At 48.2% G+C, this 142905-nt stretch overlaps 4 protein-coding genes across 14 annotated transcripts; 3 read left to right on the top strand and 1 right to left on the bottom strand.

The window, feature by feature from the left end:
- Positions 1-23833: 23833 nt before the first annotated feature.
- LOC100191278 (cupin, RmlC-type) lies at positions 23834-26089 on the top strand. The gene is made up of 5 exons (NM_001136712.1): positions 23834-24306; positions 24924-25042; positions 25133-25298; positions 25391-25597; positions 25686-26089. Exons 1-5 carry the CDS (start codon positions 24057-24059, stop codon positions 25772-25774), a joined length of 831 nt encoding a protein of 276 aa, NP_001130184.1. The 5' UTR covers positions 23834-24056; the 3' UTR covers positions 25775-26089.
- Positions 26090-58590: 32501 nt separating this feature from the next.
- On the top strand, positions 58591-68068 carry LOC100279448 (uncharacterized). Of its 2 annotated transcripts, none has more exons than XM_008649496.4 (19): positions 58591-58827; positions 59484-59532; positions 59616-59675; positions 59772-59863; positions 60027-60078; positions 60258-60320; positions 60444-60493; positions 61621-61696; positions 61824-62036; positions 62145-62263; positions 62340-62448; positions 62555-62755; positions 62837-63052; positions 63906-64016; positions 65140-65415; positions 65505-65779; positions 66380-66728; positions 66905-67189; positions 67295-68068. In XM_008649496.4, the coding sequence occupies exons 1-19, from the start codon at positions 58724-58726 to the stop codon at positions 67874-67876; spliced, it is 3282 nt and encodes a 1093-aa protein (XP_008647718.1). In that variant the 5' UTR covers positions 58591-58723; the 3' UTR covers positions 67877-68068. The 2 variants fall into 2 exon arrangements, with proteins under 2 accessions (XP_008647718.1, NP_001316436.1); NM_001329507.1 differs by having other exon boundaries at positions 58672-58827; positions 62157-62263; positions 67295-68061.
- Positions 68069-68301: 233 nt separating this feature from the next.
- Positions 68302-85329, top strand: LOC100217253 (uncharacterized). 7 transcript variants are annotated; one of them, XR_004849922.1, is made up of 20 exons: positions 68314-68675; positions 70471-70574; positions 71552-71638; positions 71733-71808; positions 71914-71988; positions 72161-72214; positions 72928-72987; positions 73068-73184; positions 73363-73457; positions 75760-75962; positions 76169-76266; positions 82352-82455; positions 82534-82699; positions 82787-82909; positions 82998-83080; positions 83198-83339; positions 83422-83570; positions 84138-84167; positions 84338-84408; positions 84483-85243. XR_004849922.1 is itself a non-coding variant. In NM_001359566.2 (19 exons), the coding sequence occupies exons 1-19, from the start codon at positions 68637-68639 to the stop codon at positions 84961-84963; spliced, it is 2208 nt and encodes a 735-aa protein (NP_001346495.1). In that variant the 5' UTR covers positions 68302-68636; the 3' UTR covers positions 84964-85321. The 7 variants fall into 7 exon arrangements, 6 of the variants coding, with proteins under 6 accessions (NP_001346495.1, NP_001388777.1, XP_008647472.1 ...); NM_001359566.2 differs by lacking the exon at positions 83422-83570 and having other exon boundaries at positions 68302-68675; positions 84483-85321; XM_008649250.4 differs by lacking the exon at positions 83422-83570 and having other exon boundaries at positions 68309-68675; positions 84486-85329.
- Positions 85330-90212: 4883 nt separating this feature from the next.
- Positions 90213-93502, bottom strand: LOC103630796 (protein phosphatase 2C 53). Of its 4 annotated transcripts, XR_004850425.1 has the most exons (6): positions 92538-93502; positions 92119-92451; positions 91889-91994; positions 91233-91339; positions 90548-91098; positions 90213-90457 (listed from the first exon to the last, which is right to left on the bottom strand). XR_004850425.1 is itself a non-coding variant. In XM_008651863.4 (5 exons), the coding sequence occupies exons 1-5, from the start codon at positions 93045-93047 to the stop codon at positions 91084-91086; spliced, it is 1071 nt and encodes a 356-aa protein (XP_008650085.2). In that variant the 5' UTR covers positions 93048-93502; the 3' UTR covers positions 90213-91083. The 4 variants fall into 4 exon arrangements, 2 of the variants coding, with proteins under 2 accessions (XP_008650085.2, XP_008650084.2); XR_555236.4 differs by lacking the exon at positions 91233-91339; XM_008651863.4 differs by having other exon boundaries at positions 90213-91098.
- Positions 93503-142905: the final 49403 nt, after the last annotated feature.

The raw sequence follows: 142905 nt of genomic DNA, 5'->3' as shown, positions 1-142905 counted from the left end.
CAAGCTACTACTGTTCTTTTAGCATCCTTGTGCAGGGAAGAATACAATAAGGTGAGCGGCTTGGACAATGCCAAGAAGATATGGGATACCCTCAAGATCTCTCACGAGGGCAACGACGTCACCATGCTCACCAAGATGGAGTTGGTGGAGGGCGAACTTGGAAGATTCGCTATGATAAGGGGGGAGGAGCCAACCCAAACATACAACCGGCTCAAAACCCTTGTCAACAAGATAAGGAGCTATGGAAGCACGCGATGGACGGACCACGACGTCGTCCGCCTAATGCTAAGGTCCTTTACCGTTCTTGATCCTCATTTGGTGAATAATATTCGTGAGAATCCCAGGTACACCAAAATGTCGCCCGAAGAAGTTCTTGGGAAGTTCGTAAGCGGGCGAATGATGATTAAGGAGGCAAGATACGTGGACGACGCATTGAACGGTCCTATTCATGAGCCTCAACCCATTGCTCTCAAGGCAACAAGGAGCAAGGAGGCGCTACCAAGCAAGGTGGCGCAAGTTGAGGCGGCCGGGCTAAATAATGAGGAGATGGCCCTCATCATTAAGCGCTTCAAGACGGCGCTTAAAGGTCGCAAGGGACAGCCAAGCAAGACCAAGACAAAGGAGAAGCGCTCATGCTTCAAATGTGGTAAGATTGGTCATTTCATTGCTAACTGTCCCGATAATGAAAGTGATCAGGAAAAAGGGGACAAGAGGGAAAAGAAGAAGCATTACAAGAAGACCAAGGGCGAGGCACATATCGGAAAGGAATGGGATTCGGATTGCTCCTCCTCCGACTCCGACAATGAAGGACTCGCCGCCACTGCCTTCAACAAGTCATCCCTCTTCCCCAACGAGCGTCACACATGCCTTATGGCAAGGGAGAAGAAGGTATGTAATCAAAACAATGTCACTTATGATTCTTCCAGTGATGATGAGTCTAGTGATGATGAAATAGATTACTCTAGTTTGTTCAAGGGATTGGATAGAACTAAAATAGATAAAATTAATGAATTGATTGATGCCTTGAATGAAAAAGATAGACTCTTAGAAAAACAAGAGGACCTTTTGTATGAAGAGCATGACAAATTTGTAGAGGCACAAAAGTCTTATGCCTTAGAAGTTAAAAGAAATGAAGTGCTTTCTGGTGAACTATCTTCTTGTCATGAAACCATTGCTACTTTAAAGAATGTTAATGATGACTTAAATGCTAAAGTAGCTAATTCTTGTGTAGAACATGTTGAGAATTGCACTAGGTGTAAAGATTTCGATGTTGATGCTTGTAGTGACCATTTAGTTTCAATTTCTAAATTAACTAAGGAATTAGCTAGTCTTAATGCCCAACTTAAGACTAGCAAGAATGACTTTGAGAAACTAAAATTTGCTAGGGATGCCTACACGGTTGGTAGACACCCCTCAATTAAGGATGGGCTTGGCTTCAAGAGGGAAGCCAAGAACTTAACAAGCCATAAGGCTCCCATCTCCGCCAAGGAGAAAGGGAAGGCCCCTATGGCAAGTAGCACTAAAAGGAATCATGCTTTTATATATCATGATAGGAGACAAACTAGAAATGCTTATAGGAGTTATAATGCATATGATGAGTTTAACTCTCATGCCATGTTTGCTTCTAGTTCTTCCTTCATGCATGATAGAAATATGTCTAGGAAAAATGCTATGCCCAGAAATAATATTATTCATGCTCCTAGGAAAGTAGTGAATGAACCTTCTACAATTTATTGTGCTTTAAATGCTTCCTTTGCTATTTGTAGAAAGGATAAGAAAATCGTTGCTAGGAAGTTAGGGGCAAAATGCAAGGGAGACAAAACTTGCATTTGGGTTCCTAAGGATATTTGCACTAACCTTGTAGGACCCAACAAGAGTTGGGTACCTAAGTCCCAAGCCTAAATTTGCCTTGCAGGTTTATGCATCCGGGGGTTCAAGTTGGATTATTGATAGCGGATGCACAAACCATATGACGGGGGAGAAGAAGATGTTCACCTCCTACGTCAAGAATAAGGATTCCCAAGATTCAATTGTATTCGGTGATGGGAATCAAGGCAAGGTAAAAGGATTAGGTAAAATTTCAATTTCAAATGAGCACTCAATTTCTAATGTGTTTTTAGTTGAGTCTCTGGGATATAACTTACTATCTGTTAGTCAATTATGCAACATGGGGTATAACTGTCTATTTACAAATGTAGATGTGTCTGTCTTTAGAAGAAGTGATGGTTCACTAGCGTTTAAGGGTGTATTAGACGGCAAACTTTACTTAGTTGATTTTGCAAAAGAAGAGGCTGGTCTAGATGCATGCTTAATAGCTAAGACTAGCATGGGCTGGTTGTGGCATCGCCGCTTAGCACATGTGGGGATGAAGAACCTTCACAAGCTTCTAAAGGGAGAACACGTGATAGGTTTGACTAACGTGCAATTCGAAAAGGATAGACCTTGTGCAGCTTGTCAAGCAGGTAAACAAGTGGGAGGAGCACATCACAGCAAGAATGTGATGACCACTTCAAGACCTCTGGAGCTGCTACATATGGACCTCTTCGGACCCGTCGCCTATCTGAGCATAGGAGGAAGTAAGTATGGTCTAGTTATTGTTGATGACTTTTCCCGCTTCACTTGGGTGTTCTTTTTGCAGGATAAGTCTGAAACCCAAGGGACCCTCAAGCGCTTCCTCAGGAGAGCTCAAAATGAGTTTGAGCTCAAAGTAAAGAAGATAAGGAGCGACAATGGGTCCGAGTTCAAGAACCTTCAAGTGGAGGAGTTCCTTGAAGAGGAAGGGATCAAGCACGAGTTCTCCGCTCCCTACACACCACAACAAAATGGTGTGGTAGAGAGGAAGAACAGGACGCTCATTGACATGGCAAGGACGATGATAGGAGAGTTCAAGACCCCCGAGTGCTTTTGGACGGAAGCCGTGAACACGGCTTGCCACGCCATCAACAGGGTCTACCTTCATCGCCTCCTCAAGAAGACGTCATATGAGCTACTAACCGGTAACAAACCCAATGTATCTTACTTTCGTGTATTTGGGAGCAAGTGCTACATTCTAGTGAAGAAAGGTAGAAATTCCAAATTTGCTCCCAAAGCTGTAGAGGGGTTTTTGTTAGGTTATGACTCAAATACAAAGGCGTATAGAGTCTTCAACAAATCATCGGGTTTGGTTGAAGTCTCTAGCGACGTTGTATTTGATGAGACTAATGGCTCTCCAAGAGAGCAAGTTGTTGATTGTGATGATGTAGATGAAGAGGATGTTCCAACGGCCGCCATGCGCACCATGGCGGTTGGTGATGTGCGACCACAGGAACACTTGGAGCAAGATCAACCTTCTTCCTCAACTAAGGTGCATCCCCCAACTCAAGACGACAAACAGGTTCATCAACAGGAGGCGTGTGATCAAGGGGGAGCACAAGTTGATCATGTGATGGAGGAAGAAGCGCAACCGGCACCTCCAACTCAAGTTCGAGCGATGATTCAAAGGGATCATCCCGTCGACCAAATTTTGGGTGACATTAGCAAGGGAGTAACTACTCGATCTCGATTAGTTAATTTTTGTGAGCATTACTCCTTTGTCTCTTCTATTGAGCCCTTCAGGGTAGAAGAGGCCTTGCTAGATCCGGACTGGGTGTTGGCCATGCAGAAGGAGCTCAACAACTTCAAAAGGAATGAAGTTTGGACACTGGTGCCTCGTCCGAAGCAAAATGTTGTGGGAACCAAGTGGGTGTTCCGCAACAAACAGGACGAGCACGGGGTGGTGACGAGAAACAAGGCTCGACTTGTGGCAAAAGGTTATGTCCAAGTCGCAGGCTTGGATTTCGAGGAGACTTTTGCTCCTGTGGCTAGGCTAGAATCAATTCGTATCTTGCTAGCATATGCCGCTCATCACTCTTTCAGGTTGTACCAAATGGATGTGAAGAGCGCTTTCCTCAACGGGCCAATCAAGGAGGAGGTGTACGTGGAGCAACCCCCTGGCTTCGAGGATGAACGGTACCCCGACCATGTGTGTAAGCTCTCTAAGGCGCTCTATGGACTTAAGCAAGCCCCAAGAGCATGGTATGAATGCCTTAGAGACTTTCTAATTGTTAATGCTTTTAAGGTTGGGAAAGCCGATCCAACTCTTTTTACAAAGACATGTGATGGTGATTTGTTTGTGTGCCAAATTTATGTCGATGACATAATATTTGGTTCTACTAACCAAAAGTCTTGTGAAGAGTTTAGCAGGGTGATGACGCAGAAATTCGAGATGTCGATGATGGGCGAGTTGAACTACTTCCTTGGGTTCCAAGTGAAGCAACTCAAGGACGGCACCTTCATCTCCCAAACGAAGTACACGCAGGACCTGCTAAAGCGGTTTGGGATGAAGGATGCCAAGTCCGCAAAGACGCCGATGGGAACCAACGGACACACCGACCTCAACAAAGGTGGTAAGTCCGTTGATCAAAAAGCATACCGGTCAATGATAGGGTCATTACTTTACTTATGTGCTAGTAGACCGGATATTATGCTTAGCGTATGCATGTGTGCTAGATTTCAATCCGATCCTAAGGAGTGTCACTTAGTGGCGGTGAAGCGAATCCTTAGATATTTAGTTGCTACGCCTTGCTTCGGGCTCTGGTATCCAAAGGGGTCTACCTTTGACTTGGTTGGATACTCAGACTCCGATTATGCTGGATGTAAGGTCGATAGGAAGAGCACATCGGAGACGTGCCAATTCTTAGGAAGGTCCCTGGTGTCGTGGAACTCTAAGAAACAAACTTCCGTTGCCCTATCCACCGCTGAGGCCGAGTACGTTGCCGCAGGACAGTGTTGCGCGCAACTACTTTGGATGAGGCAAACCCTCCGGGACTTTGGCTACAATCTGAGCAAAGTCCCACTCCTATGTGATAATGAGAGTGCTATCCGCATGGCGGAGAATCTTGTTGAGCACAGTCGCACAAAACACATTGACATCCGGCATCACTTTTTGAGAGACCACCAGCAAAAGGGAGATATCGAAGTGTTTCATGTTAGCACCGAGAACCAGCTAGCCGATATCTTTACCAAACCTCTAGATGAGAAGACCTTTTGCAGGCTGCGTAGTGAGCTAAATGTCTTAGATTCGCGGAACTTGGATTGAATTGTAGCATACATGTGGTTATGCCTTTGATCACGTTCCTTCTGCATTTTGTTGCTTATTATGGTGCTCAAGTTGTACAAACACTCCCTGGACCTCACAAGTCCGTTGCAAAGTGATGCACATGTTTAGGGGGAGATGTGTTACAACTTGACCCTTTGAGACTAACCATATGCTTGAGTTTGCTTATTTTAGTCTCGAAGGAGAATCGAAAGGGAAAAGGTGGACTTGGACCATGAAAGACTTCCACTGCACTCCGATGAGAGGGTAACTTATTCCAAGTCCATCTCATGAACTCTTATTGCCATTTGCTCTTAATTGAAGATCTTGGTGAGGCAATGGGGTTAAAGGGCCAAGATTGATCCCGTTTTGGTGCTTGATGCCAAAGGGGGAGAAAATAAAGGCCAAAGCAATAGATGGATCAGCTACCACTTGAGAACCTTTGAAAATAGTAGAGTAGAGCTTTTGGTTTGGCAAAAACTCTTTTATTGTATCTTTTATCAAAAGTTGGCTTCTTGTGGGGAGAAGTATTGATTATGGGAAAAAGGGGGAGTTTTTGAAATCTTTGATCAATCTCTTTTGGAATGACCCTCTTTATACTTCAACATGTGTGTTTGACTTAGAGATAGGGATTTGAATTTGATTTGCAAAAACAAACCAAGTGGTGGCAAAGGATGATCCATATATGCCAAAATTGAATAAAACTCGAATTTATTTTATTTGTAGTGATTTTGCACTTGTTTTAGTTGCTTTATGTTGTGTTGGCATAAATCACCAAAAAGGGGGAGATTGAAAGGGAAATGTGCCCTTGGGCCATTTCTAAGTATTTTGGTGATTGAGTGCCAACGCAAAGTGCTTAAATGAGAATTTATGCCCATGGATGAACAAAGTGCAAATCATGAGTAAAGGTATGTTTCTAAGCCTTAGTACATTGGTTTTGTGTACTAATATACTTGTCTAAGTGATAGAAACAAAGAGAAGAAGAAAGAAGAAGAGTTGGTTGTGTACAACCAAAAGACTGCTTCGGTCTAGGGCACCGGACTGTCCGGTGGTACACCGGACAGTGTCCGGTGCGCCAGGCTGCCTCGGGCGAAGACGCTGCTCTCGAGAATTTGCCGACGGCGTACGGCTAAAATTCACCGGACTGTCCGGTGAGCCAACGGTCGGCCCGAGCCAACGGTCGGCCGCGGAATCTGCGCGCGACACGTGGTCTAGCCAACGGTCGGAAAGTGGCACCGGACTGTCCGGTGTGCACCGGACTGTCCGGTGCGCCAGATCTGCAACAGTCGGCAACGGTCGGCTGCGCTGTTTAAGGAAGGAAATCGGGCACCGGACAGTGTCCGGTGTGCACCGGACTGTCCGGTGCGCCCGACGACAGAAGGCAAGGATGGCCTTCCAGATTTGTTCTCAACGGCTCCTAGCTGCCTTGGGGCTATAAAAGGGACCCCTAGGCGCATGGAGGAGAACACCAAGCATTCCTACAACATTCCTAAGCACCAAGACATCGATCTCGCGCATTCGTTTCATTGTGATAGCATATAGAGCTCTTGTGGAGTTGTGAACTCTTTGAGTTGTGTTGCGAGCTCTTGTTGCTGCTTGTATGCGTGTTGCTCTGATCTTTTGAAGTCTTGTGTGTGTTGCTCATTTCCTTCCTTACTCCGTATTTCTTTGTGAATCTCAAGTGTAAGGGCGAGAGGCTCCAAGTTGTGGAGATTCCTCGCAAACGGGATATTGAGAAGAAAAGCATAACACTGTGGTATTCAAGTTGATCATTGGATCACTTGAGAGGAGTTGAGTGCAACTCTCGTCCGTTGGGACGCCACAACGTGGAGTAGGCAAGTTTTGTACTTGGCCGAACCACGGGATAAATCACCGTGTCCTCTCTGTGTTGATCTTCTTGTGATTATCATATTGTGCAAGATCTCCGCTCCAGCCACTTGGCATTAACTGTGCTAACACTTAATCAAAGTTTTGTGGCATAAGTCTTAAGATTTACAGGATCACCTATTCACCCCCCCCCCTCTAGGTGCTCTCATGTTCCTTGTCCGGTGTGCCGGAGTGGGCGCGCCTGCCATCTGCGCGCGCAGAGCGCGCATTAAATGCGCGGCAGAGAGCCGTTGGCGTGGAGATGACCGTTGCTCCGGAGTCGCACCGGACAGTCCGGTGCACACCGGACAGTCCGGTGAATTATAGTGGACGAGCCGTTGGCTTTTCCCGAAGCTGGCGAGTTCCTGAAGCCGACCTCCCTTGGCGCACCGGACACTGTCCGGTGTACACCGGACAGTCCGGTGAATTATAGCCGAGTCGCCTCTGGAAATTCCCGAAGGTGGCGAGTTTGAGTCTGAGTCCCCCTGGTGCACCGGACATGTCCGGTGGTACACCGGACAGTCCGGTGCGCCAGACCAGGGGTGCCTTCGGTTGCCCCTTTGCTCCTTTGTTGAATCCAAAACTTGGTCTTTTTATTGGCTGAGTGTGAACCTTTTACACCTGTGTAGTCCATACACTTGGGCAAACTTAGTTAGTCCAAATGTTTGTGTTGGGCAATTCAACCACCAAAATTAATTAGGGACTAGGTGTAAGCCTAATTCCCTTTCAATCTCCCCCTTTTTGGTGATTGATGCCAACACAAACCAAAGCAAATATAGAAGTGCATAATTGAACTAGTTTGCATAATGTAAGTGTAAAGGTTGCTTGGAATTAAGCCAATATTAATACTTACAAGATATGCATGGATTGTTTCTTTCTTATATACCATTTTGGACCACGTTTGCACCACGAGTTTTGTTTTTGCAAACTATTTTGTAAATCTTTTTCAAAGTTCTTTTGCAAATAGTCAAAGGTAAATGAATAAGATTTTGCAAAGCATTTTCAAGATTTGAAATTTTCTCCCCCTTTTTCAAATGCTTTTCCTTTGACTAAACAAAACTCCCCCTAAATGAGATTCTCCTCTTAGAGTTCAAGAGGGTTTTGATACGTCATTTTTGAAATACTACTTTCTCCCCCTTTTGAACATAATAGGATACCAATTGATAAAAATCTCGGAAACACGAAGTTTTTTGAAATTGGTGGTGGTGCGGTCCTTTTGCTTTGGGCTCTTACTTTCTCCCCCTTTGGCATGAATCGCCAAAACCGGAATCATTAGAGCCCTCTAAGTGCTATCTTCCCCTTTGGTCATAAATAAATGAGTTAGGATTATACCAAAGACGAAGTCCGGTCCTTTTGCTTTGGGCTCTTAATCTCTCCCCCAAAGACAAGGTCCTTTTCTTGATGCTCAGCTTTTCTCCTCCAAGAATGGAGAATCGCTTGGAGCGACGGCGAAGGATAAGTTACGGAGTGGAAGCCTTTGTCTTCGCCGAAGACTCCAATTTCCTTTCAATATACCTATGACTTGGTTTGAGATAGACTTGAAAACATATTAGTCATAGCACATGAAAGAGACATGATCAAAGGTATATAAATGAGCTAAATGTGCAATTTAGCAAAAGAAATTGCGTGAATCAAGAATATTGAGCTCATGCCTAAGTTTGGTAAAAGTTTGTTCATCAAGTGGCTTGGTAAAGATATCGATAATTGATCTTTAGTATTAATGTATGAAATCTCGATATCTCCCTTTTGTTGGTGATCCCTAAGAAAATGATATCGGATGGCTATGTGTTTAGTGCGGCTATGCTCGACAGGATTGTCGGCCATTTTGATTGCACTCTCATTATCACATAGCAAAGGAACCTTGGTTAGTTTGTAACCGTAGTCCCACAGGGTTTGCCTCATCCAAAGCAATTGCGCGCAACAATGGCCTGCGGCAATATACTCGGCTTCGGCGGTGGAAAGAGCGACCGAATTTTGCTTCTTTGAAGCCCAAGATACCAAGGATCTTCCCAAGAACTGGCAAGTCCCGGATGTGCTCTTCCTATTGATTTTGCACCCTGCCCAATCGGCATCCGAATAACCAATCAAATCAAATGTGGATCCCCTAGGATACCAAAGCCCAAACTTAGGAGTATTAGCCAAATATCTCAAGATTCGTTTTACGGCCGTAAGGTGAGCTTCCTTAGGGTCGGCTTGGAATCTTGCACACATGCATACGGAAAGCATAATATCTGGTCGAGATGCACATAAATAGAGTAGAGAACCTATCATCGACCGGTATACCTTTTGATCCACGGACTTACCTCCCGTGTCGAGGTCGAGATGCCCATTAGTTCCCATGGGTGTCTTGATGGGTTTGGCATCCTTCATCCCAAACTTGGTTAGAATGTCTTGAGTGTACTTTGTTTGGCTGATGAAGGTGCCCTCTTGGAGTTGCTTTACTTGAAATCCTAGAAAATACTTCAACTCCCCCATCATAGACATCTCGAACTTTTGTGTCATGATCCTACTAAACTCTTCACATGTAGATTCGTTAGTAGACCCAAATATAATATCATCAACATAAATTTGGCATACAAACAAATCATTCTCAAGTGTTTTAGTGAAGAGTGTGGGATCGGCCTTTCCGACTTTGAATCCATTTGTAATAAGAAAATCTCTAAGGCATTCATACCATGCTCTTGGGGCTTGCTTGAGCCCATAAAGCGCCTTAGAGAGCTTATAGACATGATTAGGATACTCACTTTCTTCAAAGCCGGGAGGTTGCTCAACATAGACTTCTTCCTTGATTGGTCCATTGAGGAAGGCACTTTTCACGTCCATTTGATAAAGCTTAAAGCCATGGTAAGTAGCATAGGCTAATAATATACGAATGGACTCAAGCCTAGCTACGGGTGCATAGGTTTCACCGAAATCCAAACCTTCGACTTGAGAGTATCCTTTGGCCACAAGTCGAGCTTTGTTTCTTGTCACCACACCATGCTCATCTTGCTTGTTGCGGAAGACCCATTTGGTTCCTACAACATTTTGATTAGGACGTGGAACTAAGTGCCATACCTCATTTCTAGTGAAGTTGTTGAGCTCCTCTTGCATCGCCACCACCCAATCCGAATCTTGAAGTGCTTCCTCTACCTTGTGTGGCTCAATAGAGGAAACAAACGAGTAATGTTCACAAAAATGTGCAATACGAGATCTAGTAGTTACCCCCTTATGAATGTCGCCGAGGATAGTGTCGACGGGGTGATCTCGTTGGATTGCTTGGTGGACTCTTGGGTGTGGCGGCCTTTGCTCTTGCTCATCCTCCTTTTCTTGAACATTTGCATCTCCCCCTTGATCTATGCCGTCATCTTGAGGTGGCTCATTTGATTGATCTTCTTCTTCATCAACTTGAGCCTCATCCTCATTTTGAGTAGGTGGAGATGCTTGCATGGAGGAGGATGGTTGATCTTGTGCATTTGGAGGCTCTTCGGATTCCTTAGGACACACATCCCCAATGGACATGTTCCTTAATACGATGCATGGAGCCTCTTCATCACCTATCTCATCAAGATCAACTTGCTCTACTTGAGAGCCGTTAGTTTCATCAAACACAACGTCACATGAGACTTCAACTAGTCCAGTGGACTTGTTAAAGACCCTATATGCCCTTGTGTTTGAGTCATAACCAAGTAAAAAGCCTTCTACAGTTTTAGGAGCAAATTTAGATTTTCTACCTCTTTTAACAAGAATAAAGCATTTGCTACCAAAGACTCTAAAATGTGAAATGTTGGGCTTTTTACCGGTGAGGAGTTCATATGATGTCTTCTTGAGGATTCGGTGTAGATACAACCGGTTGATGGCGTAGCAGGCGGTGTTGACCGCCTCGGCCCAAAACCTATCCGAAGTTTTGTACTCATCAAGCATGGTCCTTGCCATGTCCAATAGAGTTCTATTCTTCCTCTCCACTACACCATTTTGTTGAGGCGTGTAGGGAGAAGAGAACTCATGCTTGATGCCCTCCTCCTCAAGGAAGCCTTCAATTTGAGAATTCTTGAACTCCGTCCCGTTGTCGCTTCTTATTTTCTTGATCCTTAAGCTGAACTCATTTTGAGCCCGTCTCAAGAACCCCTTTAAGGTCTCTTGGGTTTGAGATTTTTCCTGCAAAAAGAATACCCAAGTGAAGCGAGAATAATCATCCACAATAACTAGACAGTACTTACTCCCGCCGATGCTTATGTAAGCGATCGGGCCGAATAGATCCATGTGTAGGAGCTCTAGTGGCCTGTCGGTCGTCATTATGTTCTTATGCGGATGATGAGTGCCAACTTGCTTCCCTGCTTGGCATGCGCTACAAATCCTGTCTTTCTCAAAATGAACATTTGTTAATCCTAAAATGTGTTCTCCCTTTAGAAGTTTGTGAAGATTCTTCATCCCAACATGGGCTAGTCGGCGGTGCCAGAGCCAACCCATGTTAGTCTTAGCAATTAAGCAAGTGTCGAGTTCAGCTCTGTCAAAATCTACCAAATAAAGCTGACCCTCTAACACTCCCTTAAATGCTATTGAATCATCACTTCTTCTAAAGACAGTGACACCTACATCAGTGAATAGACAGTTGTAGCCCATTTGACATAATTGAGATACAGAAAGCAAGTTGTAATCCAAAGAATCTCCAAGAAAAACATTAGAAATGGAATGGTCAGGAGATATAGCTATTTTACCAAGACCTTTGACCAAACCTTGATTTCCATCCCCGAATGTGATCGCTCGTTGGGGATCTTGGTTTTTCTCGTAGGAGGAGAACATTTTCTTCTCCCCTGTCATGTGGTTTGTGCACCCGCTGTCGAGTATCCAACTTGAGCCCCCGGATGCATAAACCTACAAAACAAGTTTAGTTCTTGACTTTAGGTACCCAAATGGTTTTGGGTCCTTTGGCATTAGACACAAGAACTTTGGGTACCCAAACACAAGTCTTTGAACCCTTGTGTTTGCCCCCAACATATTTGGCAACTACCTTGCCGGATTTGTTAGTTAACACATAAGATGCATCAAAAGTCTTAAATGAAATATTATGATCATTTGATGCACTAGGAGTTTTCTTTCTAGGCAACTTAGCATGGGTTGGTTGCCTAGAACTAGATGTCTCACCCTTATACATAAAAGCATGATTAAGGCCAGAGTGAGACTTCCTAGAGTGAATTCTCCTAATCTTGCTCTCGGGATAACCGGCAGGGTATAAAATGTAACCCTCGTTATCCTGAGGCATGGGAGCCTTGCCCTTAACAAAATTGGACAATCTCTTAGGAGGGGCACTAATTTTGACATTGTCTCCCCTTTGGAAGCCAATGCCATCCTTAATGCCCGGGCGTCTCCCATTATAAAGCATGCTACGAGCAAATTTAAATTTCTCATTTTCTAAGTTGTGCTCGGCAATTTTAGCATCTAGTTTTGCTATGTGATCATTTTATTGTTTAATTAAAGCTATATGATCATGAATAGCATTAACATTAACATCTCTACATCTAGTACAAATAGATACATGCTCAACAATAGATGTAGAGGGTTTGCAAGAATTAAGTTCAACAATCTTAGCATGAAGAATATCATTTTTATCCCTAAGATCGGAAATTGTAGTCTTGCAAACATCAAAATCTTTAGCCTTAGCAATCAAATTTTCATTTTCTAATCTAAGACTAGCAAGAGAAATGTTCAATTCTTCAATCCTAGCAAGCAAATCATCATTATTATCTCTAGGGTTGGGAATTGAAACATTACAAGCATGTGAATCAACCTTAGCATTTAAACTAGTATTTTCATGTCTAAGGTTGTCAATCATCTCATGGCAAGTGCTTAGCTCACTAGATAGTTTTTGACATTTTTCTACTTCTAGAGCGTAAGCATTTTTAACCTTAACATGTTTCTTGTTTTCCTTAATAAGACAATCCTCTTGGGAATCCAAAAGGTCATCTTTTTCATGAATAGCACTAATTAATTCATTTAATTTTTCCTTTTGTTCCATGTTAAGATTGGCAAAAAGGGTACGCAAGTTATCCTCCTCATCACTAGCATTTTCATCACTAGAGGTTTCGTATTTAGTGGAGGATCTTGATTTTACCTTCTTCCTTTTGCCGTCCTTTGCCATGAGGCACTTGTGGCCGACGTTGGGGAAGAGGAGTCCCTTGGTGACGGCGATGTTGGCGGCGTCCTCGTCGTCGGAGGAGTCGCTTGAGCTCTCGTCGGAATCCCACTCCCGACAAACATGGGCATCGCCACCCTTCTTCTTGTAGTACCTCTTCTTCTCCTTTCTTCTCCCCTTCTTGTCGTCGCCACGGTCACTATCACTAGATATGGGACATTTAGCAATAAAATGACCGGGCTTACCACATTTGTAGCAAACCTTCTTGGAGCGGGACTTGTAGTCTTTCCCCCTCCTTTGTTTGAGGATTTGGCGGAAGCTCTTGATGACGAGCGCCATTTCCTCATTGTCGAGCTTGGAGGCGTCTATTGGTTGTCGACTTGGTGTAGCCTCCTCCTTCTTTTCTTCCGTCGCCTTGAATGCGACGGGTTGAGCTTCGGATGTGGTGGGTTCGTCAAGCTCGTTGATCTTTCTCGAGCCTTCGATCATGCACTCAAAACTTACAAAATGCCCGATAACTTCCTCGGGGGTCATTTTAGTATATCTAGGATTACCACGAATTAATTGAACTTGAGTAGGGTTAAGGAAAATAAGTGATCTTAGAATAACCTTAACCACCTCGTGGTCGTCCCACTTTATGCTCCCGAGGTTGCGCACTTGGTTCACCAAGGTCTTGAGCCGGTTGTACATGTGTTGTGGCTCCTCCCCTTTGCGAAGCCGGAACCGACCGAGCTCCCCCTCGATCGTTTCCCGCTTGGTGATCTTTGTGAGCTCGTCTCCCTCGTGCGCGGTTTTGAGCACATCCCAAACCTCCTTGGCGCTCTTCAACCCTTGAACTTTGTTATACTCCTCTCTACTTAAAGAGGCGAGGAGTATTGTTGTCGCTTGAGAGTTGAAGTGCTCGATTTGGGCCACCTCATCCTCATCATAATCCTTATCCCCTACGGATGGTACCTGTGCACCAAACTCAACAACATCCCATATACTTTTGTGGAGTGAGGTTAGATGAAATCGTATTAAATCACTCCACCTAGCATAATCTTCACCATCAAAAGTTGGTGGTTTGCCTAACGGGACGGAAAGTAACGGTGCATGTTTAGAAATGCGAGGGTAGTGTAGGGGAATCTTACTAAACTTCTTACGCTCTTGGCGTTTAGAAGTTACGGAGGGCGCGTCGGAGCCGGAGGTTGATGTCGATGAAGTGTCGGTCTCGTAGTATACCACTTTCCTCATCCTCTTTTGTTTGTCCCCACTCCGATGCGGCTTGTGGGAAGAAGATTTTTCCTTCTTCTCTTTGTGGTGAGAAGAAGATTTCTTCTCCTTCCCTTTGTTGGAGGAGCTCTTCTTCTTCTCCCTCCGTTTGGTGCGGGACTCTTCCGATGAAGTGCTCCCGTTGCTTGTAGTGGGCTTTTCGCCGGTCTCCATCTCCTTCTTGGCGTGATCTCCCGACATCACTTCGAGCGGTTAGGCTCTAATGAAGCACCGGGCTCCGATACCAATTGATAGTCGCCTAGAGGGGGGGTGAATAGGGCGAAACTGAAATTTACAAATATAAACACAACTACAAGCCGAGTTAGCGTTAGTAATAAGGAAATGAGTCCGCGAGAGAGTGCGCAAAACAAATCGCAAGCGAATAAACAAGTGGGACACGCGGATTTGTTTTACCGAGGTTCGGTTCTTGCAAACCTACTCCCCGTTGAGGAGGCCACAAAGGCCGGGTCTCTTTCAACCCTTCCCTCTCTCAAACGATCCACGGATCGAGTGAGCTTTCTCTTCTCAATCACTTGGAACACAAAGTTCCCACAAGGACCACCACAAGTTTGGTGTCTCTTGCCTCAATTACAAGTGAGCTTGATCGCAATGAAAGAATCAAGAAGGAAGAAAGCAATCCAAGCGCAAGAGCTCGAAAGAACACAAGCAAATCACTCTCACTAGTCACTAGGGCGTTGTGTGGAATTTGGAGAGGATTTGATCTCTTTGGTGTGTCTAGAATTGAATGCTAGAGCTTTTGTAGTAGTTGGGAAGTGGAAAACTTGGATGCAATGAATGGTGGGGTGGTTGGGGTATTTATAGCCCCAACCACCAAACTTGACCGTTGGCTGGGTTGTCTGTTCGATGGCGCACCGGACAGTCCGGTGCACACCAGACAGTCCGGTGCCCCTGCCACGTCATCACTGCCGTTGGATTCTAGCCGTTGAAGCTTCTGTCTTGTGGGCCCGCCTGGGTGTCCGGTGCACACCGGACACGTACTGTTCCTTGTCCGGTGTGCCGGAGTGGGCGCGCCTGCCATCTGCGCGCGCAGAGCGCGCATTAAATGCGCGGCAGAGAGCCGTTGGCGTGGAGATGACCGTTGCTCCGGAGTCGCACCGGACAGTCCGGTGCACACCGGACAGTCCGGTGAATTATAGTGGACGAGCCGTTGGCTTTTCCCGAAGCTGGCGAGTTCCTGAAGCCGACCTCCCTTGGCGCACCGGACACTGTCCGGTGTACACCGGACAGTCCGGTGAATTATAGCCGAGTCGCCTCTGGAAATTCCCGAAGGTGGCGCCAGACCAGGGGTGCCTTCGGTTGCCCCTTTGCTCCTTTGTTGAATCCAAAACTTGGTCTTTTTATTGGCTGAGTGTGAACCTTTTACACCTGTGTAGTCCATACACTTGGGCAAACTTAGTTAGTCCAAATGTTTGTGTTGGGCAATTCAACCACCAAAATTAATTAGGGACTAGGTGTAAGCCTAATTCCCTTTCACACACCAAAGGGACTTTAGAGAACAGTCCGAAGCTCGCACAGTCAACAGCACTGTGCCAGAGTCAAAGCACATCTATTGACAAATATCCTACCTTAATAGCAGTCTTTTTCATTTCAGTTTTTCATTTCAGTTTTATTTTCTGTAATAAAGGACATTGTTTAGGTTTCATGTAAATAGTTTCGTTGATTCCCACAAGGAAAATATATTTTCTTCACAGGCTTAAGTTGTTGAAGTTTAAAGATTCGTGATAACAAAGAGGACCTTCGAGTTATCGAAAATTTCTTCGAAACAACAAAAAGTCGTTCTAAGGAACGTAGAGTAAGTTTGCCGAAGTCACAAAAAGCCATTCCAAAGGGAGCGCAGTGTAAGTTTTCTGCTCCGAAGTCGTCCCAAAGGGAATGCAGAGCATACAGCGAAAAGTCAACGCTGTTACCGCCTAAGTAAAAGGCGAAGCGCGAAAAGTCAACGCGAATACCGCTGAAAGTAAAAGGCGAAGAAGCTCCTAAGGGAGGCTTACAACGAAAAATAAACGCTGATTCCGCTGAAGTAAAAAGCGAAGAAGCTCCTAAGGGAGGCTTATAAGACAACGCTGAGACTGTGTTTTATCTCAGGAATGTGTGTGTATCTTCGAAATAAATACCATCTTACACAACATAACATCATCGCATCATTTCGCATAGCATAAGCATCATACATCATGTTGCATATGGCACAAGAAGGGGATATGACATCGATCTTTGGAAAAATGTTTTGAAAGGGGAAAATCATGCTAATATGCAAGCAGATACACTATTGATCTTCAGAAGTGTAGCTTCGGAGAACATCTTCATGAAGCTTGGATATTGTTCATCAGAACGCTACGAATATTGTTGTGACAAATGAAAATCGTTCTTCACGAAGCATGAAAAGAAGGGAAGGTGTTTTTTCGTCAAAGACGCAAAAACGGTACGTATGTAAAATTTCATGCATCGTAAAGAATGAAACAATAAAAGCAGGTATATTACATTCAGGACTACAAGATGTCACACATTTTACATTTCAGAAGTTTTTTTTACAATAGTGTTTAATCTTCTCTCAGAACAACTTCTGCAGCCTCATTCAGGAGCCGATTGACAACTTCGTCCATAATAGCTTCAGCCATCTTTTTAATTTCGTCGTCTCCTTTTGGCTGAGAGTCCGGAGACGCTTTAGCAGGAGCTGAAGGAGGACAGGATACGACTACATTGCTATTTACAAACTGAAAATGAAGTTTAAAACCCAAAAATTACAACACAATAAAAATCATTAGTTAGTACCTAGTTGCCCTTCGGGCTCTGCAGCCACAACTACTTCTCTAGCATCGTGAATGCCCTTTTCGCTTTTTCGAATAATTTCTCGAGCCATTTCTCGGCCATCATTATCCCAGACGTCGGTGAAAATTTTTCCACCGACCATGCTAGCTTCGGCCGAGGGATCTCTTGCATCTTCGAAGGACAGGCCAGCTTCGGATTGTGCTAAAATTTTTACATGCTCGCAGCCTTTTTTTCTCTAAAATGGTAGCAATTCCTCTGGCACCCGAGAAAGCACATATATCTCCGCGACTGTTTAAAATTTCCTCGAAAGCCTCTGCTTCGTGATCGATCCATTCGATAGGGCCTTCGGGGTTGCCTCTTGTAAAGTTTTCTTCGCTTGAAAATGCACCGACACTGGCGAAGCTAGCTTTCAACTTCTTGACACACTCTATAGATTTGTTATAACATCTTTTCTTGGACGAACGAAGCTCTTCAACAGTTCCCTCTAAATGATTTGCCCATTGGTCGCTCAGTTCTCGCTTTGTTTCTTCAAGCATGCGCTCCTCTTTGGCTCTGGCCAGTTGTTTTCTAAGATCTTCAATTTCGCGCTTCTGAGCTTCAGCTTGACCTTTGAAAGTAACTTCGTCTTCCTTTATTCTATTTATTAATGAATGTAATATTTTATCTTTTTCGAGACCTTCGTTCCTCAGTTCAATTACTTCGGAACGAAGGTTGCTCAGGGCTATGGCACACCCTTCATCTTCAGCATCTTTTTGGGCCCTGAGGGCATTGCTAAGTATCAGGACCTGCAAAGAAGAATATGTGTACGTCATTAGATTTAAACAAACGAAAAATTTTGGTCTTAACAAGAAATACAAAGATCCCATTTGTTGCACCTTTAAGCTATTATATGCCAGGCTGTCGGCCAGATCATTCTTAGACAGCACCGAGAGCCCGTCTTCTAATGTTGGGAATCCGAAGCTCTTGCTCATCTCCCGACAGACAGAAATCTCCTTGCTGTCAGGGAGACAATACAAAAAGTCTTCTTCTCCACTGCCATTGAATATTAGCGCCCCCTTTGGATACTCCAGTTTTTGGGCGTAGCGTTGGGCCTCTTGTTTTTCTTTTTCTGATAATTTTTTCCCCGAAGCATGACGAACAATATAATCAGAGTCTTTAGGGGATGCTTCGGGGGCAATGATACTGATTTCTTCAACAAAACTTGGCTTTGTTACTTTTTCTTCCTCGGTTTCCAAGGATTTAATCTTCGAAGGCTCTGAGGACCCAGCTTCGGCTTTAGTTTCTTGCTCTAGAACTTTAATATCAGAAATTTCAGTTTTCGCTTCGGGAATGAGAACAGTTTTCTTCGGAGGTGTGCTTGAAGATTTAATTGTTTCCAGAACATCTAGCACATTAGCCATTCTCTTTCTCTTCGGAGTCACTGCTGGCACCTTTTGATTTTTTACTGTCTCAACATTTGCTGCAGGACTCAAAACTTCTGATGTTTTTTCCTCAGTTGGTTTTTTCACTTCTTCCATTTTTTCTGTGGATGGCGCTTCGGCCATCTCTTTTGTTTCTGGTAACAAAATCTTCGGTTCTTCTAATTCTATCCTTGTTGGCGTTTCGGCCATTTCTGCGGCTTCTGGCAGCAAGGTCAGTTTGGTTGGCTTTTCAGCTTCGGTGGCCGAAGAAGTTTCTCCGGTGAACTCAGGCACCGAAGCTGGTTCAATATAGCGCGGCCGATGTGTAAGGACCTTTACACCTCTTTCTTTTCGGCTCGGGCTCGCTAGGAGCAGTTGCAGCTTCTTCTTTCGCAGAGGTTGTATTTTTTCTTTTCTGCCCTCGAATGGGATAACGATAGTCAGGGTAGACGAACCCGATTGCATCAAACACCCGATTCAACCTCTTCTTTTTTCGGCCTCCGAAGGCTGCTGACAGTGCAGTATCTTCGGCCTTCGAATAAGCCCCAAGCAGTTCATCACTTAAATTTTCAATACTTTTTAACCAATCGTCATCTGGCTCAACGAATTTATCTCCAAACTTAAAAGTATATTTCAGCCTCATAAGTCCACCTTCGTCGGTTTCTTTTATAGTTTCCTGCGGCATTTCCTATTTTTCCGCGAGCGGCCATACCCTGAAGGCAATATGCTCTTGTACTAAATCTCTCGTTCCAATAGAAGAGCATATAACACCGAAGGCTCTCTGGCATTCTTTGGTAGCTTCATTCATTTCAACCTTCGGCCTTCGAAGGCCGAAGCTTTGCCAAATAGGGCGCATAATTATACCTTTGATATCTTCTCGTACTGTCATGTCATTCTTCACATAAAACCATTCTGTCATCCAGTCGCCGGGCCATCTCTTCCGAAAGGTTGGCACGGGACAACTTGACCCGGATCGAGAAACGAAACTGTAGCAGCCAAAATTATTATGGTACTGTTCTTTACCCCAAGGTTTTGTTTCGTATGATAATTCGTGTATATTGCAGAAACTTTTTGCATCAGGCTTCAGACCTTGGCTTCTCGCGGCCCACACGAAGATATTCAGCCTTATGATTGCCTCGGGGGTAAGTTGGTGAAGATAGACTTCGAATATTTTCAGCACCTCTACAACAAACTCGCTCAGGGGAAATCGTAGTCCAGCTTTCAAAAAGCTTCGGTACACTACGACTTCATTCTCTTCAGGATGTGGACAAGTTTTTTCCCCTTCGTCGGCCCTCACAATGGACAAATCCCGGAAATACCTTCCTCTCATGTTGACAAGATGATTTTCTTTAATAGTTGATTTGCCGAAAACCGCATGACTTGGTCGCCAAGGGCGATCTTCGGAGTCTTCACCACCACTGTCCACATCATAGCTGTCGCTGTCACCAGTATCTTCAGACAAACCTTCCAGAATCTCCTTGGTGATTTTTTCTGTATTGGTCTTCGACATCGCTACAAGAAACCCCAAGTTCTTCTCTTCGTCGAGACTCAGCTTCATCTCAGCAGCAGCTTTCTTCTCTTCAGACATCTTCGGAAACGCTAAAAAACTGTTTTCAAAGCCGAAACTTTAAAACTAAACGCTCAGCAAATTTTAGTGCGCAAGAGCTAAAAATTGAGTGAGCGGGAGCAGATGGCAAGAGAGCGTGCCAAATGAGTTTGCGATATGACTGTATTTATACGCCCAGTGCGTTGAAAATTGAAAGACCCCACTTGTCAGAGAATGTTGCTATTCTAGCAAAGGGAAGGTGTTTTTTCGGACCTTCGGCGTAAAGCCTTCGTCCATGTCGCAATCTAAATTTATTATTTTAAACAAATTAATATTGCGAGGGGCTACTGTTGGGGGCCTTCGGCTTACGAAGGTCCTCAAAAACAGGATTTAACAATATTTCTGGAGTATAATGTGTGAACAGGTATCTTCGGACTCAAGTCGGTATCACAGCAGACCAGAATAATACGAAGGTTGATACAGCGCCGAAGGTGTGAGCAGGAAAGCTTCGGCGTGGTAGCAAAAAATGAAACCGACTTAAAGATGAAAAGGCTATTCAGACCTCGATAGACTATTATATAATTATTATCAAATGTAAAGGACATAAATGTAATTTTGTATGGGCTGTGTCCTGTGCCTATAAATAGATGAACAGTACCCCCGTACTGTTCACGCTGATCTGGCACTTGCTTTTGTGCCACACTTGTACTTTCATTTACCTCCAAGCTAAAGGTACATTTGTAATTCAATGTTATTTCTGTTTCTTCACAATAATAATATATAATTTTCTATGCTATCATTCATATTCCTTATAATCCATTCTACATCATAGTTTGCTATGTTTACGAAGGTATGTCCTTCATAACCTTCGTCCAAAAATCATTATATCTTAAGGGAAATAATGCTTCGAAGGACGAAGGACATTTTAAATTAACATTTTCTGTGTTGCCTTGTTCTTAACTCATAGCATTTGAGAACAAGTCCCCAACAGCGGATAAATAGAGATGGGTACGGAGAAGCATTCTTCATCTTCGTTCTCCGTGAGTACCCGTTAAGCTTACACATAACGTTGTTTTTATGTAATAGTGTTGGAACTTGCAAACTCACAGTCTAGCAAGCTCAAACGGTGGGAGAGTGATAAATGGTTTGATACAAGTAGATGTAGTATCCTAGGGCAACAATGTTTTTCTCTGTCCCCCGCAATGGCACAGTACGAGGGTATTTGAAAATCGCCTAGAGGGGGTGAATAGGCGAAACCTAAAATTTATAAACTTAAACACACACTAAGGCTGAGGTTAGCGTTAGAATTAAATCCGAGGCGAAAGATTGTTTCTCTTGCCACGAGTTGCTCAAATGATGCGAATGACGTTTGGGAGCAAACTCAAATCAATATTGGCAAGGAACCTTTAGAGAGAGGAAAGAGGGAAAACAAATCAAATAGAAATCAACACAAGTGGACACGGTGATTTGTTTTACCGAGGTTCGATTCCAAAGAACCTAGTCCCCGTTGAGGAGGCCACAAAGGCCGGGTCTATTTCAACCCTTTCCCTCTCTCTCAAACCGTCGCTTAGACCGAGTAAGCCTTCTTCTTAATCAAACGGGTCACTAAGACCCCGCAAAGACCATCACACACTTAAGTGTCTCTTGCTAGCTTTACAAAGCACTTAGAATTAATAATAGGAAGAAGAGAAGGCAATCCAAGCAACAAGAGCGCAAATGAACACAAAAACTCTCTCTCTCTCTCAAGTCACTAAGTGGTGGAGTTGATTTTGGGACTTGAAGAAGACTTTGATCTATTGAATGTGTCTTGGAGTGAAGTCTTTTGCTCTTGTATTGAATGTTGAATTCAGAACACTTAGATACCAATGAATGAGGTGGTTGAGATATTTATAGACCCTAACCATTTTCTAGCCGTTGGCAAAGTCTGCTGGCAATGGGCACACCGGACAGTCACTGTTCACTATCTGGTGCGCAACACGTCAGCACACACGTTAGGGTTTGGAGTTGTAGACCGTTGGAGCTCTTTGTATTTTTGCTGCACCAGACAATCCGGTGTCACACTAGACAGTCCGGTGCCACATTAGACAGTCTGGTGTCCTTGTTGGAGAGCTTACAGACAGCAAGAAACGCCAAATATACGATACCGGCTCCTTTAGCGTGTGCTGCTGGAGACAGCCTTATACGCGTGGTTTGTAAGTTGGCTTGTATATAATGGATGTGCCCACAGAAAAAAAATCATTTGTGATACGCTGTTTTTTAAAAGTTTTGAGGTTGTAGTGTGAAGAGTTCCTTATAGATGTGAAAACCATGATATTGTTAGTGGGTGGTTCGTTTAAGGCGTGTTTTTGTACGTGTTGGGTTTCTAAAAGCATGGTTTATTTTTCATACCATATATAGTTTTCTCTCGTGACAAAACCACCGTAAACTAGTTGGTATACGGTGCATATATGCATGCATAATAGGAAAGAGAATCGCCACACATCTCGTAATTACATGGTATTGTTAAATTGTGATCTTGATCTTTTAGAGGTTTAAAAACTCGATCGATTGCAGATCTTAGGGGAAAAAAACTCTCTCGTGTACTGCCTGCCATTAGCTCTATTTTTTACACGATTAGTACAGTATTCGTATTTATCAGATATATATAAAGGTTGACCAGAGACGTACCATCCGACTTTTCTTTTCTTCGTTCACGCTTTGTTTGTTTGGTGGTCGTGCAGACGCATTTTTTTTAAAAAAAAACTTTTATCGGTCAACGACAAACCAGCTGGCACCGTATTAACCTTGCGACCATTGTTTTCTTTTTTCCCCCGCCTCAAATTTAAGGATGCGTGCCAAGCATGTGCGACCCAGCAAACAAGCCACCACGCAATTTCAAGTTTGGTGGAGGTGAAAACAATTTAAATTTAGGGCCTGTTTGTTTACCCCCCAGATTATATAATCTGGATTAAATAATCCTAAGAGGCAAACAAACAGTCCAGCTTATTTGCCCAGATTATATAATCTAACCCCTTGGATTATGATAATCCATAAGCAAGTGAGGAGGTGCTTATTTCAGATTATTTTTTTCCCACTTCCCCACTGTCCTTTCAAGTTTCCTAGAAATTACCCACCATTGCCATTATAATCCACCGAATCGTTTTTGCGCCTAGTACTAGTCAATTTGGAGATGAAGAAGGTGACATGAATGCCTTCCGTGATAATATTGCTAATGCAATATTTGCCAATGTCAATTGAATTATTTTTTTTCATATATGAGTTTCAACCTAATACAAATATAACCTAATACAAATATAGAGGGCATTCTTGTCTTCCTTATACAAAAGAATACTATTAACACTCAAATAATCTGGGTAAACAAACAGGACTACTCAGATTATATAATCCAAATTATATAATCCAGATTATATAATCCTCCAAAAATAATCCAGATTATATAATCCATGGGGGTAAACAAACAGGCCCTTAGTCGATTGCAATTTTCTTTGTTAGCGGTAGGAAAGAGTACTCCTGTTTGTACAGTCAGCAGGGCGGAGAAAGAGAGAGAGAGAGTCGCACGTGCAGAAATGGATTTTGTGGGGAGAGAGAGAGAAGCGGATTTGCGGGGACAAATAAAGTTAGGAGTATTTAAGGTTGGAAATGGAAATGGAAATGGAAGCGGAAACCGGAACCGGAGGCAGTATGGGATTTGGTGCCCACAGGAAGTGGAGGGAGAGCGGTCTCCGGTCTCGCCTCCTTCCTCCCGTTCCCGTCGCCGCCCCGCTCCCGCCCCTGGTTTTGCCTTGCCTAGCCTTCGTCCGTCTACTACTTGTATGGATGCAAATACCAATCTCCACCTGCACTCTCCCGACTCAGGATTTATACCCACCCCCGTCGGTCGATCCCCTCCCTCCCTCCCGCCGCCGCCGCCGCCGCCCGTAGCCAAGACCAAGATCCCGTCTCGCCCGGCGTCGCACCTGACCTAACCCTGAGCCCTGTGATATGCCGGTTCAGGTCGGAGGCAGCAAGGTGGCGGACCCGAGGCCGGCCAGGGTGGTGGACCTATCGCCCGTAGGCGACAGGTCCCGCGCCTCCTCCAAGAAGAACCGCCGCCGCCACAAGAAGGCCGACGCCGCCTCTTCCATCTCGCCCATGCAGAGGCTCTTCGACACCAGCAGGGAGGTCTTCGCCAACTCCTACCCGGGCTTCGTCCCGCCGCCGGACGCCGTCGCCCGCCTCTCGGGCCTCCTCAGTACGTATCTCCTTTTTGGTCCTTGTGCGATTTGTGTTGATTGAAACCCGCCATGTTTCTCGTGCTTAGGATGTGGAGACAGCGATATTATCCAAGGTTTTTACTGTTGCGTTGCGTGATGAGGACGAGGTTCCGTTTTTGGTATGCATGCTTGTTATCCAAAGCCCCTTGGCCTTCGCTGCCTTTGCTATGCATGTCGCGGCAAGCTCCCCCATCCCATGGCACACTGCAAAGAGCTAGCCAGAGAGTGATATTTTAACCAACACCAACCAACCAACTATATAACTACTGCTGCCCTGCCATGACTGTAGTTTTTCAAGTACACCTGTTTAATTAGAAATACTGTTACATACATACTCTTGTCGTTGTGGGGGAAGGGAACCACGGACCACACTCCGATCCGTGTATCCTGAATCTGCCATTCATCAGTCATGGTCGTCAGGTAGGCATGGGCGACCATGACACAACTCCAACAATGCATGCTGCGTGCTCCTTAACTTGGGCATGGAATGCAAGCATAGCTGCTAATGCTATGCAGCTGACTATCGCATTGCATCCACTGCTTTTCCTGTAAACCTACTAACTAATAATCATCATGGGATGAATTTTCGATGCAGATGAGCTGAAGCCTCGTGACGTCAGGGTTGCCCCAAGCATGTCCGTCTTCAAGCATGCCGATCCTACAAGCCCCCCTCCAGTTACCTATTTGCACTTCTACGGTTCCTCCGAGTTTTCGGTAATTTAGTTTCTCACATCCCGCAAGCCTGCGCCTTTTCGGTAAGGATCTTGCTTGCTCAACCACAACCATTGAACTGTTTCTTTGCAGTTTGGTATCTTCTGTTTACCGAAATCGGCAATTATTCCCCTCCACAACCATCCTGGGATGACAGTGTTTAGCAAGATACTGTTTGGTTCCATGCACCTCAAGTCCTATGATTGGGCTAAAAGTCTGCCGGCGGGTAGCAACGATAATGCACTTGAGAACTCTGATGGTTAGTGAAAATGCTTTTCTTTCTAGTCAAAGTCGTCAACCACTGTAGTGAAAAATGCTTTGTTTCTTATCCCATCCAACAACAACCCACAGGAGCAGGAGCTCGTCTGGCCAAGGTGAACACAGATGCCGTTTTTGACGCTTCATCTGAGACCGTAGTTCTGTACCCTGAAAATGGAGGGAACTTGCACTGCTTTACGGCGCTGACCCCTTGTGCCGTGCTGGATGTGATGGGCCCTCCCTACAACCGTGCTCAAGGAAGGGATTGCGCGTATTACAGCGAATCGCCCTACTCGTGTGGTGAGTTTCTTCTTCTGCCACCGGCCACCAGTGTTTCCTTAACGCTAGGCTGAGGAATAACAATATGTTGTTATATGTGGGGTTTCAGCTGGAGATGCACAATATTCTTGGCTCAAAGAGGTTCACAGCACATTTGAGATGGAAGGCATAAAGATGGAGCCCAACTTCATCGTCTAATAATTAAGCAGGCATGGCATGGCATGTCATCGTAATGCTGCTAGTTTCATGTAGATAATCTCTAGCTGCGGGGGTGTAGTACAACTGGAAGACGGCCAGATGCTCTTTTGACATTCGTTTGCCTTAATTTCATATGCCTCCCTTTATGTATGTTAACAATTCGAATCTTGGGTCATGGTCACTTTTTTTCTGTTTTCCCTGTAGACAGCAGGTGCTACTTTTTGAAGTGATCATGGACCAAATTCTGTGGGTCGTTTGGTTGGTTTTTGTTGAGCAGCAGAACAGTCTTCAACTTTCTGCCTGCCATCGTGTTTCAGTTTCAGGGCCCATGCCTTGTGTTTTCTCTTTGAATGAACAAAGAACTGTCTCTAGCATAGTTATAAATGGATATGGTCCAGGCTTCCAAATCAGGAGCTGTGAGGTGATGGGGACGGACGTAGTTGTGTAGTACGGGGGTCAGGTCAGGTCCGGCCGGACGATGTTCTTCGTTGCAGCGTACTCTCTGTTGGCTGCACCGCATTAGCGCAATGATTCGGTCTGATTTGTCATACTTTTTAACCTACAAATGTTATGCATTAGCAATGGTTTTAGATAAAAAAATATTAACAAATAAAAAAAATTAGAGAAATCTCCGGTGTCAAAACTGGAACTTGCTCGTGTCTACCTCGTTGTCCCCAATTCCGATTTCATCCTTGTCATAGTAAATTCTGAAAGGCACCAAATCGACGATATTTCTGGTCGAACAATTAGTTAATTCATCAACAATATTGCTTAGTATTTTATATTATGCATCCGACCCTAAACCAAGAATTTAACCATACTCTACAAAATAAATGCAAAAACAAAATCAAAAACTTAATCCGGGACAATAATCTAGTCAAAACTGCGTGCGTTTTCTAACGATAAAAGAGATGTGAATGCAAAAAGGATGTATCTGAACAACCAATCATGCCCTAAACTGTCGAGCGTGTGCACCAAAGTTGAGTCCGAGTTGGATTTTATGTTTGTTGTCAGTTTCTCATGATGTATTCAAACTCTATTATAAAATAGATCTCTCATGATATAAGGGAATGTATCATATGCAAACCAACTAAAAAAGCCACAAAAAAATCGTAAAAAATATAGATATACTTTATTGTCTACTTTATCACTAAAAACTTTAAGTTCAAATTCATCGTATATTAGGAGATAAAATTCCGAGATAAAAAAATGAAAATTATTTTAGAATTTCTATTTTTTGTATCTTTTAATATATGGTGATTGAAATTTAAAATTTTATACATTGATAAAGTGGGCAAAGAAGTTAGAAGTACATTAAATTTTTTTCGAGAATTATTTGTGACTTTTTTAGTTAGTTTACACGGAGTTTACACAAAAATACCGATTTGCACATGGTACGTTGCCTTGATATAAAGGGTTGTTTGGTTTAACCCAACTAAAGTTTAGTTCCTTTTCACATCGAATGTTTAAATTGTAATTATAAATATTAAATATAGTATAAGTGTAAGAATTAATTACACTGATGAAAACTAAAAGGCGAGATAAATTTATTAAATTTAATTAACTTTATATTTAATACTTATATTGATATTTAAACATTTGATATTCATGAAACTTTAGCCAGAAAACGAAACATCCCGTAAATATAAAAAAGTCACAGCCAATTGATTGAATTCTACAATCGATCCATCCATACAACTTGCACCGTTGCACGCCGGAACTGAACTGGAGCAGCTGCTGCCTGCTACAGACCCAGTCAAAACGAGACTTGGCAGCAGGTGGCTGAGATTATGCGGCAGGCAGACGAGACCCCCGTCCCTAGTCACCCTCGTGCACGCACGGTCACCCGTGGCTAACTAGCATTCCTTTCGTTAAAAAAAACAAAGAAATAATTTTTAGAGTTGGATACGCCTTTAATTTATTTGATCTGGACTTTCTACCACTAAAAAAAAATCAGTAATCACTCCATCCAGCTCTTAAAAGGCTGCTGGTATGATAAAATCCTACTTCGGTTATTATCATTCCAGGAGGATCGAAATAGATTGAGATAATTTTTGATTTATTATAAATTTAAATCGACTCAATTTCATTCAATCTACATAGTCAAAACGAACAAGCTCCCTTGTATGGTTATTATTATCCAATATAAATTATATGTGATTGAAAAAAATAGTAGAGGTTTTAACTCCCTATAGATTTAAACCTCCCTGTTGAGCGCCATTTTGAGCTGGCGGACGGTCCGGCCCTGAGGCCGGACGGTCCGCGGTCCGGACAGTCCGCGCCTGTGGGCCGGACGGTCCGCACATGCGCAGAGCAGTTTAGGGTTCCGAGTTTTGTGCTATGTTTGTTGGCTAGATTTGCGGAATTAGCTCGGAATCCAGTCGTGTAAAGGGTCAAGCCCCCCTCCTCTATAAAAAGAGAGGTCTACGGCCGATTTGTAATTATCAATCGAATCAATACAACTTCTATTCGCATTTATTTCCAACACAATTAGGAGTAGTTCTAGTCTAGTTCTAGTTTAGCCTCTCGATCCCCAAATTCTTCGCCTCTCTTCGACTCTACGCCGATTAGAGGAGTCTAGGTCGGCCGGCCCGAGCCTAGACAACCCCTAGGATCTCTCCTCCCCGACGGGGTCCCTCCCGGGAGCGAGATCCAGGCGCCGCCAGCGATCTTCCGCCGCCCCTACGCACGCGCGGACCGTCCGGCCCAGGGCGCGGACCGTCAGGCCGTCAGGCAGGAAACCCTAGCCCCTGTGCCAGGTCGCGGACCGTTCGACCCCAAGCCGCAGACCGTCCGCGCCTGACCAGAGAGCACCGCCGCCGGTTCTTCTTGAGTATTTGACGCTCCGAAAAAGCGTCAACATACTTTTTGGCGACTCCGCTGGGGAAGACAAATACAGAGTCATCAAATCGGCCCTCAATGGCCGGTTCAAGGGATAGCTCTGATATTTTTCCAAGCAACATCATAGAGCCGACTTGGGACACATTGCCGGCTGACGAACAGCTCCAGTTCGAGGAGCACAAGGAGCAGATGATCCAGGAGGCAAAAGCGAGGTTCTTGGCCAACTTCAAAGTGGACAGGAACAACAAAGTCGTCCGACATCGGGCGACAGATCCGGCTTCACTGCGACCCACGCCAGACATCCCCAATGTAAGTAATACAAACGAGCTGCAATCTCTTAAGAATTATATAGATGAACAGCGTGAACAAATGCAAAATATCATAGGGGATATGCAAAACGACTATAGGAGATTAGCGCGTGCGTTTGACAAATCTAGCATTGCAAATTTTCCATCACACGAGGTAGAATTAGGGGGTAACATGTGTAATACATCGGCTGTAGGTTGTCACGACCAGTCACAACCCCTTTATGGAATGTCGATGGACACGTACCCTGAGCAACCGCAAATCGGCTGCAAAACAGCCGATCTGCACATGCCCGGACCGTCCGCACGTGAGCGCGGACCGTCCGGGCCAGCCACGGTCGGACCTATTTTTAATGAAGTACACAGACACACGCCCGAGCCACCACATATGACATAGAACCCAAACTACCCAGTCGGACGGTCCGCATACAACGACGGACGGTCCGCATATAACCACGGACGGTCCGGGTACGTATCCGGACAGTCCGCGCATGAGTCTTTTGAGGAGGATTATTACCTGAATCCTCGCCCGTCCCAGCAACACTTCCCATCACCCTATGCAATGCACCAGCCCATTAATTCAGGATCCAGAGCCCTGGAAAGCTTTCCGGCCCCACCTAGAAGGCCGGAAAGAAACGATCAAACCTATGAGCCATATAGGGCAAATGGAAATGCACCACGTAGCTCAAACCAATGGGGGAACGACAACATACTAACATGCAACCAACCCCACCTATGTTTGACCAGAGAGCCGGTGGTCTTGCACCGGCTGCCATTGATATAGTGAGGGAAGAAATAGCTGGGGCGTTCCGAGATAAGCTCGGAGTAAGCATGATCCCTGGGGGGCAATCATATCGAAAACCTTATGACAGCCGATTTGATCACCACCCGTACCCACAGGGAACTAGAATACCCGAATTCGCAAATTTTTAGGGTGATCAAGGGAAAAACACGCGCGAACATATAGGTCAGTTCTTAGCACAATTGGGAGAATTGGCCGACACAGAGGCATTTCGCGTGCGTTTATTTTCATTATCGCTAACAGGAACCGCGTTTGCATGGTATGCCACTTTACCTCCTAATTCCATTTCATCATGGAGGGATCTAGAACAAAAATTTCATGATCATTTTTTCTCCGGTGACTATGAGTTCGATTTGGTAGATTTAGTGTCATTGCGACAGACAAAAGATGAATCGGTTAATGATTACATCCGGAGATTCTGAGATACAAGAAACCGATGTTTTCAAATTCATTTAGCAGAAAAACAGCTAGTAGGATTAGCCTTTAATGGTCTACGATATTATTTAAAAGAAAGATTAGAAGGCATCCAATTTTTTACACTAGCACAGTTACACCAGAGAGCTTTGGCTTGCGAAAGCCGGAGCAAAGAAACTGCTAAAACAATGTGTCACAACGTACATATAGTAGAATGCGATCAAAGTAGCTCAGATGACGAATCAGCAGAAGTGTACGCTGCTGAAATGGTTTGGCCAAAACAGGCCAAATCTTCGGCCTGTTCCTCCTTACAGCCGGTTCAAAAGAAACGGCAAGAGGAGGTTAAGTTTACGTTTAATGTTGGTAAGTGTGATAAAATATTTGACGAATTACTCAAAAATGGCAATATTAAAATAAATCACACTGTTCCATCCACCGACGAGCTAAAATGTCGTGTGTACTGCAAGTGGCATAACTCATTTTCCCATGCCACTAATGATTGTAATGTATTTCGGCGACAGATTCAATCGGCCATTAACGAAGGACGATTGAAATTTCAGGAAATGCAGGTGGATACAGAGCCCTTTCCGATGAACATGATTGACTTCGAGGGCAAGAAAGTCCTGGTTCGGCCAAATACAGCCGATAAAGGCAAAGGCAAGGAAACAATCATCGGCAATGCTAAAAAGGCCGATGGGGATTGTAAAGTTTCGTGCAGGAAAGTGGTGGCCGAGAAGACCCCCGATGGAGGGGAGACCCTAAAGGTGACCATCACATCCTCTAGCACTGGGGGGCAAGCGCAGACAGAGAGACAGTTTGCGGGAACCCGTGCTGCGCATCACGGACAGTCCGCCATCCAGACGTGGACGGTCCGACGCTTCTCCGGACGGTCCGGAGGACTCCAGCGGACGGTCCGGCCATGCTCAGGACTCGCAGCGACCACGTACCTTCAAACCACGACGACCAGGGATAGGTACGTGGAAAACAAATACATTTAAAGCAGCTGGTCGGCTGATCAAGCCTGGCCTGACTTTCGATCAATTGTTGTCTAAATACATAAAAAAGAAGGTCGGCCCCAGTGACCGGCTAGCAAAGCGACCCCGCTCACCCATTCATGAGCAACGTCAGGTCAGGCCGATTGGACCACCTCACCAATCGGAAGAAATGAAAGGTCCTATTGTACAATTGGGACCTAACATGCCGACATGGACCCCTCCACCCCCTTATCCATCTATGCCATATCCATACACATACTTACCTCCACCATATGTCCCAAATCAAATGTGGGGTATGCCACCATATCCATTTGGGATGCCACAGTACCCCGCCTGGGGGGCACCCCAAACATCCGTTTTTGATAGGTTGGCGCCGCCAGTGCAAGACCGATTGAGCGCTGCTGAATCCGGTCACCAGGCACAGGCCCAATAAGATTGCTGGACTACTCGGCCTCCTAGGCCGACCAATCCGACAGGGGGGCATATGCCTGTAGCAACTCAAAGAACAACAAAAAAGGACATCATCAAAATAGGCACTGCAGATGTTGTCATACAGGGAGACAATAAAGGGCCGATGATTTTCGGCGAATCGGCCAACGCAACCGAAAAGGATACGGCTACCATCAAAACAGTCGATCCAAAATACTCCATGCCTCGATGGTGCCCAGCGAGATTGACACGATCCCAAAAGAGAAAATTACAGCGCCTGAGAGCAAAGGAGAGCCAGGAGAAGGAGGCGGGAAAGACATTTAATGACACACATCCACTATACCCGCCACCGTAAAAGAAATGGAGACCGAAGGTCGTTGAGACAAAAAAATGGCCACAGAAATAGAAAGTCAACCTGCACCAGGCGCGGACCGTCCGGCCCCCGTGCACGGACTGTCCGCCGTTCACCAGGAAGCCTCTAGACAACCTGCACCAGGCGCGGACCGTCCGTCGTTCACCAGGAAGCCTCCAACGACACGACAACATCAATGGAACAGGACGACCTGCTGGAAGAAGACCTGGTCGACTACGATGCTTCTCCAGAACGCCCAGGTATGGATGTAAATATTATTACATTTTCCGTCGATTGTACTATTATCGGCGACGATGAACCTGGTGTTGCCTAGTTTGATTTTGGTCCTAAAGAAGCCGCCTTTACTAAACCAAAGGAATCGGTAAATCATTTAAAGCCGCTCTTCGTGCGCGGTCACATTGATGGGATACCGATTGCTAAGATGTTGGTAGATGGAGGGGCGGCTGTAAATCTAATGCCTTATTTATTATACAGAAAATTAGGTAAACAAGATGACGAACTTGTCAAGACCAACATGACCCTCAGCGGTGTTGGAACTGATAGTTCGATCAAAGCCAGAGGAGTCACGTCCGTTGAATTAACCATCGGGACTAAGACCCTTGCTGCTGCATTCTTCATCGCTGATGTAGAAGGAAATTACAGTTTAATCCTAGGCAGAGATTGGATTCACGCCAATCAATGTATACCTTCTACATTACATCAAATGTTAATACAATGGGTAGGCGATGACATAGAGCAAGTACATGCTGATGTATCGGCCTGCATCGCTGTGGCTGATGCCCCTGTACTCTGGACTTATGAGACTGCTACATGTCTCACAGGAGTAGATTTTTCTGATTATCAATTCATAAGTATAGATAAAAAAGGGTTCATTCCTGTAATGCTAGAGCCGATGGAAAATCGGCTAAATCCTAAATAAAGTTTAAATGATGAATACACACAAAGTTCATGAGTCTCTGGTCACGGACAGTTCGACTTCCAAGGCCGGGTGGTCTGGCCTTTCACAAAAGGGTTCGGACTTTAAGACCGAACATATATCACAGCAAAAGGACAATATTACAGATAATCCGGTCCCCAAGACCGGAAAGTCTGCTGTCACACAAAGATCGTCTAATTCCTCTGTGGGGAACATGATAGAGGAATTCAGAGATCTTGATAAACTAGGACAGGGGTTTACATCGGCCGATCCTTTGGAGGAGATTGACATAGGAGATGGTAAAACTCCAAGGCCGACTTTTGTAAACAAGACCCTGAAGACCGATCCTAGAGATGAGATGATCGGTCTATTGAAGGAATATTCAGATTGCTTTGCTTGGAATTACACTGAGATGCCTGGATTAAGCCGAGAGATCGTAGAACATCGACTGCCTATTAAATCTGGTTTCAGACCTTTCAAGCAAAGAGCTAGAACATTTCTTCCAGATCTTCTCCCACGCATCAAGGACGAAATCCACCGGCTGCTAGAAGCTGATTTTATCAGGCCTTGTAGATACACAGAGTGGGTCTCCAATATTGTGCCGGTGGAGAAGGAGTCAGGTAAGCTTAGAGTATGCATTGATTTTCGCAATTTAAATAGAGCAACTCCTAAAGACGAATATCCCATGCCCATAGCTGACACATTAATCAATAATGCATCAGGAAATAGAATTATTAGCTTCCTTGATGGTAATGCCGGATATAATCAGATTTTCATGGCCGAAGAAGATGCGTCTAAAACGACCTTTATATGTCCAGGTTTCATTGGTTTATTTGAGTGGGTTGTCATGACATTTGGTCTGAAAAATGCTGGTGCTACTTATCAGAGGGCTATGAATTTGATCTTCCATGAATTGCTAGGAAACACTGTGGAAGTTTACATTGATGACATTGTAGTCAAATCGGCTGAGTTTACTTCTCATATAGCTGATTTGTGCAAAGCCTTTGATAAAATGCGTCGGTATGGTTTGAAAATGAACCCACGTAAATGTGCTTTTGGAGTGTCGGCTGGTAAGTTTTTAGGATTCGTCATACATGAACATGGTATAGAGATAGACCCTGACCGAATCAAGTCTATTCAGAATGTGGGACCTCCGACCTGTAAGGTCGAGGTACAGAAGTTTTTTGGCAAGGTGAATTATTTATGAAGGTTTATTTCTAACCTATTCGGGAAGATTGATGCGTTCACCCCTATTCTTCGGCTTAAGAATGATGCCGAATTCACTTGGGGGCAGAACAGCAAGAAGCATTTGATCTCATCAAAAAATACTTATCTTCGGCTCCCGTATTAAAAGCACCACGAGCAGGAGTATCGTTCCGATTATACATTGTAGCTGAAGATAAGGTCATTGGGGCTGTTCTGGCACAAGAAACTAAGGGGAAGGTGATGCGAACATCAACACCAACACGAGCACATCTACACCAGCAGCACCTTCTCCAGCCCAGGCGCCACCCCTTCCACCTGGGCCAGTGACTCGGGCCCGTGCAAGAGAATTGAACTACATCATGTTGTTAAAGAACGAAGGCCCGGAAGAATAGACGACCAGCCCAATTGCGGCCCATAATGGATGACCTAGGGTTGGCCGCCCCTAGGGGCTGCGCCCCCTCTCTATTTATTCAGGAGCTGCGCCTCCTTTATTTCCTGAGTTTTGTTTTACGTTAGCCTTAGCTACTCTCGAACACGCGCAAATCTGCGTTGTCTTCGTGTATTCAGAACTCCACCCTCGAGTAATAGATTAGATTGCTCGCATCTTGTTCTTGTTCGTTCTTCGATTGCGCACAGGAAACGATCTTCGTGATCAGGCCGATCTCGCATCAGCAAGGTCGGTAACCACAGGGAGTTGGTTCAGCGATTGCATTGGCGCCTCGGGCTTGCTCGTCGTAGTCGGATCGCAAGGGTCATCTTCCGACATCGGAATTATCTCTACTCGCCGAAAGATCGGGCACCTCAGCTTCATCAATTGGTATCAGATTTCCAGGTTGATCGGTGAGTTTATCGAGTGTTTTTTTTTCCTACAGTCCACAAAACCACATAAAACTTCAGGTTAGACCTTATCCCAGCACCCTTTTGAGCCTCGCACTTTCTTTCAATAATCTGCATTGTTGAATTTGTGTGCTTTCGCGTCATTTGTTGCTGGTTGCATTGTGTTCTTCCACCATTCAAATCCTAGCGCCGCCACCATCTCCCCTTTGATCACGCCACAAACCGAGTCAACATTGTTTCCTTGTTTTTCTCCTTCGGTTACGTAAAAAAAAACAGAAAAAACAAACCGAGTCAACGGCCGTTTCCTTGTTTTTCTCCTTCGGTTACGAAAAAAAACAGAAAAAAAAAACCGAGTCAATATCGTTTCCTTGTTTTTCTCCTTCGGTTACGTCAAAAAAAAACAGAAACAAAACAATAATGAAGGAGAAAGGATACGGTTGTTTCATCCCGGTCGTTTGAAAACATAACTTGAGGTACCTTCCTTAAACCGGGCATAACTTTTCGCTCGGGTGTCCGAAAAATCTGAAATTTTTACAGGAGCTAGTTGACACCATTCTGAGGCCGGCCAAACTTACCTTCGGTCTGTTTGGGTTCGACAAAATTGTCAAAAAAATTCAGGAAAATAAAGAAAAAAATCCGTCAAAGTTCTCGCACGCTTTTCAGAGAACTTCCTGATTTTCTGTAGACCACATTTGAACTCTGTTTTAGGTGAAACTTCGTGTAGCTCCTATCTTGTTGCTTCTTGTGCTGAGAAAAATATCAAAAAAAATCATACAAAAAAGAAAAACAAAATCACCTGTGATTTCTACTAGTGCCTTTTTGGCATCACTAGTAGAATATTTACGGTACTGCCATTCTGCTCGTTCCATCCATCCTTTGCACCTGTGGCCAGCAATATAGTTTCGTGTTTTGCACTATAATTCAACTTTGCATTATTGTTTGATCGTGCTAATCCTTGACTTGAGTGCAGCCTACCCACAACTCCACATATTTCTACGACGAGCAGGTTTCTGTTTCTCCACGCAATCGCTCATCCAATCTTTCACCGGTTCCACCTGTTGATTGCAGTTCACCACTGTGGCTTGGTAAGAACGGATAAGAACTTGATAACAGCACTAGTGTGAGCGCCTTGTGAGCAGTACACCCCTGTTTTTGTCGTTGGTTTTTCTTCTTTTGGTGTTTGCGCTAACTATGGCAGGAGCACACGACATGGTGGACGCCCAGTTGCAGGAAGTAAGGGGACAAGTTGATGGACTTGCTGCTGACATTAGGACGATGCATGAACGGCTTGATTCAACGATCACTTCGACGACCGAGCGTTTCAACCAACTTGACCTTGCTCAAACGGCGACTCGCACCACACTCGACACCATCCTTGCACGCCTTGATGCATTGACCACAAAGATGGAGCAGGAATACGACGGTGACACTGAGCAGGACGATGGAGATCGCCGTGGTCGTGCACGTCGTGTGGTTCGTCATCCCCCTAATGACTTATTTTCTAAGATTAAGTTTAAAATTCCATCTTTTAATGGTAAATATGATCCTGCTGCATATCTTGATTGGGAATTAGAGGTAGAACAGAAATTTTCATGCCATGATATTCCTGCTAATAGCCAAGTGAAGGCTGCCATTAGTGAATTTACTGATTTTGCTTTAATTTGGTGGCGTGAGTATAAACAAAAACTTCCCATTAACAGTGTCATTACTTGGACCCAATTAAAAACTGCCATGCGCCACAGATTTGTTCCTTCCTATTATGCTCGTGATTTGCTTAACAAAATGCAGCGTTTTCAACAAGGTTCACAATCTGTTGAGGAATATTACCAGGAGTTGCAAAAGGGTATGCTTCGTTGTGGTTTGGTTGAGTCAGATGACGCTGCTATGGCGCGTTTTCGTGGTGGTTTGAACAGGGAAATTCAGGATATACTTGATTATAAGGATTATTTTGATATAACCACATTGTTTGAATATGCTTGCAAAGCTGAACGTGAAGTGCAGGGACGACGATCAAAGACATATACTAACTCTTTTGCAGGCCGGGGTCCAACACACAGCTCAACTCCTTCCAGCCCTGCACCTCCTACGCCTAGCACTACATCGCGCACAGGGCCGGCCAAGCCAGTGGCACCCCCTGCCAAAGGCGCCGCTTCTTCCACAGGACGTACACGGGATATTCAGTGCCATCGTTGCAAAGGGTTTGGGCACATGATTCGGGACTACCCAAACAAGCGTACCTTGCTTATACGTGACAATGGTGAGTACTCTTCAGCCAGTGATTCTGAGGAAACTAGTCATGCTATGATTGCCACTAACCATGCAGAAAATGAGGAAGTCCACGTTGATCCCATCGACGCCGATAGGTATGAGAGTCTTGTTGTGCAGCGTGTTCTCAGCACACAGGTTGCCCAGGCCGAAAAAAATCAGCGACACACTCTATTCCATACCAAGGGCGTCGTGCACGAACGGTCGATTCGCATCATCATCGATAGTGGCAGCTGCAACAATTTGGCAAGTACAGCGTTGGTAGAGAAATTATCTTTGCCCACTCGCACACATCCACATCCGTATCACATTCAATGGCTTAATGATGGTGGTAAAATAAAGGTAACACGTTCGGTACGTGTCCCCTTCTCGCTGGGTTCTTATTCTGATTATGCTGATTGCGATGTTATTCCTATGGAAGCATGCTCTTTGTTATTAGGTCGACCTTGGCAATATGATACTGATAGTTTACATCATGGTCGTTCAAATCATTATTCTTTCATGTTTAAAGGCCAGAAAATAATTATACATCCAATGACCCCTGACCAAATTTTGAAAGATGATCTTACTAGGGCTGCTAAAACTGCACAACAAGTCAAATCGACATCAGCCGCACCTATTAAATCTGAAATCAAGTTGCACTCTCCTGTTTTACTTGCTACACGTGCTGATTTTGATGATCTCCATGAAGCTCATATGCCCTGTTATGCACTTGTATGCTCGCGAATGCTTGTTCCGCTTGATGATGCACCGTCTTTGGATATACCCCCTGCTGTTGTTAACCTTTTGCAGGAGTATGCTGATGTTTATCCTACGGACTTACCACCGGGTCTTCCTCCCCTCCGTGGCATTGAGCATCAGATCGATCTCATCCCCGGCGCTTCTCTTCCGAACCGCGCCCCGTACCGTACAAATCCAGATGAGACGAAGGAGATCCAGCGCCAGGTGCAGACGTTGCTTGATAAGGGTTACATTCGTGAGTCTCTTAGCCCTTGCTCGGTTCCTGTTTTACTCGTTCCAAAGAAAGATGGGTCATGGCGTATGTGCGTAGATTGTCGTGCTATTAATAACATCACAGTTCGTTATCGATATCCTATTCCACGCCTTGATGATATGCTAGATGAGCTTAGTGGTGCCGTTATTTTCTCTAAGGTTGATTTGCGTAGCGGTTACCATCAGATTAGAATGAAACTCGGTGATGAATGGAAAACGGCTTTTAAAACGAAATTTGGTTTATATGAATGGTTGGTTATGCCATTTGGATTGACTAATGCTCCCAGCACCTTTATGCGTTTAATGAACGAAGTTCTACGGGCCTTCATAGGTTTGTTTGTTGTTGTTTATTTCGATGATATCCTTATTTACAGCAAGTCTATAGAGGAGCATTTAGAACATTTGCGTGCTGTTTTTGACGCTTTGCGTGCTGCTCGCTTGTTTGGTAACATGGAAAAATGCACATTTTGCACGCAACGTGTCTCGTTTCTTGGTTATGTGGTTACTCCGCAGGGCATTGAGGTGGATAGCAGCAAGATTGCTGCCATTCGGGAGTGGCCTACACCGACGACGGTCACACAAATTCGGAGCTTTCTTGGACTTGCCGGTTTCTACCGCAGATTTGTTCGTGATTTTAGCTCCATTGCAGCGCCTCTACATGAGCTTACAAAGAAAGATGTGCCGTTTGCTTGGAGTGATTCGCAGGAGGTAGCGTTCAGCACTTTGAAAGATAAGTTAACCCAAGCTCCCCTCTTGCAATTGCCTGATTTTAATAAAGTTTTTGAGCTTGAATGCGATGCTAGCGGTATTGGGCTAGGTGCTGTTTTGTTACAAGAAGGAAAACCAGTTGCTTATTTTAGTGAAAAATTAAGCGGTGCTAGTCTGAAATATTCTACTTATGATAAGGAGCTTTACGCTTTAGTGCGCACTTTGCATACTTGGCAGCATTATCTTTGGCATCGTGAGTTCATAATTCATTCTGATCATGAGGCTTTAAAACATATTCGTACCCAAACAAATCTGAACCGTCGTCATGCTAAATGGGTCGAATTCATTGAGTCCTTTCCTTACATTATTAAACACAAGAACGGGAAGGACAATGTTATTGCTGATGCTTTGTCTCGTCGCTATACCATGCTGTCACAGTTAGATTTTAAAATCTTTGGTTTGGACACTGTGAAGGATCAATATGTTGACGATGCTGATTTTAAAGATGCTTTCGGCCATTGTATTAATGGGAAACCATGGGGCAAATTTCACATACAGGATGGGTTCCTGTTTCGCGCTAACAAGCTGTGTGTTCCAGCTAGCTCGGTTCGTCTTTTGTTGTTACAGGAAGCGCATGGAGGCGGTCTCATGGGGCATTTTGGCGTCTACAAGACACATGAGGTGTTGGCTGCCCACTTCTTTTGACCTCGGATGCGCGCTGATGTGGAGCGCCTTGTTGCACGCTGCACTACTTGTCAGAAAGCTAAGTCACGGTTGAACAACCATGGTTTGTATATGCCTTTGCCTGTCCCTTCTTCTCCTTGGCTTGATATCTCTATGGACTTTGTTTTGGGCTTGCCTAGAACTAAGAAGGGGAGGGATAGTATTTTTGTGGTTGTTGATAGATTCTCTAAAATGGCTCATTTTATACCTTGTCATAAAACTGATGATGCTAGCATTGTTGCTGAATTGTTCTTTAGAGAAATTATTCGTTTACATGGTATTCCAAAAACAATAGTCTCTGATCGCGATGCTAAGTTTCTAAGCCATTTTTGGAGATCTCTTTGGAATAAATTGGGAACTAAATTGTTGTTTAGCACTACTTGTCACCCTCAGACTGATGGACAAACTGAGGTAGTAAATAGAACTTTATCTACCATGCTTAGGGCTGTTTTAGACAAGAATTTGAGACGTTGGGAGGATTGCTTGCCTCATGTTGAATTTGCTTACAATCATGCCACGCATTCTTCTACAAAGATGTGCCCTTTCCAGATTGTTTATGGTTACATTCCTAGGGCACCTATTGATTTGATTTCACTTAATGCTGCGAACGCCCCACATGTAGATGCTTCTGCACATGTTGAACAAATGATTACCATACATGAACAAACGAAACAGAACATTGCTGCTACTAATACAAAAAATCAGGTTGCTGGTAGTAAAGGAAGAAAACATGTTACTTTTGAACCTGGTGATATGGTTTGGTTGCATTTGAGAAAGGATCGTTTTCCTACTTTGCGCCGTTCTAAATTGATGCCTCGTGCTGCTGGTCCTTTTAAGATACTAACCAAGATTAATGATAATGCTTATACCCTCGACCTACCTGCGGAGTTTGGTGTTTCCACTAGTTTTAATGTTGCAGATTTGAAACCGTATGCGGGAGAAGATGAGGAGTTGCCGTCGAGGACGACTTCAGTTCAAGAAGGGGAGGATGATGCGGACATCAACACCAACACGAGCACATCTACACCAGCAGCACCTTCTCCAGCCCAGGCGCCACCCCTTCCACCTGGGCCAGTGACTCGGGCCCGTGCAAGAGAATTGAACTACATCATGTTGTTAAAGAACGAAGGCCCGGAAGAATAGACGACCAGCCCAATTGCGGCCCATAATGGACGACCTAGGGTTGGCCGCCCCTAGGGGCTGCGCCCCCTCTCTATTTATTCAGGAGCTGCGCCTCCTTTATTTCCTGAGTTTTGTTTTACGTTAGCCTTAGCTACTCTCGAACACGCGCAAATCTGCGCTGTCTTCGTGTATTCAGAACTCCACCCTCGAGTAATAGATTAGATTGCTCGCATCTTGTTCTTGTTCGTTCTTCGATTGTGCACAGGAAACGATCTTCGTGATCAGGCCGATCTCGCATCAGCAAGGTCGGTAACCACAGGGAGTTGGTTCAGCGATTGCATTGGCGCCTCGGGCTTGCTCGTCGTAGTCGGATCGCAAGGGTCATCTTCCGACATCGGAATTATCTCTACTCGCCGAAAGATCGGGCACCTCAGCTTCATCAGAAGGAGCATGTGGTGACATATCTGAGCCGAAGGTTGGTGGATGCTGAAACAAGGTACACTTTTATTGAGAAGTTATGCTTATGCTTGTTTTATGCATGCACCAAATGTAGATGTTATTTACTGTCTAGTCATTGCACTGTTTCTGGTCAAGCCGATGTGATCAAATACATGTTGCATAACCCAATTATGAGTGGCAGAATTGGTAAGTGGGCTTATGCACTCATAGAATATGACTTGGCCTATGAACCATTGAAATCTATGAAAGGCCAAGTTGTAGCGGATTTCATTGTAGAACATCGGGTTAATGATATTCATGAACTAGACATGTCATACCTCACTATTACTCCTTGGACTTTATATTTTGATGGATCGGTTTGCAATGAAGGGCAAAGAATTAGCATTGTGCTTGTTTCACCAAGTAATGTCTCCTTTGACTTCTCTAGCCGATTGAAAACTTATTACACTAACAATCAAGCCGAATATGAAGCACTTTTGTTCGGTTTAGAACTTTTAAATGTGTCGGGGACCATAATTAGGGGTACCCTCAAGTCTCCTAATTCTCAGCTGGTAACCCCCATCAGCATAAAGCTGCAATGGCCTGATGGGTGCGATTAAGCCAGGGATCGGTCCATTCGAGGGACTCGATCACGCCTCGCCCGAGCCTAGCCTCGGACAAGGGCAGCCGACCCCCGGAGGATTTCCGTCTCGCCCGAGGCCCCCCTCCAGCGACGAACATACTTACGGCTCGCCCGAGGCCCTGTCTTCGCCAAGAAGCAACCCTGACCAAATCGCCGCGCCAACCGACCAGATCGCAGGAGCATTTAATGCAAAGGTGGCCCGACACCTTTATCCTGACACGCGTCCTCCAGTCGACAGAGCCGAAGTGACCGCAGTCACTTCACCGCTCCACTGACCGGCCTGACAGAAGGACAGCGCCGCCTGCGCCGCTCTGACTGCTGTGCCGCTCGACAGAGTGAGGCTGACAGGCAGCCAGGCCCGACCTCAGGCACCATAGGAAGCTCCGCTTCGCCTGACCCAGGGCTCGGACTCGGGCTCAGCCCCGGAAGACGGCGAACTCCGCTCCGCCCGACCCAGGGCTCGGACTCGGGCTCAGCCCCGAAAGACGGCGAACTCCGCTCCGCCCGACCTAGGGCTCGGACTTGGGCTCAGCCCCGGAAGACGGCGAACTCCGCTCCGCCCGACCCAGGGCTCGGGCTTGGGCTCAGCCCCAGAAGACGACGAACTCCGCTCCGCCCGTCCCAGGGCTCGGACTTGGGCTCAGCCCCAGAAGACGACGAACTCCGCTTCGCCCGAGCCCAGGGCTCGGACTCAGCCCTGGCCTCAGCCGACGGTCTCCGCCTCGCCCGACCCAGGGGCTCGGACTCGACCATGGCCACGGAAGACAGACTCGACCTCGACCTCGGAGGAGCCTCCACATCGCCCAACCTAGAGCGTGGACCGACCACGTCGACAGGAGGTGCCATCATTACCCTACCCCAAGCTGACTCAGGCTACGGGGAACAAGACCGGCGTCCCATCTGGCTCGCCCCGCCAGATAGGCAATGATGGCGCCCCGCACGCTCTGTGACGACGGCGGCTCCCAGCCTCCTTACGGAAGCAAGAGGACGTCAGCAAGGACTCGACATCCCCGACAGCTGTCCTTCCGCCAGGCTCCAGCGCTCCTCCGACGGCCACGACACCACAAGAACCGGGTGCCAAAACCTCTCTGGCTGCCACGACGACATGTACTTAGGGCGCTAGCTCTCCTCCGCTAGACACGTAGCACTCTGCTACACCCCCACTGTACACCTGGATCCTCTCCTTACGCCTATAAAAGGAAGGACCAGGGCCCTCTTACAGAGGGTTGGCCGCGCGGGGAAGAGGACGGGACAGGCGCTCGCGTGAGGCCGCTCGCTCCCCCTCCCGCGTGGACGCTTGTAACCCCCTACTGCAAGCGCACCCGACCTGGGCGCGGGACGAACACGAAGGCCGCGGGATTTCCACCTCTCTCACGCCCGTCTCCGGCTGCCTTTCTTCCCCCCTTCGCGCTCGGCCTCGCGCCGACCCATCTGGGCTGGGGCACACGGCGACATTTCACTCGTCGGCCCAGGGACCCCCCGGTCTCGAAACGCCGACAGTTGGCGCGCCAGGTAGGGGCCTGCTGCGTGTTGACGAACAACTTCCCGTCAAGCTCCAGATGGGCAGTCTCCAGCAACCTTTCCAGCTCGAGACGGTGCTCCGTTTCGGGAGTCTTGAGTTCATGTCCCTCGACGGCAGCTACGACATGATACTCCTTCCTCCGCCGTGCGACAGCGACAATGGCGACCGACAGCCCGCCCGCCGCCGGCGGAATCGACGATGTCTTCCCCGCGTGGTGGAAGAACAACATTCAAGCTCACCCCGCCCTCTCCCCCGCCGACGGAGGAGGAGGCAGGGCAACCAAGGCCAAGCAGGAGGCGGCCCCTCGTCGGCTGTCGAGCAAGTCGACGGCGCCAGCGCCCCAACAGGGGGCGCGTCGGGCGTCGACCTCGCGTTTGAGACGAAGACGAGCGTCGTCTCCCCGCAACACGCCAATTCCGAGCAAACGGACGACGCCAGCACGCTTGCGAAAGGCTTGCTGGGCGTCACCCTCGTACCTGAGACGACGGTGCAGTCAGTCCCTGACGTGACTTCGTCACCGCCCGTCGACCAAGAGGTACCCACCGGTTCCCATCTCACGCCCCTTGGATTCAGCCTCGACCCGCCAAGCGACTTCGCTTTGGCGGACGCTCTCGTAAAGGCGAGTCCAAACCCTCTAGGGTTTCGTATGCGGTCACCCTGGGACCGGCTGATGGACGTCTCGACCTACGGGCCCTCGGGGTCCGAGGAAGATGACGAGCCCGACTTCTGTTGGGATTTCTCTGGACTTGGCAACCCCAGTGCCATGCGGGACTTCATGACCGCATGCGACTACTGCCTTTCCGATTGTTCCGACGGTAGCCACAGCCTCGACGACGTGGACTGCGGCCCAAGTTGTGAATGTTTCCACGTCGATCTAGGGGTCCCTCCGAGGGAAACCATCTCGGTATGCCGGAGAACGGTGATCTCCCTAGGCCTGTGCCACACATTGACATCCTACGGGAGCTAGTTGTGGTCCCCGTTCCGGCGGGGGGTCATGACCCACAACTCAAGCAAATCCGCGGGGTGCAGGCCAGGCTCGACGAGGGAGCAGGAGCACTTGAGCCGATCCGCTGGGACGTCGGGCAGGAATGGGCGGGCCAACCTCCGGCCGGAGAAGTGCGCCATCTACCCCAGGGTATCCAGCACCGCATCGCCGACGATGTCAGGATGAGGCCGCCACCCTCTTCCAGTGGGGTCGGCCAGAACCTGGCTGCAGTAGCAATGCTTGTCCGCGCGATGCCGGAGCCATCAACCACTGAGGGGCGGCGAATCCAGGGAGAGCTCAGGAATCTCCTGGAGGGCGTCGCGGTCCGACGGGCCGAGAGCTCCGCCTCCCGAAGGCAGGGGTACCCCTCGGAACATCGCGCCGCGACTTCCCGGTTCATGCGGGAAGCCTCGGTCCACACCGGGCGCACGCGCAACACAGCGCCTGCGGCCCCAGGCCACCTCGGCAACGAGCACCATCACCGCGACCGTCGGGCCCACCTCGATGAGAGGGTGCGCCGAGGTTACCACCCCAGGCGTGGGGGACGCTACGACAGCGGGGAGGATCGGAGTCCCTCGCCCGAGCCACCCGGTCCGCAGGCCTTCAGCCGTGCCATACGACGGGCGCCGTTCCCGACCCGGTTCCGACCCCCGACTACTATCACAAAGTACTCGGGGAGACGAGACCGGAACTGTGGCTCGCGGACTACCGGCTGGCCTGCCAACTGGGTGGAACGGACGATGACAACCTCGTCATCCGCAACCTCCCCCTATTCCTCTCCGACACCGCTCGCGCCTGGTTGGAGCACCTGCCTCCGGGGCAGATCTCCAACTGGGACGACCTGGTCCAAGCCTTCGCCGGCAATTTCCAAGGCACGTACGTGCGCCCTGGAAACTCTTGGGACCACCGAAGCTGCCGGCAGCAGCCGGGAGAGTCTCTCCGGGACTACATCCGGCGATTCTCGAAGCAGCGCACCGAGCTGCCCAACATCACCGATTCAGATGTCATCGGCGCGTTCCTCGCCGGCACCACCTGCCGCGACCTGGTGAGCAAGTTGGGTCACAAGACCCCCACCAGGGCGAGCGAGCTGATGGACATCGCCACCAAGTTCGCCTCTGGCCAGGATGCGGTTGAGACCATCTTCCGGAAGGACAAGCAGCCCCAGGGCCGCCCACCGGAAGATGCCCCCGAGGCGTCAACTCAGCGTGGCGCCAAGAAGAAGGGCAAGAAGAAGTCACAAGCGAAACGTGACGCCGCCGACGCGGAACTTGTCGCCGCCGCCGAGTACAAGAACCCTCGGAAACCCCCTGGAGGTGCCAACCTCTTCGACAAGATGCTCAAGGATCCGTGCCCCTATCATCAGGGGCCCGTCAAGCACACCCTTGAGGAGTGCGCTATGCTTCGGCGCCACTTCCACAGGGCCGGGCCACCCGCGGAGGGTGGCAGGGCTCGCGACGACGACAAGAAGGAAGATCACCAGGCAGGAGAGTTCCCCGAGGTCCGCGACTGCTTCATGATATACGGTGGGCAAGCTGCGAACGCCTCGGCTCGGCACTGCAAGCAAGAGCGTCGGGAGGTATGTTCGGTGAAGGTGGCGGCGCCAGTCTACCTAGACTGGTCCGACAAGCCCATCACCTTTGACCAAGCCGACCACCCCGATCACGTGCCGAGCCCGGGGAAATACCCGCTCGTTGTCGACCCCGTCATCGGCGACGTTAGGCTCACCAAGGTCCTCATGGACGGAGGCAGCAGGCTCAACATCATCTACGCCGAGACCCTCGGGCTCCTGCGTGTCGACCTGTCCTCGGTCCAGGCAGGCGCTGCGCCTTTCCACGGGATCATCCCCGGGAAGCGCGTCCAGCCCCTCGGACAACTCGACCTTCCCGTCTGCTTCGGAACGCCCTCCAACTTCCGAAGGGAGATCCTCACGTTCGAGGTGGTCGGGTTCTGAGGAACCTACCACGCGGTACTGGGGAGGCCATGCTACGCGAAGTTCATGGCCGTCCTCAACTACACCTACCTCAAGCTCAAGATGTCGGGCCCCAACGGGGTCATCACCGTCGGCCCCACGTACAAACACACATTCGAATGCGACGTGGAGTGCGTGGAGTACGCCGAGGCCCTCGCTGAGTTCGAGGCCCTCATCGCCGACTTGGAAAGCCTCTCTAAGGAGGTGCCAGACGTGAAGCGTCACGCCGGCAACTTCGAGCCAGCGGAGACGGTTAAGTCCGTCCCCCTCGACCCCAGCAGCGACGCCTCCAAGCAGATCCAGATCGGCTCCGAGCTCGATCCCAAATAGGAAGCAATGCTCGTCGACTTTCTCCGCGCGAACGCCGACGTCTTCGCGTGGAGTCCCTCGGACATGCCCGGCATACCGAGGGATGTCGCCGAGCACTCGCTGGATATCCGAGCCGGAGCCTGACCCGTCAAGCAGGCTCTGCGCCGATTCGACGAAGAAAAGCGCAGAGCCATAGGCGAGGAGATCCACAAGCTAATGGCGGCAGGGTTCATCAAAGAGGTATTCCATCCCGAATGGCTTGCCAACCCTGTGCTTGTGAGAAAGAAAGGAGGGAAATAACGGATATGTGTGGACTACACTGGTCTAAACAAAGCATGTCCGAAGGTTCCCTACCCTCTGCCTCACATCGATCAAATCGTGGATTCCACTGCTGGGTGCGAAACCCTGTCTGTCCTCGATGCCTATTCAGGGTATCACCAGATCAGGATGAAAGAGTCCAACCAGCTCGCGACTTCTTTCATCACACCCTTCGGCATGTACTGCTATGTCACCATGCCATTCGGCTTGAGGAATGCGGGCGCGACGTACCAGCGGTGCATGAACCATGTGTTCGGCGAACACATTGGCCGGACGGTCAAGGCCTACGTCGATGACATTGTAGTCAAGACGAGGAAAGCCTCCGACCTCCTTTCCGACCTTGAAGTGACATTCCGATGTCTCAAGGCGAAAGGCGTGAAGCTCAATCCCGAAAAGTGTGTCTTCGGGGTGCCCTGAGGCATGCTCTTGGGGTTCATCGTCTCCGAGCGGGGCATCGAAGCCAACCCGGAGAAGATCGCGACCATCACTAGCATGGGGCCCATCAAGGACTTGAAAGGCGTACATAGGGTCATGGGATGTCTTGCGGCTCTGAGCCGCTTCATCTCGCGCCTCGGCGAAAGAGGCCTGCCTCTGTACCGCCTCTTAAGGAAGGCTGAGTGCTTCACTTGGACCTCTGAGGCCGAGGAAGCCCTCGGGAACCTGAAGGCGCTCCTCACGAATGCGCCCATCTTGGTGCCCCCCGCTGCCGGAGAAGCCCTCTTGATCTACGTCGCCGCGACCACTCAGGTGGTCAGCGCCGCGATTGTGGTCGAGAGACGAGAAGAGGGGCATGCATTGCCCGTTCAGAGGCCAGTCTACTTCATCAGCGAGGTACTGTCCGAAACCAAGATCCGCTACCCACAAGTTCAGAAGCTGTTGTACACGGTGATCCTGATGCGGTGGAAGTTGCGACACTACTTCGAGTCTCATCCGGTAACTATGGTGTCGTCCTTCCCCCTGGGGGAGATCATCCAGTGCCGAGAGGCCTCGGGTAGGATTGCAAAGTGGGTGGTGGAAATTATGGGCGAAACAATCTCGTTCGCCCCTCGGAAGGCCATCAAGTCCCAGGTCTTGGCGGACTTCGTGGCTGAATGGGTCGACACCCAGCTCCCAACAGTTCCGATCCAGCCGGAACTCTGGACCATGTTCTTCGACGGGTCACTGATGAAGACAGGAGCGGGCGCAGGCCTGCTCTTCATCTCGCCCCTCGGAAAGCATCTACGCTACGTGCTACGCCTCCACTTCCCGGCGTCCAACAATGTGGCTGAGTACGAGGCCCTAGTCAACGGGTTGCGCATCGCCATCGAGTTAGGGGTCCGACGCCTCGACGCTCGTGGTGACTCGCAGCTCGTCATCGACCAAGTCATGAAGAACTCCCACTGCCACGACCCGAAGATGGAGGCCTACTGCGATGAGGTTCAGCGCCTGGAAGAAAAGTTCTACGGGCTCGAGCTCAACCACATCGCCCGGCGCTACAACGAGACTGCGGACGAGCTGGCTAAAATAGCCTCGGGGCAAACAACGGTTCCCCCGGACGTCTTCTCTCGAGACCTGCATCAACCCTCCGTCAAGATCGACGACACGCCCGAGCCCGAGGCACCCTCGGCCCAGTCTGAGGTACCCTCGGCTCAGTCCGAGGCACCCTCGGTCCGACCCGAGGCACCCTCCGCTCGGCCCGAGGCATCCTCGGTTCAGCCCGAGGTACCCTCGGCCCCCGAGGGTGAAGCACTGCGCGTCAAGGAGGAGCGAAGCGGGGTCACGCCTAATCAAAACTGGCAGACCCCATACCTGCAATATCTCCACCGAGGAGAGCTACCCCTCGACCGAGCCAAAGCTCGGCGGGTGGCGCGGCGCGCCAAGTCGTTCGTCTTGCTGGGAGATGGGAAGGAGCTCTACCACCGCAACCCCTCAGGCATCCTCCAGCGATGCATCCCCATCGCCGAAGATCAGAAGCTCCTGCAAGAGATACACTCGGGGGCTTGCGGCCACCACGCGGCACCTCGAGCCCTTGTCGAAAACGCCTTCTGGCAAGGTTTCTACTGGTCGACGGCGGTGGCCGACGCCACTAGAACTGTCCACACCTGCGAAGGGTGTCAGTTCTATGCGAGGCAGACCCACCTGCCTGCTCAGGCCCTGCAGACCATACCCATCACCTGGCCTTTTGCTGTGTGGGGTCTGGACCTCGTCGGCCCCTTGCAGAAGGCACCCGGGGGCTACACGCACCTGTTGGTCGCCATCGACAAATTCTCCAAGTGGATCGAGGTCCGACCCCTAAACAGCATCAGGTACGAACAGGCGGTGGCGTTCTTCACCAACATCATCCATCGTTTTAGGGTCCCGAACTCCATTATCACCGACAACGGCACCCAGTTCACCGGCAGAAAGTTCCTGGACTTCTGCGAGGATCACCGCATTTGGGTGGACTAGGCCGCCGTGGCTCACCCCATGACGAATGGGCAAGTAGAGCGTGCCAACGACATGATTCTACAAGGACTCAAGCCTCGGATCTACAACGACCTCAACAAGTTCGGCAAGCGATGGATGAAGGAACTCCCCTCGGTGGTCTGGAGCCTGAGGACAACGCCGAGCCGAGCCACGGGCTTCACGCCGTTCTTTCTAGTCTATGGGGTCGAGGCCATCTTGCCCACAGACTTGGAATACGGTTCCCCGAGGATGAGGGCCTATGCCGACCAAAGCAACCAAGCTAGTCGAGAAGACTCGCTGGACCAGCTGGAAGAGGCTCGGGACAAGGCCTTACTACACTCAGCGCGGTACCAGCAGTCCCTGCGACGCTACCACGCCCGAGGGGTCCGGTCCCGAGACCTCTAGGTGGGCGACCTGGTGCTTCGGCTACGACAGGACGCCCGAGGGCGGCACAAGCTCACGCCTCCCTGGGAAGGGCCGTTCGTCATCGCCAAAGTTCTGAAGCCCGGAACGTACAAGCTGGCCAACAGTCAAGGCGAGGTCTACAGCAACGCTTGGAACATCCAACAACTACGTCGCTTCTACCCTTAAGATGTTTTCAAGTTGTTCATATACCTCGCTTCCATGCAAAGTTTAGTCATCAAGGAAGGGTCAGCCTTGCCTCGGCAAAGCCCGACCCTCCCTCGGGGGCTAAAAGGGGGTAACCCCCTCTACGTCGAAATTTTCCTCGAAAAAGATCCTCTCTGCCAGAATGTCTTTCGTGCTTTTCGACTACTTCAAAAGTGGATCCTGAAAACGATGGAGTACACGTAAGCAGCCAAGGCTGACCGAGCCGAGGGACTCCTACGCCTCCGGGATACGGATACCTCACTCATCACCTTCTGCGATAAGTAACTCACGTTCGTATAAGTGATTCCGCAGACCGAACAAGTCTTCACGTTCGAAAGCTCCTCTGCCGAAGCGATTCTTCGAGCCTTCTCGACTGCGTCGGTGACAGAACCCTATGGACGGGTAAGAGTGCGCGTAAGCGGCAAGGCCGACCGAGCCGAGGGATTCCTACGCCTCCGGAATACGGATACCTCACTCATCACCTTCCGTGAGAAGCAACTCTCGCTCGCACAGACAATTCTGTTACCGACGAAAAAGTCCAGATACTCGAAACAAGAGGAAAAGAAACGCAGCTTTACAACACGGCGAGGGTGTGTTTGGGCCTCGGCGGCCGCAGAAAACACACACTACAAGATAATCCGATCCTGCAGGCTCGGATCTTGACGGTTGAAGGGAGCAGCAGCACCCTCGGCGTCAACTACACCTTCGGCGAGGTCCGACCTAGCCTCTGACGGCGACACGGTCTGAGGGTCTCCACTCTGAAAGACGACTTCATCATCATGCCCGGGCCATCGCCGCCTGGGTCTCCTCCAAGAATCCGGCTCGAGCAGGCGGCTCGGCTGGTCACCCCGAGGCCTCGGCCAGCTGTCCCCCGAAGACATCAGCCCCAGCCCGAGGCCTCGGCAGATCAACTCCGGCATCGGTCCCGCTAACGGACGACCCAGCCAGGCCCCGGCCGACCCAGTCTTCTTTTCGAGCCAACTCTGCCTCTGTCCGTGCTGACACCGCTACCCCTGGCTTCGGCTCATCGAAGAGCGGCCGAGGGGTTCCTTTAACTAAGCAAGAGAAGCCTCGGGCAGCAAGGCCGACCGAGCCGAGGGACTCCTACGCCTTCGGGATACGGATACCTCACTCGTCACCTTTGCATGGGGTGACTCACGCTTGGTGAAGCGGTTCAGACAACCAACAGGCGAGTCTTAGTGCTCGAAAATGAGGAAAAAACACGGCTCCGCGCCAAAAATACATACACGTTCAGGCCCCGACAGCCACAATGAACAAAAACACTGGCATTCAAGGTGCCATTACAAACGGGACTCCGGTTCCGTCCCCGCGGGTATGAACAACCTCCACACCGGGGAGCCTGCGGGGCGACGAGTTCCGGGCGGCTCGCCAGCGACCTCTGAAGCAGCAGTCATGGTCCCAGGACGGACGTGGCCACCGGAAGGCTCTCGTTCGCGTTCTCGCTCAAGGGACGCAAACCAGCCATCAAAGCCAAAGAGCGGGCCGCTCCAAAGCGCACCGGTAGGTCCTCGCTTCCATCCTCGCCACGAAAGCGAGGAAGAGGGCGGAATGTTGCATCCTAGCTGGGCAGCAACAGTTCGCCTTCCCCGGCATGGCTGGAGGACACCTCCTCCGCAGAGCTGGAGGCTGGTTTCCACCACCAGAAGCTGGAAGAGGAGGTGGCCAGCCGACCCGCGTGGGAGGTAGAGCCCCGGCTCGCCTCGCTCGCCACCCCAGCAAGGATGATGAACATCCTTGAAGCTGAGGGCGGGACCAAGAACGCAGCCCGGCTTGCTTCTCCCCATCCAGGGGCTGGTGGTCACCGTCTTGGGTGACCGCCAGCGGAGGGGTGCAGCCGGGCCGCGTGATAAAAATCCTTGAAGCCGAACGATGGCTGAAAGGTACCAACTCCCGCGGAGTTGCGTTCCTCCAACGACAAGGCGGAAGGACTGCGGGTGTCCCCCATCCGGGGGCTTGGAAGGTGGAAAGACACGATGCATAAGGGAGCGCGTAGACATGGTCGCCTTTCAAGGGGGCCACCCTCCTTTTAAAGGCGACTCTCCCTACTTGCGTCCCCAGCCGTCGTGGGCTGAGTCTTCTCCAGCACGCTCCAAGGTCCTCCCCTACGGCGCGGGGGCTGGGGCCCACACGTCATGCAAGCTGGCCCAGAGCAGAAGAAGCCAAACCACCGCGCGCGGTGCATGCAACCGCCCAGCGGTTACAAGCAGTTCTCCACTTTTGCCCAGACCAGCGGGCGAAAGGGCGGGCAGCTATGCAGGCGGCATGCAACCGCGCCAAGTGGGCGCACCTCTCCGACTTCCAATGTGCCCAGCATGGAAGCCCACGCCCACACGTCATGCAACCGGCGCGCCGGTCGCTACGTACAAGCAACTGCACCGCCACTCGCACCACTGCCACGCCTCCTCGACTGCGGAACCAGTACCGCGACTCGAGGCAACCCTGCGCACGACCCAGCAGTGCCAGCCAGGCGCGACGGTCGATGCGGCCAAAAATGGGCCAGCAGTGATGGCGGTGGCAGGCGAGCGGGAGCAGCGGTCACGTCGTCAGCCAAGCTTACGTCCCATCCTGGGGCAGTGAGAGAGCCCTCTCTCATGGCGTGAAGACGACGTGCCCGTGTTTCGTTCCTCGAACGGCTCGCGCACGCGCAACGGCCGCCCCGCGAACCACTCGCCCTGTCGCATTAACTCCGCGGCGGGACAGACGGCGTCTCTAGCAGGGGAAGCGAGCGACGCTTCGCCTTCGCTATAATGACCACGTCAAAAAAGGTACGCCGCGTCTTTCGATTTCGTATCCTTTTCCTTTTCCTCTTTCTCTCTCTTACAACAGGGACCGGGAAAGGGGGATACCTCGAAAAGGACCCTTCTCCGTGAAGGAAACAGGCTCCGAGCCTCCCTACTGATCAGAGGTTCGAAGGCTGGCCCCTCGGAGGGGTTCAAGAGCCGCCTCAGAGCACGTGGACTCCACACCCACTACTGGTCAGAGGTTCGAAGGCCGGCCCCTCGGAAGGGTTCAACGGCTGCCTCAGGCCACTCGGGCTCCGTGCCCACTACTGATCAGGGGTTCGTAGGCTGGCCCTCGAAGGGTTCACAGCCGCCTCAGACACAGAGCGAGGGATGACCATGGGTACGTTCGATACATAACCAAGGCTCGGGCTACGCTCCTAAGGTACCCTAGGACATTTCCGAGACCAGCGGGAACAATCTTGTAACGGAATCCCATCAGAGGGAGGCATCGAGCCCTCGGACCCCGTCGACAGGGGACCGGGTCCGGCAGATCACCCGTAGGTACTTTTGGGCGCGCCTCTGAAACTCTAGCCGACCCCTAACAAATGGGACACGGACGTCCGCTCGGATTACCCGCTAGCAGCTCACCAGAGACACCATGTTTGGCGCCCACCGAGGGCAACATGGCGCTTTTCCCCCCTCCTCCTTGCGGAAAGGCGACACAGGGGCGTATGTAAAAAAGTCGAGTCTGTCCCTGATCGTCCTCTCGCCCTGTGCAGAGGCTCGGGGGCTGCTCTCGCAAACTCGGCTCCGGCCAAACCGTTGACAGCGTCAACATACCAGCCCGAGAACTTGGAACCCGACCGTGCACCCGGGCTACGGCTAGCTCGCATGAGGGAACGACCAGACCAGCCGAAGCATTACGTGAGGCATTAAGACCTCGGAGGAGTCAAACCACTCCTCCGAGGCCTCGGGGGCTACACCCGGCGGGTGCGCTCGCACGCACCCACCGGAACAAAACGCAACCGAGAAAGGCTGGTCCCCTTGCAAAAAAGTGCGACGAAAGCCTCCAAGCGAGTGCTAACACTCCCTTCGAGGCTCAGGGGCTACTGTCGGGGACCATAATTAGGGGTACCCTCAAGTCTCCTAATTCCCAGCTGGTAACCCCCATCAGCATAAAGCTACAAAGGCCTGATGGGTGCGATAAGTCAGGGATCGGTCCATTCGAGGGACTCGATCACGCCTCGCCCGAGCCTAGCCTCGGACAAGGGCAGCCGACCCCCGGAGGATTTCCGTCTCGCCTGAGGCCCCCCTCCAGCGACGAACATACTTACGGCTCGCCCGAGGCCCTGTCTTCGCCAAGAAGCAACCCTGACCAAATCGCCGCGCCAACCGACCAGATCGCAGGAGCATTTAATGCAAAGGTGGCCCGACACCTTTATCCTGACACGCGTCCTCCAGTCGACAGAGCCGAAGTGACCGCAGTCACTTCGCCGCTCCACTGATCGGCCTGACAGAAGGACAGCGCCGCCTGCGCCGCTCCGACTGCTGTGCCGCTCGACAAAGTGAGGCTAACAGGCAGCCAGGCCCGACCTCAGGCACCATAGGAAGCTCCGCTTCGCCCGACCCAGGGCTCGGACTCGGGCTCAGCCCCGAAAGACGGCGAACTCCGCTCCGCCCGACCTAGGGCTCGGACTCGGGCTCAGCCCCGGAAGACGGCGAACTCCGCTCCACCCGACCCAGGGCTCGGACTTGGGCTCAGCCCCGGAAGACGACGAACTCTGCTCCGCCCGACCCAGGGCTCGGGCTTGGGATCAGCCCCAGAAGACGACGAACTCCGCTCCGCCTGTCCCAGGGCTCGGACTTGGGCTCAGCCCCAGAAGACGACGAACTCCGCTTCGCCCGACCCCAGGGCTCGGACTCAGCCCTGGCCTCAGCCGACGGTCTCCGCCTTGCCCGACCCAGGGGCTCGGACTCGACCATGACCACGGTAGACAGACTCGACCTCGACCTCGGAGGATCCTCCACATTGCCCAACCTAGGGCGCGGACCGACCACGTCGACACGAGGCGCCATCATTACCCTACCCCAAGCTGACTCAGGCTACGGGGAACAAGACGGCGTCCCATCTGGCTCACCCCGCCAGATAGGCAATGATGGCGCCCCGCACGCTCTGTGACGACGGCGGCTCTCAGCCCCCTTACGGAAGCAAGAGGACGTCAGCAAGGACTCGACATCCCCGACAGTTGTCCTTCCGCCAGGCTCCAGCGCTCCTCCGACGGCCACGACACCACACGAACCGGGTGCCAAAACCTCTCCGACTGCCACGACGGCATGTACTTAGGGCGCTAGCTCTCCTCCGCTAAACACGTAGCACTCTGCTACACCCCCATTGTACACCTGGATCCTCTCCTTACGCCTATAAAAGGATGGACCAGGGCCCTCTTACAGAGGGTTGGCCGCGCGGGGAAGAGGACGGGACAGGCGCTCGCGTGAGGCTGCTCGCTCCCCCTCCCGCGTGGACGCTTGTAACCCCCTACTGCAAGCGCACCCGACCTGGGCGCGGGACGAACACGAAGGCCGCGGGATTTCCACCTCTCTCACGCCCATCTCCGGCTGCCTTTCTTCCCCCCTTCGCGCTCGGCCTCGCGCCGACCCATCTGGACTGGGGCACGCAGCGACATTTCACTCGTCGGCCCAGGGACCCCCCGGTCTCGAAACGCCGACAAAATGGTATGGGAGTAAAACATGTAAAAGCATTGGGTGATTCTCAGCTAGTCGTCCAACAGGTGTTAGAAGAATATCAATGTTTTGATGGTACTCTAAATAGTTACCTTGAGAAATGTTGGAGCATAATCCATTCTTTTGACGAACTCAATATTCAGCATATCTCTAGAGTTGAGAATCATAGAGCTAACAATTTGGCACAAGATGCATCAGGTTATCGGATAAAGAGAGAGAAATTTCACAAAACTGAAAATCTGATAACCAGTGCAGAGCCAAATTCCCAGGTCGCGGACCGTCCGCGTGATGACGCCGGACCGTCCGGGGTTACCAGAAATGTTCTCTTAATCGATTCGGCTGACAATGAAGCCGATGCAAGTGATTGGAGGACACCTATACTTAATTATTTACGAAATCCCAATATCAGGACAGATAAGAACATTCGACGAACAACTTTCAAGTATGTTTTGATGAGTGATGAACTTTACCGCCGAACAGTCAATGACATCCTGCTTAAGTGCTTGGGCCCAGATGATGCTATATTAGCCATGGCCGAAGTACATGAAGGAATCTGTGGTACTCATCAATTAACTCCAAAGATGAAGTGGTTGTTGCGAAGGTCTGGTTTTTATTGGCCTAGTATGATAGCTGATTGTTTCAAGTACTACAAGGGTTGCCAAGTGTGTCAAAAATTCGGCGACCCACAGTTGGTCCCTGCAACCGAATTACATCCTATCATCAAGCCTTGGCCGTTCAGAGGATGGGGATTAGACTTTATTGGGGAAATTCATCCTTCATCATCAAAGGGGCATCGGTTTGTGTTAGTTGCCACTGACTATTTCACCAAATGGACTGAAGCCGTTGCTCTAAAGAACATGACGCACAAGGAGGTAATTGAGTTCATAACTGAGCATATTATTCATAGATTCAGCATTCCCCAGACCTTGACTACAGATCAAGGTACTTCTTTTATGTCAAATGAGGTACGTGAATTTGCTGAATTATACAGAATTAAGCTGCTTAATTCATCTCCATATTATGCTCAGGCCAATGGACAGGCCGAGTCTAGTAATAGGACATTGATTAATTTGATAAAAAAGAAGATATCTGATAATCCTAAACATTGACATAAGATTTTGTCTGAAGCTTTATGGGCTCATAGAATATCTAAACATAGGGCTACTAAAGTATCCCCTTTTGAGCTTGTCTATGGGCAGGAAGCAGTGTTGCCTGTGGAAATAAGTTTGAATGCTGTCAGGTTCGCCACACAAAATGATCTAACTGCTACTGATTATTATAATTCAATGATGGATAATATTGATGAGGTGACCGACAAGAGGATGATAGCTTTGGGAGCAATATAGAAGGACAAGATCATGGTAGCCAGGGCCTACAACAAGAAGGTCAAAGCAAAATCATCTCAAGTAGGGGACCTGGTGTGGAAGACCATTCTGCTTCTAAGGAATAAAGACCGGAAGTTCGGGAAATGGTCGCCAAGCTGGGAGGGTCCTTATAAAGTAAAATAGGTGATGTCTGGCAACGCCTATTTGCTACAAACATTATAAGGTAAGGATTTGCCTAAGGCTTTGAATGGACGTTTCCTCGAACAGTACCATCTTAGTATGTGGCAAGATGTCTAAGAGAACCGATGTAATCACATCGAGTTAGTTGCTTTTGGTTTGCTCAGCTCCACCAAAAGGCAGGGGGCATATGTTGAGCGCCATTTTGAGTTGGCGGACGGTCCGGCCCTGAGGCCGGACGGTCCGCGGTCCGGACAGTCCGCGCCTGTGGGCCGGACGGTCCGCACATGCGCAGAGCAGTTTAGGGTTCCGAGTTTTGTGCTATGTTTGTTGGCTAGATTTGCGGAATTAGCTCAGAATCCAGTCGTGTAAAGGGTCCAGCCCCCCTCCTCTATAAAAAGAGAGGTCTACGGCCGATTTGTAATTATCAATCGAATCAATACAACTTCTATTCGCATTTATTTCCAGTACAATTAGGAGTAGTTCTAGTCTAGTTCTAGTTTAGCCTCTCGATCCCCAAATTCTTCGCCTCTCTTCGACTCTATGCCGATTAGAGGAGTCTAGGTCGGCCGGCCCGAGCCTAGACAACCCCTAAGATCTCTCCTCCCCGATAGGGTCCCTCCCGGGAGCGAGATCCAGGCGCCGCCGGCGATCTTCCGCCGCCCCTGCGCACGCGCGGACCGTCCGGCCCCAGGGCGCGGACCGTCCGGCCGTCAGGGAGGAAACCCTAGCCCCTGCGCCAGGTCGCGGACCGTCCGGCCCCAGGCCGCGGACCGTCCGCGCCTGACCAGAGAGCACCGCCGCCGGTTCTTCTTGAGTATTTGACGCTCCGAAAAAGCGTCAACACTCCCCAAATCCCTTAAATTCGTATGAATACGAACATGCCCTAACATATATGACACGGGCACGGTCACACATAGGACCCAGGGTGTCAGGCACATCTAGGATGACAACAGAAAATTCCTCGTCGGATTTTAGCTCTCTATTTCCGTCTTCACGGGGATCCACACGAACTCTTACAGAACATTTCTTCCACATCTCCATGCCCGTGGGCTTAATTCCCCATAGGAGATCCTTCCCATGTTATTAATGCATTGTCACTTATACATATTGACAGATGTAAGAACTTATTATGTGTACATCAAAATAAACACATTTGTACAACGAGTGATCGCTTGATAAGATAATTATTTTTTAATCATTAAATATTACATGAAAACATTATCATATATAAGTTTAGCGTGTCCCTACGGGAAACGGGGATGAGAATGCTTTTCCATCCTGTCCTCATTTACCCACCGGGGAAGAATTTTTCCCGTTTACATTCTCATGGAGAGAGAACCTTTTCCATCCCCATACCGCAAAGTCTAATTTGGAAACTCCATTTTTAAGTTTTTTTTATTTTCTAAAGAGAAATTAGTTTATTTTTCTCTTTAGAAAATGGAGTTTCCAGACCAACGATAAGAGCTAGTTTGGAAATCCTATTTTTTCAAGGAATCTACATTTTTTTCAAAGAAAATTAGTTATTTTTTAAAAAATAAAAATCCATCGGAAAAAATGAAATTTCCCAAACTAAACCTAATAAAGTAATTCCCGATATGTCAATACCAGCGACCTTCAACAGCCTAGCGCGAAGGCCACAGCGTGTAACAGACTTTCCAACGAAATTAAAAAGGCCCGGTCCAACAGCAATATAACTGGGCCTACTAGGCAGCTGGCCTAATCTGCACCGTAGCAGTCCATCCGTCACGGCGCCACCACCTCTACCTCCTTCCCTCACCTTCCAGAGCCCACTGCTCCTCGGCGGCGGCGGAGATGAGCGTGTGGAACTACGTCGTCACGGCGCACAAGCCCACCAGCGTCAGCCACTCCTGCGTAGGCAACTTTACCAGCCCCAACCAGCTCAACCTTATTATCGCGTAAATCCCCTCCTCCTTCGTCTTCTCCCTCTCGCCGTACGATCTAACTCGGCTTGCTGCTCCAAAATGTTCAAACCCTTGAGATTGGGCGCTTTGTGGGTTTGGGACCGAGGTGGGGCGCGGCCTACGGTTTGCCCTCAGCTGGGCCACTCAGGAATGCGTGATTTCCCCTATCTCGTCTGGGCTGTTCCGGATTTGTTTCTACTCGGGATGATACAGGGAAAGGAAACGCGTCTCAATCCCTCCCTATTCTTATTTTTTGATCCCGGAGGGCCAATTGTTTTTTGTTTGGGTACTAGTTACGGGGACCTCCTAGTTATGAGTCTGAGACTAGCACAGTAAAACCCTACCTTGCAATTTGGCACTCCCTGCTAGGGTGCTCAATAGTCGAGCTAATACAGAGGGGCACATATGCTGGTGTGAATCTCTCCGTATGTACATTTTGTAGCTCATCAAACAATATATAGACGGAACATCAGATGTAGCAACCATATTCTATCTACATGTTCCGTAGCAACACATCTTGGGGCGTTTGTGGCGAATTTTGCTGCATAGAAATACATGTAAAATAGAGCTAGGATATATTTTTTTTTGTTCGTTGCCAGTTCAATTGCTTGTACAATCCTTTACTAAGGCACACATGCTCGACCTTTCAGGAAATGTACCCGGATCGAAATCCATTTGCTTACCCCTCAGGGCCTCCAGGTTAGTCATTTCTACAAGTGTCAGCGTAGTGCCTATCTGCCATTTCTTCGGCATAATACCATAACATTTTGATTGCCTATCAGCCGATGCTTGATGTGCCTATATATGGAAGAATTGCAACGATTGAGCTCTTCCGGCCTCATGTAAGCTAATTTAAAGTTCATCCATCCGAGATACTTTATTTGTTTTTGTGAAGTATTTTTATAAATGGATTTTTTCTGTTTGTTTCTTATCCTCAGAATGAGACTCAGGACTTTCTTTTCATTGCTACGGAGAGGTACAAATTCTGTGTTCTGCAATGGGATGCAGAAAAGTCAGAGCTAATCACCAGGTTTGGACATGCCATGACCTTTTTACTTTACTAAGTATGGATTTATGGTTCCACTTAATGTTGTCCGTAGGAAAACATATGGTCATTCAGCGATATATGTTGATTGAAATGCTGGCGTTCCCTATTTTTGTTTGGAAAATAATGGTTTGTTTGTAATATGTAGAGCCATGGGTGATGTTTCTGATCGCATTGGCCGCCCTACTGACAATGGACAGGTGCAGAACTTTTCCAGTTTCAACCCCCTACATTTGAATCATTAGAATATTATGGAATTTTCCCTTCAATTTGAAATTCTAATTATCCATCATTTTACAGGGTTTTTCGTGAATAGAGAGAACATTATTTTACTTGGAACAGTAATACTAATGGACGCGTCTTTTTCTTTATTCTATAGATTGGAATCATTGACCCTGACTGTAGACTCATTGGTCTTCATCTCTATGATGGCTTATTTAAGGTAAACAACTAAACATATTATCTGTTTCGTTTATGAATTCAGATTTGTTCTTATTTTAAAGAAGATGTACTTTACATATCCAATACACACCTTTTATTTTCTTTTTCTATCTTTGCTTGGCAGGTTATACCATTTGACAACAAAGGGCAGCTGAAGGAAGCTTTCAATATCAGGTATGAGTGTTAAAACTCCTAACTGGTATTTATTTCCTGAAAAATATTCATGCGATCAGGAAATGTATGTGGTAGTAACAATAAATATTGGAGCATGTGTGCACACTCATATTTCTGTCAATTGGTGGAGTTTTTCTCTCTCTTACAGTTTAGTTTGACATAACCTTGATGTGCACATCACTTACATTTCTCCATTCTTCTATTTCTTATCAATTTACCATAGAATTCACGTGGTTATCAGGTCGTGTAGTCAATCCTAGTTGCCATGGGAGTGACCAGGCTACTAGTCGCGTTGAACAGGGTTACTAATCGGCCCTGGTTGGTCCTAGTCCTATATGAATTAGGTCTAATATACATATACTCCTGTTCCTATATACCTGACATGCAAAGCCTAATTTCAGATACCAAGAGTTTTACGGAAGTATGTGTTTTGTGTCAACTGTGTCGTGATTAACTGCGTCGTGATTAGCAGCCAGGCTGCCTGCCGCGAAGTTATCTGTCATCCTAGCCGCAAAGAACAAAACAATCAGTGAGTGTAGAGTAGTAGTGCATGCAGCGACGATTCAGCATTCTGGCTCATGCATGCATACAACATGCATTGCTTGGTATTTTTTTGAGTCCGGCAGAGTAATGGCCAGATTCCTTGATATTCCAGCCTGCCTCTTATGATGGCCAAATTTAGAAACACTTGAGCGCCGGGTATATAGGAACGGAGGGAGTATATACTAATATACTATATATGTTCTATGCTACAAATCGAGCATGAAGATAACTCTATGGTGGTGGCTGCATGTAGGTTTGCAAATTGTGCTGAAAAACATCAGCCCAAGTGGCCTAAGCCATCCCAGATGCAGCCCATGTCTTAAGCTGCCCAACAATTCGTTGGTTTTCAATCAAATTAAGGCAGTAGTTTCTCATTGCATCTCAAGAGCATACTAATGCTCTAGCATTTATCTCATGCCATCAACAAACAGATACATTTACTCCATTTGGAAGTTCATAACAAATCTTGATTTTTCACTAATGGCGATTAACTTTATTGGGATGATGAACTTCGATATTCTGAGTAATATTGTCTAATAGTTAATGTTATGTTATTCAGACTAAGTAGCATTTTCTTCTGTCAGACTTGAAGAACTTCAAGTACTGGACATCAAATTTCTACATGGTTGTGCTAAACCTACTATTGTTGTCCTCTACCAGGTTTGTTTACACTTCTTGATGACCTCACCTTTGCTAGAAGAGTTTTGAACAATTGAACTGCATTTTGTTATGACTTGTGATAGTTGTTTTTGTTTATATGATTTGCATCTTATGCTCTACACTTCAGGATAATAAAGATGTGAGGCATGTTAAGACTTATGAAGTTGCACTGAAGGACAAAGATTTTGTTGAGGGTCCTTGGTCCCAGAATAATGTAGATAATGGTGCTGGTTTATTAATACCAGTACCAGCTCCACTTGGCGGTGTGATAATAATTGGCGAGGAACAAATAGTTTACTGCAATGCCAATTCCACATTTAAAGCGATACCAATAAAACAAGTAATCTCTTGCCTACATCTCTTTATTTTTCTTTGTGGTGCCAACTTCATGTTGGTTGGTACCGTGGCTACACTAATTCTAACATAATTCTTTTCTCCTTGATTACTGATTTCTTGGCAGTCCATCATCAGAGCTTATGGACGGGTTGACCCAGATGGTTCTCGATATTTACTCGGTGATAATACTGGAATTTTGCATTTACTTGTCCTTACCCATGAACGAGAAAGGTAACAGCTTGTGCATTATTTTGAAACAGAAAGGCTCTTGCTAATGATTATTCTGTTTCACCTTTTGTCATTTTAGGGTTACTGGTTTGAAAATTGAATACCTGGGAGAGACTTCGATTGCATCATCTATTTCGTATCTTGATAATGGTGTTGTTTACGTCGGTTCACGGTTTGGCGATTCACAGGTAGGTCAAATGCTTTTTTGTCCTTCCATTTCTCCATGCTAGATGTAAAAAGAAAAACCCATTGTTCTTCGGAACATGCCTCACAAACATTCTATTTTTGAAACAGCTGGTGAAGCTGAACCTCCAAGCTGATGCAAGCGGTTCATTTGTTGAAATTCTTGAACGGTATGTTAATCTTGGACCGATTGTGGACTTCTGCGTGGTTGACCTTGATAGGCAGGGTCAAGGTCAGGTGGTCACTTGTTCTGGGGCGTTTAAAGATGGTTCCCTTCGGGTGGTTCGTAATGGTATAGGGATTAATGAGCAGGTATTTTTATGGTAGTTTATTATTGCCAACTTTTTAATGTGGAGAAGTTTTGAGTTATTTCCCCCTCTCCTGCTTGATTAGGCTTCAGTAGAACTCCAAGGCATAAAGGGATTATGGTCATTGAAATCTTCGATCAATGATCCATTTGACATGTACCTTGTCGTGAGCTTTATAAGTGAGACACGATTCTTGGCAATGAACATGGAAGATGAACTAGAAGAGACTGAGATAGAGGGGTTTGATGCACAAACTCAAACTCTGTTTTGTCAGAATGCGATCAATGATCTTCTTATACAGGTGCTTGTTCTAAGGGGGTGTTTGGTTTCTAGCGACTAATTTTTAGTCCCTTCATTTTATTCCATTTTAGCTCCTAAATTGCCAAATACGGAAATTAAAACTCTATTTTAGTTTCCGTATTTGACAATTTAGGGACTAAAATGGAATAAAATGGAGGGACTAAAAATTAGTCCCTAGAAACCAAACGCCCCCTAATGATTATTTCGTCAATATGTTTTCTTGCATTTAGCACACTAACGGCTAGCAAACTCTTTATTCCCTCTGTCCACTAATGTAGTAAGGAAAAACTCTTAGGGGGTGTTTGGTTTCTAGGGACTAATTTTTAGTCCCTCCATTTTATTCTATTTTAGTTCCTAAACTGTAAAATAGATCCTAAATTGTCAAATATGGAAACTAAAACTGTTTTAGTTTCCATATTTGACAATTTAGGGACTAAAATGAAATAAAATGGAGGGACTAAAAATTAGTCCCTAGAAACCAAACACCCACTTAGAAAGCAGATTTTAACCATTTCTCTTGCAACATATATCAGTTGCTACAAAATCGACACCATCTTAAAAGTAATTTGAATAAAGATATAGTAAAACAGCTTTTGTATGCTAAACATGCATTTAATTTGACTAGTTGTGTCCCCTTCTTTGTACATTTTGACTTCTGCCTATTTAATTTAAAATGCCTTATGTTAGTGGATATTAAAAACACAGTGGGTATTTGAAGAAAGCTTCTTTTTTATGTATGTTTGATAGATTAGTTTCCTGTCAGTTAATTTTTTCATCATTTTAGCAGTTATATGTGATATGAGTCATTTTAATCAACGTTACCAATGTTTTACACCTGTTGTTTTGAATGGCAGGTTACTGCTAATTCTGTTCGGTTAGTCAGTTGCACCTCCCGGGAGTTAGTGAATCAATGGAATGCACCAGCAGGATTCTCAGTCAATGTTGCTTCAGCTAATGCCAGCCAGGTGCTTTTCCTTTTGGACTGCATCCTGTCTTCTTTTAGAAATTTTGGTTGGGGTTATCCCACATTTCAAAGAGACAACCAATTACTCTTTTTTCCCCGAAACCTAAAACATTCCTGCCATTTTAGTAATATCCCCTGTTATATTTCCCTAGTAGGCAACGATCAGTTAGCTGGTTACCGTATATGATTTGATAGATGAATAGTAATACCAACTTATGGGGATGCTTGACTGCTATAGTAACCTTCGTCTGTTCCACGCCAAAGCACATGTCTAAGGCCCGGTCCCGGTCGTTTCTCACATGGGCTACGGTGCCGCTGTGTATGGGTGGGACAGGAGTTCGGGGGTTTTCTCGACCTGCGTGAGGTCTTCTTGTTAATATAATGTCCGGGAGCGGTCTTACCCCTGCAGGTCGAGTTTTTTTATAGTACCCTTTTGCCTTATTATCGATGCACATGTTGACGTGCATCCAGGTCTACTTTTATCCAACATAAACCTAGGAGAGAATTTAAGGGATGAGATTCATAAACAAGAAACATTGAAGGGCAGACCTGTTGCAGCGGTGAGAGCTGTCTCACTAAGTCACCAGGTCGCGGGTTCGGAGTAGTGTTTCCGCATTTGTTAGGAAGGCTTGCTTTGGTTTATCCCTTCCTAGACCCCACTAATGTGGGAGCCTCCGGCGCTGGGTCTTCCCTTATGCAATTACAATCTAAAGGTACCTGTGCATTTTGAGTAGTAATTGCAATTCATATATGTCTTTCAATTCTTGCCTTTGTTGGGAATCTATAGAATGCTGACCCACTTTTTTTTTTCTTCTGAGGGCCAGTATTTGGTTGCTAACTTGGTATGCACTTATGCTGATACTCACAAGAATCTTTATTGAATTAACCAATAACTTCTCATTATGTCTCAAGAAATTGTGCTCAACTGATTGCTATGTTCAAAACTTCAAACCGGGAAATAAATCGTAATTGAAAAAACTGGCAGGCGGGGGGACTTTTTTACCATCAACAACCATTAGTCCAGACATTTTTCTTGAATGTTCTAAGTACAAATGGATTTTAACGATTGGATGCCAAAGCTATTTATTTTCTCATACTGTTGTTTAATTGCACATGTGTTGCAGGTTCTGTTGGCAACCGGTGGTGGCCATCTTGTTTACCTGGAAATTAGGGATGCTAAACTTGTTGAAGTGAAGCATGCTCAGCTAGAACATGAGATTTCTTGTCTTGATTTGAACCCAATTGGGGAGAATCCACAATATAGTTCCCTAGCTGCTGTTGGGATGTGGACAGATATAAGTGTTAGAATATTTTCGCTTCCAGATCTTGAATTGATAAGGAAGGAAAATTTGGGTGGAGAAATTGTTCCTCGGTCTGTTCTGCTGTGCACCTTGGAGGGGGTATGCTCTTGAACTCGCTTTTCTAAGTTCCATAAAAAATAAGAATGGCTACTTCAAGTAACATATACATCTTATTTCTTTCGTTTCAGGTTTCGTATTTGCTTTGTGCTCTTGGGGATGGTAATTTGTTCAGTTTTCTACTGAATGCAAGTACAGGTGAACTGACTGATAGAAAGAAGGTTACCCTCGGGACCCAACCCATCAGCCTTCGTACCTTCTCATCAAAGGGTACCACCCACGTGTTCGCTTCGTCAGATAGGCCAACTGTCATCTATAGCAGCAATAAGAAGCTTCTCTACAGCAATGTCAATTTGAAAGAGGTTAATCATATGTGCCCTTTCAATACAGCCGCTTTTCCAGACAGGTTTGTTCCCTCTCTAGATTTGTTGCAATGGAATTACTTAGTCTTTGAGTACCTCCTGTATGTACTTGGGAATTGGGATGATATATCAATTTGTTTGAATTGTTTTCACAAGCCATTTTGCACAACCATCTTATCTTTGTGCAGTTCATGTATTGTGTGGTTCATTAAAAAGTCGAGTAGTAAGTTTTTATACAGCAGTAGCAACTTTTTTTTAATAAGCTTGTACAGTCTGATGAAACTTGCCTTACTAAAAATAATACAACGGCACCAACAAAGCCTTTTAGTCTCAAGGTAATGGTGTTGGTAGACCTTGATTTCTTGACTGTGAAGAAACCTCCTTTTAATTCTTATGTACTTATAAATCTTATCATTAGCAGTCAAATTAGGGGAAAGAAATCTTTTGTAGCCTACTATTTATGTCTTTTGATGTCATCGTTTAATTTTTTGATTGTTGCTAGTTGCAACTTGCATTCTACTTGATGCTCTGAGCTTGTACTTCATTTGTGTCACTGGTCCAGTCTTTGTGGAGTTATGGTTTGAAAATGATACCACTGTCGTAAGTTTGCTCTAGTTCACCCCATCTTTTTTCTAATGTCACAGTCTTGCAATTGCTAAAGAGGGTGAACTTTCAATTGGAACTATCGATGATATACAGAAGCTTCATATCCGCACAATCCCCCTTAATGAACAAGCACGTCGCATTTGTCACCAGGAGCAATCAAGGACACTAGCATTTTGCAGTTTCAAGTACAACCAGAGTGTGGAGGAAAGTGAGACTCATTTAATACGTCTGCTAGATCATCAGACGTTTGAGTCCCTGTGTGTATATCCTCTAGATCAATATGAATGTGGCTGCTCCATCATTAGCTGTTCGTTTGCGGATGATAGTAATGTTTATTACTGTGTGGGAACTGCATATGTTATACCTGAAGAAAATGAACCGACGAAGGTAGTTTATCTGAAAGCATGATGTTTCACTAATACTAGTCAGTTCCCTTTTAATACGCTAAAATACTGGTTAACTCCCTTTTAATACTTGTCCAATTTACTGCTTGTAGTTTATTTCTCTGTGAACCTTGTCTATTTCTCGTGCACAAAATGCTTATGTGTTGGCACATCTTGTAGGGCCGGATTCTTGTATTTGCAGTTGAAGATGGAAGCTTGCAATTGATCGTGGAGAAAGAAACCAAAGGAGCAGTTTATTCGCTGAATGCATTCAATGGGAAATTGTTGGCTGCTATCAACCAGAAGATTCAATTGTATAAGTGGATGTCACGCGAGGATGGTTCACATGAGCTGCAGTCTGAGTGTGGCCACCATGGGCACATACTTGCCTTGTATACTCAAACACGTGGTGACTTCATTGTGGTTGGCGATCTGATGAAATCAATATCCTTGCTGGTGTATAAGGTGAGTCTTTTTTAACTGTTGGCGATCTTATTATTTGTATTTTTCTTTTTTGTGTCAGTCCCTAATTGTTGGTTGGGCTGATTGCTATTGTGTATTTTTGGGCAGCATGAGGAAAGCGCGATTGAAGAGCGTGCTAGGGATTACAATGCAAACTGGATGACTGCAGTTGAGATGCTTGATGATGAAGTCTACGTTGGGGCGGAGAATAGCTATAACCTATTCACGGTGCGCAAGAACAGCGATGCGGCGACAGATGACGAAAGGGCCAGGCTTGAGGTGGTGGGAGAGTACCACCTTGGGGAGTTTGTGAACAGATTCCGCCACGGTTCACTGGTGATGCGCCTTCCAGACTCGGATATAGGGCAGATCCCTACGGTCATCTTTGGCACAATAAACGGGGTGATTGGCATTATTGCCTCCCTCCCGCACGACCAATACATCTTCCTGGAGAAGCTCCAGTCGACCCTTGTGAAGTACATAAAGGGCGTCGGAAACCTGAGCCACGAGCAATGGCGGTCCTTCCATAACGACAAGAAGACGGCGGAGGCTCGGAACTTCCTCGACGGTGACCTGATCGAGTCTTTCCTTGACCTTAGCCGGAGCAAGATGGAGGAGGTGTCCAAGGCGATGGGCGTCCCCGTGGAGGAGCTGTCCAAGAGGGTGGAAGAGCTGACGAGGCTTCACTAGTGTAGATGGAACATGGAAGCGTTGCTTGTAAGCAAGTAGTAACTTGTTCCCTGAGCTGTAGCCTCCGCGGCTCGCACGATCAAAGTGTTCGGCCGTGGCTGCAGTCTATCCTATGCTATATCCTATCGTGATTTGTTTGTTTGAGCTGTGCCAGTTTCTTTTCTTTATTATTAATGCTTAATGTTAAAATTAGTGGTGAATCCTGTGATGGTCCTAACTGATAGGTGGGTCGGCGTGAGCCAGTAACAAAGGGATGTGCTGAATGAGACGGCCGTCTTGTCTTGTGGTAGGAGAGTTGAGATAGTGGCCCAACCCTGTCCATGAGGCATAGTCCATCCCCTGTCCATTTCATAGTAGCACCTCCAGCAGGCAGCAGCCTGCAGCCCAGCCCCTAGTTTGATCGATTTGAACCTGCCGCTGCGAGTCCACAGCGCTGCGCAGGCGGCACTGCGGCAGGCTCTTCCTCCCTCTCCTCTCTCTCTGTCTGAGCCGAGGGCTTTGGCGCTCCCCCCCCCCCCCCCCCCCCCCCCCCCCCCCCCCCCCCCCCCCCCCCCCCCCCCCCCCCCCCCCCCCCCCCCCCCCCCTCTCTCTCTCTCTCTCTCTCGCACGGGCCCGCCTGCCTATCCCACTGCCCGGTCCACCGCCGCAAACTCTGCCCGCCCGCGCGCGCCCCACCCCGCCGATCGCGGTGAGCCCGGACTCCGCCGCCGCCGCTTCGCTCTACCCTGACCAGCCCTAGATCTGTGCGGGATCCGCCGCCATGTTCTGGCGCATGACCGGCCTCTCCGCGGCCTCGCCCGTGAGTACACTCCTCTGATGCCTCTTCCGCTCTGCCCTCTCGCTCTTCCGTTCTGCTTGTCGCCTCGCCAGCCGGACCAACCCTGCTCTGCTCTACAGCCACGCCTGCTGCGCGTAGGGTTCGCTGCCGCCTAGGCCGCGCGCTGTAACGCCGTAGCCTTTGTGCTCTCTGTCTTCTGCGAGGACATATCCTGTGCAATCACTCATTTTGGTGCAAACGTGCAATCAAACTATCCAGAGCATCCAATCTAGATCCAACGGTTTCATATGGAAGAGGTTAAAAGTAAAATAGGTACTATGTTTTAGGTGGAAGGGGTTAAATATAAAATAACAGTCATCATTAGATCTAGATTAGATGCACCAAACCGCTTGATTGCACGCTTGCACCAATATAAGTGATTGCACAGGATATTTTCCTGTCTTCTGCAATGGACTCCCGAACTTTTACGGCATTCGCCAAGCTTGACTTCCGAAAAGAACATAACAAAACAAACTATAGCAAAATCTAGGTCCTGTTGGTTTCCCTTTTGACTCATTATCTACAGCCGGCTGAATCGGCGTTGATGTTGGAACAGCTTCCACTCCACGTTCAGGGTTATATTCTGTGATCACCGTCATGTTCCTGCTGCACGCACACCTACCCAGGGAAGGAATTGGATAAAGCTTGAGTGCAGCTAGTTTGAGCAATTCCATTGACAACGATTCCGGTTCATTAATAAACAGGCTTTCTCTGGCTCTCTGCACATTTTCTGTTACTGTCTCTGTGGGAACATATTTTCTGTTTCTGTCCCATTACTATTTATAGGGCTTCCTATACCTGTGTCGGAAACTAATTTCATGTCAAGTATGCTTACTGTTTATTTATTTCTTATTCCCTTATAAAGAGTCGTAAAACTTTTTCTGGCCCATGGGGTAGTTTCATCATCATGTTATCACTAGATGTATTCTTTTGGTTCATTGTACTCATTTTATAGTAATAATAACTAACTGTCCAGTGGACCGACCATGTTTATTGTCATGTCTTATTTATTTAGGGGCTGTTTGGATCCCAGGAGCTAAAACAAAAGTGACTAAAGTTTAGTTACTTAGAGCAACTCCAGTAGTTCTCTAAATGACTCTCTAAATCAAGAATTTAGATAGTTAGCACAAAAACCTCTCTCCAACAGCTCTCTAAATTGACTTCATAAATTTAGTCACTTCTCATGTAACCCTATTTCCTCCCTACATTTGATAATCATGTAGCAAGTCACGAAAAAAAACTGACGCCATTTTCTCACTCGTGGCAATCTTTCCCTGTTCCTGCTGCTTCGTATGTCACACATGCCTTTGACTCTTCCTGTTTTGTACGGCAGTCGTGTTGCATGGTATCCAAATGACCCACCAATTTGATTTTTCAAACAGATTAACTACCTAAATAATAGCAACTGTTGGAGATCCACAAATTTTTTTTGAACGCCCAATAGCTGTTTACAAACTTGCTAAATACAATTTTAAGGAGATATATTTTACATAACTACTGGAGCTGCTCTTAGGAGCTAAAGATCCAAATAGGAAGCACTAAAACTGATTATAGTGGTGAAAAAAGTATCAATTTAGTCACTTTTAGCTCTTCCTGTTTGGATATTTAGCTCCTAAGTAACTAAACTCTATAATCATTTTTGCTTTAGCTCCTGGAATCCAAACATGCCCTTAGTATACCTTTTTTTTTTACCATCTCAGGTTTCTTGTGAAAATTTAGTAGCATACACTGGGGCATCCCCGTCCCACATGCCTAACTTTCTTTTCCTGTTGGTCAGGTGGATACAATTCTGGACAAGGAGAACTTTACATTGGAAGAGCTTCTTGATGAGGATGAAATCATTCAGGAGTGCAAAGCGCTGAATACCCGACTCATAAATTTGTAAGACCATTACCTGCTTTCAACCTACTACAGTTTCCAGCATGTCTAAGCTATTGTTGAACACTTATCACTCTATGAATCTTGCATGCATTGTTGCTTTACAGGCAAAGGAATCCATTTATGATCTATGAGCGAATAATTTAGTGAAATCCATTCAGTTGTTCCCTGCTGCACAGTTCTTTTCTTATTCCTTTTTTAACAATAAAATTCTTACATTGGGGTGGGGGACTCCCCCCTGCAGTATTTATGGTGAAAAAAGATAACAAAAGCTGCACTTACCACACACATCCATCCTTTTCACCCATAGTTATGCATCAGAACTGCCTATGTGGTTCTATCATGCAAAGCTGAGAAACAGCTCTAATTGCAATTCATCTGCACATACAACCTTTTCATTTTATTCTTTCTTTGCATTTTACTTCTGCCATACAGTATGTAATTAGCCTAGCAGTAATGTATGCATTGCTCTATGCTGAATTAATTCCTTTACCTTCTAGAACAGCTAAACACATTCTCTTTTTCTCAATTTTGTAAGATTTTGTGTAGTAGATTCATCTTAATGATCATTTATTGAATTTGCTTCATTTTTCTCATCTATGCCAGTTGTTTTAACTGCAGTTAAATGAGGATTTTTCTCTGTGGTGAAACTAAGTGTTTATTTATGTTGAAGTCTGTGTTTTTAGTTATATAAGTGTTCCGTCTTGAAAAATGTAGTACCTCCTCTATACCAAATTATAAGACGTTTTGGCATTTCTAGATTCTAGGTTTTTATGTATCTAGACATAACATATTTCTAGGTGCGTAGTAAAAGCTATGAATCTAGAGAAGGCAAAACGTCTATAGTTTGGCATGGAGGGAGTAGTTATATATGCTATATTATATATCGATTAGTGTTGACATACCATGTAGCTTTCAACTGCGCTCCACCTTATTGTATGTTCGTTTCCCTGTCTAAAATGTTCGAATTTTGTATCTAGCTTGCGAGATAAGGCCCAAGTGTCGCAATTACTTCGTTACATTGTGGAAGAAGTTCCTGAGGATTCAGAGAAGAAACAATCTTTCAAGTATGCTATGGAGGATATTTGTTGTTCATTGCCATGCCACATATTACATTTTGCTGATTAGCCTTGTCAAATTTCACTTGTTTACCTCTTGCAGGTTTCCTTTTATCGCTTGTGAGATTTTTGCTTGTGAAATTGACATTATTTTGAGAACCTTGGTAGAGGATGTTGAGGTAAATATATTCACTTGTTAGCACATTTCTTTGGAACATTTCACTTCACAAGTTTGTGAACTTTGTAGTTTGTTCTGTGTAACCTTCTCCTTCCTTCTGTTACAGTTAATGGATTTGCTTTTTTCATTTATAAAACCTGACCATCCGCATAGCACACTGTTAGCTGGTTACTTCAGTAAGGTACACCCATCTCGTCTCCTCTTATTCCTGACCTCTTAATCATGTAGAAAGTTGTATTCATGACCTCTGCAATGTTCTTTTACTTCTAACCATCACATGGAGCTTCACAATTCTCTTCTCTTGTTGCATTGTGATGAACTATGGAGCTCAGCCAGGTCATTTATCTTTTTAGGTGGTTATATGTTTGATGCTTCGAAAGACTGCTCCTCTTATGAATTATGTTCAGGTATTGCTGATCTGTTCTGTAAAACGTAGATTGTTGCTACTATGCCTTTTTCCAGTGTGTTGCTAGGCAACCTCGAGCTTGACCTGTTCTACCTGTTTTGAATGCATACTCATATTCTGTGTTACCAACCAAAGATTGCTGATTGATTGTTTGCCCATGTCAGTGAGATTATTTGTGCAAGTCATGTTGTGCTTACCTGCTTCTCCATTGTTGTGTACTGCCTCCATCCCTTTTTATCTTTCACTTCTCACTTTCGAGAAGTCAAACATATTCAACTCTGACAAAATATATATAAGATAACATTGGTATTTATGATACATGATTAGTATCATTAGATAGATCGTAGAATTTATTTTCTTAATAAATTTATTTGGAGATACAAATGTTGCTAATATTTTGTATAAATCTAGTCAATGTTGAGAAAGTTTGACCTGCATGTTTTCCATAGCAACAAATATAAAGGTACAGAGTATGTTGTTGCCTTGCCCTTTCAGAGTGACTGGGATTCATGATATATTCTGTTCTTGACTTTGTATGGGTGCATATAATATGATTTATGGTCTATTGCTATTGGAATCTTTTATTTTCTTTGCGATTGTGATGTCCCAGTTGTGCTCATTGCCCCCAGTCTTTGGACTATACATGCTGAAAAATGGTATTTCTGTACAATCCAATTTATGCCTGCTTGTCTTTTTTCTTTTGCCTTTTTGTAGGAGCATCCAGATATTGTTGTCCAGCTTGTCGACCTCATTGGTATCACATCAATAATGGAGGTAAGCAGTTATTGAACTCATTCCCCATCTAGTTTGGTGAGTGCTTTTGGTTGGTGTTCATCAAATTGATTGTAAAACAGGTGTTGGTGAGATTGATTGGTGCTGATGAAACCATATACTTGAATTTCGCGGATACATTGCATTGGTTAGAGAATACATATGTACTGGAAATGATTGTGGATAAATTTAGCTCATCAGTAAGTACACTTGGTCACTCAGTAACATAGTGCCATACAACATAAATGCTGGGCACTAAACCGTGTCATTATCAAGATGTTCTTGCAGTGGTTATGGAGGTTATTGGTTTGTTGTCAGTATTTTTTTGGATATATTGCTAGCAAAATCTCATATATTTATGTTGCTTTGATCAAACAGGACTCTCCTGAAGTGCATGCAAATGCTGCTGAAATTCTTTCTGCGGTAACTCGATGCGCCCCTCCTGCTCTTGCTGCAAAAATATGCAGTCCAAGGTTTGTCCTTTTCATTAATTTTTGTGTGTGTGAAAGAGATTGTATCTGTGTTCAATAGTAGATTAATTAATGAGACACACAAAGGTCACAATATATAGGTGTGAGGAGATCTTGGGCAAAAGGAAACCCATAGGCAAGATCTCCTCAAAGATGGAAACCCCCAATCAGGATCCTATACTAAGGGCCCGTTTGGCAGCATGAGATCAATTCCAGGACCGTAACTGTTCCAGGCCAGGATTTAGTGAATCCGGGTCTTTCACTCTTTCCAGCCCAAGAAGTAATCCAACTGGAACGCTTCCAGCTCCATCAATTTTGCCCTGTTCGGCAGCAACAGACATGGTTTCCAGCAGCAACAGATAAAAGTTGAAAGGCTGCTGTTCCAACAAAGCAACATACTTGCGATGTTTGTCTCCCAAAAAAAAGAGCCAGTATGTATGCAGACTGCAGAAGTGTCAAGCACATCTCATCAAAACAGAAGAAACAAACGGGAAACCTCATCCACAGCAAGGAGGAGCAACTTAACGGCAACCCACCAGGCATTGTAATCCTCGAGTTTATTCTAAAACCCAGGAGGGAAATAGACTTTTCAAGCTTATCGCTCGTGCAATCACCCATGCATATCCAGATAGTATGAGATGAGCGTGAGCGCAGTGTCAAACCAAAACCTGTACGGTGCCGCTCGTGCTACAGATGGGATAAGCTCCTCCTGGCTGCCGTGTCAAACCAAAACCAGGTCCAGGTGCAAACCAAGCGTGCCCTGCCTCTGCCTGCTTGACCTCCAATTCCTCTTTCGCACGCATGGCAGTGAGTGAGACGATGGACAGTCAGGCGAGTGCTCTTTGGACTTGGTCACGGCCTCACGGGAGGATGCGAATGCAGTGCGAGGTCCCCGTCGGTCTCGCCCTGGAGGACCCACTTAGACGACCAAGCTTATCAGAAGCCTATGGACGCGAGACAACTGCTACGAAGCAACCTCTACGGCTACGATGGGCATCGAGCAGATCAGAACCCTATGATCAGTTTTGGTGGCTGCCTGCTTGTAGCGAAGCTAGGCGGACGGACGAAGGAGAGCATGCATATGGAAGAAGGATCCATCGGCTGGCCGTGGTGGAATTGGATGAGTCTAGTGGATCTTGCAGCCGCAGTTTTCAGGGAGGAAGTCGCGGCACAGGTGGCGGCGCTTGGTGAGGAGATCGTCCGTGGACACAGGTGGCGGCACAGGCGAGGAGGTTGTCCGTGGAAGTCGCGGCACAGGTGGCGGCGCTAGGCGCCCTTGTCCATGGACACAGCGCAGTTCTTGCAGGTGGCGGCGCACTTGGTGAGGAGATCGAGGGCGAGAGTTTGGGGCAGCGAGAGCAGAGGATAGGAGAGGGAAGGAAGAGAGCAGATCCTCACCGGGGAGAAGGCAGCGGGGAGGGTCGTCGTCGGGGCTGTGCGCCGTCGCCGTGCCGGTCGTGTCAAAGCCGCCGTCGCGCCTGTCGCGTCGAGCCGTCGTCGCTGCGTCGGTCGCGTGTGTCCAGGCTTTGATCCGGAGGGTACGACACAAGGGTTGGTTCCGAGCCGTGAGGTAAAGGGAAATTTTAATCCGGGCCAGTTTCAATTCCAATTCGGGCCGAAACGAACAATATAAATGAGTTGTACCAAATTCCAAACCAGACCCATTCGTTCCACCCGGAACAAGGTCTGGAATGGGTTGATCCTCTGAAAACGAACGAGGCCTAAGGAAACTCCTAATCAGGAACCTATACAAAGCAAGCCCTCAATCAGGATCTCACTAACCATAATACACTACACTGCCTACTAGGCCGGCCGGCTATAGAGCCGGGCGCAGGTTCTGAATATGGTAGGGAATGAGCTGTCTAAGAGCATCTCCAATAATACCTTAAACCAGTGCCCTATCTTGAAATATAGGGCTCAACCCATAAAAAACAACTGCAACAGTGCCCCATTTTACAATTTTTGTCAAAAAATATAGGGCACTCCATGAAGTGACCCAAATATACTTCACCGTAGACTAGTGCCCTATCTTTGTTTTCTACAACATTATCAACATTTTCTTTCCTAATAACGTAATTCACTTCCAAAAATACATGATTTAGGGCTTAACTGTTGGAGCGTAATTCGTCTTTAGTGCCCTAAACACTTTGAATCATATAGTATTTTAATTTTTTGGGCACTATTTTAAGTCATCTTGTTGGAGATGCTCTAACAGTGTGATCAGAAAATGCAACTTTTGTGTATCATATCCTTTTCTTCGTCAGCATTATTATGTTCATTTTTCTTTATTTGTTCCTGGTATCAGTTTTGTTGGCAGGTTGTTTCATCATGCTCTTGACGAGTCAAGACCAAAATCTGTTCTGGTTCATTCATTGTCAGTGTGTATATCTTTATTGGACCCCAAAAGACTAGCATCAGTCTCATACCAAGCATTTAGAAGCAACTTAACTCACGGGACGCTGGTTACAGCCAGTCCAGAAACAGTTGATGGTATACTGGAGAGTCTAGGTGAGTGCTCTGTGATTGATTCTTTCTACTTAATGGTACTTCCATACTTGTATTGTTTATAACTTTATATGCTTTCCACCTGTTACATCCCTGCTTTCTGTCACACATTCTCTTTGTCATGCGCATACCTGGCATGTTTAATGAAAATATGAAATGCTTGATTGCTTTTCCAAGGACTTACCAGTATACATGTACTCACATCTTAGGTGACTTGCTGAAGTTACTGGACATTACTTCTTCTCAAAATGTTTTTCCTACAACTTATGGATGTTTGTGTCCGCCTCTTGGAAAACACCGTTTGAAGGTATGCCCAGATGCTGTGGGTCTCTTGTTTTTAGTTTGAGCATTTATAAATTTTCTTTTTCTTAGTACATTTTTTCTTCTGAATAAGTTATTCTTAATCTTCCAGTTATTTGATAGAAGCACTAATGCTGCCTAGGGATTTTTACACTTTACTGCAATGTTATTAAATCGGCTATTCACCACTAGTTCCTCTGGTACCGACCGGGACGAGGATGACTAATTGGCCGCTGATTTGGGGGTCTAGTCATCTATATAACCATCCTGTATATATGAGGACATATATGCATGGTATATATGCTATTTACTTATATAGTAGAAATCGAGCATCAAGACTATATTTTGGGTTGGTTGGTTACTTACCCGTGAGATGTTACTTGTGAGGAGGGGAAGAGATGCAGCTGCACACAACAGCTTTGCAGCCGACAGCCGAAGGCTGTGTGGTGATGGTGAGGGCTGAGGAGGTGAGGGAAAGTGGGAGAGGTATATAAGAGAAACTCTAATTGGTCTGACTCCAAAAGAACTAGCCCAGTAAGCTGAAGCAGCCCATCTGCATATTTGATGTCTAGTCGGTCAGGACACCTAATTGGATTATTAATCGTGACTAATCGACGACTAATTGGACGACCAGGTTTCTGATCACTCTGATCCATCTGAGTACCTAATCGAGTGCTAGGTACCGACCAGGGCGAGTAATCGCGACCTAATAACACTGCTTCACTGTTATTTAATACCGTGCATGAGGACATATGTTGGGGTAATTTCTGAACGTGATATGGTTTCAATCTATTTTTTTCTCGAATGCGCAGGAGAACTGCACATCATTATATTAAGAGAGAAAAGGTCCAAAGTGGACCTAAATACAACACCCTGAGGGCAGAAAAGGAAAAACAAAAAATAAAAACTAAGACCAATCACCCAAGCCTCCTCTCCAGCACCCAAGAAAGGTGAAACAAAGGGGAGGGGAGGGCTGATAGGCCCTACTAGACCCTATTTAAGGTGACAATAAGCCCCAAACTGTCTAAATGCTTTGCTCCCGCCTTATTCCAACTGATCAATTCATCTAAAAACAACCTTTTAATCGAGCTAATGGAAGGGCTCACTCCATCAAAAACAGCCTTATTACGAGTGAGCCATAAGCACCAAACCCAAGAATTATGACACTATTGAAACCCTTTCTCTTGCACCTTTGCACTTTTTTAGAAATCTTCCCCCACCACTCAGCAAAGGACTGATCAGCAACAACCGGAGTGAGGTCACAAAGCCCGATGGACGACAAAATGAGATGCCAAAATTGTCTAGTAAAACTGTAGGTGCAGAGGATATGCTGAACTGTTTCCTGCTCCTGATCACATAAGGGACAACACACCGGGTATTGCAATCCTCTCATTTGGAGCCTGTCTACAGTCCAACATTTATTCCTTATTGCTAACCAAAGGAAAAACTTGCATTTAGGTGGAGTCCAAGTCTTCCACAATCTTTTCCATGGCTCAAAGGAGATGGACCCCATGAAGAAGGCTCTGTAGCAAGACCTTGAGGAGAACTGCCCAGAAGTAGTGTGCATCCAAACAAGCATGTCCGCCTCCTGTGAAAGCGTTACCTTCCCAAGTACATCCCATAACTCCAAGTAGTCAAGTACTGCTGCAGCCCAACCAGAGATAGATGACTCCCAATATCACTAACCCACTGCCAATTATCCATAGCTTGAGCAACCGTCCTGGTAGAGCTGACTCTACTGTCCACCAAACAGACAACATCTGGTGCAATATCATGGATAGCCTTCCCATTCAACCATTTATCTAACCAAATTAGAGTACTGGTACCATCTCCGACCACAGTTAAGACCGAAAGATGAAAGAACTGTCTGACCTGCTGCTGAATTGGAAGATTCATCCCATGCCATGGTCTGGACGGATCAGTTTTTTGCAGCCATAACCATTTAGCCTGTAAAGCCCAACTTTTGTCTTGTAAATTAGAAACTCCAAGGCCGCCAAATTTTAGAGGCCTTGTAACTATCTCCCAAGGAACAAGACAACTTCCACCGTTAACATTCTTCCTTCCTTTCCATAGAAACCCCCTCCGGATTTTATCGGTAGATTTGATCACCCATTTGGGAACATTCATGGCCATGAGGATATAAACAGGAATGACTGAAAGCACATGCCTTACCAACGCTGTCCTACCAGCCAGACTGAGCAATCGAGCCTTCCCAGAGCCTTCCAGTTGGGAAGCCGGTCAACAATCTTATCAACCCACACCATAAGCTCCCTTTTTCTTAGCTTCTTATCAGAGATAGGCAGCCCCAAATAGCTGCACAGAAAGGATCCCGAGCTGCATTGCAAAATATTACAGCCAGCCTGAACCTCCAGCCCGTCACACCTAATTGGTATGGCAAAACTTTTGCGCAAATTTGTTACCAGCCTCGTTGCTTCTTCAAAGCAATCGAAGATCAATCTAACACAATTCAGGTCCTCAACCATAGGTTTAACAAAAAGAACCACATCATCAGCGTAGATCGATAGCCTATTCCGAACCCCAGCTTCTTCCAAACTTTGTAACAGCCCTCTGCTTTCAGCTGCTCTGTACAGACTGTTAAGAGCATCCATAACCATCACAAACAACATAGGAGATAGGGGATCACCCTGACGAAGACCTATCCGATGAGCAATACGATTACTAGGAGAACCATTTAGAAGTACTTGCGTAGAAGACATGAACATTAGAGAGGAAATCAGATTACGTCAAATTGGACCAAAGCCAAGATGAGTAAGAATTTCAATAATGAAGGCCCATGACACTGAATTGAAAGCCCTGGAGATATCTAATTTTAAGAATAGACCAACAACCTTTCTCTTGAGAAGAGACTTAATAGATTGTTGAACCAGCATAAAGTTATCATGAATTGATCTCCCTCTCAGAAAAGCGCTCTGATTGGCTGCCACCAACTCATGAAGACGAGGACCCAACCTGTTGGCAAGAAGCTTGGTGACCAGCTTAGCAAAACTGTGGATAAGACTAATAGGCCTATAATCACTTGCTGACATAGCATCCAACCTCTTAGGGAGAACGATAAGATAGGCTGAATTCAAGAACCCAAGTTTATGAGCATTTCCTTGATGCAAAAATTTCAGGGCAGCCAACAGATCCTCCTTAATAATGCTCCAACAAGTCTTGTAAAACTTCCCCGTAAACCCATCAGGCCAAGGAGCTTTATCAGAAGGTAGGCCTGCAATAGTATCCCTTACTTCCTTCTCCAAGAAAGGACTGTCCAGCGCACTGAGATCCAACACATTCCTATGACAGCTTAATAAATCAATAGTAGCACTCTGAAAATCAGTGCCTAGAAGGTTGGAAAAGAAACCATCCAGGACCTCCTGAATGTCATCATGATTTGTAAACACCCTTCCATCCTCCTCTAGTTTTGAAATGAACTTCCGCTTTTTACGGTAACATGCCTGTCGGTGGAAGAATTGAGTACTGGCATCTCCTTTTAAAAATTGAATTCGGGACCTTAGTCGTGCAACTGTTCTTTGCAAAGAAGCAAGCACCAGACAATGTTGTTTAAGCTGTTTCAATAACTAAAACTCCTCCCTGGACAAAATTCTGCTATCTTGCGCCATTTCCAGTCTATGCAAAACCTCACGAGCAAGACCCAACTGGGCATTCACATTACCCACTTCTTTATGTCCCCAGGATTGCAAACACTTAGCTAATCTTTTTAACTTCAGTGATATCTTCTCCAAGGGGCAAGAATCCTGCAAAGGCAGATTCCACGAGGCAGCCACCACCGCCAAAAAACCAGGGATCTTAGGCCAAAAACTCTCAAAGTGAAATCTTCTCTTACCCAAGCACCCCTCTCTAACTCTAAGAGTTAGGGGACAGTGATCTGAAACAGAAGTAGCATTAGTGTGAAGAGAACAATCTGGAAAACAATCCTCCCAATCCGTAGTGTAGAAAACATGGTCCAATTTCACAAGGGTAGGCTCTTCCCTCTGATTTGACCAAGTGAATTTTCTACCAAACAAAGGAATCTCTTTTAGCTCCAAAGAATTGACAAGACCTCTGAAGATACCCATCATTGTCCTGTTTATGTTGGAATTATTCTTATCTTCCTCCTTGAGAATCATGTGAAAATCACCACATAAAAACCATGGCCACACACACTCTTCCCTAACCAATCTCAATTCATGGAGAAAATCCTGTTTAAGGTTATCCTGATGAAGTCCATACACACCTGTGAACCACCAGCAAGAACCAGACTCCTCCTGAAATTGGACAGAGACATAGAAATTCTTCACGACCGAAGCCACAGAGACAAAAGACCCGTCACGCCAAGCAATTAACACCCCTCCTCTAGTCCCCTGGGCGGAGCTAAAAACAAAATTACTGAATCCAAACCCAAGAATAGACAGAATATCAAAATCCGAAATAGAACATAATTTGGTCTCCTGGAGACAAACAATGGAAGGCTTGATATCAAGAATCAGAGTTTTAACCGAATCCCTCTTGGCACGATCATTGAGGCCCCTCACATTCCAAATAAGAATACAACTATTCTCCATGAAAAACAGAAACTACCACTGCCATCGCTGCCCCACAGACCGCCAATTAGTCCTGCCCCACCTGAGGTTCCTCCCAACCAAACAAAGCCGCCAAAGCAGCGATGTGCGCACTCGAAAGCCCAATATCAAATAATTTTGCATAATTGCTGGCATCTTTGAAAGAAATATTCTCATTATCATCACAAAATCCCAGATGTCTGCACACTTGGGCAGTCGAATTTGAACCCAACGCCGGAGGGAATCTGGCCACTGCTACTTCTCCTTGGTCGAAAATCACTTGGCATTGCCTTTTTTCTTCTTTTGGTACTTCCGGGGGGGGGGGGGGGGGGGGGGGGTAACAGGCCATCAGAAGGCTTAGTGACCGCAGACTTGAACTCTTCCAAAGGTGGAATCATTTCCACCACAGATTGCAACAAAAGGTCTTCTTGGACAAGCTGAACCTGAGACAATCTTCTTCTGGAATATACTTTAAACACGGGTGGCTTAGATTTCCATCTATCTGCCCTGGATGACTGACAGGAACCAAGCTTTCTCGCCCTGACAGAGCCAATAACAGAATTACCAATAGCCACCAAATGGGAGCATCCGGAACCATGCTGCCCAACTGAGATATCATCCTCCATATCGTTCACATGGACCACCTCAATAGGATCCTCCGAGCTTGGCTTAACAGGCGAAAGAACACCCTGCGACAAACCACCAGATTGAAAACTCACTCCCAAATCCACTGCCAGATCCAACGCCAAAACTGGAGGGTGACCAGGCTGGGCGCCTCCAGCTCCTCAACCGAAGCTACCAAGAGAGTCGGGGCATCAACTGATCCCATCTCCACAATATCCAGGACAACATCCTGATCAGACTGAAGAATGGCATCCACCTGTCCCGAATGACTGCGCTGCCCCAAACGCAAATGTATCGGAACCCGAGCGGATGGCGCAAGGTGCTCCAGCCGCCCTGGTCACCACCCATGTTGTTCATGATCATTGTCTTCGTCGGCGAAGCCCGAAGGGGGTGGCGAAGGCATATCCTCACCGGAAACTGAATCTCCATCCGAACGAAGAATCACCATTGAAATTGGGAACACCAACGTGCGAGGCGTCCAACTCCCATCCTCTCCAAAGACAACCGGCTCTTCAGAGGAGGCACCAACCCCGCCGTCTTCTTGCCAACGCTGCACCTTCGATCTTCCACCACGCTGAGCACCAAGGGGAGAAGCCTCCGACGCCAGGGAAGGTAGAGGAGTGGTCGCCGGTCTTGGAATAAGAGCCGGCGAGAGGCTAGTGGAGGGAGTAAACGAGGCGTCGGGAGGGGAAAGGCCAGGGGGCGGGAGCAGGACCGTCATACCGGTTTCCAACCGGCCTCTCAATCTGAGTTTGATGGCCTCAACTGCTGTCCAGATTGCATACCTCTGCAATTAGGCCAGGCTCAGAAGGTCCAATTAATTGTTTCCTTCATTCAACGTGTCTCTTCAGAATCCTTTCCTATTTATTTTTTGTTTTAATAAATTATTCTTGTTTTTTTTTTCAGATTGTAGAATTCATCTCTGTTTTGCTAACAATTGGTAGCGAAATAGCTGAGAAGAAGCTAATAAGCCAATCAGTGATAAAGCATTGCATTGATTTATTTTTTCAGTAAGTGGGTTAATGTGTGTTTTATTCCTTAACAATTACTGTTAAAGGAAAATTCTCATACATTGCCTGGTGCTGCAGGTACCCTTATAATAACTTTTTGCATCATCATGTTGAGAACATTATTGTTTCTTGCCTTGAGGTTAAAAGAAATCAATTGATTGACCATATTCTTAATGACTGTGGTCTTGTTGGTAAAGTCCTTGCCGCTGAAAAAAGTTCTTCTCTGGCAGTGGAGTCTAATGGGGTAAATCTATTTCTGGATACTTGTCAACTTGGCTTTCTCTTGGCTGGGCTATGTCGCTAGTATTTTGATTATGCCTTGTGTTTGTAGCCAACATTACCATCAGAAGGGAAAGAACCTCCAAGAATTGGGAATATTGGGCACATAACTCGAATAGCGAATAAGCTCATTCAATTTGGAAATAGTAACAGCATGATCCAGAGTCACTTGCAGGTATTTCCAATTTCTGTTTCATCTTTGGCCAACAATTTGGAACTGTTGTGTCATGTACTCTTTTGCATTTATAAACTTTTGTTTATAGGAGAACAGTGAGTGGGCTGTATGGCAAATAGATGTCCTGATCAAACGCAATGAGGTGGAGAATGTTTACCATTGGGCATGTGGGTATGTTCTTCCATTCTGGGTTCTCTGATTATTGTCTACACTGCTGAAACACTTGTCATTTGTCTGTGGTAAATTTTATATTTCTTCCTGACTGTTGGCTAATGTTTTATGCTGCAGCCGTCCAACATCTCTACATGATCGTGGGAGGGATAGCGATGACGACGACTTCCGAGACAGAGACTACGATGTGGCAGCACTCACTAATAATATGAGCCAGGCATTTCGATTTGGGATATACAGGAATGATGACATTGAAGAGGTAATTTTCGTCAGTTTTTTACAAGATTTTCTTGAGTTTTGAACATCATGTTCTTCTTTGTTTTTTTTTCTCGAATGCGCAGGTGAACTGCGCATCATTATATTAAGAAGATAGAAGGGTCCAAAATACACCAATACAAGATAAAGAAACCACCTTACGGTGGGCAAAAAAGAAAATACAAAAAGCCACCCAACATCATGTTCTTTGTAGTGTGCTATAATTTTGTAACAGGTATTTTACAAAAAAAAAGTGGTTGAATTTCTGAATGCATATGTTGCGAATGTTAATATTTGTGGATATACAAGAAGGGATAGAGTCTGGAACAATGATATATGCGGTAGCACCAGTTGAAAAAAAACTTGTCTAACATCGATTGAGATGATTTGGACATGTTCAACGGAAACCTCTAAAGACTAGTGTGTAGTGGAATTCTAAGGCGCAACAATAATATTAAGAGAGGCAAGGCTGAAGTTGACATGTAAAGTGGCCGCAAAAGGAGACCTGAAAGGATAGAATATACCGAAAGATTTTGCCTGAAATAGGAGGAATGTAAGGCAACTATCCGCGTGTCTGAACCTTGATTTAGACTAAAAGGCTTTGTTGTTGTTGTTGAATTCCTGAATCTGTCATAATATCTTCATTGGTGCTGTTTTACAACTAAACATTTCAACCATGTGATTTTATGCAAAATCAGAACCTTGGGATTCTCCCAGATAACTGTAATATATACCTTCATTGCTAAAGTTATGCTGCTATCTGTGTATGGCATATTTCATTTTTCATGTTTGATTACTGCAGGCACAAGGATCCCACGAACGAGATGATGAGGTATGCTTACCGTACTATTTATGTAAATGTTTATATTGTTTTACTTCAATACGGTCAATGTAAGATTGGTGCATGGTCAATACTTTTGATTGGATAATTGAAAACATATTGTATCATGCTATAACAGACATGGATTTATCTGTGAGCTGATTTCTGTGCATGTATTTCAGGATGTCTACTTTGATGACGAGTCAGCTGAAGTAGTAATATCTTCATTGTGTTTGGGGGATGATCAGGACAGGTAATTAATGTTTTTCAGCAGATCTATACTGTCGTTGCTAAAAGAAGATGGCTTATAGGGTGTGCATTCTGCAGCAGTTCACTCTTCACGAATTCAAACTGGTTTACGTTTGATGGTGATAGAGGAATCAATGACCGCCTAGCTGCCTCTGTTCCTCCATCATCCCCGGATTCTGAAGCGATTTCCTTAAACACTGAGAATACTGATGAAGCGCTAACTGGTGAAACCACTGGAGGCACTGAGTCACTGCGGGAAAGTGCATCCCTTGCCAATGAACTAGCAGAAGTCGCTAACGACAATGATGCTGATGCCACGGACGGTGAGAAAATTTTGTGTACAGAAGAGGACAGTCAAGCCTCCGAGGGGCCTGTGGATGCTAAAGAGGACAAGACTGGAGGAGCGTCTAAAGCAGCGAATGAATCTGTGCCTGACAATGCCTTGCCTGAATCCCACCACACTGATTGTCGGTGCGCTGACTCATCTGAATCAGGAACAGAAGAAGATGTGGAGATTGATGATGAGAAGAAATCTGAGACTGCTATGACAAATGAATGAGCGTTATGGGCTTGGAATGATAGGATGGCGGATCAGATTCTTTTGCTGGTGAGCAATGCCACTCAAGCAGGGGCGCCGTACAATTTTAACAGCGCTGCTTTGCTATTGAGGAGTCTGGTTGTTACTGCATACTCGGGCACGCACGCTCTTTTATCATCTCACCTCATCACCATCATCCCACATGGACCAATGTCGTCTGGCGGCTCCTGATTTTGGTCTCTTCGAACTGTAATATCTGCAGTGAGTTTTTTCCATCAGTTTTTATTTTTTTTTCCGGGTTTCTGCATCTGTAATAGCTATTTCTTCAAGCGCAAAACATGTCTTCTCTTTGTTGCTATAAAAAGCATATAGTTTCACCAAAATTTAGGTTCAGAATCATATAATATTTGTTGTCCGCTAGTTCATTTTTAAACTAAACCGCGACAAATAAAAAAAGAATGGAACTAATCAAAGCTGCAACATAATCAGATACCGAAGCTCTCTCAATGGGTGTGGTGTTAACAAAGCCCTGACAGTTGTCACAATGGGTCCCTATATAGAAATACAAGAAGATTTAGACATCTACCTGCATGCCACAAACAACTATCTGATCTCCTTCATGCAGTATACTATTGACCAAAACAACATCAATTCAATTGTAGTACCATGACCTTCAACAACCTTGACTTCCAGGTACACTGACTTGTCCTCCTCCACAAGAGGGACTCCATCAAGAACCTTGTTCAACTCCTCTTCCTCCTTCCGCTTTTCTTCTTGGATTTCTTCCCTTCAGCATCATCCACAGGGGACCCTGATGTCCTTGGCCTCAGGCTCTTTAGCAGTCCTCTATCCCCGCAAGGATCTGGTCGATGTCCTCACCATCCACATCCATTCCCTCCCTTCTTTTTCTTCTTTGATTTCTTTCCCATGCCATCATCCACATCAGGGGCAGGCACAGAATCCTGGGCTTTCATCTCCTCTGGCTCAGGCCTGGGGATGCTCCATCCCTGCAAGGATCTGGTCGACGTTGTCACCATCCATCATAAATGCACCCTTCCTTTTCTTCTTCTGGCTTCTTCGCAGCTACTGCGGCAGTCATTGAGGCATCCTCGTCCTCCTCAGCCACAGGTGGGGGTGGCGGAGTGTTGGAACTCACTGATGCGACGAGATGGAATTGAAATTGGAATTCGAATTGGGTGATTTGGGACTTGAATTTCAGAGTTTTTCCGTACAAAAAACTGTCTATACTACACCCGACTATTTTGGGCTCTATGCATCTTCTTTTTCCCGACGCGTCGCCGCAACTGCACGCCGGTGAGACGCTACCGTGTCCATGGCGACCTCCATCTTTCCCTCTCCACGCCGTCTTAGCCATGATCGCCCCCGATCTCAAGCTAGCCCCATCTCCTGCTCCGCCACCCGTTTCAGCGGCGTCACCACCTTGCTACTGTCTCTTCCGACCTCACCGCCTTGGCCTAGTTGCCTCCCAAAATTTTCTTCTAAAACTGCCGGAGATGGAGGAGAAGAGAAGAAGAAAAGGAAAATTCAGTGTGTTCCAATACTGGAGTGAGTTATAGGTTTAGGAATAAGTCTGCGTAACATTGATATTTCGCCTTTAAAATTGATTGTTCAACCCTTCAGCTTTATAAACGAGACAAATAACCATTGGTCTGTTTTCGTTGACAGTTTTAATAATGTGGTACTGATTTAAGTAGCATAAATTTTGTTTTTTTAGTTCTATCATCTTATAGTATCCAAAATTTATATAATTTTACATAAAAACGCTAATTAGATATTATGTTGGCTCTAATTTATCTGAATTTTTAGTAGTAACAGATTATTTACTAGAAATAAAAAACTACATAAAAATTATACGCAGCATCGCTTGGAGGAGTTGGAGAAGGAAAAAAGGCACATATCGGCACATAGAAACTACATGTCCTTGATCTCCTGCCTCGAGAGCCTCGCAGGTCGGATCTGGGAGCTCAAAATTGAATACTTCTGCCGGGGGATCTGTCAGGCCTTCGTCGTTGTTACGTCCCATATCGAAGGCGGAATCGAACTGGAGGCCCTAAGTGAAGGTTACTGCGATGCCTGGAGTGATACAGAGCTTGCCGAAATGGTGAAAGCTGCGGAGCCCTTTGCTCGGAAACTGGGAGTCGCCCTGCTTGATTGCGCTCCCCCACGAGGGGTTAAGGAAAATTTGTGTCTTTGTAATGGTTTAAGGGATATAACTTTTTTTGACATTTCTTCAATTCTATGAACATCCGTGTTGGTTGGCACTGGGCCGAGCCTAGGTTGGCGTTCGCCCCCTTTTCCTGTGTCCGACCCCAAGAATAGTTCTGAAACATGTTTTATTAATAACCATCAAGGAATTACAAACAGGGTGTGGACTCGCTCCTGTCGGCAAACTACCATGGGCTCTCATCGGAGGCATCACGCCTGATGGCCCCTCTGGCTCCTGCCGCGTGTGGCGGCCCATTTCACTGGTGCTGCCAGTGGCACCTGTCCTTTCGGGAGGGCAGGGGTTGCGATGGTCGTGTGTCTTTTGTTCTCCTCGTCGTTGGGGGCACCTCCCTCGCCGCTCATTGGAGAGGTAGAGTCCGAGTCTGAATCCGAGCAGAGTGCATCGAAGATGAGGTCCTCGCTGCCGTCGACCATCCCTACAAACTCTAGATCGTCGGTAGTAGGGAGGTGGTCGTGGGCTACGTGAGCCGCGATCACCCCCTAGCGTGGCACAATGAGGTGGAATCATGCCAGGGCTGCCGCTTGGCTGCCGCTAGAGACGTCATGGCGGGGCAACCTTTTCTCGTCGTACATCGTGGAAAGCTCTATGTAGGACGAGAAGAAAGCCCACAGATCGTCGTATGAGGGGCTGGGTCGATGTGGATTGCAATCTGTCGCCTTATCTTGTCGGCCTCATAGGGTAAGGACGATCCTTGCCTCGTACCCTACCCCTGTGGGGCGGCATCCTTCGTTCTCCCCATTGTTGGGGTCCCTCCCTCACTGCTTGTTGGAGAGACAGGGTCTGAGTCCGAGCAAATTGCATTGAAGACGAGGTCCCCACCACCGTCGACCATCTCTATGAATTCTAGATCATCGGATAGTAGGTAGGTGGTCGTGGGCTAAGAGAGCCGTAATCACCCTCGGGGCGTGGCGCAGGTGAGGTGGAATCACGCCATGGCTGCCGTTAGAGCCGCCGGGGTGGGGCAACCTTTCCTCATCGTACAACGTGGAAAGCTCCGCGTAGGACGAGAAGAAGGCCCATATATCGTCATACGAGGGGTTGGGCCCCATGTGGATTGCAATATGTCGTCTTATATCGTCGTCCTCATAGGGTAAGGACAATCCTTGCCCTGTACCCTGCCCCTGCAGGGCAAGGCTAAGGCCGCCAAATGCTTTCGTAGTGGCGTTAGGGTTTTTGGGCGAAGGAGGCCGAGCGGGCGCCGCCCAGACCATCTCGCCTTCTTCGTTGATGATGAAGTCGAGGCCCCTGAAGCGGACGATCGCTCCGAGAGTGCAAACAATATGGGGCCGCCGCTGGCCCTCGTGGCAATGTCGAGACTCCTAGGCAGAAGGGGTCAGGCTTCTGGGGGCCTGACCATTTCCCCTTCGCCATCGAGGACGAAGTCGAGGTTCCCGAAACGGTCGCCATCTCGAGGGTCTGATCGGCGTTGTGACCGGCCATCTGGTGCCTAGAGAGTTCATCGAGAAAGCGCAAGGCCCCTACCTGGTGCGTCAACTGTCGGTTTAGAACCTGGCTCTGACAAGTAAATTTGTATGTGTGCGTTCTGGGTTCTGGATGATGTGTTCGGTGGGTGCAAGGTTTATACTGGTTTGAGCAGAACGTTCCTACATCCAGTCTTCGGTGGCTCGCGCTACTGACATCGTCGTTGCTCAATGCTTATAGTAGGGGTTACAAGCGGGCGAGAGAGGGAAAAAGTGCTCCTAAGTAAATGCATGGCTAGACCTAAGGACTACTGGACTAGAGCTCTCTGCTAAGTCTTGGACGTCGCAGTGGTTCGCTCCTTGGTTCTGGCCTCCGTCGTCCTCTGGCGTTATCGAGTGTCTCTTGCGTGTGTGTCCTCTTTTGTGTTCGTCTCCAACCCTTCCTTTTATAGACTGAGAAGGGGATCGGTTATCGGCTCCTTTTCATAGAAGGAGCTACCGACCCGTGGTAAAACGATATGTTCTACCCCAGTGAATCTTACTTGTTGTCTTGTGCCCCGACTGTTTGGGCTTCCCTAACTGCGTCCATTATGGCGGGTGGTATTGGCAGCGTGAAGCCGTAGCACCATCCTTACTGCCTCCCTGTTGCGCTGACCCTTGGCCTCCGTAGTCTAGGTCTCGACGTGTCTCGTTGTATTGCGGGTTCTGTAGATGGCTGGCGTACTCAGATTTAGGCTTGATGGGTTATGAGTGCACCGCAGGCCGAGGGGCTCGTAGGTCATAAGTGGGAGGCGAACCGACGCTCCCACCGTCTCTCGGTGCCAGACGTAGTTAATGCGACCGGACATTTATGACAGGTCAGTTTTAGGCCAGATGAGAAATCCACTCGAGTGACTTCTTTTCTGTTCGCTCGACCCCCCTCTCCCTCTCTCTAGCTCCGCCTCACTTGACCCTAAGGCTCGGTGCCTCGGGGTTTATGGGGTGGGGGACGGTTCTCTTATCCTTCATGACACTAGATTGAGGTATAGATTTACCATTTTATTGTTATTTCTGCAATCAAACATAATACATATACAAATATTTACTTGTATGTCCATGTAATGTATTTGTATACGCATTAATATGCACACGTACATCCTAAGGGCACGTATTCTCCGGGAGCGCTTCTATCTTATCTTCTATATTGAACTCCACGCTATAATGCTATCTACAGTATAAAACATAGATACTGCCACCTTATGTGCTGGCCATAGCCTAACATCGTCTCCCCTCCCTAAGTTTTTAAATTAAAAAAACAAAAACAAATTACAAGCAGCTTATAGAAACGTGTGGAGTTTGTTGACTACACACAATGCTAAAAGGAAAAAAAAAAAAGATAACGCAATCTATATGTATAACATAGAACCTATTTGGCTGCACTGAGTAATTAGAAAGTGAAGATGCAGCTCCAATGACTATAATTAAAAGACTGCACTGATGCTGTCGGTCGTCAACACACAGCTGATGATGCAGCTTGGATTCCGAAATCTCGTCAGACTGTCAAAGTTCAATAGCTATCAGCGTGGCTGAGTGGCAAAATCAGACCGAATGAGATGTAATTCTCAGCAGCAAAACAACCATCCTGTTGGCAATCAACTGAATTAATAACGTCGGATGCCAAGAATTGAATTCATATTACAGATGGTCTTATTTTATGATATACATGCACATAACATTTGTTGCAGAAACAACTTGGGGTATCGTAGTATTCTTTGCACTGCTAATCTGCTACTCCTAGACATCAATATACCAAAACACAAGTAGCACAGGTACAGTTTAATGCTGGCGGTTTCTATTGTACCTTTACCTGTTAGAAACAGAAACAATGCCCCAAACCCAGTCAGTAATAGCTATTTGGAATCTACATATGTATGTTATATATATATTTCAGATTTACCTTACTTCGTCAGCCCAATTTCTAACCAGATTAGATCTGTGTATGAGTCCCTGAACAAACGTGGCAGCCTATATGGTTGTGGAAAAAGACTAGTGTTGGGCCAACCAGTGTACATGTGCAGCAGACTGAACAGGAGCCTTTTCTCCACCTTTCTAGCGTCCTAGTGTAGTAACAACCATTTCTACTGTCCAAGTCTTACCGAATCCACGGTTATGCTCTGCTCTTGATCTTCCTATGTGACTTGAGGTCGACTACAATTACGGTTATGTTGTCCTTGCTCCCCTTATGGAGAGCCAGCTTCGATAAATACTCAGCAGCTGCTTGAGCCGCTTCATCTGGCGAATCACCGCTTCTTTGGGCTGACGATGAGGCATCTGAATTCTTCTTGTGCCACAGCAGTATGCGCTTGCGAGCAGCATCACATACCTCCTCGTTTGACATCACATCCCAGAGGCCATCACTTGCAATAATTAGGCACTCATCATCTTTTGCACGGGCGACAATTGTGACCTCAGGGACTGGGATAATATATGGCTTCAGGTATCTGTCCCCTGCACATAGATCAACAATGTCACCTCCTGCTTTTGGCAATCAATCAAAATTACATCATCGTTATCATTTGTCTATCATTCTATCTGATGTTGGGAGAAACAAGCAGTCATAAGAGCAGTTGGTTGATGGCAACCTTTTCATCCACAAGTCTATTTGGATCGGTTGTAGTCAACTTTAAGTGAAGTGGATTGGAACGCTGAAACAAAGGCATCAAAACAGTACACTGAGGCTCTCCTGTGACTGCAAGGAATCCATGGTTATAGAACATAGGATCAAGCAGTCCAGGTCCAAGTAATAAATAGCTTAATTGAATCTGTGAACTCCTGTGGGTGAAAAGAAACGTTCAAATGTCAAGATATGCACACAATGGCATAATTCCATCACAAGCCTGGAAGAGGCTTAAAGCCTGCGCTGCATAGTTAGCGATACATTCCAAACCACAACTGTTTGTTATCCAACACAAGTCCATACCATTTCATCCAGTGGCGCAATCAAAGTTGAACTCATTAGGTTTCCATAACGGACTAGCAACCTTTTTGACTACCAAAATTAAAGCATACATCCCTAAAGCGAAACTGCAACAAATCAAATAGCCAATAATAATTTGTCAACGAACAGAATGGACCAGCCAACAACATTCCAAGTGGTGATAGCTACATATTGTACCGTTGCTGTAAGTAGTCTGATTAACCAGTCTGTAGTTTTTCAGGAATTGAAAAACTGTGTGGATGTATATGGCATCATAAACCAACGTTGCTCTCATGACATGAAGAGGATAGGGACACGTACCAATTGACCGGGACATGGCGAGAACACCGAGGACTCGATAGCCATTCCAATTGATGACCTTGCCACCCTGGGCCTCAATCCTTGCATACTCATCTTCCCTGTTTGGCTGAAACAACGAGAACAGCAAATGAGCAATGCATCATACAATCAAACTAGTAACCCAGCAGAATAAAGAGAATGAATGAGTGAAACAAGTAAAAGTGTTGCCCCGAGAACAGATGATGGCTTACTTTATGGTCCACGGAAAGCGCCACAGGCTGCTTGCCCCGGCAGAGCACCGCTCGCGAGTCGCCACAGTTGGCAACGATGACATGCGATGAGCAGACAAGCGCAACCACCGCTGTTGAGCCCACGGTGTCTGGAGCCACAGGCTTGGCTTCGGTCGCCGCGTCTCCTCCCACCTCTGCATCAACACGGCTGAAGCAGCCCACAAAGGCCTTCTCCCAGTGCTTCTGAGTGTTAGGGTCGAGGCCACCCAGGTCAGCGTCGGACGCGGCCTCCTCTGCCTTGGTGAGCTCCTCTGCCAGTACCTCGTGGATTCTCTCCCGGCAGTAGTTGGCGACCTGCAGCAGCGGGATTCATTGATCAGGGAGCTCGAGCAATAATCGAGTGCTACGCAGGTGGTGGTGAATCGAATCGCGCGCGCAACCTGGAGGCCGCCGTGTCCGTCGTAGACGCCGAAGAAGTGCGCGGGGAGGCGGAAGGACGCCCGGTCGAGGCCGTCGACGGGCGCGTCGCCGGCGAGCATCCAGAGCGGGACGTGGAAGAAGGTTGGCAGCACGCGGGCGGCGTCCTCCATCTCGGGTCGGCGGCCGCACACGGACTGGAGCCCCCAGCGCGGCACGCAGTCGAGCGCGAAGACGCTCCTGGCGGGAGCGGCGGCGGCGGCCCTGGGCCCGGAGGCAGAGCTGGCGGAGGTGGAGGCGGAGGAGACGAGGTCGTCGAGCACGAGCGCGGAGCCGAGGTCGGCAAATCCCTCGAAGTCGGCGGTGGCGACGCTGCTGCAGTCGCTGGCGACTGAGCAGGGGCTCCCGGGCTCGGGCTCGGGCTCGTGCGCGGTGCTGGCCGCCGCTGGCTGCGGCATCGCGGGAGCGGAGTCGTCTATGAAGTCAGCGACGGCGGCGAAGAGCGCGAGGCCCCCCACGGTGAGGTCGTCCATGGGCTCGGTCAGGGCAGAGAGCCATTGGCGGCGGCAGCAGTAGTGACGCTCCCCTCGCGTGATGCGCGTCGGGGGGTAGTGGTGGTCATGAGGGTGCGTGGCGGGGGCTCGCAGGCAGATCTGGAAAGGGTGGGAGAGGGACGGGACGGGCTGGATGGGATCGAATCCACGAGTAGGTGAAGGGAGATCAGGGTGTCACGGGCGGTGCCCTGGCGGCGACGGAAACCGCCCCGGCGCGAGTGGAGTGGAGCAAAGCCGCGCCGCCCGCGGGCGCACGGTGGTCGGTGGAGCGAGCGAGTCGAGTCGAGTCGAGTGATGCGAGGAGGACTGGAGGAGAGGAATGGCTGTTGGCTGGGCAGGCAGAGACGGGGACGGGAAGAGGCCCACCTCGCAGTGGCGTGTGCTTCCAAAATCTTTTGGGGAAGGGAGGGTGATGATTGATTTGTGAAAGAAATGATGATGTCATGGCGTCATGTGGTGACGTCTGGGCGTTGAGCCAGACAGATGGGGTGTTTGGTTTCTAGGGACTAATGTTTAGTCCCTAGATTTTATTCCATTTTAGTTCCAAAATTGCCAAATATAGAAACTAAAACTTTATTTTAGTTTCTATATTTAGCAATTTATACACTAAAAAGGAATAAAATGAAGGGACTAAACATTAGTCCCTAGAAACCAAACACCCCCAGAGGCAGGCAAGCATCTGGGCTGGGCCCTCCCGTCTGTGATGGGCCAATGATTAGTCGGGAACGGACGGGAAGCACGACGGCAGTGGCCGACAGATAGACAGTTACGACGTGGGCCTGGCTTCCATGTCTAACCGTCTTGCAATCAACCAACCAAAATTACCCCTAGATAGCTCCTCCTGTTCTACAATTTACCATTTTCTTGAGAAACGTACCCGTGTACTTCACTGTATAAATCTTAAGTTAGTAAGGATGTGTTTGGTTTGAGGTTAAAGTGGGATAAGGCGGAGGTAACACCGTTCACTCGATTTTTTGGATCACGCCGCCACCAAAAACTACTCCGGTGTTCACCTCGCCCCTACGCGACTCTCATCCAAACACTATTGAAACTGTGGCTACCCTCTTCCATCCCTCCATGTACATTCAACCAAACACACCCTAAGGCTTAGGCCATTCACACCGGTAGGTTTCATATTTATGTTTTCAAAATGCCACAAATCTTGGTTGAGACAGTTTCATTCAAGTAACATGCAAAAAGCGGTAGACAAAAAAACTCGATACTCGTTATCCAAACCCGAACTACCCAAATACTAGTTCGGATCCTAAGTCTGAAACATCGCCGGCCCTAGGGGGAATCGGACGGTCGCTCTGGGCCTCTAGTTTTATGGGGCCCACAAGTCAGTATACGTACATTATACATGTAAGGAAATGGACCTCGGGCCATTTGGCTCAAAAGGTTTTGGTGTTTGATGATCAACATAACGTGTGGACTAATGCGTTTGCTAGTGTTTATGTTTTTAGTTCACAAGATGCGAAAAGGATTGGACTAAGACATTGATAACGCAACACTTCAAAAGAAGACATAAAAATAGCTTAGAAGTCCAAGACTCAAGAACAAAAGAAGCCTAAAGAATCAGCGAAGAAATGCATGAAGTGGGTAGTCAGCCAGCGCACTGGTGGTGCACCGGAGAGTGAACAGTACCTGCCCGGTGTGCACCGGACTATCTGGTGGGACACCCGGACAGTCTGCGCAGAGAGGCCCACAACAGGCGCTCTCGGGTTGTAGCATCGGATTGTCCGGTGTGCCCCAGACAGTCTAGGTAACGGTCAGATTCAACGGTCGACTGCTACAAACCTCAATAGTCGGCTGACGTGGCCAGGGCACCGGACACAGTGCATGCTCGGTGTGCACCAGGCTGTCCGGTGCGACCGTCGACAAAAAGTTGCTGCTTCTGTCCAACGACTATAATTGTGGGGGGAGGCTATAAATACTCCCAATCGGCCATTTCAAGGTGTGGGAGCCCAAGAAACATACCAAGATATATTGTAGACATTTCCAAATGCTCATACACCCAAGTGCTTAAGGTAGTGTTTGGTTGAGGAGCCAAGTAGAACGGAGTCGTTCCATCCCTGATTCTAGGAACGGAGCCGCTCTGTTCTGTGTTTGGTAAGCTAGAACGGAGTGGCTCTGTTTTTTGTTTGGTTGCAGAGTGAACTGGAATAGAGCGGCTCTGTTTTTTGTTTGGTTGCAGAGGGAGGCGCACGAGCTGCTGCGCGCGGATGGGAGGGCGAGCTGTGCGAGCGGGCTGGGAACGGAGCGGCTCCGTCCCATTGATTTTTTTGGAGTGGGATGGTTCCGGATCTGAGGAGAATATTCCCTAATTGGAGCCACTCCGTTCTAGTTACTTTGTAACCAAACAACAACAAAACTGGGACAGAACAGCTCCGTTCTACTTGGCTCTTCAACCAAACACAACCTAATAGAACCACTCGATGATTAGCGTAGTTGCTTTGCGAAGTGCTTATGTTAGTTAGACAGCTTTAATGCTTGCTCTAGGTGAATCCTAGTTAGTTGAGTGAGTTTAGAAAAACCACACAACCCCTCGGCTCTTGCGTGAGCCGTTGCAATTATACCGAGTGAGGCAAGAGTCTTGCGAGACCGTGACAACCGAGTTTGTGTCATGGTCGCCACAGTGTATCCGAGGGAACGAGGCCCGCGACATTTCAGCTAGAAGCTCGATAGTGGAGACGACGGGGAGCGTCCGAGAGGAGCCGAAAGCAGAGCAACACTCGCGTGTGGAGAAGGCCCGCGTTTCTCTACGGAGTTACTTGACCGTGATGCTTGGCCCTCGTGTGGGCTTCCCTTTGCGTAGGGGCACCAATGAGGATTAGTCGGAACCTTGCGTGGTTCCGGATACCTTGGTAAAAATACCGGTGTCATCCGCGAGAGTTTGCATCTCTACCTGCTCTTTACCTTCCACATCTACATTAGTATTTAAGTTTCAATCTTGTCTTTTGGTAGATTGTTTAGATTGAAACTTAGCCTTTGCGGTAGAGATAGCAACACTTAGACAAAACCTAGTTTGCACATTCTAGTTTGATTATTTGCATAGATTTTGCTCTAGGGTTTTATTTGTGGTCTAGTTTAGAGAAAGTTTTAGAAGTCCTAATTCACCCCTTCTTAGGCATCACCGTTCCCTACAATTGGTATCAAAGCCTGGTTTGGCTTATTTGAAACGTTTTAGCTTCACCGCTAAAAGGGCCGACACTTTTTAGAGAAAGAGGATGGACACCCATAGGCCACCACATTTCGACGACACTAACTTCCCATATTATAGTGCTAGAATGACTTGTTACCTAGAGGTCGTTGATCTAGGTGTTTGGAGAGTCACTCGTGACGGGATGAAACCACCCAAGAATCCCGAGAAACCCACCACGAGTTAGGAAAAAGAAATTCATTTAAATGCTAGAGCTAAAAATTGCTTGTATGAATCTCTTAGCATGGATATTTTTAATCAAGTTTTTACATTAAAAATTACTAATGAGATTTGGCTAAAATTACATGAGCTCCATGACGACACATCCAATGTCCGTGAGCAAAAACATTGTCTAGACTTAAATGAATATAATTCTTTTGCTCTGAAGGATAATGAGCTTGTTAGAGATATGTATTCTCGTTTGAATCTAATTATCAATGAGCTCAATTCTATAAGCATTAATAAGCTAGGTGATGCAGACATTGTGAGGAAGATTATCTCCCTACTACCATAACAAAGATATGGAAGCATCATCACCATTCTTCACAACATGGAGGACTTGAGTCAGATGACCCCGACCATTATGATTGGGAAAATTGCGGCATTTGAGATGTTGCGAAAAATGAGTCGACAGGAGGAGCCAACTTCTTCAAGACCATGTGTGTTTGCATGTGATGAAAGAAAAGACAAAAATAAGGCTCCCACTCCAAGTTACTCAAGTGAAGAAGAGGAAGAAGAAGAAAGTGATGATGATGAAGATAATCAACCATCAACATTATCCTCCGAGGACGAAGAACCAATCTGACGCGTCGGAAAGGTAATGGGGTTGATCCTCAAGATTAATCTAATGGCTCTGCCCCTGCAGGTCAAGGATATTCTTTTTAACATTGACATGAAAAAGCAAAGAAAGAGAGGATGCTTTACATGTGGGGAGAAGGGCCACTTTGGGGACAGTTGTCCAAATATGGTCGAACCCACAAAGGAGAGGAACAAAGGCAAGACGCTTACAAGTATCAAAACTTGGGATGACTCTTCAAGCGAAGATGAACCGCCAAGGACGCGCAGCCACCAATCCTCATCACGCAAGTGCCTTATGGCAAGAGGTAAATTGAGTATTCCATCATCTAGTGATAATAACAGTAGTGATGATGAAGGTGAGGGAAAGCCCTACTTAGATGAGCTTGCAGAAACTGTAAAATTCTTTCAGGATGTATGCACTAAACAAAAAGCTCAACTTAAAACTTTGAAAAATAAGTTGATCAGCTCTCAAAATGATTATAAATGTTTGCTATAAAAATTTGCAAATTTGAATTGTGAGCTATCAACTAAAATTGAGCTATTAGAGTCTAGTGCTCCATCCTCAGCTACTGATGATAGCCTTATTAAAAAGAATGAAAAACTTAAGGCTAAGTTAGCTAGCTCCCAAGAAGCATTGAAATTTTGCTAGGGAAAATGGAAATTCTTAGCATACACAATGATGAGCTAACTACTAAGCTAGAAAACATTGGTAGCACCCCGGGAGTATCTTTGGTTGAAATACCTGAAATTATAAAAAAGATGCTTCTAATTCTTGTTTTGATTTAATTGATGATTCTAACCCCTACAACCAAGTTTTTGCTAAGAATATTGTTGTAGAAACATGTTCGAATGAGGTTGCAATGGAGAATGGACAATTAAGGCAAGAAGTGGCTCGCCTTGGCAAGGCTTTGTATGACAAGAAAGGCAAAGCCAAACAAATCCAACCTCCTTAGGATAACACCACTACATGAGTGAACAAGCCTGTGGAGGGAGAAACTGTGATTTGTAGGCTATGCCATAAGGAAGGCCACAAGTCTTACCAATGCAAGGTGAAGACCGGGGATAAGCAAAAGCAAAAGCCAACAAGCAAAATCTCCAACACCTATATCAACAAGGTGGATAAAAAGGCTGCTATACCATACTTAATCAAAAAGAAAAAGAATGGAAAGGTGATAGCAATCAAGGCCAACAAGCAAGCCAACAAAGGAAAGGGAGCCAAACGCTTCTGGGTGCCAAAAGAAATTATTTAAACCATGAAAAGCATCAAGAAGGTTTAGATCCCAAGAGGGAAGTGGGAAGTCCGAAGGACGTCGGGGAATTTGGGGACTTGGCAAAATTAGGATGTATATCATGGAATGCATCATATTGGATCAAGTCTATTGCCAAGTAGGTTAGTGTATACTTTAGACCCAAATTTCCCCACCCATGACTAAGGTAACTAAATTTATTGTATTTCTTGTTTTAGATATGCGTATCTATTTTCCTGTATCTATATTTTACCTTAGATGCCTAGTTTTACATGTGATGTTTACTTTTGATTATAGTTGCATGTATACTAGGACAACCATATGGTAGGATTGCTCGTTTCTATTCACATACTTGAGCAAACCTACATGGTTTGAAAATATTAGTTAAGCTCGGCACATAACTTATTCAACATTCCTAAGTAAATGACTCTCCAATTGATATTTTCATATGACATATCATACAAGTGTCATCATGCTTCACTTGGTATCGTTTAACTTATATGTGCCAAAGGTCGGATTATAGATAATTTGCCCCTCTTGATATCAAAATCAAAGTGCAGGTCTCCTACAAGTATTCAAAACTTATATGTACACTTTCAGGAGGAGGTTGCTCTATAATCTAAATCTTTGAGACGAATACATGTTTTCAAGTCTATCGGAGAGAGAATTCTCCGGCCGGGTGGCGGAGTGCACCCGCCCTAAATCCTAAGATGAGGAAGGGGCTTAAGCGTTTTGCCTGTCCTGCTAAGCAAACATCAAGCACATGAACACGCGAGGATTTAGAGTGGTTCGGGCCGCCGGAGCGTAACACCCTACTCCACTGTGCGTTGGATTGCTGTGGAAGCTTGAGAATTGAGAGTCTAAGTTGGGTCTAAAAATTGAGCCTGTATTGTAACGTTGTATGCCTCCCCTTTTATAGCTAAAGGGGGGCATGTACAAAGGTACTGAGCCCCGACATGTGGGCCCAGGGACATAGAGGAAGTAGTACTTGGAGCTACTAATATTTGCTGCTGGGGCAATCTTCTTGTGCCCTGACACCCGAGATCTGTGTAGCCTCGGCGTGCAGGGGGAAGCTTCTCGTATAAGGGATGATGAGCACAGTGCACCATGCAGCACAGGCGCACTGTTTCGACAATGGACTGGACAGGTGAGCCGTCTGCAGGGTGGCCCTGGCGCCACCTGCCAGCGGAGTGGACAGGACACAATAAATGCTGAGGGGGCACATCGCCTGTCAGCAGGGTGGATAGGCGGCGCGTCCTTTCGTAATAAATGCAGAGTCCACGCGGTCTAGGGGCCTTACGTCAGGCTCCGCCCATTGGCTTATGTCACGGGCAACGAGCCACGTGGCCGCATCGGGTCTCCGCCTGAGCGGGGAGCGCATGCGCAGAGTAAGGCCCGACCACGTGTCAGTACCGGACCCTTGACCATGCCAGGGTTTCCCCTTTCCCGGGACCTCGTTGCGGCCCGGACCTTACTCGGAGGGACTGGACCCCATCCAAGGGACCCGGCATGCTTACTCGGGAGTCCCGGGCCACAATCGGGGGTCCGGGTTGTCCGTACAGGGGTCCGGTGCTCCCTCACGGAGGTCCGGCTCGACTGATACATACTGGATGTATCATCTTTCATTGCCACATGGTGCCCCTTGAGTTGCCCATGTGGTGGGGATGAGCGTTGTTCACCGTGTGGCTAGGGAACGGCGTACAGGCACCGCGTCTTCATACTGTAGTAAGGGATACCCCTGATTCAGGGTACCGACAAAGTCTATTATATGTAGTAGTCTCATTGAAGGAAAATGGAGTCCCCGGAGAAAGACAATAAGCTTCCACTTCAAATCTACAAGTAGTTTCATGTCTCACATGACTACATTTGGTATCTTTTACATGATTTCTCCAGTTTTTTATTAGACTATATTTCATATCTTATACTTCTCATGTTGCTAAATGCATATGTTGTCAAAATATATCTGTTACCTATGCATAGGGGAAGTTAGCCTAATCAAATCATGTCTTGTACCTCTATTTCTCACATGCTTTTTCCTAAGTATAAGATCTCTAACAGGGGGAGTATTTCTTCGTTTATGACAAAGAGGGAGAATATTCTTTCAAATGGAGAACCCTCGTTTAGGGGGAGTAATCTTTTTGTGCTAAAATTGATAAATCTTTTAAGAGGGCAAGTCTTATTTGCTTCCTATATGCTTTTAATTTCTTCCTTTTCGGTGGTTGATGCCAAAGGGGAGAAGTTTTAGGGACCAAAGCAATAAAAAATGTATCAAACACAAACACCACCAAATTAAATTTTTGATCTTGCAAGTGGTTTTGGTTCTTTTGTCTAAAATAGAAAGTAAGTGAAGTATGGTGTTAGGGGGAGGCTTAAGTCCATAATCTCACTTTGAGGGCACACTCATGCATCCTAGCAAATAGATTGCATATTTTCAGTCAAATGATTGTTATATTTGCTTGCTTTGGTTGTGTTATCATCAATCACCAAAAAGGGGGAGATTGTAAGGAAAATGGTCCCCGATCCATTTGGCTCAAAAGGTTTTGGTGTTTGATGATCAACATGACATGTGGACTAATGTGTTTGCTAGTGTTTATGTTTTTAGTTCATAAGATGCGAAGAGGATTGTACTAAGACACTAGGGATGCAACACCTCAAAAGAAGACATAAAAATAGCTTAGAAGTCCAAGACTCAAGAACAAAAGAAGCCCAAAGAATTAGCGAATAAATCCATGAAGAGGGCAATCAGCCAGCGCACTAGTGGTGCACCGGACAGTGAACAATACATGTCCAGTGGACAGTGAAGAGGGCAATTATCCCGAAGGCCGAGCCAATGTAGTGTTTATGCTGCCCTCGCTCTTGTATTGCGGTAGTGAGTGGAAACGCTGCCCTTCCCTGGCTCGCGATAAAGAGGGAGGGTAATAAGATGCGGTAGGTATTTATTTGTGCAATGTGGCCGGTGGCCCTTTGCTGTGTGTATGTAAACTATGATATTGTTTGTTGTGAAAGGAGATGGGACTTCGCTTGCTGCAGCAATGTGTGGGTACCGAAGACACGTGCTTGATTGTATCCGTAGGTGGTTTTGTTCGACTATGTCAGACAACAGCGATCGTTACGTACCTTGCGCCATTAGGGTGGTACTTGGCCTTTTGCGTGGATGTGTTGTCGTAAAGACTTCGTTCGACGCACGTGTAGTGTGTATCCGGCTGCACCCTTAGGCGACTTTTGCACGGGTGTCTTTTAGTAAAGACTTCATATTGTGCACTTGTTGTGCTTGACCGGCTGCACCCTTAGGCGACTTTTGCACGGGTGTCTTTTAGTAAAGACATCCTATTGTGCACTTGTTGTGCTTGACCGGCTGCACCCTTAGGCGACTTTTGCACGGGTGTCTTTTAGTAAAGACTTCATATTGTGCACTTGTTTTCTTGTCCGGCTGCACCCTTAGGCGACTTTTGCACGGGTGTCTTTTAGTAAAGGCATCATATTGTGCACTTGTTGTGCTTGACCGGCTGCACGCTTAGACGGCTTTTGCGCGGATTTGTCGCATGCGAGGGTAGTCTGTGCTACCTGTCGTGGTGACCTCGTATATGTCGAATTTAGAAGACCGTCGTAGCGGTCTTTTTTGACACTTATGGTAATGGTGCATGGAGTTTTTTGTGGGGGCTTTTTCGTTGGTATATTACATGGCGCCGCCTAGTTAAAAATCTCACTCCCCGGGAGGAAAAGAGTGCAGACCTGAATAACATAGTTTGGAGAATTAAAAAGGCGCTTGGGCCTTGGATCTTAAATAAAAAATTTGCGAAGACTATCGATGTTCCATGAGTGTTCTAGGTCTTCGCCGGATGATGTTGCTAGCCTGTGAGCACTAGGGGACGCCTTTGTCTTCACTATGTATGGCCCTTCCCACTTCGGCTCGAGCTTGCCCCGGGACTCTGTCCGAGTTGTCCTTACAAGTAAGAGGTCCCCTTCGCTGAACTCTCTTGGGACGACTATGTTGTCACGCCATGCTTTGGTCTGGACCTGGTACTTGTTGAGGGCCTGCAGGGCGAGAACACGGTCTTCGTCGATGAGATCCTTGGAGGTTGGTTCGTCGACTTCGGGGATGACTAGCTTGTTTGTTCGGGGGGACCCGTGCTTTAATTCTTGCGGCATCATTGCTTCGGATCCATACATCAAGCGGAAGGGTGTGAACCCTGTTGCTCGGCACTCTGTCGTATTTAGGGCCCATACGACTTCAGGTAATTGGTCGGCCCATTTGCCATTTTTGTCGTCAAGGAGCCTTTTCTTGATGGCACTGAAAATCTTGTCGTTGGCGCGTTCGACGACGCCGTTGGATTGTGGGTGGTAAATAGAGGCGAAGACAAGCTTGCTACCGATGGAACTGCAGAATTCCCTGAAGTCTTGGTTGTCGAACTGTTTGCCGTTGTCGACAGTGAGTTCGGACGGGACTCCAAAGCGGCAGACAATGTTTTGCCAGAAGAATTTTTGGGCGGTCTTCGATGTTATCGTGGAGACTGCCCTGGCCTCAATCCACTTTGTAAAATATTCGACGGTGACGAAGGTGAACTTGAGGTTTCCTTGAGCTCTAGGCAGTGGTCCAACGATGTCCAACCCCCATCGTTGAAGTGGCCATTTGTGTGTGATGAGCTTGGTGAATTGCGAAGGGTTGCCTGAGCGAGGAGAGAACTTATGGCATGCATCGCATGACCTGGCGACTCGGTTGGCCGTGCAGATTATCGCGGGCCAGTAAAATCCCTGACGGATAAACTTGGCTGCGAGGGCCCTTGGTCCTGAGTGTGAACCGCAGGTTCCATTGTGGACTTCGCGGAGGATTTCTATGCCTTCGGTTTCAGTTATGCGTTTGAGCATAGGCTGGCTGATTCTCTTTTTGTACAGCTGACCCTCAACTATTGCGAAGTCCCTGCTCCTGTGCTTCAGTCGTTTGGCCTCATTGCGGTCGGTTGGATGGTAGTGGCCTTGCAGGTATAGTGTTATTGGGGCTCGTCAGTCTTCGGCCATGATGAGGTTGACAATGCGGTGGCCTCGGCGTCCTGGGTTATTTGCAAACCTTCAGGGCCGCGGATGGCTGGCGTGCCGATGGCATGGTAGAACACGTCGGAAGGCAGGGCCTCGCCCTTGGCCGCTGCTTTGGCCAACGCGTCGGCCTCTTTGTTCTTGTTGCAATTGACATGTTGTAGGGAAAAACCCTTGAACTGTCTCTCGAGGCTGCGAACGGTGGTGAGATATTGCATGAGCACGGGCTCCTTTGCTGAGTACTCCTTTTCGATCTGGCCAGCGACGACATTGGAGTCTGTCTTGATTATGCACGTGGTGACACCGAGGGCTCGTTGAAAGTCGCCTAGAGGGGGGTGAATAGGCAAATCTGAAATTTATAAAGTTTAAGCACAACTACAAGCCGGGGTTAGTGTTAGAAATATAATCGAGTCCGAATGAGAGGGCGAAAACAAATCACAAGCAAATAAGAGCGGATGACACGGTGATTTGTTTTACCGAGTTTCGGTTCTTGCAAACCTACTCCCTGTTGAGGTGGTCACAAAGACCGGGTCTCTTTCAACCATTTCCCTCTCTCAAACAGTCACTTAGACCGAGTGAGCTTTTCTCTTCAATCAAACGGGACACTTAGTCCACTACAAGGACCACCACAACTTGGTGTCTCTTGCTTTGATTACAATGATCTCGAGAACAAGAATGGAGGAAGAAGAAAAGCAATCCAAGCGCAAGAGCTCAAAAGAACACAAAAGTCTCTCTCTCTCTCTCTCTAGTCACTAATTTGTTTGGAGTGATTCCGGACTTGGGAGAGGATTTGATCTCTTTGTTTGTGTCTTGGAATGAAGTCTAGAGCTCTTATATGAGGTTTGATGGCTGAAAACTTGGATGCATTGAAGTGTGGTGGTTGAGGGGTATTTATAGCCCCAACCACCAAAATGGTCGTTGGGATGACTGCTGTCGAAGGGCGCACCAGACAGTCCGGTGCGCCAGCCACGTCACCCAACCGTTAGGGTTCGACCATGGAGCATCTGACATGTGGGCCACCGGACAGTCCGGTGGTGCATCGGACATGCACTGTTCACTGTCCGGTGCGCCATCTGACGCCTGCTTTGACTTCTGCGCGCGCAGGCGCGTACTGTAGCGTTTCACTGTTCCTCTGCAGACGACCATTGGCGCTGTTTAGTCGTTACTCCGCTGGCACACCAGAAGTCCGGTGCTACACCGGACAGTCCGGTGAATTATAGCGGAGTGGCTCCCAGAATTCCCGAAGGTAGCAAGTTTGGAGTTGATCTCCCTGGTGCACCAGACATTGTCCGGTGCGCCAGACCAGGGCAGCCTTCGGTTGTCTTTTGCTCCTTTTTATTTGAATCCTTTCTTCGACTTTTTATTGGTTTGTGTTGAACCTTTGGCACCTGTAGAACTTATAATCTAGAGCAAACTAGTTAGTCCAATTTATTTGTGTTGGGCAATTCAACCACCAAAATCATTTAGGAAAAGGTGTGAGCCTATTTCCCTTTCAATCTCCCATTTTTGGTGATTGATGTCAACACAAACCAAAGCAAATACATAAGTGCAGAATTGAACTAGTTTGCAGAAGGTAAGTGCAAAGGTTACTTGGAATTAAACCAATATACATTTCATAAGATATGCATGGATGCTTTCTTCATATTTAACATTTTGGACCACGCTTGCACCACTTGTTTTGTTTTTGCAAATTCTTTTCAAAGTCTTTTTGCAAATAGTCAAAGGTAAATGAATAAGATTTTGAGAAGCATTTTCAAGATTTGAAATGTTCTCCCCCTGTTTCAAATGTTTTTCCTTTGACTAAACAAAACTCCCCCTCAATAAAATTCTCCTCTTAGTGTTCAAGAGGGTTTTAGATAATGATTTTGAAGAGGTTATACCAATTTGAAATTATATCAAAAATAAGATACCAATAGAAAAACCTTCATTTAATACAAATTTGAAAGACTACATTTTTGAAATTGGTGGTGGTGCGGTCCTTTTGCTTTGGGCTAATACTTTCTCCCCCTTTGGCATGAATCGCCAAAAACAGATACTTATGAGTGAAATATAAGCCCCTTTTCAAACTTTCTCCTTGTTTGGTAAATAATATAGGAGTGAAGATTATACCAAATTGGAGAGCGGCGCGGAGTTACGGTGAAGAATGAATAATTTGATGGAGTGGAGTGGAAGCCTTGTCTTCGCCGAAGACTCTATTTCCCTTTCAATCTATGACTTAACATGAAATACACTTGAAAAACACATTAGTCATAGCACATGAAAGAGATGATCAAAGGTATATATATGAGCAATGCGTGCAAAGTATCAATCAAAATTCCTAGAATCAAGAATGTTTAGCTCATGCCTAAGTTTGGTAAAGGTTTTCTCATCTAATGGCTTGGTGAAGATATCGGCTAATTGTTCTTTGGTGCTAACATATGCAATCTCGATATCCCCCCTTTGTTGGTGATCCCTCAAAAAGTGATACCGAATGGCTATGTGCTTAGTGCGGCTGTGCTCAACGGGATTATCCGCCATGCGGATAGCACTCCCATTATCACATAGGAGAGGAACTTTGGTTAATTTGTAACCATAGTCCCTAAGTGTCGGGGACCATAATTAGGGGTACCCTCAAGACGCCTAATTCTCAGCTGGTAACCCCCATCAGCATAAAGCTGCAAAGGCCTGATGGGTACGATTAAGTCAGGGATCAGTCCGCACGAGTGACTCGATCACGCTTCACCCGAGCCTAGCCTCGGCCAAGGGCAGCCGACCTCGAGAGACTTCCGTCTCGCCCGAGGCCCCCCTTTTTACGGCGGACACATCACCGGCTCGCCCAAGGCCTTGGCTTCGCTCAGAAGCAACCCTGACTAAATCGCCGCACCGACTGACCGAGTTGCAGGAGCATTTAACGCAAAGGTGGCCTGACACCTTTATCCTGACACGCGCCCCCCCCCGGCAGAGCCGACGTGACCGCCGTCACTCCACCGCTCCACTGACCAGTCTGACAGAAGGACAGCGCCGCCTGCGCCACTCCGACTGCGGTGCCACTCGACAGAGTGAGTCTGACAGACAGTCAGGCCTTGCCAAAGGCGCCACGGCGAACTCCGCTCCGCCCGACCCCAGGGCTCGGACTCGGGCTAAGACCCGGAAGACGGCGAACTCCGCTCCGCCCGACCCCAGGGCTCGGACTCGGGCTAAGACCCAGAAGACGGCGAACACCGCTCCGCCCGACCCCAGGGCTCGGACTCGGGCTAAGACCCGGAAGACGGCGAACTCCGCTCCGCCCGACCCTAGGGCTCGGACTCGGGCTAAGACCCGGAAGACGGCGAACTCCGCTCCGCCCGACCCCAGGGCTCGGACTCGGGCTAAGACCCGGAAGACGGCGAACTCCGCTCCGCCCGACCCCAGGGCTCGAACTCGGGCTAAGACCCGGAAGACGGCGAACTCCGCTCCGCCCGACCCCAGGACTCGGACTCGGGCTAAGACCCGGAAGACGGCGAACTCCGCTCCGCCCGACCCCAGGGCTCGGACTCGGGCTAAGACCCGGAAGACGACGAACTCCGCTCCGCCCGACCCCAGGGCTCAGACTCGGGCTAAGACCCGGAAGACGACGAAACTCCGCCTCGCCCGACCCCAGGGCTCGGACTCCGCCCTGGCCTCGGTCGAACGACCTCCGCCTCGCCCGACCCCAGGGCTCGGACTCGGGCTAAGACCCGGAAGACGGCGAACTCCGCTCCGCCCGACCCCAGGGCTCGGACTCGGGCTAAGACCCGGAAGACGACGAAACTCCGCCTCGCCCGACCCCAGGGCTCGGACTCCGCCCTGGCCTCGGCCGAACGACCTCCGCCTCGCCCGACCCCATGGCTCGGACTCGACCTCGGCAACAGAAGACAGACTCAACCTCGGCTTCGGAGGAGCCCCCACGTCACCCTGCCTAGGGCACAGACCCGCCACGTCAACAGGAAGCGCCATCATCGTCCTACCCCGAATCGACTCGGGTCACGGAGAACAAGACCGGCGTCCCATCCGGCCAGCCCCGCCGGATGGGCAATGATGGCGCTCCACAAGCTCTGTGACGACGGCGGCCCCCAGCTCTCCTACGGAAGCAGGGCGACGTCAGCAAGGACTCAACCGCTCCAACAGCTGTCCCTCCGCCAGGCTCCGTCGCACCTCCGACAGCCACGACATCACGCCAGCAAGGTGCCAAGACCTCTCCGGCTGCCACATTGGCATGTACCTAGGGCGCTAGCTCTCTCTCCGCTAGACACGTAGCACTCTGCTACACCCCCATTGTACACCTGGATCCTCTCCTTACGACTATAAAAGGGAGGACCAGGGCCTTCTTAGAGAAGGTTGGCCGCGCGGGACCGAGGACGGGACAGGCGCTCTCTTGGGGCCGCTCGCTTCCCTCACCCGCGTGGACGCTTGTAACCCCCCTACTGCAAGCGCACCCGACCTGGGCGCGGGACGAACACGAAGGCCGCGGGACTTCCACCTCTCTCACGCTCGACTCCGGCCACCTCGCCTCTCCCCCCTTCGCGCTCGCCCACGCGCTCGACCCATCTGGGCTGGGGCACGCAGCACACTCACTCGTCGGCTTTGGGACCCCCCTGTCTCGAAACGCCGACAGTTGACGCGCCAGGTAGGGGCCTGCTGCGTGCTGACGAACAGCTCCCCGTCAAGCTCCAGATGGGCAGTCTCCAGCAACCTTTCCGGCCCGGGGCAGTGCTTCGTTTCGGGACCCTTGAGTTCATGTCCTTCGACGGCAGCTACGACATGATACTTCTTCCACCGCCGCGCGACAACGACAATGGCGGCCGACAACCCGCTCGCCGGCGGTGGAATCGACGACACCTTCTCCGCGTGGTGGAAGAACAACATTCGAGCTCGCTCCGTTCTCTCCCCCGCCAACGGAGGAGGAGGCGGGGCCATCAAGGCCAGGCGGGAGGCCGCGCTTCTTTGGCCGTCGAACGAATCGACGCCCCCGGTGCCCCGACGGAAGGCACGCCGGACGTCGACCTCGCGTTCAAGACGAAGGCAAGCGCCGTCCCCCCGCGACACGCTGACCCCGAGCAAGAAGACGACGCCGGCGCGCTCGCGGAAAGCCTGCAGGACGTCGCCCTCGTACCTGAGATGACGGTGCAACCAGTCCCCGATGTGACTACGTCGCTCCTCGTCGACCAAAAGGTACCGACTAACTCCCATCTTACGTCATTTCGACTCGGCCTCAACCCGCCAAACGACCTCGCTTTGGCGGGCGCTCTCATTGAGGCGAGTGCAACCCCACTGGGGTTTCGTATACGGTCGCCTTGGGACCGGCTGACGGACGTCTCGACCTACGGACCCTCTGGGTCCGAGGAAGATGACGACCCCAGCGTCTGTTGGGATTTCTCCGGACTTGGCAACCCCAGTGCCATGCGGGACTTCATGACCGCATGTGACTACTGCCTATCTGACTGTTCCGACGGAAGCCGCAGCCTTGGCGACGAGAGCTGCGGCCCAAGCCGCGAATGTTTCCACATCGAGCTAGGGGATCCCTCCGAAGGCAACCATCTCGGCATGCCGGAGGACGGTGATCTTCCTAGGCCGGCGCCTCGCGCCGACATCCCACGGGAGCTAGCTGTGGTCCCCGCTCCGGCGGGGGGTTACGACCCACAACTCGAGCAAGTCCGCGAGGCGCAGGCCAGGCTCAACGAGGGAACAGGAGCGCTTGAGCCGATCCGTCGGGACGTCGGGCAGGTATGGGCGGGCCAACCCCTGGCCGGAGAAATACGTCACCTGCCCCAAGGTCTCCAGCACCGCGTCGCCAACGATGTCAGGGTCAGGCCGCCGCCCGCATCCAGCGGGGTTGGTCAGAACCTGGCAGCCGCAGCGATGCTCCTCCGCGCGATGCCGGAGCCATCAACCACCGAGGGTCGGCGAGTCCAGGGAGAGCTCAAGAATCTCCTGGAAGGCGCTGCGGCCCGACGGGCCGAGAGCACTGCCTCTCGAAGGCAAGGATATCCCTCGGAACCTCATGCCGCGGCTTCCTGATTCATGCGGGAAGCCTCGGTCTACACCGGGCGCACGCGCAACACCGCGCCTGCGGCCCCGGGCCACCTCGGCAACGAGCACCATCGACGCGACCGTCGGGCCCACCTCGACGAAAGGGTGCGCCGAGGCTACCACCCCAGGCGTGGGGGGCGCTACGACAGCGGGGAGGATCGGAGTCCCTCGCCCGAACCACCCGGTCCGCAGGCCTTCAGTCGGGCCATCCGACGGGCGCCATTCCCGACCCGGTTCCAGCCCCCGACTACTATCACGAAGTACTCGGGGGAAACGAGACCGGAACTGTGGCTCGCGGACTACCGCCTTGCCTGCCAACTGGGTGGGACGGACGACGACAACCTCATCATCCGTAACCTCCCCCTGTTCCTCTCCGACACTGCTCGCGCCTGGTTGGAGCACCTGCCTCCGGGGCAGATCTCCAACTGGGACGACTTGGTCCAAGCCTTCGCTGGCAATTTCCAGGGCACATACGTGCGCCCCGGGAATTCCTGGGACCTTCGAAGCTGCCGGCAACAGCCGGGGGAGTCGCTCCGGGACTACATCCGGCGATTCTCGAAGCAGCGCACCGAGCTGCCCAACATCACCGACTCGGATGTCATCGGCGCGTTCCTCGCCGGCACCACTTGCCGCGACCTGGTGAGCAAGCTGGGTCGCAAGACCCCCACCAGGGCGAGCGAGCTGATGGACATCGCCACCAAGTTCGCCTCTGGCCAGGAGGCGGTCGAGGCTATCTTCCGAAAGGACAAGCAGCCCCAGGGCCGCCCATCGGAAGAGGCTCCCGAGGCGTCTGCTCCGCGCGGCGCCAAGAAGAAAGGCAAGAAGAAGTCGCAATCGAAACGCGACGCCGCTGACGCGGACCTTGTCGCCGCCGCCGAGTACAAGAACCCTCGGAAGCCCCCAGGAGGTGCAAACCTCTTCGACAAGATGCTCAAGGAGCCGTGCCCCTACCATCAGGGGCCCGTCAAGCACACCCTCGAGGAGTGCGTTATGCTTCGGCGTCACTTCCACAGGGCCGGGCCACCCGCCGAGGGTGGCAGGGCCCGCGACGACGACAAGAACGAAGATCACCAAGCAGGAGAGTTCCCCGAGGTCCGCGACTGCTTCATGATCTATGGAGGGCATGCGGTGAATGCCTCGGCTCGGCATCGCAAGCAAGAGCGCCGGGAGGTCTGCTCGGTGAAGGTGGCGGCGCCAGTCTACCTAGACTGGTCCGACAAGCCCATCACTTTCGACCAGGCCGACCACCCCGACCATGTGCCGAGCCCGGGGAAATACCCGCTCGTCGTCGACCCCGTTGTCGGCAATGTCAGGCTCACCAAGGTCCTGATGGATGGGGGCAGCTGCCTCAACATCATCTACGCCGAGACCCTTAAGCTCCTGCACGTCGATCTGTCCTCCGTCCGAGCAGGCGCTGCGCCCTTCCACGGGATCATCCCTGGGAAGCGCGTCTAGCCCCTCGGGCGACTCGACCTCCCCGTCTGCTTCGGGACGCCCACCAACTTCCGAAGGGAGACCCTGACGTTCGAGGTGGTCGGGTTCCGAGGAACCTACCACGCCGTACTAGGGAGGCCATGCTACGCGAAGTTCATGGCCGTCCCCAACTACACCTACCTGAAGCTCAAGATGCCGGGCCCCAACGGGGTCATCACCGTCGTCCCCACGTACAAACACGCGTTCGAATGCGACGTGGAGTGCGTGGAGTACGCCGAGGCCCTCGCCGAGTCCGAGGCCCTCATCGCCGACCTGGAGAACCTCTCCAAGGAGGTGCCAGACGTGAAGCGCCATGCCGGCAACTTCGAGCCAGCAGAGACGGTTAAGGCCGTCCCTCTTGACCCCAGTGGCGACACCACCAAGCAGGTCCGGATCGGTTCCGGGCTCGACCCCAAATAGGAAGCAGTGCTCGTCGACTTTCTCCGCGCAAACGCCGACGTCTTTGCGTGGAGTCCCTCGGACATGCCCGACATACCGAGGGATGTCGCCGAGCACTCGCTGGATATTCGGGCCGAAGCCCGACCCGTCAGGCAGTCTCTGCGCCGATTCGACGAGGAGAAGCGCAGAGTGATTGGCGAAGAGATCCACAAGCTAATGGCAGCAGGGTTCATCAAAGAGGTATTCCATCCCGAATGGCTTGCCAACCCTGTGCTTGTGAGGAAGAAAGGGGGGAAATGGCGGATGTGTGTAGACTACACTGGTCTCAACAAAGCATGTCCGAAGGTTCCCTACCCTCTGCCTCGCATCGATCAAATCGTGGATTCCACCGCTGGGTGCGAAACCCTATCATTCCTCGATGCCTACTCAGGGTATCACCAGATCCGGATGAAAGAGTCCGACCAGCTCGCGACTTCTTTCATCACGCCGTTCGGCATGTACTGCTATGTCACCATGCCGTTCGGTTTGAGGAATGCGGGCGCGACGTACCAGCGGTGCATGAACCATGTGTTCGGCGAACACATCGGTCGCACAGTCGAGGCCTACGTCGATGACATCGTAGTCAAGACAAGGAAGGCTTCCGACCTCCTCTCCGACCTTGAAGTGACATTCCGATGTCTCAAGGCGAAAGGAGTCAAGCTCAATCCTGAGAAGTGTGTCTTCGGGGTGCCCCGAGGCATGCTCCTAGGGTTCATCGTCTCCGAGCGAGGCATTGAAGCCAACCCGGAGAAGATCGCGGCCATCACCAGCATGGGGCCCATCAAGGACTTAAAAGGTGTACAGAGGGTCATGGGATGCCTCGCGGCCCTGAGCCGCTTCATCTCACGCCTCGGCGAAAGAGGTCTGCCTCTGTACCGCCTCTTAAGGAAGGCCGAGTGTTTCGCTTGGACCCCTGAGGCCGAGGAAGCCCTCGGCAACCTGAAGGCGCTCCTTACGAAGGTGCCTGTCTTGGTGCCCCCGGCGGATGGAGAAGCCCTCTTGGTCTACGTCGCCGCGACCACTCAGGTGGTTAGCGCCGCGATTGTGGTCGAGAGGCAAGAGGAAGGGCATGCATTGCCCGTTCAGAGGCCGGTCTACTTCGTCAGCGAAGTGCTGTCCGAGACCAAGATCCGCTACCCACAAGTTCAAAAGCTGCTATATGCTGTGATCCTGACAAGGCGGAAGCTGCGACACTACTTCGAGTCTCATCCGGTAACTGTGGTGTCATCCTTCCCCCTGGGGGAGATCATCCAGTGCCGAGAGGCCTCGGGCAGGATCGCAAAGTGGGCGGTGGAAATCATGGGCGAAACGATCTCGTTCGCCCCTCGGAAGGCCATCAAGTCCCAGGTGTTGGCGGACTTCGTGGCCGAATGGGTTGACACCCAGTTGCCGACGGCTCCGATCCAACCGGAGCTCTGGACCATGTTTTTCGACGGGTCGCTGATGAAGACAGGAGCCGGCGCGGGCCTGCTCTTCATCTCGCCCCTTGGAAAGCACCTGCGCTACGTGCTGCGCCTCCATTTCCCGGCGTCCAACAATGTGGCCGAGTATGAAGCTCTGGTCAACGGGTTGCGGATCGCCATCGAGCTAGGGGTCAGACGCCTCGACGCCCGCGGCGATTCGCAGCTCGTCATCGACCAAGTCATGAAGAACTCCCACTGCCGCGACCCGAAGATGGAGGCCTACTGCAACGAGGTTCGGCGCCGGGAAGACAAGTTCTTCGGGCTCGAGCTCAACCACATCGCTCGGCGCTACAACGAAACCGCAGACGAGCTGGCTAAAATAGCCTCGGGGCGAACGACGGTCCCCCCGGACGTCTTCTCCCGGGATCTGCATCGACCCTCTGTCAAGATCGACGACGCGCCCGAGCCCGAGGCACCCTCGGCTCAAGCCGAGGCGCCCTCAGCTCGGCCCGAGGCACCCTCGGCTCAGCCCGAGGTACCCTCGGCTCAGCCCGAGGTACCCTCGGCCCCCGAGGGCGAGGCACTGGACGTCGAGGAAGAGCAGAGCGGGGCCACGCCTGATCGAGATTGGCAGGCCTCGTACCTGCAATATCTCCGTCGAGGAGAGCTACCCCCCGACCAAGTCGAGGCTCGGCGGGTAGCGCGACGCGCCAAGTCGTTCGTCTTGCTGGGCGATGAAGAGGAGCTCTACCATCGCAGCCCCTCGGGCATCCTCCAGCGATGCATCTCCATCGCCGAAGGTCGGGAACTGCTGCAAGAAATACACTCGGGGGCTTGCGGCCACCACGCGGCGCCCCGAGCCCTTGTCGGGAATGCTTTCCGGCAAGGCTTCTACTGGCCAACGGCGGTGGCTGACGCCACTAGAATTGTCCGCACCTGCGAAGGGTGCCAATTCTATGCAAAGCAGACCCACCTGCCCGCTCAGGCTCTGCAGACAATACCCATCACCTGGCCCTTCGCCGTATGGGGCCTGGACCTCGTCGGTCCCTTGCAGAAGGCGCCCGGGGGCTACACGCACCTGCTGGTCGCCATCGACAAATTCTCCAAGTGGATCGAGGTCCGACCTCTGAACAACATCAGGTCTGAGCAGGCGGTGGCGTTCTTCACCAACATCATCCATCGCTTCGGGGTCCCAAACTCCATCATCACCGACAATGGCACCCAGTTCACCGGCAAAAAATTCTTGGATTTTTGCGAGGATCACCATATCCGGGTGGACTGGGCCGCCGTGGCTCATCCCATGTCGAATGGGCAAGTAGAGCGTGCCAACGGCATGATTCTACAAGGGCTCAAGCCTCGGATCTACAACGACCTCAACAAGTTCGGCAAGCGGTGGATGAAGGAACTCCCCTCGGTGGTCTGGAGCCTAAGGACGACGCCGAGTCGCGCCACGGGTTTCACGCCGTTTTTCCTGGTCTACGGGGCTGAAGCTATCTTGCCCACTGACCTGGAATACGGCTCCCCGAGGACGAGGGCCTACACCGATCAAAGCAACCAAGCTAGCCGAGAAGAATCGCTGGACCAGCTGGAGGAGGCTCGGGACAGGGCCTTACTACACTCGGCGCGGTACCAGCAGTCCCTGCGACGCTACCACGCCCGAGGGGTCCGGTCCAGAGACCTCCAGGTGGGCGATCTGGTGCTTCGGCTGCGGCAAGACGCCCGAGGGAGGCACAAGCTCACGCCCCCCTGGGAAGGGCCATTCGTCATCGCCAAAGTTCTGAAGCCCGGAACATACAAGCTGGCCAACAATCAAGGCGAGATCTACGGCAACGCCTGGAACATCAAACAGCTACGTCGCTTCTACCCTTAAGATGTTTCCAAGTTGTTCATATACCTCGCACCTACGCAAAGTTTAGTCGTCAAGGAAGGGTCGGCCTAGCCCCGGCAAAGCCCGACCCTCCCTCGGGGGCTAAAAGGGGAGAGACCCCCTCTGCGTCGAATTTTTCCTCGAAAAAGGATCTCTTTTTAGCAGGATTACTTTCGTGCTTCTTGACTACTTCGGAAAGCGGATCCTGGAAACGACGAAGTACACGTAAGCAGCCAAGGCTGACCGAGCTGAGGGACTCCTACGCCTCCGGGATACGGATACCTCACTCATCACCTTCTGCGATAAGTAACTCGCGCTCGGATAAAGCGACTCCGTGGACCGAACAAGTCTTCACGTTCGGAAGCTCTCCTGCCGAAGCAGTCCGTCAAGCTTTCTCGACTAAGTCGGGGACAGGGCCTCATGAACGGGTGAAAGTACGCGTAAGCGGCAAGGCCGACCGAGCCGAGGGATTCCCACGCCTCTGGGATACAGATACCTCACTCGTCCCTTCCGCGAGAAGCAACTCTCGCTCACACAAACATCCCTGTTACCGACAGAGTCCAGATGCTCGAAACAAGAGGAAAAAAGACGCAGCTTCGCAAGCACGGCGAGGGTGTGTTTTCTGGCCTCGGCGGCCGCAGAAGGCACACGCTACAAGACGATCTGATCCTGCAGGCTCGGGTCTTCACGCTGAAGGGAGCCGTAGCACCCTCGGCATCGACGACGTCTTCAGCAAAGTCCGACCCAGCCTCGGACGGCGACGCGGTCCAGGCGGCCAACCTCCCACTTTTGCCCTGACCAACGGGCGGAAGGGGCGGGCAGCCATGCAGACGGCATGCAACCGCGCCAGGTGGACGCGCCTCTCCGACTTCTGACACGCCAGCTTGGAAGCCCAGGCCCACGCGTCAAGCAACCGGCGCGCCAGTTGCTGCATGCAAGCAACCGCACCGCCACTTGTGCCACCGTCGCGCCTCTTCGGTTGCGGAGCCTATGCCGCGACTCGAGGCGACCTAGCAGCGCCAGCCTGGCGTGTTGGTCAAAGCGACCGAAAGTGGGCCGGCAGTAATGGCGGTGGCAGGCGGGCGGGCGCAACAGACACGTCGTCAGCCAGGCTCACGTCTCATTCTGGGACAACAAGAGAGCCTCCTCCCACGGCGTGAAGACGGTGCACCCGTGACCCGTTCCTCGAACGGATCGCGCACGCGCAACGGCCGCCCCGCCAACCACTCGCCCCGTCGCATTAACTCCGCGGCGGGACAGGCGGCGCCTCTGACGGGAGGAGCGCGCGACGCTTCACCTTCGCCGTAATAACCGCGTCAGAAAAGGTACGCCACGTCGTTCGATTTCGTATCCTTTTCCTTTTTCCTCTTTCTCTATCTCTTGCAACAGGGACCGGGAAAGGGGGATGCCCCGAAAAGGATCCTTTTCCGCGAAGGAACCGGGCTCCGAGCCCCCCTACTGATCAGGGGTTCGAAGACTGGCCCTCCGAAGGGTTCAACAGTCGCCTCAGATCGCGTGGGCCCGACACCCACTACTGGTCAGGGGTTCGAAGGCCAGCCCCCCGAAGGGTTCCATGGCCGCCTCAGGCTACTCGGGCTCCGCGCCCATTACTGATCAGGGGTTCGAAGGCTGGCCCCCGAAGGGTTCACAGTCGCCTCAGACACCGAGCGAGGGATGACCAGGGGTACGTTCGATACATAACCGAGGCTCGGGCTGCGCTCCCGAGGTACCCTAGGACATTTCCGAGACCAGCGGGAACGATCTTGTCACGGAATCCCATCGGAGGGAGGCATCGAGCCCTCGGACCCCGTCGCCAGGGGACCGGGTCCGGCAAATCACCCGCAGGTACTTTTGGGCGTGCCTCTGGGCCCCTAGCCGACCCCCAACGAACGGGGCACGGACGTCCACTCGGATTACCCACTTGCAGCTCACCGGAGACACCATGTTCGGTGCCCATCGAGGGTAACATGGCGCACTCCCCCCCTCCTCCTTGCGGAAAGGCGACGTAGGGGCGTATGTAAAAAAGTCGAGTCTGTCCCTGATCGTCCTCTCGCCCTGTGCAGAGGCTCGGGGGCTGCTCTCGCAAAAACCGGCTCCGGCCAAACCGTTGACAGCGTCAACATACCAGCCCGAGAGCTTGGGCCCCGACCGTGCACCCGGGCTATGGCCAGTTCGCATGAGGGAACGACCAGACCAGCCGAAGCATTACGCAAGGTATTAAGACCTCGAAGGAGTGTAACCACTCCTCCGAGGCCTCGGGGGCTACACCCGGCGGGTGCGCTCGCGCGCACCCACCGGAACAAAATGCAACCGAGAAAGGCTGGTCCCCTTGCAAAAAAGTGCGACGAAAGCCTCCAAGCGAGTGCTAACACTCCCTTCGAGGCTCGGGGGCTACTGTCGGGGACCATAATTAGGGGTACCCTCAAGACGCCTAATTCTCAGCTGGTAACCCCCATCAGCATAAAGCTGCAAAGGCCTGATGGGTACGATTAAGTCAGGGATCAGTCCGCACGAGTGACTCGATCACGCTTCACCCGAGCCTAGCCTCGGCCAAGGGCAGCCGACCTCGAGAGACTTCCGTCTCGCCCGAGGCCCCCCTTTTTATGGCGGACACATCACCGGCTCGCCCAAGGCCTTGGCTTCGCTCAGAAGCAACCCTGACTAAATCGCCGCACCGACTGACCGAGTTGCAGGAGCATTTAACGCAAAGGTGGCCTGACACCTTTATCCTGACACGCGCCCCCCCCCCCCCCGGCAGAGCCGACGTGACCGCCGTCACTCCACCGCTCCACTGACCAGTCTGACAGAAGGACAGCGCCGCCTGCGCCACTCCGACTGCGGTGCCACTCGACAGAGTGAGTCTGACAGACAGTCAGGCCTTGCCAAAGGCGCCACGGCGAACTCCGCTCCGCCCGACCCCAGGGCTCGGACTCGGGCTAAGACCCGGAAGACGGCGAACTCCGCTCCGCCCGACCCCAGGGCTCGGACTCGGGCTAAGACCCGGAAGACGGCGAACTCCGCTCCGCCCGACCCCAGGGCTCGGACTCGGGCTAAGACCCGGAAGACAGCGAACTCCGCTCCGCCCGACCCCAGGGCTCGGACTCGGGCTAAGACCCGGAAGACGGCGAACTCCGCTCCGCCCGACCCCAGGGCTCGGACTCGGGCTAAGACCCGGAAGACGGCGCACTCCGCTCCGCCCGACCCCAGGGCTCGGACTCGGGCTAAGACCCGGAAGACGGCGAACTCCGCTCCGCCCGACCCCAGGGCTCGGACTCGGGCTAAGACCCGGAAGACGGCGAACTCCGCTCCGCCCGACCCCAGGGCTCGGACTCGGGCTAAGACGCGGAAGACGGCGAACTCCGCTCCGCCCGACCCCAGGGCTCGGACTCGGGCTAAGACCCGGAAGACGACGAAACTCCGCCTCGCCCGACCCCAGGGCTCGGACTCCGCCCTCGCCTCGGCCGAACGACCTCCGCCTCGCCCGACCCCAGGGCTCGGACTCGGGCTAAGACCCGGAAGACGGCGAACTCCGCTCCGCCCGACCCCAGGGCTCGGACTCGGGCTAAGACCCGGAAGACGACGAAACTCCGCCTCGCCCGACCCCAGGGCTCGGACTCCGCCCTGGCCTCGGCCGAACGACCTCCGCCTCGCCCGACCCCATGGCTCAGACTCGGCCTCGGCAACAGAAGACAGACTCAACCTCGGCTTCGGAGGAGCCCCCACGTCACCCTGCCTAGGGCACAGACCCGCCACGTCAACAGGAAGCGCCATCATCGTCCTACCCCGAATCGACTCGGGTCACGGAGAACAAGACCGGCGTCCCATCCGGCCAGCCCCGCCGGATGGGCAATGATGGCGCTCCACAAGCTCTGTGACGACGGCGGCCCCCAGCTCTCTTACGGAAGCAGGGCGACGTCAGCAAGGACTCGACCGCTCCAACAGCTGTCCCTCCGCCAGGCTCCGTCGCACCTCCGACAGCCACGACATCACGCCAGCAAGGTGCCAAGACCTCTCCGGCTGCCACATTGGCATGTACCTAGGGCGCTAGCTCTCTCTCCGCTAGACACGTAGCACTCTGCTACACCCCCCATTGTACACCTGGATCCTCTCCTTACGACTATAAAAGGGAGGACCAGGGCCTTCTTAGAGAAGGTTGGCCGCGCGGGACCGAGGACGGGACAGGCGCTCTCTTGGGGCCGCTCGCTTCCCTCACCCGCGTGGACGCTTGTAACCCCCCTACTGCAAGCGCACCCGACCTGGGCGCGGGACGAACACGAAGGCCGCGGGACTTCCACCTCTCTCACGCTCGACTCCGGCCACCTCGCCTCTCCCCCCTTCGCGCTCGCCCACGCGCTCGACCCATCTGGGCTGGGGCACGCAGCACACTCACTCGTCGGCTTTGGGACCCCCCTGTCTCGAAACGCCGACACTAAGGGTTTGCCTCATCCAAAGCAATTGCGCGCAACAATGACCTGCGGCAATGTACTCGGCTTCGGTGGTAGATAGAGCTACAAAATTTTGTTTCTTAGAAGCCCAAGACACCAGGGATCTTCCCAAGAACTGGCAAGTCCCTGATGTGCTCTTTCTATCAATTTTACACCCTTCCCAATCAACATCGGAATAACCAATTAAATCAAAAGTGGATCCCTTGGGGTACCAAAGGTCAAACTTAGGAGTATAAACTAAATATCTCAAGATTCGTTTCACGGCCCTAAGGTGAACTTCCTTAGGATCGGCTTGGAATCTTGCACACATGCATACGGAGAGCATAATATCTGGTCGAGAAGCACATAAATAGAGTAAAGAACCTATCATCGACCGGTATACCTTTTGATCTACGGATTTACCTCATGTATCGAGGTCGAGATGCCCATTTGTTCCCATGGGTGTCTTGATGGGCTTGGCATCCTGCATCCCAAACTTGGTGAGTATGTCTTGAATGTACTTTGTTTGGCTAATGAAAGTGTCCTCTTGGAGTTGCTTGACTTGGAATCCTAAGAAATACTTCAACTCCCCCATCATAAACATCTCGAATTTTTGAACCATTATCTACTAAACTCTTCACAAGTAGATTTGTTATTAGACCCAAATATGATATCATCAACATAAATTTGGCATATAAATAAATCATTTGCAATTGTTTTAGTAAAGAGAGTAGGATCAGCTTTTCCGACTTTGAAGCCATTAGCTATAAGAAAATCTCTTAGGCATTCATACCATGCTCTTGGGGCTTGCTTGAGCCCATAAAGCGCCTTAGAGAGTTTATACACATGGTTAGGGTACTCACTATCTTAGAAGCCGGGAGGTTGCTCAACATAGACCTTCTCCTTGATTGGTCCATTGAGGAAGGCACTTTTCACATCCATTTGGTAAAGCTTAAAGCCATGGTAAGTAGCATAGGCAAGTAATATGCGAATTGACTCAAGCCTAGCTACGAGTGCATAGGTTTCACCGAAATCCAAACCTTCGACTTGTGAATATCACTTGGCCACAAGTCGGGCTTTGTTCCTTGTCACCACACCATGCTCATCTTGTTTGTTGTGGAAGACTCACTTGGTTCCTACAACATTTTGGTTAGGACGTGGAACTAAATGTCATACCTCATTCCTAGTGAAGTTGTTGAGTTCCTCTTGCATTGCCAACACTCAATCCGAATCCCTTAATGTGTCTTCTACCCTGTATGGCTCAATAGAAGACACAAATGAGTAATGTTCACAAAAATGAGCAACACGAGATCGAGTGGTTACCCCCTTTTGGATATCGCCGAGGATGGTGTTCACGGGGTGATCTCGTTGTATTGCTTGGTGGACTCTTGGGTGAGGCGGTCTTGGACCCTCATCATCTTCCTTGTCTTGATCATTGGCATCTCCCCCTTGATCATTGTCCTCCTCTTGAGGTGGCTCATCTTCTTGATCTTCATTTTCATCCTCTTGAGCTTGATCCTCATCTTGGGTTGGTGGAGATGCTTGCATTAAGGAAGATGTTTGATCTTGTGCTTGTGGAGGCTCTTCATATTCCTTAGGACACACATCCCCAATGGACATGTTCCTTAGCGCGACGCACGGAGCCTCTTCATCATCTAGCTCATCAAGATCAACTTGCTCTACTTGAGAGCCGTTAGTCTCATCAAACACAATGTCACAAGAAACTTCAACTAGTCTAGTGGACTTGTTAAAGACTCTATATGCCCTTATGTTTGAATCATAACCAAGTAAAAAGCCTTCTACAACCTTAGGAGCAAATTTAGATTTTCTACCTCTTTTAACAAGAATAAAGCATTTGCTACCAAAGACTCTAAAATATGAAACATTGGGCTTTTTACCGGTGAGGAGTTCATACGATGTCTTCTTGAGGATTCGGTGAAGGTAGAGACGGTTGATGGCGTAGCAAGCGGTGTTGATTGCTTCCGCCCAAAACCGATCCGAAGTCTTGTATTCATCAAGAATGGTCCTTGCCATGTCAAGTAGAGTTCTATTCTTCCTCTCCACTACACCATTTTGTTGTAGTGTGTAGGGAGAAGAGAACTCATGCTTGATGCCCTCGTCCTCAAGAAAGCCTTCAATTTGAGAGTTCTTGAACCCCGTTCCGTTGTCGCTTCTAATCTTTTTTATCCTTAAGCCGAACTCATTTTGAGCCTGTCTCAAGAATCCCTTTAAGGTCTCTTGGGTTTGTGATTTTTCCTGCAAAAAGAACACCCAAGTGAAGCGAGAATAATCATCCACAATAACAAGACAATACTTACTCCCGTCGATGCTTATGTAAGCAATTGGGCCGAATAGATCCATGTGGAGTAGCTCAAGCGGCCTGTCGGTCGTCATGATGTTCTTGTGTGGATGATGAACGCCAACTTGCTTCCATGCTTGACATGCGCTACAAATCCTGTCTTTATCAAAATGGACATTTGTTAGTCCCAAAATGTGCTCTCCCTTTAGAAGCTTATGAAGATTCTTCATCCCAACATGGGCTAGTCGGCGATGCCAAAGCCAACCCATATTAGTCTTAGCAATTAAGCAAGTATCGAGTTCAGCTATATTGAAATCAACTAAGTATAGCTGACCCTCGAGTACTCCCTTAAATGCTATTGAATCATCCCTTCTTCTAAAGACAGTAACACCTATATCCGTAAAAAGACAGTTGTAACCCATTTTGCATAATTGAGAAACAGAAAGCAAATTGTAATCTAAAGAATCTACAAGAAAAACATTGGAAATAGAATGGTCAGGAGATATAGCAATTTTACCAAGTCCTTTGACCAAACCTTGATTTCCATCCCCGAATGTGATAGCTCTTTGGGGATCATGTTTTTTCTCATAGGAGGAGAACATCCTTTTCTCCTTGGTCATGTGGTTTGTGCACCCGCTATCAATGATCCAACTTGAGCCCCCGGATGCATAAACCTACAAAACAATTTTAGGCCTTCTTCTTAGGTACCCAAATGGTCTTGGGTCCTTTGACATTAGAAACAAGCACCTTGGGTACCCAAACACAAGTCTTTGAGCCCTTGTGTTTGGCCCCAACATATTTGGCAACTACTTTGCCTGATTTATTAGTTAGAACATATGATGCATCAAAAGTCTTAAATGAGATGTTATGTTCATTTGATGCAATAGGAGTTTTCTTCTTAGGCAATTTAACATGAGTGGATTGCCTAGAACTAGATGTCTCACTCTTATACATAAAAGCATGATTAGAGTCAGAGTGAGACTTTCTAGAGTGAATTCTCCTAATTTTGTGTTCGGGATAACCGGCAGGGTATAAAATGTAACCCTCGTTATCCTGAACCATGGGAGCCTTACCCTTAACAAAATTAGACAATTTCTTAGGGGCATTAAGCTTGACATTGTCTCCCTTTTGGAAGCCAATGCCATCCTTAATGCCTGGGCGTCTCCCACTATAGAGAATGCTTCTAACAAATTTAAATTTCTCATTTTCTAAGTCATGCTCATTAATCTTAGCACTAAGTTGGGCTATGTGATCATTTTGTTGTTTAATTAAAGCTAGGTGATCATGAATAACATCAACATTAATATCTCTACATCTAGTGCAAATGGTAACATTCTCAATGGTAGATGTAGAGGGTTTGCAAGTATTTAATTCAACAATCTTAGCATGTAAAATAGCATTCTCATCTCTAAGATTGGAAATAGAAACATTGCAAACATTTAAATCTTTAGCCTTAGCAATTAACTTTTCATTCTCAATTTTAAGGCTAGAGAGAGATGCATTCAACTTATCAATCTTAGCAATTAAACTAGCACTATCATTTCTAAGATTAACAATTGAATCATTACAAACATCTAACTTCTCAACCTTAGCAATTAATTTATCATTTTCAAATCTAAGGTTGGAAATAGTGTCATGGCAAGTGCTTAGCTCACTAGTTAATTTTTCACACTTTTCTATCTCCTGAGCATAAGAATTTTTAACTTTAACATGCTTCTTGTTTTCTTTAATAAGGAAGTCCTCTTGGCTATCCAAGAGTTCATCCTTCTCATGAATATCACTAATCAATTCATTCAACTTTTCTTTTTGTTGCATGTTTAAGTTGGCAAAAAGGGTAAGCAAGTTATCCTCATCATCACTAGAATTTTCCTCATCACTAGAAGTTGCTGTCACACCCGGTTTTGGAAGGTAAACCGAATGCGAACCATGTACGTGTTGTCTCTTCAATCAAACGGGACACTTAGTCCACTACAAGGACCACCACAACTTGGTGTCTCTTGCTTTGATTACAATGATCTTGAGAACAAGAATGGAGGAAGAAGAAAAACAATCCAAGCGCAAGAGCTCAAAAGAGCACAAAAGTCTCTCTCTCTCTCTAGTCACTAATTTGTTTGGAGTGATTCCGGACTTGGGAGAGGATTTGATCTCTTTGTTTGTGTCTTGGAATGAAGTCTAGAGCTCTTATATGAGGTTTGATGGCTGAAAACTTGGATGCATTGAAGTGTGGTGGTTGGGGGTATTTATAGCCCCAACCACCAAAATGGTCGTTGGGATGGCTGCTGTCGAAGGGCGCACCGGACGGTCCGGTGCGCCAGCCACGTCACCCAACCATTAGGGTTCGACCGTTGGAGCATCTGACATGTGGGCCACCGGACAGTCCGGTGGTGCACTGGACATGCACTGTTCACTGTCCGGTGCGCCATCTGACGCCTGCTCTGACTTCTGCGCGCGCAGGCGCGCACTATAGCGTTTCACTGTTCCTCAGCAGACGACCGTTGGCGCTGTTTAGCCGTTACTCCGTTGGCACACCGGACAGTCCAGTGCTACACCAGACAGTCCGGTGAATTATAGCGGAGTGGCTCCCAGAATTCCCGAAGGTGGCAAGTTTGGAGTTGATCTCCCTGGTGCACCGTACAGTCCGGTGGCACACCGGACAGTCCGGTGCGCCAGACCAGGGCAGCCTTCGGTTGTCTTTTGCTCCTTTTTATTTGAACCCTTTCTTGGACTTTTTATTGGTTTGTGTTGAACCTTTGGCACCTGTAGAACTTATAATCTAGAGCAAACTAGTTAGTCCAATTTATTTGTGTTGGGCAATTCAACCACCAAAATCATTTAGGAAAAGGTGTGAGCCTATTTCCCTTTCACTCGTAACTTGCGAAGTCCCACGATGATGGCCTTATACTCTGTTATGTTGTTAGTGCACCTATCGGACTCTAAAGCAAAGCTGAGTCGCGCTGCGTATCTGTACTTGACGTTGGTGGGTGATGTGATAATTGTTGCGGCGCCTACACCCGCGTGGCGCCATGCTCCATCGCAGTGGATGGTATAGACTCTTTCCAAAGACTCCTCTTGTGGTCGCACAGGTCCTGTCCAGTCGACGATGAAGTCAGCCAGGACCTGTGATTTGATCGTCGTTCTGGGTTCGAAGGTGATGTGGTAGCCGGATAATTCAGCTGCCCATTTGGCAATTCTGACAGATGCCTCCGGGTTTGTGACCAATTCTTCCAGACCCCTGTCCGAAGTGACTCGTACTTTGAATGCCTCGAAGTATTGTCGGAGCTTGCGCGAAGCCATGACAATTGCATATGATATTTTTTTGAGTTCAGTCATGTTGCACTTAGAAGATGTGAGGACTTCGGAGACATAGTACACTGGGCACTGACGACTTTTGCCCTAGTTGTCCCACTCTTGGACTAGTGCTGCGCTGACTGTACATGGTGAAGCCGCAATGTAGAGAAGCAACAGTAGCGAAGGGTCGGGACTTGTGAGGGTGGCTAGGTCGGACAAGTGTTGTTTGAGCGACTCGAAGGCCGCCGCTTGCTCTGGTCCACACGCGAAGTCTTTTGCACCACACAATGTTTTGAGGAAGGGAAGACTCCGCTCTGCGGATTTGGAGATGAATCTGTTCAGGGCGGCCAATCTGCCTGTCAGTCGCTGGATGTCCCTAGTGGACTGTAGAGGTGCCATGTTTAAGATTGCCTGTATTTTTGTTGGGTTGGCTTCGATCCCTCGGTGCGATACTAGATAACCAAGTATTTTCCCCTGGCGAACTCTGAAGACACACTTTTCAGGGTTGAGCCGGAGTCGTGCGTCGCGCATGTTGGCGAATGTTTCTGCGAGATCGGCCAGGTCATCCTCTTTGTTTTTGCAGTCAATGACAATGTCGTCCATGTAGGTGAAAATGTTGCAGCCAACTTGGCTTTCGAGGACCCTCTTGGTGAGGCGAGAAAAGGTGGATTCGTCTTTCTTGAGTCCCTCTGGCATTCGTACGAAGCAGTATGTGTTGAAGAGTGTGATGAAGCTTGTGCTTGCCTTGTCCTCCTATTTCATGTAAATCTGGTGGTACCCTGAGAAGCAATCAAGGAGTGACATGACTTCGTAGCCTGCCGCGCTATCGACTATTTTGTCGATCTGTGGCAAGGGGAAGTTATCCTTGGGACAAGCCTTATTGAGGCTTGTGAAATCTATGCACATGCGCCACTTGCCGCTCTTCTTTTGCACCATCACTATGTTGGCGAGCCATGTGGGATAAGCGATTGGCTCGATGAAGTTGGCTTCTACTAGGTGGTGCACCTCGGCCTTGGCTGCTTCAGTTTTCTCATCGGACATTTTTCGCAGTCGCTGCTTTTTTGGGCGCATCGAGGGGTCGATGCCCAGGCTGTGATCGATGATGGAGCGGCTGACCCCGACCAGATTGAGGGCGGACCAAGCGAAGACATCCTTGTTTCGGGAGAGACAGGAAATGAGTTTTTCCTCATCTCGCGAGGTCAGATCTTCGCTTATTATAACGGTTTGCCTAGGCGTTGCCAGATCGAGGGGTACCGCCTTCGTTTCGTCGTTGCTATTGAGCTGCGCTTTGACTTTTTCATCTGCGATCGGGCGATTGCTTTCGAAGTATTTGCGCTTTGCACTGAGGCAGTGTACGTTTCGCTGTCCTAGAACGAAGTCCTTTTCAATGTTGCGCGTTGTTTGCTAGTTGCCATAGACAGTGATCACGCCTTGCGGGCCTAGGATTTTCATGCAGAGGTAGAGTCCGTGAATGGCCGCCTCAAACTTGTTGATCGAGCCCCGACCCATTATGGCATTGTATGGATAGATTATGTCGACAATGTCGAAGGTGACCTGCTCACTTCGCGCATTGGGTGCTGCACCAAATGATAGGGGGAGCTCGATCTTGCCGACGGGGAAGGTGCCCTTGCCGCCGAAGCCATATAGGGGATTGTCTGCAGGTTTGAGTAGGCTGTGGCTTATTCCCATGCGATCGAAGGCGTGCAGGAAAATAATGCCAGCTTGACTGTCGTTGTCGACCAGCACTTTGTGTAGATCCCAGCCAGCTACACTGCAATTGATCACCAAAGCGTCTGCGTGAGGAGCGCTGCGCAAGTCAACGTCTTTAGCGTCGAAGGTGAGCGGTACATGGGACCACTTCGTCTGCACTACTGGGCCAGTGAGGGCAACATGGTTCACGCTTCGGTAGTGGTCCTTTTTCTGCCGCTTGGTGTCGAAGTCCACGCACGATCCCCCAGTGATCATGTGGATAACTCCGCGATATGGTGGTTCGGCGAAGTCCTCCTGTTTGGATGCTTGTGGGTGGTGGTGGTGTGGTGGATTTTGGTGATGTGGGGGAGGTGGTGGTAGGACCTGCACCTCTTGGTGCTGGTAAGCGTGGTTGGGTGGATGCTGGATTTGCTCATTGTGGTAGGGTTGTTGTTGATGGTATGTGTGCGCGACTACCCTCTGGTTGTCGGCTGGTTGTGCTCTGGACATTCTGTCCCTGGTGGCCTTGGTCTCCGGACAGTCCCTTGTTGGGTGAGCGCAGTTGTCGCCGTGAAACAAACAGTAGAATCTGCGCGGCTGCTGTGTCCGTCCGTGGCCTCTTCCTCTTGTGTCGTTGCCGCGGCCTTGGGGGTGGTATTCCTGACGACGGGTGGTCTCTCTGGCTGGTTGCTGGTTGACAATGTTGTGCACCTGATGATGATTGCAGTTGTCCCAGCCGGAGTCTGGCTGCGCTGGCCTGGTCCAGGTTCTGCTGGACTGCAGAGTGTCCTTGGGCTTCCTCTAAGACTCAACCTTGCGTTGATGGAGCTATTCGGACCTGGCATACTTCTCGAATAATCAGTATAGCTCTTGTAGATTCTTGGGTGGGTCCCTGATGCAGTGACTGTACAGGACGCCAACCCGAAGACCGCTGATGACGTAATGGATTGCGATGTGGTCGTCGACATATGGCAGTTGCGATTTGAGCGTCAAGAATTTTCTGTAGTACTCGCGAAGGGTTTCCTTCTCTTGTTGCTTGCAGAGTGATAACTCAGCCAGGGCGTCTGTGTCAGGTCTGTACCCTTGGAAGTTGAGCAGGAACTTGTCGTGAAGCCCTTTCCAGGAATCGATGGACCGTGGCGATAACCTGGTGTACCAAGTCAGGGTCGGGCCTTCAAGTGTGATGATGAAGGATTTGGCCATTGTGGCGTCGTCCCCTCCGGACGATGCGACAGCTACCTGGTAGCTCATGATGTACTGAGCCGGGTCGGTACTGCCGTTGTATTTAGGGTAGATGCCGGACCTAAAGTTGGTGGGCTAGGGTGATGCTTGGAGTTGTGGAGCCAGGGGGCTTCGCTCGTCGAGGTAGTTGATCCCCTAAAAAGGTGCGACTGGTGGGATGAAAGGGTCGCGCTGTGGTATGAATGGGTCTCCGACCTGGACGTACTGCTGGAGAGGTGCTGGCGGTGCGGGTGGGCCGCGCTGTTGGTTGCACTAACCTTCGCCTTGCATGAGCGTGATCTCTTGTTCGAGCTCCCGAGCTCTCTGCTCCTCATCGTGTATCATCTGGCGCACCTTGGCTTGCATGGTGACTCATTGGCGCTTGGCTTCGAGGATTTCTTTCTGCTTCTGGAGGTGGTGGTTTTTGATGCGCAGAGCTCGTAGCTTTAGTTGGTCTTCGGTTGAGATGCTGATGACTTCTTCGTCCTCAATGGTGTCTTCGCCCTCTGGTGGAGCGGAGTCTGGCAGTGGTGCTTGGGGCGCGTATTCAGAACTGCAAGTGTGTACGGTGCCGTCGGGGGTGGGGTGGTCTTTGCGCTGCCTTTTGCTGTTGATAGCATCGTCTTCGAGGGCCTCTTGGGGGGTGGCGTCCACGAGGGCCTTTCCTTTCTTGTCCGCCAGAAATGCTGCCTTCACCGCGTCGTCGATGGATGGGGCAGCCTTCGAATTACCTCTCTTGGGGGCCATCGCGGGTTGTTTTTCGTAGCACGAACGTTGGGCGCCAAATGTTGGGAACCTTTCTGACTGGACATGTTAATCCAACGGGGAAGTGGAAAATGTGTTTGTAAGGTTTAGCGTGGAATGTTAAAAGCTTTGTTCCCCCTGTTGCGGGCACTGTACAGGGGTATTTATAGGTACTCGAGTGGCCGTCTGTCCCTATCAAAGACGTTTATGCCCTCGAGTACCCGGTTTATCCCCAGAATATTCCCACGAGGGGAGGTTACATGCAGTCATTACGGTAAACACTATTACAGACACGGCCCTTAACGCACTTGCCCTCGCGGGGGCCATTATCATGGGCCGAATCCCACATGGGCCTCCTAGGGCGGTGACGACGTGGGAGGTCCGTAGACTTCCACAAAGCCTTCGTCTTGCAACACGAGGGCGAAGGGGACCGCACAGGTCTTCCCCACGGTCGGTGCCTTCGGCTTGTTCTGACCAGTTCTGTGTATGTGACCTTCATTTGTGTGATGGGAAGACGAAGTCGTAGAGCGAAAAGTAGCGTGTTTGCCTTTGCCCCAACACTCGAATAGACATTTTATTTGATCAATTGTCTAAGGCTAGGGTATTCTCAAAGATTGATCTTAGATCAAGGTACCACTAGATCAGGATTCGCCCCCAAGATATTCCGAAGGCTGCATTTTCCACTAGGTACGGGCTATATGAGTATTTAGTCATGTCATTTGGCTTAACCAATGTTGTTGTCTACTTTATGTACTTGATGAACTCTGTATTTATGCTAGAGCTAGACCGATTTGTTGTAGTATTCATAGACGACATGCTGGTCTACTCTGAGTGTGAAAAGAGACATGAAGAGCATCTGAGAATCGTGCTAACTAGACTTAGGGAGCACAAATTGTATGCCAAGTTTAGTAAGTGCGACTTCTGGCTCAAGGAAGTACAATTTCTGGGGCACATCTTGTCAGAAAATGGGATATCTGTGGACCCAAGTAAAATTAAGCAAGTAATGGAATGGAAGGCACCTACCTCCATTTCAGAGATTAGAAGTTTCCTAGGATTAGCCAGACATTACCGTCACTTCATACCAGATTTCTCGAAGATTGCCAAACAAATGACTCAATTGCTAGAGAAGGATCGTAAGTTTGCTTGGACAACAGAGTGTGAAACAGCTTTTCGTACCTTACGAAAGTTGTTGACCATGATGCCTGTTTTGGCTCAACCGGACATTGAGAAACCCTTTGATGTGTTTTGTGATGCATTAGGGATTGGAATTGGTTGTGTCCTTATGCAAGATGGGAAGATGATAGCTTATGCATCGCACCAGCTAAGAAAGCACGAAGCTAACTACCCAACGCATGACTTGGAACTTGCCATCGTAGTCCATGCATTAAAAATTTGGAGGCACTACCTGCTTGGGAATGTATGTAATATCTTCACGGATCATAAAAGTTTGAAGTACATCTTCACCCAACCCGAGCTCAACATGAGGCAACGCAGGTGGATCGAGTTGATCAAGGACTACAACTTACAAGTGCACTATCATCCAGGAAAGACTAACATTGTGGCTGACACTTTGAGTCGGAAGTCACATTACCACATTCTTCAACCGCTTCAAGAAGATGGATTTAACTTATTACACCCAGCAGTGCTACTCAACATTCAAGTTCGTTGCTCGCTGGAGGATCAGATCATCCAAAAGAAAAAATCTGACAAAGGCATATTTCACATCAAGGAAAGGATGAAGAGCGAACCCAATAGTCGCTTCAAGCTTGACGAAAGGATTATATTGTGGTTTGATGAGTGTTTGGTCATACCAAAGGATCAAGAACTCCGAACCAAAATCCTGGATGAAGCTCACCAATCCAAACTATCGATACACCCCGGAAGCAGCAAATTGTACTCTAATTTGAAATCAAAGTTTTGGTGGACAAAGATGAAGAAAGAGATTGCAGCATACGTTGCGAGATGTGATAACTGTTGCAGAGTCAAGGCTATCCACATGAAGCCAGCTGGCCTATTATAGTCATTATCTATACCTAAATGGAAATGGGAGGAGATCAGTATGGATTTCATTACTGGACTTCCTATTACTCAAAAAGGCAACGACTCAATATGGGTGATTGTGGATTGACTCACCAAATCCGCTCATTTTCTGCCTGTCAAAACAACATATCAACCACCAAAGTATGCAGACATTTATATCGCAGAAATTGTTCGACTACATGGAAATCCAAAAACCGTCGTGTCGGACCGTGGAACACAATTAACCGCTCACTTTTGGGAACAACTACAGAAAGGTTTGGGGACTAAGCTCATGCATAGCTCAGCTTATCACCCTCAAACATCGGGACAGACCGAAAGAATAAATAAGATTCTCGAAGACATGCTAAGAGCATGTGTGCTATCGTCGAAAGGATCATGGGAATCGTGGCTACCGTTGGTCGAGTTTTCCTACAACAACAGTTACCAAAGCAGCATAAAGATGGCGCCATTTGAAGCATTGTACGGAAGAAGGTGTAGAACGCCTCTCAATTGGGTCAAAGCCGGAGAACGAAGGTTTTATGGCAACGACTTAATCGCCGAAGCCGAAGAAAAGGTTTGAATTATTCGTTAGAACATGGAAACAACGCAGTATCGCTAGAAGAGTTATGCTGACCAAAGACGAAGACAGCTGACATTTCAAGTCGGAGATTTTGTGTATCTTAAGGTATCACCAATGAAAGGCGTGCAAAGATTTGGGGCAAAGAAGAAGCTTGCTCCAAGATATGTAGGACCTTATCAGATTATCGAACGGAAGGGAGAAGTGGCCTACAAAATTCAGTTTCCTGAGGACATGAGCATGATCTTTCCCGTCTTTCATGTATCTTAACTAAAGAAATGTCTCAGAATACCCGGGGAGAAAGTAGAAGTCAAGGATCTGAAGATTGGATCAGACTTGGTATATCAAGAGCAACCCATCGAAGTTCTAGACACTAAGGACCGAATTACCAGGAATAGTGAAAGGGAATTAGGCTTACACCTAGTTCCTATATAATTTTGGTGGTTGAATTGCCCAACACAAATCTTTGGACTAACTAGTTTGCCCAAGTGTATAGAGTATACAGGTGTAAAAGGTTCACACTCAGCCAATAAAAAGACCAAGTTTTGGATTCAACAAAGGAGCAAAGGGGCAACCGAAGGCACCCCTGGTCTGGCGCACCAGACTGTCCGGTGCGCCACCGGACATGTCCGGTGCACCAGGGGGACTCAGACTCCAACTCGCTACCTTCGGGAATTTCCAGAGGCACTCGCGCTATAATTCACTGGACTGTCCGGTGTACACCAGACAGTGTCCGGTGCGCCAAGGGTGGTCGGCCTCAGGAACTCGCCAGCTTCGGGAAACTCCAACGGCTAGTCCGCTATAATTCACCGGACTGTCCGGTGCGACTCCGGAGCAACGGCTATCTCCGCGCCAACGGCTCTCTGCCGCGCATTAAATGCGCGCTCTGCGCGCGCAGATGGCAGGAGTGCCCATACTGGCACACCGGACAAGGAACAGTACCTGTCCGGTGTGCACCGGACACCCAGGCGGGCCCACAAGTCAGAAGCTCCAACGGTCAGAATCCAACGGCAGTGATGACGTGGCAGGAGGCACCGGACTGTCCGGTGTGCACCGGACTGTCCGGTGCGCCATCGAGCAGACAGCCTCCCAACGGCCACTTTTGGTGGTTGGGGCTATAAATACCCCAACCACCCCACCATTCATGGCATCCAAGTTTTCCCACTTCTCAACCACTTACAAGAGCTAGGCATTTAATTCTAGACACATTCAAAGAGATCAAATCCTCTCCAATTCCACACAAAACCCTAGTGACTAGTGAGAGTGATTTGACGTGTTCATTTGAGCTCTTGCGCTTGGATTGCTTCTTTTCTTTCTCACTTGTTCTTGTGATCAAAACTCCATTGTAATCAAGGCAAGAGGCACCAATTGTGTGGTGGCCCTTGCGGGGAAGTTTTGTTCCCAGCTTTGATTTGAGAAGAGAAGCTCACTCGGTCCGAGGGACCGTTTGAGAGAGGGAAGGGTTGAAAGAGACCTGGCCTTTGTGGCCTCCTCAACGGGGAGTAGGTTTGCGAGAACCAAACCTCGGTAAAACAAATCCGTGTGTCACACTCTTTATTTGCTTACGATTTGTTTTGCACCCTCTCTCGCGGACTCGTTTATATTTCTAACGCTAACCCGGCTTGTAGTTGTGTTTATATTTGTAAACTTCAGTTTCGCCCTATTCACCCCCCCCCCCCTCTAGGCGACTATCAATTGGTATCAGAGCCCGGTGCTTCATTAGAGCCTAACCGCTCGAAGTGATGCCGGGAGATCACGCCAAGAAGGAGATGGAGACCGGCGAAAAGCCCACTACAAGCCACGGGAGCACTTCATCAGAAGAGTCCCGCACCAAGAGGAAGGAGAAGAAGAAGGACTCCTCCAAACGGAAGGAGAAAAAGTCTTCCTCTTCTCACCACAAAGAGAAGAAGGAGAAATCTTCTTCCCACAAGCCGCATCGGAAAGGCGACAAGCACAAGAGGATGAGGAAAGTGGTCTACTACGAGACCGACACTTCATCAACATCGACCTCCGACTCCGATGCGCCCTCCGTCACTTCTAAGCGCCAAGAGCGCAAGAAGTATAGTAAGATCCCCCTACACTACCCTCGCATTTCCAAACATATACCTTTACTTTCCGTCCCATTAGGCAAACCACCAACTTTTGATGGTGAAGATTACGCTAGGTGGAGCGATTTAATGCGATTTCATCTAACCTCGCTCCACAAAAGTATATGGGATGTTGTTGAGTTTGGTGCACAGGTACCGTCGGTAGGGGATGAGAACTATGATGAGGATGAGGTGGCCCAAATCGAGCACTTCAACTCTCAAGCAACAACAATACTCCTCGCCTCTCTAAGTAGAGAGGAGTATAACAAAGTACAAGGGTTGAAGAGCGCCAAGGAGATTTGGGATGTGCTCAAAACCGCGCACGAGGGAGACGAGCTCACCAAGATCACCAAGCGGGAAACGATCGAGGGGGAGCTCGGTCGGTTCCGGCTTCGCAAAGGGGAGGAGCCACAACACATGTACAACCGGCTCAAGACCTTGGTGAATCAAGTGCGCAACCTCGGGAGCGTAAAGTGGGATGACCACGAGATGGTTAAGGTTATTCTAAGATCTCTTATTTTCCTTAACCCTACTCAAGTTCAATTAATCCGTGGTAATCCTAGATATACTAAAATGACCCCCGAGGAAGTTATCGGGAATTTTGTGAGTTTTGAGTGCATGATCGAAGGCTCAAGGAAGATCAACGAGCTTGATGATGCCACCACATCCGAAGCTCAACCCGTTGCATTCAAGGCAACGGAGGAGAAGGAGGAGGAGTCTACACCAAGTCGACAACCAATAGACGCCTCCAAGCTCGACAATGAGGAAATGGCACTCATCATCAAGAGCTTCCGCCAAATCCTCAAGCAAAGGAGGGGGAAGGATTACAAGTCCCGCTCCAAGAAGGTTTGCTACAAGTGTGGTAAGCCCGGTCACTTTATTGCTAAATGTCCTATATCTAGTGACAGTGACCAAGGTGACGACAAGAAGGGGAGAAGAAAGGAGAAAAAGAAGTACTACAAGAAGAAGGGCGGCGATGCCCATGTTTGTCGGGAGTGGGACTCCGACGAAAGCTCAAGCGACTCCTCCGACGACGAGGACGCCGCCAACATCGCCGTCACCAAGGGACTCCTCTTCCCCAACGTCGGCCACAAGTGCCTCATGGCAAAGGACGGCAAAAAGAAGAAGGTTAAATCTAACTCCTCCACTAAATATGAGTCTTCTAGTGATGATAATGCTAGTGGTGAGGAAGATAATTTGCGAACTCTTTTTGCCAACCTTAACATGGAACAAAAGGAGAAATTAAATGAACTAATTAGTGCCATCCATGAGAAGGATGATCTCTTGGACTCCCAAGAGGACTTCCTAATCAAAGAAAATAAGAAACATGTTAAGGTTAAAAATGCTTACGCTTTACAAGTTGAAAAATGTGAAAAATTATCTAGTGAGCTAAGCACTTGCCGTGAGATAATTGACAACCTTAGAAATGAAAATGTTAGTTTAAATGCTAAGGTTGATTCTCATGTTTGTAATGTTTCAATTCCCAATCCTAGAGATAATAATGATAATTTGCTTGCTAGGATTGAAGAATTAAACATTTCTCTTGCTAGCCTTAGATTAGAGAACGAAAATTTGATTGCTAAGGCTAAAGATTTTGATGTTTGCAATGCTACCATTTCCGACCTTAGAACTAAGAATGAAATATTGCATGCTAAGGTTGTAGAACTTAAATCTTGCAAACCCTCTACATCTAATGTTGAGCATGTTCTATTTGCACTAGATGTAGAGATATTGATGTTAATGCTATTCATGATCACATGTCGTTAATTAAACAACAAAATGATCACATAGCAAAACTAGATGCTAAAATTGCCGAGCATAACTTAGAAAATGAAAAATTTAAATTTGCTAGAAGTATGCTCTATAATGGGAGACGCCCTGGCATCAAGGATGGCATTGGCTTCCAAAGGGGAGACAATGTCAAACTTAATGCCCCTCCAAAGAACTTATCTAACTTTGTTAAGGGCAAGGCTCCCATGCCTCAGGATAACGAGGGTTACATTTTATACCCTGCCGGTTATCCCGAGAGCAAAATTAGGAAAATTCATTCTAGGAAGTCTCACTCTGGCCCTAATCATGCTTATATGTATAAGAGTGAGACATCTAGTTCTAGGCAACCAACCCATGCTAAGTTGCCTAAGAAGAAAATTCCTAATGCATCAAATGAACATAGCATTTCATTTAAAACTTTTGATGCATCCTATGTTTTGACTAACAAATCCGGCAAGGTCGTTGCCAAGTTTGTTGGGGGCAAACACAAGGGGTCAAAGACTTGTGTTTGGGTACCCAAAGTTCTGGTTTCTAATGCCAAAGGACCCAAAACCGTTTGGGTACCTAAAGTCAAGAACTAAACTTGTTTTGTAGGTTTATGCATCCGGGGGCTCAAGTTGGATACTCGACAGTGGATGCACAAACCACATGACAGGGGAGAAAAGGATGTTCTCCTCATATGAGAAAAATCAAGATCCCCAACGAGCTATCACATTCGGGGATGGAAATCAAGGTTTGGTCAAAGGATTGGGTAAAATTGCTATATCACCTGACCATACTATTTCCAATGTTTTTCTTGTAGATTCTTTAGATTACAACTTGCTTTCTGTTTCCCAATTATGTCAAATGGGCTACAACTGTCTTTTTACTGATGTAGGTGTCACTGTCGTTAGAAGAAGTGATGATTCAATAGCATTTAAGGGTGTGTTAGAGGGTCAGCTATACTTAGTAGATTTTGATAGAGCTGAGCTCGACACATGCTTAATTGCTAAGACTAACATGGGTTGGCTCTGGCACCGCCGACTAGCCCATGTTGGGATGAAGAATCTTCTTAAGCTTCTAAAGGGAGAGCACATTTTAGGATTAACAAATGTTCATTTTGAGAAAGACAGGATTTGTAGCGCATGCCAGGCGGGGAAGCAAGTTGGAGTCCATCATCCACACAAGAACATCATGACGACCGACAGGCCGCTTGAGCTACTCCACATGGATCTATTCGGCCCGATTGCTTACATAAGCATCGGCGGGAGTAAGTATTGTCTTGTAATAGTGGATGATTATTCTCGCTTCACTTGGGTATTCTTTTTACAGGAAAAATCTCAAACCCAAGAGACCTTAAAGGGATTCTTGAGACGGGCTCAAAATGAGTTCGGCTTAAGGATCAAGAAAATAAGAAGCGATAACGGGACGGAGTTCAAGAACTCTCAAATCGAAGGCTTCCTTGAGGAGGAGGGCATCAAGCATGAGTTCTCCTCTCCCTACACTCCACAACAAAATGGTGTAGTGGAGAGGAAGAACCGAACTCTGTTGGACATGGCAAGAACCATGCTTGATGAGTACAAGACACCGGACCGGTTTTGGGCCGAAGCAGTCAACACCGCCTGCTACGCCATCAACCGGTTATATCTTCACCGAATCCTCAGGAAGACATCCTATGAACTCCTAACCGGTAAAAAGCCCAACATTTCATATTTTAGAGTTTTTGGTAGCAAATGCTTTATTCTTGTTAAGAGAGGTAGAAAATCTAAATTTGCTCCTAAAACTGTAGAAGGCTTTTTACTAGGATATGACTCAAACACAAGGGCATATAGAGTCTTTAACAAGTCCTCAGGACTTGTTGAAGTTTCTTGTGACGTTGTGTTTGACGAAACTAACGGCTCTCAAGTAGAGCAAGTTGATCTTGATGAGATAGGTGAAGAACAGGCTCCATGCATAGCGCTAAGGAACATGTCCATTGTGGATGTGTGTCCTAAGGAATCTGAAGAGCCTCCACATGCACAAGATCAACCATCCTCCTCCACGCTAGCATCTCCACCAACACAAGTTGAGGATGAGACTCAAGTTGATGAAGGAGAAGATCAAGCAAATGAGTCACCTCAAGATGACGGCAATAATCAAGGGGGAGATGCAAATGATCAAGACAAGGAGGATGAAGAGCAAAGGCCGCCACACCCAAGAGTCCACCAAGCAATCCAACGAGATCACCCCGTCGACACCATCCTCGGCGACATTCATAAGGGGGTAACTACTAGATCTCGGGTTGCTCATTTTTGTGAACATTACTCTTTTGTTTCCTCTATTGAGCCACACAGGATAGAGGAAGCTCTCCAAGATTCGGATTGGGTGGTGGCAATGCAAGAGGAGCTCAACAACTTCACTAGAAATGAGGTATGGCATTTGGTTCCACGTCCTAACCAAAATGTTGTAGGAACCAAATGGGTCTTCCGCAACAAGCAAGATGAGCATGGTGTGGTGACAAGGAACAAAGCACGACTTGTGGCCAAGGGATACTCCCAAGTCGAAGGTTTGGATTTCGGTGAAACCTATGCACCCGTAGCTAGGCTTGAGTCAATTCGCATATTATTAGCCTATGCTACTTACCATGGCTTTAAGCTTTATCAAATGGACGTGAAAAGTGCCTTCCTCAATGGACCAATCAAGGAAGAGGTCTATGTTGAGCAACCTCCCGGCTTTGAAGATAGTGAGTACCCTAACCATGTCTATAGGCTCTCTAAGGCGCTTTATGGGCTCAAGCAAGCCCCAAGAGCATGGTATGAATGCCTTAGAGATTTCCTTATTGCTAATGGCTTCAAAGTCGGCAAGGCCGATCCTACACTCTTTACTAAAACTCTTGAAAATGACTTGTTTGTATGCCAAATTTATGTTGATGATATTATATTTGGGTCTACTAACGAGTCTACATGTGAAGAGTTTAGTAGGATTATGACACAAAAATTCGAGATGTCTATGATGGGGGAGTTGAAGTACTTCTTAGGATTCCAAGTAAAGCAACTCCAAGAGGGCACCTTCATTAGCCAAACGAAGTACACTCAAGACATCCTAAGCAAGTTTGGAATGAAGGATGCCAAGCCCATCAAGACACCCATGGGAACCAATGGGCATCTCGACCTCGACACGGGAGGTAAGTCCGTGGATCAAAAGGTACACCGGTCGATGATTGGTTCATTGCTTTATTTATGTGCATCTCGACTGGACATTATGCTTTCCGTTTGCATGTGTGCAAGATTCCAATCCGACCCTAAGGAATCCCACCTTACGGCCGTAAAACGAATCTTGAGATATTTGGCTTATACACCTAAGTTTGGGCTTTGGTACCCTCGGGGATCCACATTTGATTTAATTGGTTATTCGGATGCCGACTGGGCGGGGTGTAAGATTAATAGGAAGAGCACATCGGGGACTTGCCAGTTCTTGGGAAGATCCTTGGTGTATTGGGCTTCAAAGAAGCAAAATTCGGTCGCTCTTTCCACCGCCGAAGCCGAGTACATTGCCGCAGGACATTGTTGCGCGCAATTGCTTTGGATGAGGCAAACCCTGTGGGACTACGGTTACAAATTAACCAAAGTCCCTTTGCTATGTGATAATGAAAGTGCAATCAAAATGGCCGACAATCCCGTCGAGCATAGCCGCACTAAGCACATAGCCATTCGGTATCATTTTCTTAGGGATCACCAACAAAAGGGAGATATCGAGATTTCATACATTAACACTAAAGATCAATTAGCCGATATCTTTACCAAGCCTCTTGATGAACAAACCTTTACCAAACTTAGGCATGAGCTCAATATTCTTGATTCTCGCAACTTCTTTTGCTAGATTGCACACATAGCTCATTCATACTTTTGATCATATATGCTATGACTAATGTGTCTTCAAGTCTATTTCAAACCAAGTCATAGGTATATTGAAAGGGAATTGGAGTCTTCGGCGAAAGACAAAGGCTTCCACTCCGTAACTAATCCTTCGCCATCACTCCAAGAAAAGGACCTTGTCTTTGGGGGAGAGAGTAAAAGCCCCAAGCAAAAGGACCGGACTTCATCTTTGGTATAATCTTAACTCATTTACTTATGACCAAAGGGGAAGATAGTACTTCGAGGGCTCTAATGATTCCGTTTTTGGCGATTCATGCCAAAGGGGGAGAGAGTATGAGCCCAAAGCAAAAGGACCGCACCACCACCAATTTCAAAAAAAACTTAGTGTTTTCCAAGAGTATTTATCAAATAGTATCCTATTATGTTCAAGAAGGGGGAGAAAGTAGTATTTCAAAATATATCAAAACCCTCTTGAACTCTAAGAGGTGGATCTCCTTCAGGAGAAGTTTTGTTTAGTCAAAGGAAAATCATTTGAAACAGGGGGAGAAAATTTCAAATCTTGAAGATGCTTTGCAAACTCTTATTCATTTACCTTTGACTATTTGCAAAAAGAATTTTGAAATAGACTTACAAAAGAATTTGCAAAAACAAAACATGTGGTGCAAGCGTGGTCCAAAATGTTAAAAATGAAGAAACAATCCATGCATATCTTATAAGTATTTATATTGGCTCAATTCCAAGCAACCTTTACACTCATATTATGCAAACTAGTTCAATTATGCACTTCTATATTTGCTTTGGTTTGTGTTGGCATCAATCACCAAAAAGGGGGAGATTGAAAGGGAATTAGGCTTACACCTAGTTCCTATATAATTTTGGTGGTTGAATTGCCCAACACAAATCTTTGGACTAACTAGTTTGCCCAAGTGTATAGAGTATACAGGTGTAAAAGGTTCACACTCAGCCAATAAAAAGACCAAGTTTTGGATTCAACAAAGGAGCAAAGGGGCAACCGAAGGCACCCCTGGTCTGGCGCACCGGACTGTCCGGTGCGCCACCGGACATGTCCGGTGCACCAGGGGGACTCAGACTCCAACTCGCTACCTTCGGGAATTTCCAGAGGCACTCGCGCTATAATTCACCGGACTGTCCGGTGTACACCGGACAGTGTCCGGTGCGCCAAGGGTGGTCGGCCTCAGGAACTCGCCAGCTTCGGGAAACTCCAACGGCTAGTCCGCTATAATTCACCGGACTGTCCGGTGTGCACCGGACTGTCCGGTGCGACTCCGGAGCAACGGCTATCTCCGCGCCAACGGCTCTCTGCCGCGCATTAAATGCGCGCTCTGCGCGCGCAGATGGCAGGAGTGCCCATACTGGCACACCGGACAAGGAACAGTACCTGTCCGGTGTGCACCGGACACCCAGGCGGGCCCACAAGTCAGAAGCTCCAACGGTCAGAATCCAACGGCAGTGATGACGTGGCAGGGGGCACCGGACTGTCCGGTGTGCACCGGACTGTCCGGTGCGCCATCGAGCAGACAGCCTCCCAACGGCCACTTTTGGTGGTTGGGGCTATAAATACCCCAACCACCCCACCATTCATGGCATCCAAGTTTTCCCACTTCTCAACCACTTACAAGAGCTAGGCATTTAATTCTAGACACATTCAAAGAGATCAAATCCTCTCCAATTCCACACAAAACCCTAGTGACTAGTGAGAGTGATTTGCCGTGTTCATTTGAGCTCTTGCGCTTGGATTGCTTCTTTTCTTTCTCACTTGTTCTTGTGATCAAAACTCCATTGTAATCAAGGCAAGAGGCACCAATTGTGTGGTGGCCCTTGCGGGGAAGTTTTGTTCCCAGCTTTGATTTGAGAAGAGAAGCTCACTCGGTCCGAGGGACCGTTTGAGAGAGGGAAGGGTTGAAAGAGACCTGGCCTTTGTGGCCTCCTCAACGGGGAGTAGGTTTGCGAGAACCAAACCTCGGTAAAACAAATCCGTGTGTCACACTCTTTATTTGCTTACGATTTGTTTTGCACCCTCTCTCGCGGACTCGTTTATATTTCTAACGCTAACCCGGCTTGTAGTTGTGTTTATATTTGTAAACTTCAGTTTCGCCCTATTCATCCCCCCCCCCCTCTAGGCGACTATCAAATAGTACGGTCAAGACGTATAAAATTCTATGGAGTCACCACGATGAGCGTGACACAACCTAGGAGACGGATGCCTATCTGCGAGAAGTTTATCCTGACTTTTACCAAAAAACGGTTAGTAATCTTAAATCTCGGGGCGAGATTCCTTTAAGGGGAGGGATTGTAACACCCCTGGTGTTTAGCATATTCATCCATGGCATGTGCATCATAATAGCATTATCATGAGCATCATCAATCATAATATCACTTCCATTGAAACCTTAAATTGCCACAATAGTTGTGAAATGAACCTTTGCTTGCATTAGTAGAAAAACCTTGTTCTCTTAGACTTGACTTTCTTAAAGTACTAGAGTGTGAGTAACCTGACTTAATAAATTTGGACTGATAGTGTTTAGTCTACCAACTCTTGAGTTCAGGTAATGATAGTTTCTTAAAATATATGTGATGATGTGATTTAGTGATTGTGTGCTTGATGAATGAAGTTTCTTCTGAAACCAAAAATTAAATGGAGGCAACCTTGATTTTTCTAAGTCTAATCTTATACCTCCTTTCAAACTTCAACACGTTCAAAAATAAACAATATTCAAATCACTTTGTCCCAATTACAAAAAAATTAGAGAAATACTTAAGGGACGCCCTGTAAAAAGTTTGTAAACTTTTGAATCTGTTTGACATGTTTTGACACGGTTAGACGACCGGTTTCCACTATTTTGTGCAGTGCTGACAAACCAAAGTTTGGAGGCTTATAATTCAAATTTTAGACACTGAATCACCCTAGTCCCTATAGCAAAGTTGTAGTCGGTAAAGAGGAGAGGAATTCGGCTGAAGAAGGCGACGCTTCGTGCTCCCGTTTTGTCACGCTCGCGCCTGCAGCATGGGAAAAATGGCAAGCGCCATGTGGCAGTCGTGAGGACGCGTGGAGCTCGCGCTGCTTCTCCTCGCGTGCACGCCTCGTCCGCGCCGCGCTTGGCTTCATTTGGTCGAAGTGGACGCGCCTCGCTCTCTCCCACTCACTCTCGTCTCACTATCACTCGCTTCGCTCTCTCTTCTTCCAACTCTCGCCAGCGCCACACTCACCGACCGCCATGGCCGCCGTGAACTTGCCCGCGCCCGCGCCTCCACCGTCCACCGTAGCCCACGAACCAAGCCGCATCCGCATCACCGTCTCGTGTGCCATCTTGACACCCTTTTTCCCGAGCCGAAGTACAACCAGAGCATCACCGTTGATGTCGCCGTTCGTTGGTCTCCGCCGGCGCGCGTGGATCGGACGTCTCCATCCGTGACCCATCGAGCCAAGACCACCACCGAGTCTGTCATCAACCACCGTTCCTCACCGACCCTCACCTGGCCAACTTCACCGTCGGTAAGCCGCTGACGGACCATGCTCGTGTTTCTCTTTCTCACTCTGTTATGAGGAAGAAGACATGACCTCACGCGCGATTAGGTAGAAACCCGGAAGTTTTTCTGTGAACTATCATAGACACGACAAATAGTAAACGAGGACCCCGCGGAAGCTGTTTGTAGTTAGCCAAAACCCGAGGGGCTGACATGCAAAGTGGTTTTTCCGTTTTCTTTTCCTTTTTCGATTTAATATGCAGAGAACCTTGGAAAAATCGTGACTCGAGTTTTTGAAACCGAAAAATTGAGAATTAAATTTTGTAGAACTCCTCTAAGTCAGATCTACGGGTTAAAATGTTGCATGTCAAGATTTGAATGATTTTGGTCACGGTTTGAATTTAAATATGAAAATCGGGTTTCCTTATAAGTAATAAAATAAATAGATCCAAGGCTAGAAAAATATGATTCAAAATTTTGTTAGGTTCCTATAAGTATTGCTTAACTGTGATAATTATCTTTGAGTTATGTTCTATGGATTAATTTGGGTTTGTGAATTAAAAGATGAAATGGTTGATTCCTTAGGAAAATAAAAATAAATAGTAGAACTGCAAATTTGGTCGTGAAACTTTTTGTGGATGAATCATGTGTTAATAACCACCTCTATAATTAATTTGAGCCAACAATCATATAGAGAAATTTTGGATAATAAATGAAAAATTGAAAAGGCTAATTTTTTAGAAAATCATAGAAAAAGAATTTTAAAGAAATTGTCAGTGTAATTTTTTATGTTAAGATATTAGACCAAGTGGGTCATTGAAAAAATATGGTATTTATTATTTGACTGGTTTAGTAATTAATGTAGATCAATTTGATTTCTACACCATTTCTTCTTATTTTGATGTAGTCAAAACATG

The sequence above is a fragment of the Zea mays genome, chromosome 6 (genome assembly GCF_902167145.1).
Source record: "Zea mays cultivar B73 chromosome 6, Zm-B73-REFERENCE-NAM-5.0, whole genome shotgun sequence".
In the NCBI taxonomy this organism is placed as follows: Eukaryota; Viridiplantae; Streptophyta; class Magnoliopsida; order Poales; family Poaceae; genus Zea; species Zea mays.
The sequence above is the reverse complement of the archived record's forward strand: the minus strand, read 5'-3'. Positions and strand labels throughout refer to the sequence as shown.

Bases quoted from the DNA above. Each gene is read 5' to 3' on its own strand.
- LOC100191278 (NM_001136712.1), top strand. From the start codon at position 24,057: ATGCCGGTTCAGGTCGGAGGCAGCAAGGTGGCGGACCCGAGGCCGGCC. The intron at 24,307-24,923 runs GTACGTATCTCC...TTTTCGATGCAG, and splicing joins CCGCCTCTCGGGCCTCCTCA to ATGAGCTGAAGCCTCGTGAC. The intron at 25,598-25,685 runs GTGAGTTTCTTC...GTGGGGTTTCAG, and splicing joins CGAATCGCCCTACTCGTGTG to CTGGAGATGCACAATATTCT.
- LOC100279448 (XM_008649496.4), top strand. From the start codon at position 58,724: ATGAGCGTGTGGAACTACGTCGTCACGGCGCACAAGCCCACCAGCGTC. The intron at 60,079-60,257 runs GTGCAGAACTTT...TTTATTCTATAG, and splicing joins GCCCTACTGACAATGGACAG to ATTGGAATCATTGACCCTGA. The intron at 62,449-62,554 runs GTAGGTCAAATG...TTTTTGAAACAG, and splicing joins CACGGTTTGGCGATTCACAG to CTGGTGAAGCTGAACCTCCA.
- LOC100217253 (NM_001359566.2), top strand. From the start codon at position 68,637: ATGTTCTGGCGCATGACCGGCCTCTCCGCGGCCTCGCCC. The intron at 71,989-72,160 runs GTACACCCATCT...TTATCTTTTTAG, and splicing joins TAGCTGGTTACTTCAGTAAG to GTGGTTATATGTTTGATGCT. The intron at 84,409-84,482 runs GTAATTAATGTT...TGCATTCTGCAG, and splicing joins TTGGGGGATGATCAGGACAG to CAGTTCACTCTTCACGAATT.
- LOC103630796 (XM_008651862.4), bottom strand. From the start codon at position 93,047: ATGGACGACCTCACCGTGGGGGGCCTCGCGCTCTTCGCCGCCGTCGCT. The intron at 92,452-92,537 runs GTTGCGCGCGCG...CCGCTGCTGCAG, and splicing joins ACGGACACGGCGGCCTCCAG to GTCGCCAACTACTGCCGGGA. The intron at 91,099-91,888 runs GTACGTGTCCCT...ATCTATGTGCAG, and splicing joins CGCCATGTCCCGGTCAATTG to GGGACAGATACCTGAAGCCA.